Raw genomic sequence first — 140178 nt, 5'->3', positions numbered from 1 at the left:
GTGCTCTGGTGGCTCTGGATGATGTAAAGGTGTATCTGAATGTGGAGGGAGGCCAGATCGCTGTGAGGACTCAAGAAGCTAAACCACATTCTCAGTTAAATATTATAAATGTGAAAAATGTTAATTGTAGTTTAATTATCTTGTGTCTTGTGCCAGGTCTTTGATGCCACTAACACCACTAGGGAGAGGAGGGAACTCATCCTTAGTTGTGCCAAAGACAATGCGTACAAGGTCAGAATTACATTGATGATGTTACTGAGCAGATTGTTTATTTTTATACATTTCACGTGAATTTCTCATCACTACTGTTTTTTATTAGGTGTTTTTTGTGGAATCGATATGTGACGATCCGGATGTGATTGCTCAGAATATTCTGGTAATTGATGCATTTCTGCCTTAATTATGAGAACACGTCTTTTACTTGACTGTTAAAAATTACTGTAAGTCATCATGACAAATGTCTCCTTCATAAAGGATGTAAAGGTGTCCAGTCCAGATTACCCTGAGAGAAACAAAGAAAGTGCCATGGACGACTTTTTGAAGAGAATAGAGTGTTACAAAGTGACCTACCAACCTTTAGATCCAGATGAACATGACAAGTAAGACGTTATTGTGTTTATCCTTTGTGTTATTTATTTATTTATGAATTTATTTGTCATCTTACAATGGTCCAATACTTCTTTCATCAGTAACCCAATTCAATCAATACTCCTTCAACATTTTCTAATTGTCTTGGTAACAGCTTTGGTAGTAATATGCATTTACAGACATTGTCATGCAGGAGTAACCAGGAGCAAATTTTTTCTCCTTCCCTTGTTTCCCTTATCTGTATAAATGACTAGCTTTCTGTTTTCCTCTTTTTGCTCTGACCCTCAGGAACCTGTCCTTCATTCAGGTCATAAATGTTGGCTGCCGTTTCTTGGTCAACAGAGTGCAGGACTACATCCAAAGTAAGATTGTCTACTACCTCATGAACATCCACGTACACTCCCACTCCATCTACCTCTGTCGGCACGGAGAGAGCCATCACAACCAGGAGGGACTCATTGGGGGCGACTCTGAACTGTCGGAGAGAGGAAAACAGGTTCTTCAGCTTATCATCATACTTTTCTATTTCTTTATGTTATTAAGCATCTTCAAGGATTTAATTAAAATAAACAAATTATTCCATGATTTGGATACGAAACAAATTTGAGTTCATGAAGCTATAGCCAGCAGCTTAGGAAACTGGAAGCTGGAAGAATGGCTTTCAAGGTTTCTAATAATTAAGTTATCACGTAATAATAAGATTCTTGATATATGTTTTATAAGTTACTTGTATAGTCAAACATTTGTGATTTGTTCAATGGCAAAAAAAACCTGTTATAGTTGCTGCTGAATACGCAAAAAGCAAACAAACACATGTTTGAAATGTACACATTGCAGATGACATTCTTCAAATCAGCTTTTAGACTCACTTTTCAAGTCACTTTTTTTTCTTTGTTTATCAGTTTGCTGCTGCTCTGAAGGATTTCGTTGAAGAACACCATCTCTCTGACCTGAAAGTTTGGACCAGCCAGCTGAGACGCACCATTCAGACAGCAGAGGAACTGGGAGTTCCCTATGAGCAGTGGAAGATCCTGAATGAAATAGATGCTGTATGTCCTTTTTATTATATATAATGACACATATATACAGATATATACACACACACATGCAATTGAGGGTGTGTTGTTTTATTTATTTGTGTTTCAGGGAGTGTGTGAAGAGATGACCTATAATATGATTGAGGAAAAGTTCCCAGAGGAGTTTGCCATGAGGGATCGGGACAAGTATAACTACCGTTACCCCGGAGGAGAGGTAAAAGCCCCTTTTTTTTACTTTACTGTAATGTTGGTGAATGACTGGTGCTGTTCCAGTGTGTGAAAGACATCAAATGTGTATTCACATTTTCACTGACAAGTACTACCATGGGTAATCACTTTTTTATTAAATCATGTTGAAATGTGTTTTTCACATCACAGATGAGGTTTTCTGGACTTGATATGTACCTCCTCTTTCTCTTTAGTCCTACCAGGACTTGGTTCAGCGGCTGGAGCCAGTCATCATGGAGCTGGAGCGTCAGGGCAACGTTCTGGTCATCTGCCATCAGGCTGTCATGCGCTGCTTACTGGCATATTTCCTGGATAAGGGCGCAGGTTACATGCATCAACATTATATTTATCTAACAACAGCTTTTTATTATTATTATTATTTATTTAATTAAATATTAAAGCATATTCCTATTTTTTTAACAAAGCTTCATTGAGTAATTTAAGTTCATATTGTTTGCTTGAGTGTCAAGTGTCAGAACTTCAGTAAAACATGATAAAAAGATAAGTATCAGCGTAAATATAGCAGAAATAAATGTGAAAGGCTCAAAAGAGTATTTATTTGTAACCTTTAAATATGTTTGCCGTTTCATCTCGTACTCCTGCATGGATATGCATAGAATGCGTCTAACAGGAGAAACAAAATTTATTATTAACATTTATCATACTTACTGCAGCACACTTTTGACTGCAACATGCTCCATCCACTGTCAATATCTTAACACATACACAAGCAGACTTTTGGAGAATAATCACACAAAATGTGGTTGTCCCATGGAAATAAAAATAGTTGGTTTAATTAGATTTGGGTTGCTTGACTGGTTTTGTAAATCCTTAAGATTTAACAGGATTAGGATTAGTTTTAAATTACTCTACCAGGTCTTGGTCCACACTATGCTACAGGCCACTGCAAAGAACCATTCAGGATAGACTTTCACAGCACTGTACAGCAATTCCTGGCCTATGTGTTGAAAATTTTACCATGGGAACATTTATTCTTGAGAAAGGTTTCTGATGTCACCACAAGGGGGAGTGGAAGACACACATTGTCAAATTAAGCTCAGTGCCTGCTACAGGAAACACTCTAAAAGCTTGCTGCAGTAATACTTGCTTTTCAGATTTCCATGAATATGTTTATGTTAATAACAACAGCAGACTCAGTAACTGGCAACATAACATAAACGATGTGATATGTAACCTGGCTTTGGGCAGGCGGAGGGTTTGGTTCTTGTTAAAGCATTTGTGTAAATGCTAAATCACAGATGAACAGCAATGAGTGTGGGCACAGCTGGACATTCTTGTGGGACATGAAGCGCTGCAGCAACATGGAAGCATGTGCTGTACTTTAATGAAGCACAGCTTAAGGTTCACAGATGACAGAAAAACTCTCATTTTAAAAGTCTCACATGTCTTTTTTATTTTTGTTGGCGCAGAGGACCTGCCATACATGAAGTGTCCCCTACACACTGTCCTTAAACTCACACCGGTGGCCTATGGTAAGTCCCTACTCTGTTGTTGGTTCACTAAATCTTTTCAGACACATTTGAGATGCCATTTTTCCCTCTTCTTTTTTTTCTAGGTTGTAAAGTGGAGGTGTTTGACCTGAAGGTGGAGGCTGTCGTTACTCACAGGGACCGGCCATTAGTAAGCTTTTCCATTTCAATAAATTAAAAATGATGTTGATGTTGTCACTGTCGACCCAGTTCACTGGAGGGTGTGTGTTCAATGTGTGCACCTTTTTAAACCTGCAAGCCACATCTGTCCTCGAGTAATCCGAGCTCTGCAGACAGGGCTGGCACCACGAGGTTTCTAAAGTGGGCTCGGCAGTTGTATTTTGTCTCTCCTCTTTTAAGTTTTATTCATCTGTTAAAATATTTGAGAATATCAATATAATTGGGTGATAAACTGTGCATGTGAGTATAGGCCTGTGCTGCTGCTTCTTTGAACAGTTTCCGGCAGGCTGTACACTGAGAGGTGTAATGCTGCCCTCCACAGTTTGAAGTCCTTCATCACAGTTCGAGTTCTGATTGTTCTTATCCTCTCATCTCCTCCGTCTTATCCTCTTCTCCCTTTCCTTCTTTCTTCCCTTTCCTTCATCACACTTCAAATGCAGCTCAAAGTTCTCCACACAACTGCCCTCTTCTCTTCTTCCTCATCTTATAATTTCTGGCATATTGTACACTGAGAGGTTTAATGCTGCCTTCCACAGTTTGACATTCTTAATCTCCAGTTCATAGTTCTACAACACAGTCTAAAGTCCTTCACTGCTAATGCAGAAGTCCTTCTTCTTCTTAAAAGAAAAGTGACTGTCACTTCATATTCTTACATATAGAAATATGAAAACTGCCTTAATGGCAAGTGATGATTCTTCTCAATATAGAAAAACATGAAATCCCCAATCTCAGTATAGTTTAGTCCCTTCTCTTTAACTTAATTGAAAGCCACTTATTTCTAACATCTTTGTGTTCCATCTCCCACTCCTCATGCCACTGTCTCTGTCATTTTCATCCTTTCCAAGACAAGCATTTATATTTGGCCTACTTTCTTCTACTAAAATGGAGCAGAGGATACAAAGAAAGGAGGGACATGATTCATAAATGTAAACAATATTAATACTGTGCTAAATTTACTTTTCTGTTTACTGTTCTGCAAGTACTCTACTTTTATGAAAGACACATCCATCGTGTTCATTAATATATCTTAACATCTTTCATTTCAAATTTCATACCTCATTTGTTTATTCATTTGATCTATAAGCTTGGTTTGTTCCTCATTTTAATATTTGATCCAGTCTGGACCCAGTTTTTAGATAAATGTATGTTAGGAAGTGAACAACCATAACCCCCAGTGACTCTTTGTTTGGACTCAAACTGTTCAGTTGTGCTCAGTTCTAGACAGAGTGGGTGTTAAAATGACAGCAACACTGAGAAAGCACTTGTTAAATGTGGTGAGAGATATCCTGTCTGGTAAAATGGCTTCTAAATTTAGTGGTGTTTGTCTCAGCAGTGGTTTTTCTTTCTTTGCCTTCTCACTGCCAGTTACACAAGACACAGTGATTTCAGATCATGGACCATTTAACTAGCACAACCATAAAAGGACATGTGTTATTCACGGCTGCTCCTCTGTCTGTTCTTCTCTTACCAGACTAAAAGCAACAGTGATGCAGTACCACCAGCTTTCCTCAGAAGAAACAGCTTTACTCCGCTGTCCAGCGAAGACCAAATCAAACGACCTCGTCTTTACAGCATGGGCAACCCTCCACATGCACGCACGTCCTTGCCGCCCACTTTACCCTGCATGCAGTTCTCTGACGCATCGGAGGGGTCTGAGTTGCTACAAAAAGAGGTCAGTTAGATACTGTAAATGTTGAGAAGAATTAAGCTAAAACATAAAATCATGATAAAAAAATACTTTATAAACCAGTAACCAGTGCAAAATGCAGGAGTATTAAAGTGACACTGCTTACCCCTTGTTGAGTAGTGTGATGGACTTTAAGATAAATGAGGGATTGAGAAAGTGGAGAAAGTCTGCCTGTTTTCTGAATATAATACACATTATATTCAGAAAACAGAATGTGTGATTTATTGTATATAGTTCTCAAAATGCCAGCAACAGAAACAACTACTTGTTCATTATTTTTTCCCAAGTAACAGTCCTTTAATTTTATGGTTTGCTTGTTTGTTTGCATCACACATTGTTGTTTAGTTCTACTGTATTTAAAAAAAAAAAATTAATCAAATACTTATTTACTTTTTCTAATCATTTTTGTTCTGCCTTTTGTCACGTTCAATAGGCTTGGTTTATTCAGACAGAGAGCCGAGCTGACTTACAAAAACATACAAAGCTCTGTGTTCCATTTTACGTGGATGTTTACTACAAACAACAGAGCCTTTTACAAACATCTTGGATGTGAATAAAATGGATGTTTTATTCACAATCGCTTTTCCATGAACCCCCGTTGTTGCCCACAAAGTGACCTTGGTTTTTCTGCAACTTCAGAAACGTGTTTCACTTCAGCTGGTGACCTCAGATTTTAATATTAGCTTAAATGTTCCGTCAGTGCCAGTCAAAACAAACTGCTTGTTCCCTCTCTGGTATGGTGTTTTCACAAACTCTCTGCCTTTCCTTTGCATCTTGTAGGACATAGTGAACGGTTTCAGCGCAGCAGACGCAGGCGAATGTTTCCACGGCTAAGCAAGCTGTTCAGAGGTATTTTTAGACATTCCCTCTTATGGTTTATACTGGACATCTGAACTCTCCTCTGGAAATATCTCACACTTTTTGCCATTTATCACAGGCTTTTCTTCAATTGAATGTATTACCATTTTTGAAGACCAGCAGTAAAAAGCACAACCAGCTTTTATCATTACTGTACATACTCGAGCACTGTACTACACTCCATGCTTATACCCTATATATGTGTGTCGTCGGTTGAGTTTAGGGATGGGCCATTAAGAGACTTTAACCCTTTTCATGTCCAAAGAAAGCGTTCATAAGAGCACCCTGATGGTGTTTCACATGGGTCAATACAAGCCCTTATTACTTACTCACACATCCGAGCAGTTACACAAATCCAATAGAAGCAGCAAACGATGGAAAGTAGAAAGTAGAGTGACGCAAATAATCGCTTTGTGAAAACTTTCTTAAATGCAAAACTGAGTTTCTAAATTTGGCAAATTGGTTTGTTTACATTGTCTTCAACCTCAGAAGAAAGAGGGCAGTTCACATCATAGGTAGTGATTATACGTATGTCAGAAAGATTTTGCTGTCATTTCTTATGCGGTATCGTCCACCTCGAGTTCAGTTGTTCTTGTATAGCATGTATACTGTGTGTGTGTCACCATGAGAGGGCACATAATACGCGTGAACTCGTCGCCTTTACACAACTGCCTAAACGTCTGGCATGTGATCCACCTCCGACGTATAATTTAGAGAGTTGTTTTAGTTCCTGCTGTAGTGCGCTCATCTTATACACTGTATTATTTGATGTAGAAAACGTAGATTGTAAACTGTGTACCTCAAGAGAGTGCCTCTCTAGAAGGAAAACTTTATATCGCCGACATTAGTCTCCTGATACTTTCTTAAATTTTAACATTCCCATGTAATGTGCATCCTTCCACTGTTGATCTGTCAAGATGTAGTTGTGATTTTTTATTTTTTGGTGTCATTTTAAATGTATTGAATACTATATTTAAATTTGCAATGAGTAGACATAAACATTAAGGAAACACTTTGGCCAGCATTATTAAGAGCAGCAGCAACACAACACAACATGTATGCCGTTATTTTCTTAAATGTCTGTTTTGTTTATGCAGCCTGAAGCTCTGAAGAAAGAAATATACTGTATGTTTAGACAGTGTCCATATGGCATTAATCTGGATTATTTTAATATCAGATATCAAGATCCTCTTCTGAAAAAGTGCCTTTATCTAAAGGACAGCAAGGCTGTAAGTGTAAAAATAAAAAGCATTTTCAATGCTATTCACGATATAAAAAGTGGTGTGCATTGGTTACAAATGTCACTGCATGCTGTAATGTACATGTTTCATGAAATTAACTTATTTTCTTGAGAGTATTTTGACTTCTGAAAATCCTTGGTGTGGTAATGGTGTACATGAGATCATTGGGAGTTGCCGTCCTGTTTGTTAATCCTCAGACTCTCTCAAAGGATCACAAAAGCTGAGACTGTGACTAAGAATAAGAAACATCTACAATCAATCCTATTTCTTAGAATGTCAGTACAACGCACGTGTGAGTACATTGTCAGGGATACAAATGTTCCGAAGTCATGACAAATAAATGGTACTACTTGCACCATGTTTGACAGCCCAGTTTTTGGTTTTTATTTTTTTTAATATCAATATGATGTATTATCAGAAACAGCATTTGTTTGGCAGAAGTACACAACCTTGACACAGTAATCTCAGTGGTGAGTCATCATAAATGACAGATAAAAGCTCAAATAATCAGTTTTGTTGTGTGGAATTTAATCCGCAAGTTGCTTTGACGTCTGAAATAATCCTTGGATGAACATGTTGCGATAAAAGGCTTGTGCGTTAGGAAACGTGCATTGACTGAAACCCTTTGTTTCAGCTGTTGTAATTGTTCAACCACTTTCAGCAGAAACTCAGAAGTTGCCAGTCACAGTGAGTAAAAACCACGTTGGAAAAGGTTTGTCATGTCCGTAACCACAATTGCAGGAAATCTCACTGATTTCTTTGTACAGATAAACAATCATAACAACTTTGATTAAAGACAAAACTGGGATTGTACTTGTGATCATTTGGTCAGTTTGACATATTTCCCCCATCAAGTCCTTCATCAGGCACAAAATGGGTTTTTGGGCTGTTTTATACCTGGTGGTCATGTGACCATACTGACATATCTGATCTTTTTTAGTGTGACTTTTTTTCTATTATAAATTTGACTTGGTTGTAATAGAGCATCAAAACGTTTGGATACTACTGCTCCGTGTACAGTACAGTCTGTACTGTACTGTTTTAATTTGTCCTGATAAGGATTGTTTTTTTGTAGCCTTTTCAGTTATTCATACAAATCTTCATTATCTTTCAAAGGGTTTGATTCAAGACTCAAACACAACTGTGTCTATTGTGTAGCTCCATCAGCAAGAAAATATGTAATAAGTAATATAACACTTACAATAATGATGATATAATACAGTAGGCCTCATAAAATATATATACAGTTTTATTAGACCACCAGCCAAAGCCACAGCTGCCCTACATTAACAGCGCTGGTAGTTATCTAAATAGTTTTTTAGTTAGTGTTATCCATGAAATTTCAAATTTACTCTTTTACGAAGAACAAACTGAAAGAAATTGTAAAGCACATTATTATTTCTCGATTAAGATGCCACATTTATTGTTATTAACTTGCATTCCTGAACCGAAAAGCTAGTTTTATATATGTTATGCTTGATTAATTTCCAGTGAGCCGGCTCAAATTTGAGTATAAAAAGGGGAATTCAGTTTTTGTCATTTGCCAAATAAATAACAATAACATTTTTCAATTTAAATATTTATGTTTTCTCATTTTTGTGACACGTGGCACTGTACTGTATATACAGTTAAATAATAAGTAAATCCATATCCTACTTTGCTACTATTATGCCTCTTATTCCATGGCACGTTGCAACAATGTGCTTCATAAACATACTTCTCCTATAATATGTCTGAATGTAACAATAAAAAGAAAAACATACAGAAACAACTCATTATAACTTCATTCAAGAGGGGGCCACAAGAAATTGATGGAGGGCAGCGCAAGTTTGACTCCTCCTTATTTTGTTCTTCTAACAAATGTGGTGGATCTCTGATTTCTTTTTGTTCTGCTCAGTTTGTGTTATCGGTGTTTCGTCTTGTTTTCATGTCTGGGATTGTGTGGTACAGAGGAAGGAGGTGCTACCTCCTCCTCCTCTACGGTATAAATCACTGTGTGATCCTTGTGTTGCCATTTGTGACTTGTAAACCGCCTCTGACTTAATTCAGCTCTGAGTGACAGTGACAGTAAACATGATAATCCTCGGGTGGACTTTTCTGGTGCTGTGTGCTGCCCTGGTCTCCACAGGTAAACTGCAGAATTTCTAGAAATGTATGAATGTATATTATTTTGTGTGAATACACACACACACACACACATGTGTGTGTGTATATATATATATATATATGTGTGTGTGTGTATATATATATATATGTGTGTGTGTATATATATATATATATATATATATATATATATATATATATATATATATATACACCAAACTGATGGTGGTTGATTTCCTTTATAAAAAAAATGAAAAGCTCAAGTATCAAAGAAATGCTCAGCACCGCCGGAATATCCTCACACCAAACTGAATGAGAAGTATGGCAGCAGACAGACGTTCAGCAGCGGGGAGAAGGTTTACTACAACTGCGCTGAGGACTTCACTCCAACCAGAGGCAGCAGGTCTGCGCAGTGTGTGGAGGGAAGTTGGACCAAACTGACGCTCAAGTGCGAAAGTAAGTGCGCCGAAAGCAAACTGACGCTTAATGCGTGAGTAAGTGCGCTGCGACGCTGTTACTACACTTTTAAATATACTTTTGTTACATTCGCAAAATGTGATTTCGAATTACCAACAGTTCAATCAGGTCAGGATTAGACTCACGCCCTCTAGCGGCCATGTTGACAACCTACTGCCCTGATTTTCTTTGATTTTATTGACCATTTGCTGTAAATTTATTTATAAGATTTGTTTTATAGGTTAAAGTTGCTGCTCTACTGCTGTTGATTATATTTTATATTTGTTTAATCTACTACTTTTCTTCTGGGGTTATTGTTTTCATTATGAGACACTTGGTTTAGAAATGTGCTCAAAGTGCTTTATAAATAAAGATGAAGAACTAAAGACTGCTGATACGACTACTACTACTACTACTACTTTTGTATATCTGATTGTGGTAACATAAAACAATTCAAAAAATATATATTTTTTACAATATATAGATATGGGGGAATTTGACTCTCACCAGATGTTCATTATTGTCTATGCAGTTTTCTTTTTTATTTACTTAGAATTTTATTCCAGCACAATGTTCCAATTTTGACAAAAATATATAAGAAAAAGAACAGTAATGTAAGAGGAAGAGGGAGATAAATAATAGCGGCTAATACTTTATCGAGAATATGTGCATGAAATCATTGTGTTTTCTTTTCTTAGGTTGTCTTTGATTATCCACTTTTGCAGTATTAACATAACTGTTTTGTTGTTGGTTATTTCATTTATATATTGTTTGCAGGTTGGAAATAAACTTCTATTACTACTACTAATAATAATGACAGTATCATGATCATGGTTGATTATAAATCTGACCACACTTGTATTGTGTATTCACAGCTTAAATATTAATGACTCTAAATATTAATGTTTTCCAGTAGTTTAAGTTTAAAGGAGTCAGTATTGACACTGGAAACAATTGCAAAAAAAATTTGTTCATATGTATGTTTTGCCACAGCTATGTGGTCTAATATTTTTTTCATCCACAAAATCAGTTTTCACCCTTGATTCCAGTTTGTGATTGGCTATTTTTCCCCTCTATATCATATATTTTACAGAGAAATCGTGTGGCAACGCGGGCGATCTATACAATGGTCAGCTCCATTATGAAGGGAATTCGTTCATTGGGGAGAAAGTTTATGCAACATGTAATGAGGGGTAAGTTGTACCAGATATGTAATATGTGTGGTCGTGTGTGAGGGACTTAACTGAATCTTTCCATGTCGACAGATTCACTCTGAAAGGAGTGAACTTCATGATATGCAAGAAGTCGGGGTGGACTGGTGAATTTCCAAATTGTGAAGGTGAGCAATGGTGCAATTCTGTGAGGCGTGACCATGACGTGATTTAAAGTGGTTGGTATTGTGACTTCAGCAGTGACTAACCACTTCCTCAATGTGACGTATACACCCTTCTATTTTAATCTCTTAATTAATTTAAACATAATGTTCTATAATGTTACTCAATGCAGAGTCATATCTATCTAATAAGCCATAAGAACCCAGACAAATTTCTTCTAAAAGTAAGAGACATATAAAACTGACCACATAGAACACATTACTACTATTTAACTACCGCCTTTTACTGGCTTATGTACGTAACTTGTGTAAAAATGTGTACATAATGCAACCAAACAAATAAAAGGGACACAATGCTCAATAATCGGCACCTTGTTTGTTCATCTGTTAAGCATTTGGTTTTTTTACAGTTTAGTTTTGGCCAAGTGGTAATGGAGAGATCTTTGTTGTCAGTGAAGCTTCACATTTCTCACCAACATCACCCGGAATTCCAACATGAACTCTCGTGGGTGTTGTTGGTGGAGTTGTAGAAAGTATTGGATGCCCCTTCTGTGAATGCACAAGAACCTCTGCCATAGTAGCTTCTTTGTTTCCGTGACTTTAGTAGTCCTGGTGGTAGATCAACCATGCATTAACAAGGCCAATCGTAGGGGTTTGCCAGATAAGGTAGAGCTACCACCTCTGTGACCTCATGTTTTACTTGCACTTAGGACGTCTATCCCCTTAGAGAGTGTTGGCAACAGAAGTTACACACTGGACCATAAAATAAACATGTTTCTGTCCCCCGCCCCCAAAATATTTTTAGTGTTATTGCTTGTTTCTTTTCTGAGGCTATACTTGTACTTAAATTATCTATTCCTCCTCCTCCTACGCTGGCATCCCTTTGCCCTATTAATCTGGAGGAAAATAAACCTAATGTTTTCTTCTTTTCAGCGGCAGAGAAAACCTGCTCTGCCCCTGTTTTGGCCAACTCTGTCAGCAGTGGTGGAAAGGATCTTTTGTACCCAGTTGGAGACAAAGTGACCTTCAACTGCACTTCAGGTTTCCAGCTGCACGGAGCTCAGCAGGTCACTTGTGGACCCAGTGGCCAGTGGCAGCCTCAACTGCCTCAGTGTCTGCCTTCACCTAACAAAACTGAACCGTCCTCTGACATACAAAGTAAGTTGTTTGTCAAAAACACTTCAACAACTCTCAGTTCAGTGACAAGAGATGGAAAAATTAAGTTTCTGTCGGAAATCTCTCCAGCAGGTGGATGTGGTGTTCCACCAGCCGTCGGCAACTCAAATGCCAACCTTGCGGACAAGTACATCACCATGACATCTTTTGCTTCTGGTGACAGAGTCCAATTCACGTGTGATGTTGGATATGTCTCAGCGGGCGGCAGCAGATACCGCACGTGTAAGAACGGCAAATGGACACCATTGCGTCTAAAATGTGAACGTAAGTACTGTCATGTTTCCTCACAGTTAAAGTTTGCATCATTTTATCTTAATAACATTGCTGTCATCAGAAGGGAAGAGTTGTTTTCTCATTTATATGATAGTTTATATGAGTTCAAGGATGAGGAGTCATCTGTTGACCCTTTAATATATTATTATTTTAGTTTACCCATGCTGTAATTATTTTCTATGGCCATAAGTATTTTATGTATTAGTTTTGTATAGCGCTCACTTGAGAGTTTACCTCTGTCAAAGTCAAAAATGCCCTAAAAATGTAGACAGGGTCATTCCTGTATTCGCGTTCAATCAAGCATGAAAATATATATATACCTTTATTTGAGAAAGAAGAGCAAACCCATGGCTGCTTATTAGTGAAATATGTAAAATTCTGCATCAAGTAGAAATCGTGTGTAATTAATGAAAACCATTCCGTAGGTAATTTTTAGACCGTACTGCTGACATGTGCTCTTTATTATATCTTCAAGTGTTGTGTAGAATTTTGTAAAGCTGTAGTTTCTTGTGTCTTCTTCAAAAGGAAAGCAGTGTGGCTCTGCTGGAGAGATTCTCAATGGACAGTTCACATACACAGGAGTAGAGTTTGGAGACACTGCTACTGGCGTCTGCGATGAGGGGTAGGGCAGTGTGGAAAAATGACAGCTTTATTTTGTTCTCTCTGTATATTTGTCTTTAGTATTTTTTGTTTATTGTCACTAAAAAACTGATCCTTGCATGTGTCTTGTCATCAGATATGTTCTGGTAGGGAGGGGAACCAGAAACTGCGTTAGTAGAGGCTGGGATGGACGTGTTCCTGTTTGTGAAGGTGCAGTAAATAAATAAAACCTATCATGAGTGGATATTAACCCTATTAACCCTTGGTCGCAGGCACAGACCTGTGCCACAGGCGCACCCTTGGTAAATTACTGTTGGAATTGTACAGAACATCTTATATGGACATCCTGGGGCTGCGTGTGTCTATAAATCACATCTTCAGGCTTTACAAAATGTGTTGTTGAGTCAAAGTTATGATTCATTTTGTATCGCACATTTTAAAAAAACAAAACAGGAGTAGTGATACTTGTGCAGAAGTCACAAAATAGACAGCTTTTCTTTTCTTTTTGTTCATAAAGATGAGCCAAGCAAACTTTGAACTGTGACCTAGTTCCACATTTCACAAATTCAACTGTACTTTTTGCTCAGGTGTGTTTGTGAAAATGAAAAAAAAAAATAATTTCATCAGATTGCCTATAGGTTGTGTTGAAAAAAGGCGATATAAGACACTGTATTGCACATTCTTATAGCCTCTGTATATGTTTAAATTAGTTAGTCATTTATAAAAAAGCAGCCTAATTGCTCTGTGTTCTAAGGGTATTTTGAAGATGAGCTCTGTCAAACGATACCATCAGACCTGACTGAGGGAGTGTTTGTGTGTATACAGTGGCGGTGCAGGGGCGGGTGGGATCAAGTAGTGTCATTGTCATTGTCATGTCATTAAACTGCTGAACGACCGTGAGCTTCTTTGTGTTTTCAGACATACGCCAACCTGTCTGCTGCTTTACTAGAGCAGTGTTGCGGTTGCATCTGAGCTCTGTCTTGACATAAAACAAATCACTTCCTGTGACAATATGAGATCTAACACCATTCTACTGAGAAAATGATATACAGAGAGAGAGAGAGAGTCGTGTGGAGCTGATTAATCAGCATTGTGTGAATGCAACATTTGTTTTCATTCAAGTTACTTTCTTTCTTTGTCTCTCTCAGCTATGACGTGTCCAGAGCCTTCACAGGAGACAAATGCAGAGATGCGAGAACTTAAGGAGCCTCCTCACACATACAGGAGCGTAGTGCGCTATTGGTGTCACGTGGGAACACTTGTTGGACAAAAGGAGATCTGGTGCACCAAGAATGGGACATGGAGCGCACCTCCTCCATACTGCAAAGGTCCTAAATACTGTTAAAATATACATTTTACACAATAAATTTAACATGACTTTTTGTTGTTATGTTTGTTGTTATGAACAAAATAAAAATTCAGTTCCTTTCCCTTACAGAAATTTCATGTCCATCTCCAAATGTGTCCAATGGCTTCTGGAGAGGAGCTCACAATAATATTGCGTACCAATACAGGGAGAATACATCGATTAAGTGTAACCCAGGCTACACTCTGTTTGGCTCCAGCACAGTTATGTGTGGCTATGATGGCCACTGGTCACCTGGCCTCCCCGAATGTAGACGCACGGGTAAGTAAACCTCACTTTTTATATAGTTTTACTTTATGAATTTCACAAATTCAACTTTCTTTTTCCCCTCAGCCCGTGACAGCTACCGGAGGCGCTACCATGCCAAATAAAATGTGGAGGATGAATTAATTAATCCCTAATCTAATGCTTCTTTTCAAAATACACATTCTAATAATGGACTAACAATAACAATTTGCTGATAAAACGTATTATACAGGCATTAAAATTAGTTTGAAATGAAGCTGCAGTACAGTATGTTTATTTCAATAAGCGTTTTTGGGCAGTAACAAGTACAAACCTGTTTCATTCACCTCTGTACATTTCTCTTTTCTTTTTTTTTTAACAGTTGATAATGTTACCGTATGTGTATCATCTCTATAGACTAAAACAGTGGGTGAGCATTTCATGGACAAACAAGCTACACGAACATAAGTACACCAATTCCATTCATTTAAAAAGACAATACAAAAATCCAGACATTTCTTTACATGAGCAATAACAATTCAAGTGCAAATATCATTATCAACTCTATGATACATCATAGCAAACTCTTGTTAAAAGGCAACAATAAAAATAAAAATAAAAAACCTACAGGTTGCAGGAGGGAAGGTGATGTTGGTAGGAAGGGGAGTCTTGGGGAATGAGGGCATGTGGGCCAAGGGAACAGCACATTAGAATACTGAGTATTGAGGAGATCAAGCTGTGACAGAAGTTATCATTTAAAAGAGACTTGTATAGATGTGTTTAGACTGGAAGTTTGTTTGTTTTCATGGCTCAACCCAGAGCTGCCCTCAATTTTGACATTGTGGTCAAATTCCCTTTGTGTCATCCTAAAGCTGCAGGTACTCGGATACAAGTTGTACCATCCCCACATATTTTTTTGTTTTTTTTTTTATTTTCATTTACATTTACATACAAATCCTCCCTGAAATATTCATAACTTATCGGAGAGTAAGCATCGACTCAGTTTGACTTCTTTTAGAGGGTTGAATATGTGGTTTAAGAACGACGGAGTATTGGGGCCATGCATGAAAGAAAATATATTATTTTTGCCATGACGAGATTAAACTAGAAATCTCGAGTATAAAGTTGGAATATCATGTCGAGAGTTTTTGACCTGCTGACACTTTTTTCTTGACTGGAAGTGGTAAAATGTCAATACCATAAAGCAGGGCTTTTTTGTAGCATTTCAAAATAAAAGTCTCTCTGTTGATACGGACTGATATATAGTTTACAATATAAAGGTTTTTATGATGAATATATTACAAAAAAACATACAGAAATAAGTCATTATAAATTGATATTGTGGTGGCCCACATTAAATTGAGTGAGGTTTGAAACCTCTCTCTTAAGTGAATCAAGTTGTAAACCAGGACAGCCAGTACCTGTCCTAATCTGCCAAATATTCCAACTCTATTTTTGAAATTTGGAGTTTTTGAGTGTCATGGCAACAAAAACATTTTTTTCTGTATCGTGGCCCTACTACTCCGTCATAGTTAAGACGGGGGATTATCATTGTCACTTGCTCACTGACCAACCATGTATTCATCTTTACTGATGACATAACATTAAAGGAATAGCTCAAACATTTCAGGGATTTTGCTTATAAGCAATTCCTCCCATAAATCACACATACTGTTTTATACTCAGAAATTTGTGTGGATGGTACAGCCCCACTTTCTGTTTCCAAACTTCATGCTAAACTAAGCTGAGATCAGCTAAGATAAGCTTAGCAGAGTCTGGCAACCAAAGTCTGGCAAACAAAGAAAGCAAACACGTGTTCTCTAAAATGTCAGATTCTATTCTTTAAAAGGTCCAGTGTGTAAAATGTTGGTGACATTAGTTTAATTTGGCAGAACGTAAAGATAAATTAGTTATTACAAGTGTACAATCACCTGATTGTATGACTTGTCTTTTGGGTTGATGTACTAAGCAAAGGCTACATAGGGTCTCCAATACACTTGGAAGGGAAGGGTAAGGTGAGGGATATTCAGCTGCAACATGCAACTTTACCAATAAATGTTGCTTAATTTTACTGTACCTTTAACTACTCGGCAGATCCTAACGTGAAGCAAAGTGTAGGAGTTCACTAAACATAAATATTTCACCCTGTTTTGGTCACTGTTTTGAAATCACAACATATATATAGATATAGATTATTTTTTTTAAACACACCAAATGCCATTTCTTTTAATCACATTTTAACCAAGTTTCTTTTCTTTTTTTGTATTTCACAAGATAAGAGTGTTGAACCCTAAACACCTTCAGCCCATAGTGACACATATTTATGTCTCGACAAGACTGCAGCCCACTTCAAACACATTTCACAACCTTTTTGTGGGTCACAAAAGGGTGGAACCAAAATGATGGTGTGTTCATCATCCATTGCACTTTGTACTAAACAGGTGGAAATGATGGGTTCTAAATCTAGTGCACAAAACAACTTGACGTGTCCTTTTTTTGAGGCAGTCTTTGGAAGAGCTGTTTTCACTGGGACAGAATAAAAATGTGATGGGGGTTTTGGTGGAGGGCACTGGGGGTCTGGTTTTGAGGGTGCAGAATGCAATTTTTTTGGGGGGGTGGGGGGGGTCTGCGTAAACAAATTAGGATTAAAAGAATTCAACCCTCGTCTTATTTATTTTCATTATTTACAAGATTGAAATAAAAACACAATAAAACTGGTAGTCCACTGACAGGCATTGTGAGATTATCAACTTACTGTGTATAAGAAGTGAAATATTTCAGTTTTTCTTTGTATTAAACCTGTAGACCATTAGTGTGTAGAGTACATCAGAAAGACAATATGAGATTGAAGAATTAAAGTGACCTTTTTTCTTAAAAGAAGCAGCAAACATAATGTCCCTCAAAGACATTTCTCTCTATCCCTCTTTCTCTCTCTCTCTTTCTCTCTCTCTCTCTCTCTCTTACTGAGACATGTTTCACTATACATCACATTATCTCATTTCTGTGGTTACCATGAAAAAGACATCCGCAGCTCCAATTATCCTTTACCCCCGTGTAGCTCCACAAAACACAATCGCTGCCACTGTCGATGAAATCATAGCGATGGTGGAGTAAGTGATGACAGGGGAAAAATCCTAACAGCACCCTTACCCCTGCTACTCATAAGTACACTCACACACTCCTCCATGTGCTGAAAAACAAAGATGCAGAACGCCTCAGGAGAACAGAGAAGCAGAGAAAATGGGTATGACAAGCAAAATGTTTCTTTGAAATATCTTTCCAATATACCATTTCTAAAGGTTAGGGGAGTTTTGAAGCCATGAGAGAGGAGCGCCGGCTGACTGATGATGCCTGTACTTGCTGTGAGTAGTAAAGATACTGAGTGGTTACCACTGCGGCGCTCTGTTTTAAACTTACTTGCAAGAATTACAGTCTTGATCAGTTTACAGCTGTACCTCCACAGTTTTCTTCTTCTTCTTTTTTCAAAAATTGCCATGGCTTTCAGCTAAATCAATCCCGCCTTTGGTCGGAAATAATGAGCATGTTCGCCAGGCTTCAAATGAACACCGTTTCTCCAGAGCTCCTTAGTTGAACACAGTCACATCATGCAGACACTTTTGAGGAAGGCAGAGAAGAGAAGTCTTAGCCTTCGGAGACCAATTAAAAACACATATTCAAATTGACCTAAAAGAAGCACAGTGAGGCATTCACTTAGAGCTCTGCCCCGTCCCTGCAGCTTCACTCGCTGCCAGGTTCATCCGGATTGTTTTCAACTCTGACAAACAAACAATCTCGACTGAGTGGGGGAAAAAAAACTAAGGGGAGAAAACCGCATCTCATCTCTGCAGGATCAAAGACTCCATCGAGAGGTAGCGAGCACACATAGATATACTAATTTTCACACAACATTCGCTTACTTACTTTCGTTCAAAGGACACTGAGGCTGGATTTCCTATACCCAGGTAACATTGTTAACATTGTATACATACATACATATTAGATGTTCCTCATTAAGACAATAGTGAACATTAGATCATTGTCGTTGCCACGAGAAAGACTTCTACTACTACTGTGAGAAACTTTGCACAAAAGAAATTAGCTGTTTGCATCCTCTATTGTCTTCATAATGCTGCAAATAATTATATTCAATATTGAACCTGTTTGTTGAGACAAAACTAATTAGGGCTTTAAATTTTAATGTACCCTTTTTATCTATGAAGGCTTAACTATTTGAGAAAAATGTCAAATTTCGATCAGATTGCTTTTTTCAATAGATATTGCAATTACTGTTTGATATGTTAAATCAAGGTTCAGTCCAATATTCACTGTGTAACAGATTTAAAATGTGATAGAGCATTACCAAGTCTAACCATAAAAGCACCTGCTATTCTATATTATAATGCAAGGTTGAGGACTATGTACTGTTTGCAGCATGTATGAGTCACATTTCTTTTATTTGCATTGATTTGAATACTGAACAGTCAAAGTAGAAGTAGAAGATTAAACTGCAGCCATTTGTGATGCGTTGTTTCAGAGTGAATTTGAAAACAAGTAATTGCTCAGCTCTATTATGTATTTTGGGTTAATAAATGAGCAATTCATCAATTATAAAAATTACTATTATATTCTCAGCCAGAATATAATATAATATAATACATTTTATATTATTATTTATTATATATATATTTTTTTAGAAAACAATGACTTATGCAGCACTCCAGAAAAGCACCAGTAAGAATTTTGTCCGTGACATATTTGGTACTACAGCCCATCGGAGCCGCAGTGACTCTGAAACATGCTCCTTCTCGCTTCCAGGGCACTTTCAGGGAAGCCGGTCCCATAAATCCCTCCTAATGGTCGCTGGCGAGGGAACTTTTTAACACAGAACTTAGCAGCCACTGTTATTCACCCATAGAGCATGAGTCGCGGGATGATGGATGGTAATAAATATTGCACGGGGCTAACAGAGGTCCCCTCAGAGACGTTCAATTGCCTTGAGTGATAGGGTGCTGCTCAGCAACACAGTAGAGGGTGGCAGAGGGCAGGCGCTTCGCGAGGTCGGCTAACTGAGTCTGTTCAATTTCCTCTCTGGAAACATGACAGTACCCATTCTAAGTTATAACACTGTCTCACAACTGGGGGGGGGGTATATGTGGTGGGGGGAAGTGCAAAAAGAAATGTCTCAACTTATGTATATCATGTTTGTTTGTTATGAGTGCCGAGGTGACATGTGATGACTGTGAATGTACCTGGCATGTGAGGGGAAAGAAATGTGGTCAGTGTTACAAACACTTTCCTGCCCGCTCTTGTGACTGGGGCCGGTTTAATGGAGCTTTCTGACAAGGGAGCTCTGTTTGTGCTGTGCTGCCCACCATCTTAAATGCTTCCTGGACAATGGCTGACAACAGTGCAGATGCACAAGCTGTGCACATCTGTAGAGGCCTTATATTCCTTCAGGCACACACACACACACATGCACCCTGTCCTCACCATATACAGACACATGGTCAACCATAAGAGAAGACAAAGGACTGCTTCACTCAGGTCATCACCTGCTCAGCTTGCAAACATCAAGTGAATCATCTTGTTGACTTTGTTCTATTGTGACTAACTTACCATGAAAACATATTTTTTTGAAGAGGAAATAACACCAGTTCCTCATTAATGCAACATATTTCCTGTTGTCATATTTACACAGTAATCTGTGATTTAATTAGCCCCAGTGATGTGTAAGAATACTTTAGTGTGTGTGTGTGTAATTAACAAGTTAACACAAGGCAATTAGCAGCTCATTCATACACTGTCCGGAACCAACAGTGACGATGAACATATGATGCACTCTCCTGGCTCTTATTCTTTCACTCTACACATCAGCACTGTGGCTATAAACAGGACACATTAAATGCAGCAAAGTGTCCAAGAGTGGCAACTATAAAAAGCAGTTATTTGTGCCGCAACAATCACCATGAACACCGGTCCCAATAGCTTTCAAAGTCACATCCTGAAGATTCAGAATCCAGAATTGGCTTTATAGGCCAAGTAACAAAGCAAATACAAAGCATTTCACTTACACTTAAAAAGACTAAAAGACTAAGTTAAACACAATAAGGTAAACCAGTCATTCCCAGAGACTAAGTCAGGACTCATACATGCGTTGTGCGAGATTTATTTGCGTCCCCAAATAAATTAGCGGATTTTCTTTTCCAGCTTTATACTTAAATAATATGCATTAAAAAGTTGGGATTAATTGTCCATATTCTTGGAAATGGTTGGTTTAAAAAAAAAATTGGCAATAGCCAGAAGAGTTATATGATGTACAAATTAACCCTAGTCACAAATTATACTGTGAATTGAATTTGCAACCGTTTGTCGTCTGATTTAAACCACTTGAGGTGTGCATTAGTCTCCTCTGCATAGGAGTGCAGCATTTTGCCACCTGCAGATCCTTCACCTAAATACATATAGGCCTATATATAATCTTGTCAGGTGGGATTGTCAGGAGCAGAGTGGTATCAGCAGATGCAGGTGTGCTTTTATTATGATGGAAAGAATAAAGAAGTAAAGTTGACAGGCAGCCCTGCTGTGATTATGTGTGACATCTTCTCCGAGACTTTTACACAGAAATGTGCTGCGTGTAAAAAAAAAAGGTCAGTGGCGCCCCTAAATCTAAGACTATTTCTTGATGCATTTATTTATTTTAAAGATGCAGAGCTGAAGATGACGTCTTTGACAACACTGAAAACTCAGCCAGGTGTGTTCAGTGTGGTGTGTGTGGTGAGAGCAGAATATACTGAATGGGCTCCCTGGGTGTAAGATACAACTCCACGACAATGTAACACACGCACACACACACATACGCATATGATACACTAAATATTTGCTTTTCACCGACACACACACACACACACTATCTCTCTGTGCGGGGTCTCGCTGTGTGCAGAAAACAATCTAGTCCCCGCGTCTGTTCCTGCACATACATACATACCCTTGCTATGTAAAGGCGAGGGACACTTGAACGCAACACTGGAGGAGGAAAATGCGAGTTGCACACATTTAAGACTTTGTTAAAAACCCCAAAAACTATTAACAATAACGTCCCTGTGTGTGTGAGGCATAAAAACCCACCCGACCGTTCCGCGTCTTCATGGCGCAGTGAGGTGGACACACATGGTCAGAGAGCTGTATGCGGACAGACGGCAGCCCGTCACCACTCACTCACTCACTCACTCCCGTTGAAAAAAAACAAACTATTAAAAGCGTAAGAATGTAACGAGGTCTTACCTGGAGGAGTGATATCTGGTCTTAAGTTGAGAGGCAGACTTTTTAGGCGCAGGTCGGCGGCGGCGGCGGCAGCATCATCCGCTCCCGCTGAAGATTTGGGAGAAGATTGTGATTTCACCTTATTAATCCTCCGCGCGCTGCAAGAGCGGCTTCTTCTTCTCCTCCTCCTCCTCTTCCTTCTCTTCTTCTGTTAGAAGAAACGACCTGATACGGAGCACAGTGATAACCTGACGCGGTGCAGGCTACACTGTCATAATACGCGTCCTTGTTTTTTTCTTTTCCTTTTTTCTTTCTTTCTTTTTTAATAGTACGACTGAGCGTAAAACGCAGAGTGGGTGTGTGTAACTGTTTCACCGCTTTTTGCCCCCCTTTCTCTCCCTCTCTCTTTCTCTCTGTCACTCTCTTTTTTATTAAGGCGGGGTCTTGGGTCGTTTAAACCAATGACATAAACCAAGAAGACGAAGAAGCCCGCCCCTCCTCCTCCTCCTCCCTCTCTTCCACCACACACACACACACATTCTGCTCACATGGTGGGCAAAAAAAAATGAAGTTGTCACATGATGTGAACTTGATTCTTTTTGTTGTTGTTTTTAAAGTAGATTGAGTTTTTGTTTGTTTGTTTGTTTTTAAACAACATTTTAAAGAATGAAGGGCAATACTTTAGTCAGGGGTCATACTTTCATACAGGGCAATTACAACTGCATTGTTGGCAACAGGAGGGTTGACTCCACCAGGTCAAAAAGGGGCTGAGCTACCCCTGAACAGTAGAGGGGTTAAAAGCAGAGAAGGGGATATATAAAGTACAAAACACCATACATATTTCATTTAGTAAGCATATCTTGGGAATTATTCCTTTACCTCTTCAAAATTATATAATGTCCAGTGTCAGCTGAGATTGGCACCAACACCCGCCTCCACGCGACCTCATGTACAGAATAAGTCGGTAGAAGATGGATGGACTGATTTTGCACAGATTTGCTCTTGTCATGACTGATGTCAAAATTGTTCTGTGTGGGTATAGTTTTCTGTGCATGGGTACTCAGTCTCACATTGTATTCCAGTAGCAGTTTACCTGAGCTAACGCCGTAGTCCGACTAAGACTTGCAGAGAGAAAATCTATTTATTGGCCGTGGATGTCTGACTCCGCCTTCATGGGTGGCACTGAAAACGCTCTAAAAGCTTGAATCAGTTTCCTGTTGACGTACGGCGAGATGGATGTTGAGATTAATCGTTCAAATCCTTCAACTGCCGAAGCATAAATCATAAATCTCGCTCTCGCCAGCGCCGTCTTGTGTGTTCTTTTATATATATATATATATATAAGCGTACACATGCAGGAGTAATCAGACTATGAATTAGTCCGACAAAGACGAGCTCGATTTTAGTCAGACTGACGCGTTTACATGACATTAAGAAAAAAACAAATCATTGTGATAGTGATTTCTCTCCGGGAGTTCGTCCTCATTTGTATGAATTGTATTCTTGGTGAGTGGTGTGTGATTACTAGTGGATTTGCTCACGTGACTGCAGGCAAGCGTCCATGGTTACTGTCTCCTTTGTAGTCTCTTTTGACCAAGACAAAAGTGTGCCAGCTACTCGACTGGAAAGTGGACAAAAGTATGAGCTCCATTTCTACCCAACCAAAGTTAGAGAGTGCAGTTTAGCTCCCCACAGTACAGTACGGTTAGGAATGATAAATCCTTATCTGGCTTGTGTTTCCACCTCTGTATGTGTAGGCCTAATGCCAATATATGTGTCATCTACATAAATAGCACAACATCATATCACATACCAGACCGAGTAACCAGCCAAGAAATTCAACAAAGTTGTTGTAGTTTTCTGCAAACAACAAAATAAAAATATAGAGGTGAAATAGAGTTTTATTTTACAATACAGAAAAAAAATAATATCAGTATCTTTAAAGGAATTTTCCAAACTCTCTAATCTGCCTCTTACACTGGGCATAATCCACAAATCTTACAGTGAAAGGTTCTTTGTGAAATGTTTTTCTTTTCAGTCAAAAAAAAAAGAGAGATGTTGACAGTGTGGTCTGTGGATTATTCAGAGAATGCGACACATTGTTCCCTGAAAAATACGTTCTTTATTCTTTCCGTATATGGTTGTACCATGATGAAAGTCCCAGAAATGGCATTTTTAAACCACATCTATGCAATTTCATTTTCAGTCTCTTTTCGGCATTCTGCGTGGTCACACTGTGAGGTATTGTAAATGGCAACAGATTGTGCGATGTGGCCGTCAGGGCGCTCGGTGTGTGCAATTATCTCCAGCCCTCCTTCCACTCTATAGTTATACCTTCCAACATGGCCTCCACATGCAGGTTTATTGATCTGTCCATCAACTATTTTCCACCTCCCATTAGAACACTGCCTAGATGTGGGGGATGTCCTGCTCAGAGAACAAAAAGAAGTATGCAGGAAAATGAAGACGATGTTTTATTGATGTGTGAGGCTGATTGTGTATTGTTGACAATGTATAGTGTGTGACGTAATGCGGCTTTTATGTGAGGGCAACATTTAGATTAACATTAAATTCATCCTCCTCTTGTAAAATCAGAGTGTGGTCCAGAGATCTCCTACACTCCCACTGCTCATATGCTCTCTGAGAATATTCTCTGCTTCTCAAGGAAGATCTGGAGTTAAATCAAAGCAAGTCATACTTTATTCTCTTCATCGCCTTTTTCTTTTTTTTAAAAAAAGTTTTTTTTTTTACAGCAGTTCTTCGTCACTTTTTTCTTTCCTCCTCATTCTAACTTTAACGTTTTACTCAGAACTCAACCCTTTCTTTCACCTGCTGTATTTTTTCAAACGCACAAAGCAACTAAAGCTAAATGTCTACGTTCCACAGCTGCAGCAATATTGAACCTTTCAGTGGAGAGGGAGGGGTGTTGGGGGAATCGAGGGGGATTTGTGGTCCATCATATTAGAAGAAGAGGTTCTGTGTAACGCCACATCAAACCACCTCACTGCGAACTCTGACCCTGATCTCCATACTTACAAATTCTCCATGCACACAATCCACACTGTGGTCTCTGAAGACACACATCTATCAGTCTCTGGATGAATTATTGAAGACACACACACACACACACACCTGACCCCCCTCCATGTTTCTTATATGCTGCTGGAATTAGTGGCTGCGCTGAAGTACAAGGAGATTGTTGCATTTGAATTCAAGCGGCGAATTGGTTTAAATTTTGATGTTTTGCTCATGCAGAGAAGCCTTTGCATTTTTCTGTTTGACGTTCCCCCCCCTCTGATTCCTCCGTTGCTTTTGCCTTGGCACTCTGCTCCCACACTGCAGAATCACAACGACAAGACAGTCCCAGTCTCATGCTCACCCAACATTTTGTTGTAACCAGCTCACATCCTTTCCTTATTATGACAATAACATAGAAACTTTAGGGGCGTTAGTGGAAGAAACACACACACACACACACACACACAATGTGTGTCACAATGACTTCATCTCCCCTACTCAGAAGGTGAAGCATACCCAGCATGCCTAAAGTCTACACACACACACATGTCTACTCTTCGTTGCTAATGAGGAGGCAGGGCCCCACCGTGCAGGGGATAAAGAGGGGGCGATCAGCACAGACCCCCATTGGTACGCTTGAACTTGTGAAATGGGATTGACACCAAACTCAAAATGAGCTCCCACCAAGTTGGAGCAGCAGACTGAAGCCCCCCAGGAGACTAAGTTGAATCAATTCTCTTAATGATGTTTGTAATTTAGGAGGCTAATGACATGCACTATGAACTGGAAGATTAAGTCTTGGAGATGCCTCTCAGAGTCAAGTGTGAGAGTAAATGCTTAAGAGGTTCACGAAAACATGCACGGAATGTGGAGATAAATATTCTCCTATACAGCTACAGCAGAGGAGACGCTGGGACTTTGATGTCAAGTCTGATTCTGTTCGTGTTGTAATTGAACATGGGAGTCAATGGGTCACGTGTTTGTCAGGGAATTACAAGTTAGGCAAGACATTTTTTATTATTGAGTGTAACTTTGTTCATATATGAAATGTTCTAGATGTTTCCATAGAAAAGCCTTAGGAGGTAGGTGTATGCTGCCTTTGATGGATTTGACCTGAAATAGTGAATAGTTCCTGTAAATGGGCAGACTTTTTATTTGAACAGTAATAGCAAGTAATAATTAATAAATGGTCAATATTTATGACCAAACAGAACAGAATTATGCTTGTGTTTAGACATCTGTGAGTTAGCCGATGATCTGATGGTCTGAAGATGAGTCTCGATAAGCAGCCACGAGAATAACACATACTGTAAAGTGGCGTTGTTGGTAATGTATGCTCCAAAAAATGAACAAATTGGCAGAAGACAGAAGTGAACTCTGGTTCAGCTTTGTAGATTTTTATCTACTAAAGAAAAGTTCAGAGTCAGACTAAAATTAGCGTCATACTCTGACGATTTCTAGGCTTGAGCAGAAGCTAAATATTTGGTCAGAAATGGCAGTTAATCTGTCTACATTCCAAAAATGGCAACAATCAGTGTAGCACTAAACGGACAGATGAAAAAACACCCTCGACTTAAACGTGTGTTGAGAAGCCTTTTCTTCATGGTAGAATATCAGGATGGTTTCACGTTTTACAAACTTTGGTTGATACTTGTGGTTTTTTTTGTAACATTGCTTGTGATCTAGGCTGAACAGCGCCCCCTTGTGTCAGCCCTGTCCTTGAAACGAAGTTCAATCTGCAGCCCTTATAACCACCAGTCTAATGTGCATGCTGTTTTTATTATTATTTATGAATGTGTGACTACTTTGTTTGTTTGTTTATTTATGGGCGTATTTGTGCTGTGGTTGCTAAAGATCTCCCTGCCCATCAACACTGGCAAATAGTGGAGGGTCAGCGGTCTCAACTGGAAACACTATACAATCTCAATTTCCTCTCATGTGTAAAGTAACTCCTGCTTTGTTGGGACTTTTGATTTTATGTCATGCATCGTTGTTTTCATAGGGTTCATACAAGTTTGTCTTGTAAAAAGAGAATATTTTAAATCTTATATATATACTGTGTTTGTGTTAATGTTTACAAAGTAGTTGGCATAAATGAAACTGCAGGCAGGTCTGAGAGTCATGTGACGAACTGTTAGCAGGAGACAAATGTTCACTATCGACAAGACGGTCGCTGTGGGTGAGTGTGAGAAAACAGCAAATGCATTAAGGTTTTTTATAAACAAGAATTGTAAAGTAATTGTGTTTGCTCATAAAGATATACCTTTTAAAAAAAACAAAACACCTGATTTCCATTTTAATTCAAAGTGAGAATGTCCTGATGTCTATGTGCATCTAGTATTATCTACACTGAGTGAAGACAGTGTCATTTTTATATTTCAGATGTCCTGTGGAATTGTGTACAAACATAATCTTGATTTGTTTAGCCTCTAAAACATCTTGTGCTTAACCTAACCTAAGGAATCCATTTATTATTACTGTGTTTTCATGTAAGCGGTCTTTCTTCACCATCTCTGCATTAGCATTACTGCATGTGTTGTAGCATCATTACGTCCAACTAGGGAGAAATTATTCACTTGCATCCTTAGGGGCTCGGCAGTGTTACCAGTACTACCTTGTTATGACATTTTGGAAAATTCATGTGATTAATTGCCCACAAATCAACAACATATCATATTTATTATTAACTTTTTTTTTATTTCTGGTTTAAGCTCAGCTGTTTGACACACCCTTAACATTAGTCTGAATTAAACAGAGCAAAATATAATCTCATAAATCATTTTTAAAGCATGCACTTCACCTTTTGATTACATTTGTCATTATTCTCATGTATGGAAACTTAACATTAGCCATTTCAGTAACTTTCATCTTTGGACATTCAAAGCCAAATGTTTCATCATGTAAGTGCTTCTTGTTTACAAAAAAAAAACTCCACAGTTTCCACTCTTAGTCCTCGTTCCTCTCTGATATATTCTCGATTCCCTCCATGTCCACTGTAGACTCAAATTCCTCTGTGACCAGCTGCGTTTGCTGCATGACATCAGGCACAGAGAAATTTTCTGCCGCCTCGGCACATACCAGGTTCTGGTCGGGCACCACCACCTCCATCACCTCATCACTCGAGCCAATCTCCACCCTCACGATGCAGCTGGAACTGAGGCCTGGTGAGTCGTCAGTCCCTTGGTTTGCGGGTTCCTTGTTGTCACTGGTGTCTTGAACATACTCCGTCTCTTCAGTGGTCAGAGGGGCTCCTGTCGTTTCAGATGAGTCACTGTCCCCTAAACTTTCATTAATATCCTGCACGACCATGTTCCTCAGTTTCCTCTGCCGGGGATTGTAGTTCTCAGTGCGTTTGTGGATTTGAACGTGCCGTCTGAGGTGAGCCTTCAGGAGAAAAACAATCACAAATGTGACAGTTGGGTGGAATTAACAGAGGGTCACAAATGCAGTATCCATTTATTACTGCACAAACAAAGTTAAGCAGCATCCTAGATTACGACTCTCACCCACTCCATGACTCAGACACAGGAGCACCTTCAGCCAAACACTCATTCTCCCAGGAAATCATTCCTGCCTGTTATATTTATATTTTTCTACACTTTTTTTAAGTTATTCTTACACTATTTAGTCTATTTACACCTTTGTTTTGTCAGGATATGCAATTTCCCCCCCGGGATTAATAGTATTATTAGTAATAGTAAGTATTTCTGATTCTGATCAGGTCTATTGAGTGAAAAAATACACTGATTGAATCAATTTATTTCTCTGGTAATAATATAACACATAAAGAATAATTGGTCGTCTGCTAATAATAATGTTACAATATAAATGAATAATTCTATCGATTCTCATGTTCACTTTTAATATAAACACAGATATGTGTGCGTGTGCATCTTGAACTAAAATCACGAAAAAGCACAAACTGCCAATTCTTTGTATTCAATAAAGTGAAATGCTTTCGTCATCATGAACGACGTAACCAAGAAACACAAGATGACTGTACGGTGATGATCGGTTAAAATGATGTGCACATTAAACTGCAATAATTTCAGAAATTGTTGGTTCTTTCTGCTACAACACAAATATTTGCTGTTTTTCCATCCACCACAGAGCGAGTAAACTGAATTTCATTGAATACATTTATCCTTAGGCCGCAGTCCGACGAGTGACCGTACCTGTCGAGTGAACCTGTAGCCGCAGTCGCTGCATTCAAACTTCCTCATGCCTTTGTGGCGCCGCAGGTGAACATTGAGCTGCTCCTTGGCTGGTGACAATGAAAAGCCACAAAGTGAATCACATTACTGAGTCATGAATGCAAAGCTCATCAAACATTATGTTTTAATGGAGGCAAACAAAGCCCATCAGAGATCTCACCTTTGAAGGTTTTGCCACATATGTGACAGCAGTGGGGACGACCTTCCTCGTGCTTGCTGGCCTTGTGTCGGACGAGGGCGCCTTTCTCTGTGAACCGCTGCTCACAGATGTCACAACTGAAGGGACGCTCACCGGTGTGTGTCCGGTGGTGTTTATCTAGACTGGCTGGTTTTCAAAACACAGTTAACATCACTGGAAGAGGAAAAAAAGCAGGAGAAGAAGTGAAGTCGCACACCAGGAAGGTTTTGCGCCATTACCTTGTGTCCTGAAGGTTTTCCCACAGAGATGACACTGATACGGCTTCTCACCACTGTGTATACGCATATGCATGTTGAGGTTGTTCTTCTGGGAGAACGCATGGCCACATAAGGTGCAAACAAATGGTCGTTCGTTTCTGGAGAGAAAATGTCCAAAAAATCATCTGCACAATTGGAGTTACAGTTATTCATTTTCACCCCCGTGCACAGACACATAGACAAACATGTGCTGCTACCTGTGAATGGCTTTGATATGCATCTGCAGGCCATTTCGACTCGATGCTCGATGGCCGCACTCCTCGCACACAAACGGCTTTTCACCTCGATGTTTGGCTGCTTCGTGCACGCGCAGCTCCGTCCGAGTTAAGAAGGTTTTGGGGCACTGGGGACACTTCAGGAAAAAATAAAAAATAAAAATTTGAACCTAATGAAAGCATTAAGTTTACAACATTTAATCAGTAGTGACTGGTGAAAAACACAAAAGGCAACTGTGTAAAACTTTCAGTTTCAGTTATTTACTGTCGCACATTACCAGAAAACTTACTGCGTGTGGTTTTGGGTAACTGTGGATCTTCATCATGTGAAGCGTCAAGTTTTTCTTGTACATAAATTGTTCAGGACACAATGAACACTATAAAACAAAAACAATACATCAATGTTTTCTTTTGGTTGTGATATCATTTCTAGTCATCAATGATTGCTATAGAGGCATAACGACTGTACCTTGTGAGGCATGTATCCAGTGTGGGACACAATGTGCAGACGTAGCTGTTCTTTTGTATTAAAGGTGGAGGAGCACATCGAGCATTTGTACGTCTGTAGTTAAAACACAGCACAAACACTTATCATCTTTTCTTTTTTTTTGTACATATTACTTTCTCATCCGTGGCAATGAAACACTTCTTCAATAACTCACCATGACTTTATCACAATTTCTGATCTCGTGTATTAAAAGATTCTCCTTCCGGAAGTACTTCTTCCCACATTTAAGGCAACCAAAGGGCTTCTCCCCTGTATGTCGTCTGTAAAGGAAAAACATTAGTTGCTATCTCAACAGTGACTCAAATGAGAAATGCAGGGGACAGATTTTACCTGTTGTGGACTTTCAGGTAGTATTTGCTCTTGAAGGATTTTTCACAGACGGGACACTGCACAGAATCCTTCTTGGAATCTTCTTCCACGGTTTCTTCCTTCTCATTTTTCATCGTCTTACTTTGAACATTGCGTCTTCGCGCTGTTGATGAAGCTGTTGATGAAGACGCAGGCTCGGCGATGGGCACATATTCCTCATCTGAGCCTTCAGTGATTGGCTCAAACTCCCCAATATCATCATCTTCCTCTGCCGCCTCATTTTCCTGACGAACACTACTGTCATTTATGGCAATCTGAAGATCAGCTATCTGCAACATGACATAAGAGAAGTGTAAATGTAACCATCGTGTTCATCTTTGAAATAACTAACTTAAGTATTTGCACCCAGTCATGTTTTATACCTCAGTTTTACCCGCTGGCTGATGGGGACTCTGATTATCCACAACATCACAACTTTCTGTCTCCGCAGGAATGTTCTCGGCCTGTTTGCTGGTGTTTTCACAGGCTATTAAATCAGTGGACGGACTCTCATCAGTCACAAGTCTCCTGGGGCCCTTCACTACACGGCCAGAGCGGGTGGTGGTTGTTGCAGTTGTGGCAGCTACATTAATGGTGGCTGAGTCAGTGTTAATACCAAACTCCTTTTTTGTGTCTGTATGCACCTTCTCTTCTTCTTTGACTGAACAATGAGAGGTTGTATCTGATTGGGTCTTTCTTGGTCTGCCTCTTTTACGCTTCACGGGCACAGGATCCGCAGGCGTTCTCTGGAACTGCTGACAAAGTACAAGTGCCTCTGGCACACACAGGCTGGCTGCAGCATGCTGCACCTTGTCCAGGTTATCTAGATCCAGCTTCAGCTCTCCAGTGTAGAGGAAGTTTAGGAGCAGCTCCAGGCCATCGCTGGGACACTCCTGCAGGCAGATCTCTGTGCATGTTGCAGCAGGCGAGTTGAGCTGCTGGAACAGTTCACTGAAACAGGCCAGGATGTTGCGATGGGCCAAGTGTACCACCCCATCTCCCACATTCAGTGTTGCATCACAAAATTTCCCTGCTGCCCTCTGCTGGTTTAGGGAGGAGAGTACACTCTGTGCATGGTTCCTCTTCAAATGCGTCATTGTATCTTCACCGTTCACTGCTGCTGTATGACACACATAAGTATAAAATAGTTTGTCGACAGGATGATACATCCTCCCTATGTTATTCTGGAACTAAAATGATATGCCAAAAATAATGAATCGTTAGTTACAAATAATTAATTGATTAAGGAACATTTCATCAATGTCAAAAAATGCATGTCCAACTAAACAGTTCAGTTTTACTCTTTGGCTTTCACCCAGTATGAGACATTGATTTGACCTGTTTTTATTGTATGATTTGTGTTATTTTTATATTTTCTACAGTATTTGTCATTTTATTGTCCGTTTCATTGTTGATTTTACGTCTTTTAGGTCTTAGGTATTTTATTTATCTCTTATGTACAGCACTTTGTGCTTTCTAAATAAAGTTGGATTGGATTAAGCAACTTCTAATCAATTGCAAAAATTAATCGTCAACTATTTTGATAATTGTAGTGTTTTTATAATTAAAATTGTTTGGATTTTTCTTTTTAAATCAGAGTAATTTCAGGATTCTTATTTTTTATAAAATATGAATGAATTATTTATAAAAATGAATATGTTGTAAATGGTTTGTGGACAAAACAACATGAACATCTTCATTTTGAGGTTTGGGAAACAATAATTAACAATCAAAATGTTGCAACAATAGTTAATGGACCATTAGTTGCAGCCCTGCAGTAGTTAAATATATTATATGCACTTAACTTGAGTTCATGAAGTGTTTTTTTGTTGAAAAAAACATTAAAATAGTCCCTCCCTCCTTTACTATACCCATAACATATAACCTGTGTATATCACGTCGTCAAATTAAGCTATCCACTATTATTTACCGACTAAATGAATAGTATTTCCATTTATTGCAGTTGGCATATCAATTATATTTATTATAGTTTATTTTCTAATGAGTATTGTATCGCTACCCCTGGCTACCTCCGCACCTCGACGTTTATTTCTTAGCACAAGTCTTTAAAGACGCTCCCTTAGCTGATACTCACCCGACGGCTACATTTCGACATTCACAATGCCATTATTGGTCAAAATCGATCATACATTTTTCGTTGTGTATAAGCTGGATCCTCTTTTAATGGAACAAAGAAAGAATAAATAAAAAAAGAGCGAAACACAGCAGCTACATGCACCTTGTTTTGTTTTCTTGTAGGCCCCTAAAAACTGCACAAGGAAGAGGAAGTGACGCATTTAAACTCCGGGAAAGTTGTTTGTTGTCCATTAAAAAACGCCAACATTAACATTTAAACCTAATTAAACTATTTCACCGAAAATGTATGTTTATGACTGTACTGGTGTGGGATATTTCTTTACTCACTGTTTATTCACTAAAAGTTAAAATAATGTTAAAAATAGCATCGCAATTGGCAAAATCGCAGATAATAACACGCCGGGTAAAATCATAGTTGACCATCTCGGACGTGGTGTCTGTTTGTGGCTCACACATGGAATTAGCCTTTTAGCAATGATGTTTTAACAGCTGGACTGCTCTAAGCATTCGATTTGACTAAACATAAACGTTGCACAGTCTTTGGAATAATAAAAAGGAATTTCTCCAGTTTTACACTGTTTTGTACACAAGCAGGGGGTAAGTACTTGCCACATTAAGTGCGACAACGGGACTTAGCATAGCAGCTAACGCTAGTTACCCGGCGAGACTGTGACGTGCTTCTATGAAACTTCACCCAACTTTAAAATACACCTTTCGTCCTGGGTTGGTGTCTGGTTTCTGTGAATATGCTGTTTCTCTGCCCCACGTGTTGAGGAAAAAGTCGAATAAACTCTGAGCTGCTTTTTGAATTCCATTGTAGCATGGCTAGTTTAGCCTTGATCTGTTAAAAAATAATTGTATTCAATTATTTCCCACGCCCTTGCACAACAATATTAGGCTCTATCATAAAATAAAGATAATGTTAATTATAACTTCGAGTACAGTTCTGTAGGTTCACTATCAGACAAAAAAAATAAAGATTTTGAAACAATTACAATTATAAGAAGTATTACTATGTTGTGATTCCTTGTATGTGTTCACATACTTGGCCAATAAAGCTGATTCTGATTTTAAGTGAAACATTACTTTCACAGTGATCTGGTCATCAAAATGTTGACAGAAATATTATAACAGTTGCATGATAAGTTTTCTAGGAAACAAATTCAGGCTCTTAAGGTTAGGCTAAACAAACATCTTTTTTGTTTTTGTTTTCTCTGTTTATAATACATACACAATAATAGAATATATAAAAAATAGAATTAAGACCATTTATACAAAATAAGACACATGAAGACAGTCTCCTATAAAAATGTGAGTAGGTATGGTACACAGAAATTTGCCATCACAGTTTTCCTGACCAGAATGATTGTGATTCACGCTATTATTGCAATGACTAAAATAATGTTTTAATATAATTTTTAGATTCTTAAACGTGAACGGGTGTTGCCTTCTGTCTGCACCCATGGTGGTCAGAAACAAATGGGATCACAGATAGGATATATATTCTGTTGTGAAATATTATTAATTTAATAAGGTAATAGTTCGCCATAAGGAGAGATATAGCTCGATAATATCACAATAATAGAAATTCACCATGATTAATTTACTGTTAGTGCTTTTTATCACGATGAGGAATAATATCCCATGTTGTCCCATCACTAAGTGTGAGTCTTTTTTCCTGCTAATTCTGCGTCTCTTTTTGCAGCCACCCCCCTTTTATTTTCCACCAACACCCACATGAATGGTTACTGATTTGACAATATGAAGGTGAAGAAAACCACACAGGTCAAAGGTCATGCTAAATCTCAGAAGTGGAAGGATGTGAGGGGAAAACGATGCAGACCTCCCATCAGTTCATCTGAGCTCAACACCCCTCTGGTCATGACCAGCATGATAAAAGAGCACCAAGCAACTGTTAAGAAAAAAACTACTATCAAGAGGCTGCAAAATAAGGCAAAGTTTGTCTCTGCTACCAAGAAAAACACTTCCCAGTCTGAATTGAAGAAATCACACAGTCAGGCTAATGGGAGTTCAGGGTTCACTATGGACAATGAATCTAATGACTCGCAGGAGTGGAAGGAGTTTTCCCAGTCCATTCAGAGGAATGGTGTAGAGACCTCTGCTGACACGGAGGATGTACTGCCAGGTAGAATGGATGGGAATAATCTCCATCACTGTGCAGAGAGAGTTCATCAGGGAAACCATGCAGTAGTTGTCATGCAGAAAAATCAGGTACATTTCTGGTCATTTTATTTTAAGTCAATAATCTGTGAGATTTGTATGAAATATTTTTGATCTGTTATCTGTCAATTTCTGCAACTGAGTCTAACATTTTTACCTGGCAGACCCTGTGTTTCCGTGGGAAATGCCTTTTGACCTGCCTGTATGGTCGGGTAGAAGTGTTGGGGTTCACTATTGAAGAGGGCCAGCAGTCATATCCACTGTTCTCCCCGGCTTCACATTGTCCTTTGGTGATTACAGCACTAGAAAGCTCTGCCAACACCAGAGACGACAAAGCGGCAGCTTCACCTATTCTCCAAAAGTATTTATTATCGTCAGGTAAATGATAGAAATAACCTATCAAAGTCCCACTCTGTTTTATACATTTGAACAGGATTACACTTTTTTTTCTTTGTATTTTTTGTAGCGTCGCACAAAAAGTTGCTAAAAAAGGTAACATCACATTCCTCCATCATCCTCCTGGAGCCCATGGAAACACCCCTGACACGGTTTCTGTCAAGCTTCTCGGAGCTCAGTGAATTGTTCAGCCCCATGATGGTAATCTAACGATATTTTGTATATTTTCCTTTTTCACAATATCCACCAAATCACATGATGTTCAAATTTATTTACTTTAAGTTTAGAACTGGAGTTGACAGACTTGTCTAACTGACACTTTTCCCCCACTACTTGTTTGTAGAGTGAACTAATGTCAGCTGTGCTTGACACTCCTCTCAATGGTTTGGGTGTGATTCCTCTGAGTAGCAGCATTGAGGGCCTGAACATGTCAAAGAGCTACAGAGATGCTCTTAGCACAGTGGTTGGTGCCTGCAGAGGTAAGGACATTAACTTCTCGATGGAAATTACATTTTATGCATCACATCTGAATAAGTATTTTAGGTACATGACTTATAATGAACCGTTTTTGTTACTTTGTTTCCTAGTTACATTTCTGTAATACTGTCAACACTGCAATCTGACATTGAAGCTGTCGATTTGAACATGATCAGTCACCCTGTTATTGTCTGTTAAGCATAAAAAAATAAATAAAAACACAATTGTGTTGAATAAGTCTGGATGAGCCAATTCTAAGTTGCAAATGAGTTGAGATTTCCACTTCACATTACACTGTATGAAAAAATGACTATGAAAAAATTAAGGACATTCACCATGAGATCCCTCATCATGTAAGGTTTCATTTGTGATAAAATACATTTAAAGAAATCATCACTGATGCAGCATGTGACAGAACAGCAAACACTTTTATTGTTTGATTTTAAGGAGTGCCACATGTATACTCTTAACAGTATTGATGAGAATCATGTCACATCTGAAAACAGTAATGTCCTTTAACTGACTTCTCTATCTAAATAACAAACTGTTGTTGGTGTAATAAACATGTCAAACACATTTGTGCTGTGACACATCACCTGACATTTGTCTTGTCTGTCATTCACAGGAGACATGGATGGTTGTGCAGTTATTCTTGTGTGTGGTACCAAGAATGTGGGCAAGTCAACATTTATTCGCCACCTCATCAACACTTTACTAAATCAGTAAGTTTACATAACACACATGTAACATGCCTCCTTCATTTCTGTAGCCAGTAAACTGATATTTATTAATACTACTATGTTTGTGTGTTAAGATTATTATCCATATTGTGTCCTTAACATGATTTGGTTAGGGCTCATATGATCCCTGTGCACTAAACTATCATTATTTATACCATCAGTTTCAGTTTGCTGAGGACTTAACATTCATACAGAGGTTAAATGGTTGAAATAGTAATGGTATTATTATAATTGTTTGTTTGTCTGTTTTTGTGTCCGCAGCACTGCTTATGTAGATTACTTGGAAGCAGACCTTGGTCAAACAGAATTCACCCCTGCTGGTTGTCTGTCATTGTCAGTTGTCAGAGAACCACTTCTGGGTATGTATTTATAATCTTGCTGTTTCACATGACCTTTTTTTGTTGTGTATTCCGGACCTAAAAATCTCTTATGTTGTACAAGGAACACGCACTGTGTTGTTGTAGTCTGTTATAAACTAATAGTTTTATTAATTGTCCAGGGAGTAGTGACTTTACTAGGTATACTAATTATATGTCTGTACCGTAAATATAAGCGTAAAAACATAAATTAATCAAGAGTCAGTCTGTACTTATATAAATAAGTCTGTAATCTTGATCTTGATGCTACTTTCATAGCATCAAATAACTAATTAAAAAGCAACTTAGGCAAAGTAAACACATGAACATGCATCAGTGTAGGAACTACCTTTTATATGACAAAAAACATCTTTGGTAATCTGGCATGTATGATTTACTTTGGCTAATGTCCCATCTGTTAACAAGGAGGAGGATGGATTTATAACCTAATAAACCTATGCAGCCACCAGTAGGTGATTTAGATGGTTTGGCCTCACTTGTGGGAGCTTATCATGTCATCCAAGTTTATATATAGTCCAAGTGGTCCAAGCCAAATGAGATATAACATGGGAGCTCTGGGGCCGGGACATACTGTCTGTCCTTGTGTCTCCAGAGATCCACTAGAGTCCCTGTCACATAAATTTCATCATACTCCCATTTCCGCGGTAGTCTGCTCGGACCCTACTTGGACGAAAGTGAGGATGTCGCCGATTTGAGTCCACACAGAACCTATGCGCAAACTGCACATGCTCCCTTCAGCACAGCGCTTTACAGTCCATTTGGGGACTTGGGATCACATAAACATATACTGATAATCGTACATATACAACTCAGTGTGCAAAGAATACAAGGAAATACAAATGAGACTGGCGTGAACCCTCATTTTATTATGAAAGGAACCACATGAAATGGCATGTATATACAAAATGCGAAAGTTGGGCATGATGATGTATTTCCCAAAAAGATGAGCTCTTCCTTTAATACGTCGGTTCCATATGATATTCCTGAACTGTGTATTGTGAAATGAGTACACTTACACTGAGTTTGTTTTCCAGGACCACCATTCTCACATCAGCGCACACCAGACCACATGATCTACTATGGTCAGACAACAAGTGAGTCGGACTTGGACAGATACCTAGAATCACTGAAGTCCTTGTGGCGTAGACGCTCGCCGAGCAGGGAGACTCCCATCATCATCAACACCATGGGCTGGGTCAAGGGTCAGTAATATATAAACAACTATAATTATGATGGTTGTAAGCCGTGTCTGAATATGTGCTCTGCTTCCACAGGATTTGGGTTCCAGCTACTAGTGGACATGATTCGCATCTTCCCAGTCTCACATGTCGTCCAGCTCGGCCATAGTGGTGTCACACAGTGTCCCGCCCTTACACCAGACTTTCTTAGGACGGCACATGGGTGTCAGACCCACCCGCCAGCTCAGACAGCAATGGATGAGTTTACAGAGAACCACAGTCCCCCAAGAAGCTACACTCACCTTATTATACAGTCAGAGTTTCAAGGAGTGGCACGTCAAGGAGCTGCGTAAGTGGCACCATTATCAGCCTGTGTTTGGATTCAAATAATAATGAACATTTTCATTTTTAAATTGTCTGTTTGTGTTGTGTATGACAGGAAACACCAGCGCAGTAACGAGCACAGAGAGCTGTCGTTGCTGGCTTACCTGAGTCAGCTACAGTCTCCTGAACCTGGACCAGTTAGACCGCTACACAGCCTCACCCCATACCAGGTAGATGAAAAAGATAATGCAATTGTGTTATCTTGTTTAGATTTTCTTCTCTTCAGAATCCACAAAGGTTGGCATCATATTAACACTTAATCATTTTGAGAAATATACTTAAAACCTTTCTTGCTGAGTGCAATACAACAAGATGGAAGATGACTGTAGTGTACGAAAAGCACAAAGCTGCATTCAGGAGGTGATAAACTCAGATTAAAGAATGGAAGCAGGGGAAACATGTTTGGCTTCAAGGATTCACCAGTTCCTGTAAATTTTACCAGCCAAAGCTTGTTAACAAGATATATCATATTTCCAGTTGTCTACTCCTGATAATGTTTGAAATAATAATTTCTTGTAAGTCTGAATCAAACGACTGAGTAATATACTTGACTGAGAACATAAGCTCTCTAACTCTGATCCCACAGGTGCCACACACAGCTGTGGCTTTAGGTGTGATCCATTGCGAGGTGGTGCCAAATCACATGCTTTATGCTGCCAATGCCACACTGGTGGGGCTCTGCTGCCTGGGAGAAAAAATCGTAAGCAGAGGAGGTCCAGTCCTCTTGTCCCAGGCACCCATCTGTCCATGTGTGGGCTTTGGTATGTACCTCATTTAATGCCCATGTGCAAGGTCATGCAGACACCTAATTCTTCCTTCAGTATATTTTGTAAACTGAGAACTGAAAATGGATAAAAATAAAATCCCAGGTTTAATAGTGATCTTAGTTCAAAACCTCTATAAATTTTTTCTGTGTTGTGAATTCCAGGTGTGCTCCGAGGTGTTGACATGGCTCGAGGTCTGTACTTCCTGCTGACTCCTGTAGATCCCTCCATTCTACGCAAGGTCAACTGTCTCCTACTTGGAGCCATAACACTGCCTTCCTGCATCCTCACAGCACAGGTCAGATGACAGTTCTCATCTCTAAAACACCTGTCAATTCTGTCAATCAATGTCAAAAAGGCTTGGTTTTACCATAACTTAACAAAACCTCTGTCCTTGTTTTAGGCTGGCTGTGAGGGGGAGATGCCCTATGTCACCACAGACTACAGTTTTGATGTCACCGGTGCAGGAAAGCTGCGAGTCTTTAAGGGACTGATGAGACCAAGTCAAATAGGGATGTAATGACTTTCTCCACAGAGCACCACCTGATTTATTTCTCATTACGTTCTTGACTGTTGTCTTACGTCCACCTGTCAGCACTGGCTGTAGATTGTACAGACCTGACACTGAGACAGGAATTTTTTTTCTCTCTCTCTCGCTCTCATTTCAAGATTCATTGTGACAGTGATGCCAGGGAGACAGACTTCCCTGTTGTTGGATGTCATATCACATGGACAATAACATCACACCTTGTAGTTGAAGCTCTTGTTTGTAGGTAACATTCCAAACATGAACACATGGAGCTGCCAGAAATTAAATGAAAAGCAACATGTGTTCAGACTGCTCTCTTTTCTTGCTTTCAAATGCTTTTATCAACCAGTGTACTAGTGGCTTTTAAAATGAAAGACATAGTTGTTATCGGAGGCAGCAGTGCATCACCAACTCCTGTGTGCCACAATACAAAAAGGGATTTTTTTCATAGAGTTGTGAGGAGTGTGGTTTACAAAATGTCTCAAAACCTAGTTTCCAGTTATACAAGGCTGTCCAAAGTCAAGCCAATGCCTTTTGGTTGTGAAAGCCTTTTCAGTGAGAGTCTGTTTAAGCTGGTTCCGTTGCAGTCAGCACTGACAGTGTCTGTATCTCATATAAACACATTTTAAGAAAAAAGCTATCATCTCAGCTTTTTGTTTTACAGTTGTACACATCCAGGTAGATTTCAACTAGGCCATTTAACCAGTATATGCAGGATGCATTATAATCCCTGATTCAGACAGTAGTTTGTTTTGTGGGATAAAATCAAATGAAAGAAGCATGTTTTGTCAGTATTACATTTTCACGACAGTCAGATATTCACCTGAAATTGATCTATTTTTATTGCAGACCAACTGCTTTAAATGTTCTGCTTTTGTTCTGCTGTTTAATACTTAACACTTAAGTGTTACTGCATTTATGGGTCATTCAAGGAGAATTTTTGTAAATGTTTACAGTTTAATGTGTAGGCTTGTGTGGGATTACATCAAGTACAAATCTGGTGCTACAGATTGTGCCACAGGGGGGCAGCAAATGTGTGTTGAAATTTTTCTCTGAACAACAGCAGATGGTCACAAAAGGGTGAAAGAAAATGCAATAAAAAGTGTAAAAACACAATTCTGTTTTAGGTGAATTTTAATAGATCATTGTGGTTTTAATATCAAATGATGGTAATTCGAGATCAGGCTGTAAACTGACATTTGCATTATCTGACTGAAGGGATTAAAAGCGTGGCACTTGGTCGTAAACACACACACTTAAGCTGTGGAGAATTGCTAATTTGTTAAGTGGGCTGTTTTAATGTCCCCACTCTTCCCCCTTGCTGTTCTTTGTTCACCGTTCCCCGCCTCTTTATTGAGGGTGAGTGCATACACACACAGCACAGCAACATTTTGGCAGAGTCATTGTTTTGGCTTTGTCACATCAGATGTTTTACCAACGACCTCATGCAAACCAAAGACAAATCCCTCTGTAGTGGTGCCGCCAGACAAAAGCCTGCCTGTCCCTGAGTGGTCAGAAATAACAACACACATCTATCCAATGTATTCCTAATATGCAACATTTAACATTTAGTGGATTCATAACCATACAAAATAAAAAAACAGATATGATTGCATGTCCACTCTTTAGATTTATCTGCCATGAATGTGCCAACTTAAAATCTTCCAAAAATATGTTTTTGGCTCCACAGTTGAAAGAGAAAGCAAATAAAGCAAAGGTGGTAGCTGTATTACTGTTCAAAACCATAATTTGATTTAAAATAATGATTTGATCAGTAAATGATTAATAATAAATAACAAAACTGACCGCTAATATTTTGTAACAAATTTCAATGATGTTTTAGTCTTCTTTTTTTTCTGTTAATTGCACTAAACAAGTTTTGTTAACCTTTCAGTCACTGTATTTCATTACTTTTTCAACATTTTAAAGACTTAAAAAATCATGCGAATCGTGAATTTAATAGAATGTTTAATGGTTTAGTTTGAATATTGGTATTGAATCAAAATGACACAATGTTGCCATGCTTGGATCAATACCACTGGAGTCCCTTGTGACCAAACTCAACAGCAGGGCACCTTTTAACTCCCTTTTGCCCCTGGGACTTGTAAATGTTTGACCCCCGGGTTCAGCGTGTGGTAATCTGATTAAACATGGTAGTTAATTAAGACAAAAATGGCAGAATGAATTCCAAGTCATGTCTTGTTCTGTGTATCTAAATTATTTTTCATGTTTTTTTATACTTGTTGCAACTTTTTAATTTTGTGTCTTTGTTGTTTTTTGTCTCTTTATGAAAATGTTTAATATTTTTTGTAGAAGGCACATGTGGTTGTGTGGTTCTGTGTCTCTTTGTCGTCGTGTGCCAGTTATGTGTCTCTTTATGGTAGTTTGATGTGTCTGTGGTTTATGGTTGTTTTGTCTCATTTTGTGTTTTTATAGGATTTTCTTTCACATTTTATAGTTGTTAAATGTGTCTCTGTGGTTGTTGTGTCGCTCTACTTTTGTTAATTGACGTTTGTGTTGATCCTTGTGTCACTCTTTGGTCATTTTGTTCATTGTTAATTTTTTTCGTTTGTTTATGGTCCCATTCTGTGTCTTCAATTTGTTGTTTGCATCTGTTGTGGTGTTGTGTGTCTCTTTTCTTTTGTTAATGGAAGTATGTGATGTTTTTTCATGAGTATGGGCGGTTGTGTCTCTGTCACTCTTCGGTAGTTTTGTTCATTTTTTCGTCTGTTTATGGTATTTGTGTGCCTTTAATTTGCTGTTAGCATGTCTGTGGTTGTTGTGTGTCTCTTTACAGTTGTTAATGGACGTTTGTGTTCATTTTTTGTGATAATTATTAATGTGTGTGGGCGGTTTTGAATCTTTGTCTTTCGGTCTTTTTGTTCTGTTCATTTTTTTTCGCCAGTTTACGGTCATTTTGTTGGTTGTTTGTGGTGTTTTTGTGTCTTCTTGGTTACACAACTTTCACACAGGATCCATGAACAGTCACCGAGGCTCTGATACAGCTCTGACTCCTCGGGTCCCCGGGTCTGAACAGGGTCCAGAGGCTTGAATGCGGTGTGGACAAAGTCATGAAGAAGTCGTGTACGTCTCTGGTGAGTGTGTGTGTGTGTGTGTTTTGTGTGGACGTGATGTTGGTGTCTCTGGCGCCTCTAGCTGCGACACTGCGTCACTCTGAAACTAACTGCAGTGAGTCTTTGTGGCCCCAGGTTCAGTGAATGAATGGAGGAAGCCGACGGTTGATCACTGAAGGCGGCGAGGAGAAGCATCAACAGCGGACGGTGTGTTTACAACTTGAGCTGCTTGTCGTGTGGAGCTAAGAGACGGAGACACGTCCAGACGTGGATTCGCTGGTCTAAAGTCAATGGACACACTCTCCTCCTCGTTTTAATCCCATTCTTGCGCCGAGCCGAGGCGAGCTGACTAACGTTGTTCACTGGACGTCGTCGAAATTTCTTGTTTTCAGCAACAGGTCATTTAGCGCCTTTGTTTGTGCTGCGTCCAAACTTGCAGCTTCACCGCCTGTGGTTGTCGGAACGGCGTTAACTCCTGGTCACATGAAGCGAGGGATGCGTTTTTGCCACTCTTTCCCGTGCGTTCACCGTGCAGCTTTGTGCTCGCCACCGACCAGACTGTGCAGTCTGTGCGCACTGAGGAGGGCGACAGCGGCAGAAACATTTGAAAATGTCTTATTGGAAAGAGCTCATTAAACGTGATTGAGACTGAGACACGCGGACACAGACCTTCGAGGAGCCGGTGCTGGGGTTTTTTCTTCCGAACCAACAAGCATCGCATGCCTACATGGTGCCAAACAAGTGGAGCATGAATTCAGTTCTGCACAAGTCGCCACCAAGAAGCTGGCTTGGTCTCAGATTACGACTGAGTAAGTAAAAAATTCATGATCAGCTTTTCAATAACCCACCATCTTTAGTTTGTATCAGGCTGTTGGATCAGTCAGCATCTCAATAATGAGTCACCTCAGTGCTTTTGTTCTGGGACAAACTCAAAAAGAGATTGTGCTCCATGCAGATATAGAGAAGAACACAGCAACTCTCTTTGATCCTCAGGCACTCACATCATTGTTTCATGCTTTTCCTCCAGTCATCACAGTTAATGGCTGGATTTGGCAAGTGACCTGAGCAATTATCCCAGCTGGAAGCAGAGGTATTTTAGTCTGGGGAGGAAAGTACACCCTGATCTGAAAGTTGAAGGGACAACTCTGCAGCTGCACACACACATCAGAGACATATCCTCCTGTAAATAACTAACACTATTTCTTGTATTTTCCCCATGACCTGATATCTGTCCTCCCCCTGTCTCTCCCAGCTCATAATTCAGATCAAAGTAAAAACTGGAATATCTAGTCTTGTCTGTGGCAGCAAGAAATTGATGAATCTGCAGTTGCATGCACCTTGAATAGATAGATCAAATACACTTTGACAGTAAATGTTTTGAGTTCATAATTTTTCACAGGCTGGCTGTAAATGCGTTGGCATTTCATGAGTTTAGTACAGTGATGTGAAAATGGAGTTTAAAGTCTAGCAACCTTAATTGGTTAATTGATTGAGTCTGGAACCCCTCACTGTTCCAGGCCACCAGAGTCTTTAAGCCTGTCTTAAACACACGGGTCTAATCTGGGACCAGATGTCTCGTCTGGTCTCTGTCCACCACCGAAAAACAAAAACAGAGACACACTGATGTTAAGAGTGGCAGTCATAAATAAGGGACATTTGTCTGAAGAACATACCATGCTGTGGATTAAATTAATATTGTCATAAGCATGTTTTTATTTGTCTGGTTTACAGCCCAACACTGCAAGTGTCTGCAGGCATTTAAACGATTAACTGCAATGCAAAATGCGACAGGACTGTGTGAATTATGATAAATTATGATATGAATATACCCACAACTGTTCTAGGACGCCATGGTTGTGTCATCATTTGCAGTACTGATTAATGCACAGCCTTATTATATCGAAGTTTAAACCTTTTGACGTATGCTGAAAGTATATCAATGTAGGTATCAATGTGATGTCTTCCAAAGTTTTTAATTTACATTTTCTGCAGAACCTGAAATTCCTTACATTTTTCGACCTTATAGCATGAAGGTCCACTGTTGGAAGGCAGTGTTGTTGTCGATGCTCACTGTTCACTGCTCACATTTGATAAATTTTCTTTGCACTTGGAGGGCTTTACTTGACTTTGACTGGCTTTAAGTCTGAGGTTCAAAGTTACAGACCATGGAGACATCAAGTGAAAACAGTCTTGCCACAAAACCTATTATTAGCTCTTCTGGAGCTTTCAGTCAAGTCATCCACCTCATCAACAGATGGAGTTTGTTGCAAACTGATGGGTGTTCAAATTTCCACTTTTTATTTGCAGACCAGAGGTTTTAAGTTCACGCCATTTTGAGCCTGGAAACGGAACATGGTCACTGAATTGTAGGTGATCAAATTTTCAGTTATTTCTCATTCATGTTGACCTCAATGTTAAGCTCAATAGTTTGTTCAGCTCATGCAGATCAGCTGTTCTGAGGCTTTTGATCAGGGCACATGCTCTTCATCATGAGACGGGAATTTTCCCAATCCACACCAAATTGTGGACACTTGAAATTCTATTAATGCTTACTGCCATAAAATTCTGGAGATAGGGAATTTATTACTGACTGTCGAAACAATAGCTTAGAAAAGTGCCCATTTAGTAACTGTTACTGAGCTTTTGATCATATCACAAGCTCAATAACACTTGACATGACAAATTGTATGCCGTGGAAGGTCACATGATGTCTGTCGATGAACCTTGTTGAGATGGCTTTTGTCAGCAGAAATGTGTGTTTGAAAGTCAAAAACATCTGCACATCTCTGAGGGAATATTTGAATGTTTAGTCTTTCTGGTACAGCCAGCAGATATAATCCCAGTTCGTATGTCATGTCATGTGTTTGTGTGTGTGAGGGATTTTGGTCTGGCTTGTGGCTTGTTACAGTTCAAACTTCCGTCTTAATACTGTCTTTCCATTGTTACCATTTTTTCCCCGACAGTAATTTCCTTTCTCTTTTCCCCTCTTTGCATTTCTGCCTCTTCCTGATGGCGCGCCGGGTCACAGTGTGCTCCTTTTTTTGTTTTTCTCTCTTGTATTTAACTGCTTCAGGAATAATTACTTCTGCATTAATATTTTTGCACGACAACCTCTGTTTCTTTTATGAAAGTCTGCTTTGCATCTGACTTTGCCAGGCTCAGTTGTTACTTTTTCATGGTTCTGGTCACCAGACCTGCCAGAATCTGGTCGCAATTTTGCTTTTGGTCTGAAAAAAGTGCATAGTAAGTCAAAGCACTCAGCACTGGCCACATTATTAGGTACACAGGACACCTAATAAAGTGTCACAAGTAGCACACAGTGTGGTATTCTGCTATTGTAGCCCATTTGCTTCAAGGTTCAATGTGTTGCATGTTCCGATATGGTCGTCTGCACACCTTGGTTGTAACATTAACTGTTGCCTTTTAATTTCGCCTAGCATCAACAAGGCCTTTTTGCACAGAGAACTGCTGCGAACTGGATATTTTCTTTCTTTCAGAACATGTGCTGTCAACCCTTTAGATGGTTGTGTAGCTCAGTAGTTTGCATTGCATACGGCATTGTATTGCATTCTGTTTTGCTCTCTGGTTAAATGCGATAGGTGTTACGGACACCGTTCTCTCTACCAAGCTCCCCCTTGGAGCTGGCCAACACAAGCCGTGGAGCCATGTGCAAATACACATAAATACATAGAGAACAGAGAGAGAATTATACCACAGATAATTACAACTGCTAAAACGGCAGGTCAGCATCTGTTTTGCATGCTTTTTGGAAAAAGCTGGTCCGATGTTTGGCCCCTTACTCGGTCAGACGGTCGTTTCCTCTTACTTGCTTCCTCAGACAATAGTTTTCTGTTTCAGTTCACAGGCTCTGCCATGATGAACATCTAAAATAATGCTATTGCTCCCTCAATCTTCTAGCTGGTACCTGGCTAGGAGGCGTGTGTGTGTGTAGTGGCGTAATGCAATTCATGTTTCTTGAGACTTCACAAGACCTGATTTCAGGCTGGTGGCCTTGATCTTGCAAGTCTGGTTTTCTGCTAAAAGACAGTAGGGGGAGTGGAGACAACCCCCAAATCTCCCTGCAACAAGTCATTTAACCATCACAATGACTCAGAAGCTGTTAAATTAGAGTAAAACGTCCTGCATAGTTCAGTTTTAAGCCCCCAGACAATGACAATTTCCTTCCTTGTATCCTGTCATTTCTTTATCCTGTATGTGGATATGGGGTCCCACGGAACAAAAACACCTTTACATTTCATTTGCCATGATCAAATTCATCATACATTTTTTACTTTGATCGGAAACCTAGAGCCCCTTTTATATGAGCACCGATGTCTCCCCTTTCACTTGCAGGGGGATTCCCCTTTGAAAAAACTGGCTTTGTTGTCATTAATAGATGACAACTCTGAGTCACCAGATCAAGACTGTGGGTATAAACTTGTCATTGGCCATGTCCCATCCGGCATTCTTATCCCATTTGACTATGGCCAGTTGCTGTATTTAAAGTTTTTTTTTGTTACTCGTGAGCTGTAATTGACATGTTTGAGGAACATGCTTTTTATTCTTGATGACATTTTTTCTTTTTGGGAATTATCTGGCATTAGTAACAATGATTGCCTCCCCAGTAATAAAGTCATAGTAATGAAGTCAACCTACAAGTTAACCCTCTGTTCCCGCTATATTAATGGGTTTTGGTTGATGACATCTACATTTAAATCATGGATCAGGCTGGGTATTGATTGAAAATCTTCAAAATATTGATTTGGACTTTGATACTTTTTTCCAATACTAATTTAATGAAATCTATTTTAACAATAAAAATTACATTTACACATTACAGTCATCTTGCAGTTTAACATGGAGCAACGTTTCTGCTATTTATTCCACCAACAGTCAAGTGTGTCATTAAATTTGCCGTGTCACTTTATGTCGTCTCAACATAGCTTTATTATCTAAACAAGCATCAGCCTCTTAAAACACAACACAAACATTTTAGTTTAGTGCCTCCTCTCCTTTGAAGAATGAACTGCATCTTTGGTTCTAACTTCCTTTTTTAAAAAATTCAATACCACAAAAGTATTGCAGTTCGATACACGGTCCAACTCATGCACAATAAAGACTTACTGCTTCATCGTTTTAACCTTCATCATTTTAACCATAATAAAACAATTGCTATATTAACCAGCGCATTAGATGTGCTGTCAGACTAATTTCTTTTTAAATTCAGTAGCAAGTGTTTCGAATGACATATTTTGTTGTGCTCATCGAAATCTGGTTTAATGTAAAAACTTATCCTCAGTTTATTGACTGAAAACACATGCTATTAGAATGGAGAGAATACAGCACTTAACTTATGATATATAAACCCCCAAACCACTCAGAAATGCTCCACAGAGCTGAAGGGAAGCTGCAGACTCCGGTGATTGTTTAGTCATGTGATATATATTTTTTGCAAAGTATTGATTACAGCTGCAAGCAAAACCAAAGAAGCAAATTTCCCAAATTGAAGACTCACTAAGCACAGGTTAATATCACATTACATGACAGGTGTTGTGGCTCTGCACTTCACTATTTACTGTCAAGGATGAGGTCATTGTCATAGGCGTGCTCACAGCTGGAGGCTGGAGGCTTACTTTCCTTCTCCTCCTCTCTCACGCATCTTTTCCCCTTCACACTCATCACTGACAAAAGACCACAAGGACACGTGGAAATGGCTGACAGTGAACAGAAGCGGATACTGTTCTATTAATCTTAATACTCAGCCTGTTCTGACCCTCATTCTCAGCACGTTTGTGTAGCTGTCGTTCTCATTTTGTGGGACGTTACTTCACAGTGTATTTCTTGAGTTCATATTCCACTGTGTGTAGTGTTTTGGTTCTTTTCTTCACCCTGAGGGGGGTATTCTTGTCCTCTGTCCTCATCCAGCTCTGCTGTTACTGAGACGGAAAACTGTATCCTTCTGTTTTATGTATTTAGGTAATCTGCATAGGCTTTAAAATCACAATTTTTTTTGTGAATCATGTCACTCAGCTACTTTCAGACAAAATTGAACAGCTAATATGATGAAACACACACCACACATGTTTGTGCTTCATTCACAGTGACAACCCTCATAGACATAATGCATTCCCTAGCCCCTTAACCCAACCTTAACCATCACAACTAAATGCCTAACCCTAAACTTTATCCTACTCTAACCTAAACCAAATTCTAACCCTGACCCCAAAACCAGGTCTTAACCCCCAAAAGACACAAGGACCCCCATTTGGCCAAAATGTCCTCACTCACCATTGTTTATACAATTTTTGGTCCTCACAAAGCCACAAATACAAGAACACACACACACACACACACACAGACCTTCTTAAACTTCATTTCAGCATTTATCTCTGAACGTGCCCTTCCACACTTATAACCTCCACCCTGGCTAAATTACTGTTTATGGATCTTGCAGCCTTCCACTTTGCAATAACTGTACTTTTATGGAATAAGTGTTTTTGAATTTCCAGCTGACTCTGTCATTGGCTTCTCAAATGCAGCCCCCATTGCAATTTTAACCAGATTGTTTCAATTATGGGATTATTCATATCAACAACTTGAAGAGTGGTTGTGTGTCTCTCTGAGCTGTTGCTGGTTTAATGATTGGCTGTTTGAATTACACAATGTCTCATAGTAATAATCTCGCACCCTCACATCAGTGCTCAGGTTATCATAAGATACTGCTGTAAAGAAAATAGTGAAAAAACATTTTTTTTCAGTTCACACATTTGACTGTATAACATATGTTGGTCCAGACTTGCATACTTGCATAACTGTTTGATGGAATGCTATAAAATCTGTCTAGGGTTCAAGATGATTTACCATCCTGATGTGATGATCCTACCACTATGGTGCAGAACACAGAATTGATTGGAATATTTGTCTGGCCTTATCAGTATGTCAACACTTAATTTTTCCCAGTTTTAAGAGTAATGGCATTCTCATCAGCCTCTCACTTCATATTTTCCAAAGTGACACGCTATGTAACAGGTGATAAACATTGTTCTGGAGTTGCAAGTGTTAATATTGATTAAGCTGCCAATCATGTTGAATATTCAGTCAGTTGTTGGTCTATAAAATATGAGAATAGGGTAAAACCGCACCTTTTTACACTAAAGCCAACTCTGGCTTTAAATGTTTTCACTCAGAGTAAAGTTGCCACTTGTTTTTTTCTTAGTATATTTTTTTTGTCGAAACATTTTATGCGTGGTAAGCTCTGCTTTGCCTTGTCAACTTGCCATCGCACTATGGCCATAGTCCGACTTGGTCAGGCGATCGGACAACTTTCAGAGTCTGCATATATAAGCCTCCGTAAGTGGTGCTGTATCTCTCTATAAGATAGTGTGTATTAAATTAGTTTCCTGTTGACCTTTACGCCACAAAAAATGAATGGCAAGGTGGATCGTTCTGTGGTGCTAAAGCATAAATCTCATGTATTTGTCGGTTCAAAAGTGGTAGCTTTCGCTCTCGCTGACCCCATTGTGTTTTTTCATTTCCGGCAACAGTACTGCGTTTATGCGTTGTTACCAAATTATTGTCTTATTCCGGCTAAACTCAGACTTTTAACATGCATGTAAACACACTGGCAGACAGCCTTAGTGGATAAGGCTTTTATAGTGACTCTAAAATGGAAATGGGATAACTCATTTGCATCCACACAGAGACGCTCTAAATGTAGACTTGTTTGGCAGTGAAGGGTTAACCTCGGCCCATTTGATGGGCCACCTTACTAAATATAACCCAAACCTCCTCCACATGGGCACGCACAAGCCTTCAACTGCTCTCCCTCCATCAACACTCAAGCTCACACACTTTTTTCCCCCCAACACACTCACACTCAGACAGGCTCATTTACAGTCTTGTCGAACTGCAGCCTCTCACACAGTCATTTCTCAACACAACATTAATACTTTAGTGATTGTGGTTATATTGAAAAGGCTTTTATTCTGGCTTGGCTCACTTGGAGGTTTTACCTTCAGTTTCCGTCAACACTAATATTAACTAGAGGTGCAGTACTATGAAAAAGTCTCATTGTACCACCAGCCTTTTTGCTTTTATGACTGTCTAATTCTGTAATCATTGCCATTTGGACTGGAATGGTGTGACTGAAAGTTGGTCTTTTTTTTGCTTAGTTTAACTCATACAACATGTGTATGTAATGCGCAAGCATGTCGGATAAACCTGGCGTAATAGATATCTGTTGCCATTAAACAGTAGACCTGACAAAATCCCTACAATGGTTTTGAGACTAATGGTAAAAAGAAATTCCACCCACTAGCACTTTTAAAACTCAGTAAGCCATTTTCAGACATTGGTTCTGAAAAAATATCTACAAAATTGGTACGGATTGGATTTTCCAAGGATTGCCGTTTAGATGTGATGAATGCAGTGGGAGATTATCTGGGTCAGACATATTCACACAATAGGAGGAGCATGTTTAAAACATCCAGGCGAGGGGTGGCAGGACGCTCACCCACTTGCTTGTGAATTATCTGGTGTTTTTCCTTGTGTGTTCTTGTATGAGCTCACTCAGACATTATCTGCAAATTTGACGAGGGAGCTGGCAGGAAAAGTTCTGGAAAATGTCTGGAGTGACTTTTACAGACATTTGAGTTCTCACATACAGCCCCTTTGGATAATTCACATGTTATATGTCAGGAAAATATTGCTATAGAGGTCCTGCACTAACTTTTTCTTGGCGACCCGCTTTGGTCATCACTGTGAGCTTTCCAGACTCCATAAATTTTGTTGTGGTTTTACATTTCTGTTAAACATTTCTATAACATCATACTTCATGAAAAAAGACGTGTTTTGTTCCTTTTATCCCATTCCTGGAAAGGACCCAAAAAAAGTGTTTTCCAAAATGTTAACCTAGTCAGTTATTGAGAGCTTGTGTGGAGAAGTTGGTGCTTTGTTCTCCGTAGCTCGTTATCTGTGTTATATCTATGTGAGGCTTTTAAGAGGTAACTTGCATTTCAAACTGGGGAGGAATAGAGTTAAAAGGGGTGCTAAGGGTGTTGGATCACATTAAATGTTCAATTTAAGGATCACAGTTGCCATCCACTTGTATTGTGGGCAGAATCCTGGTAGGATCCAGTGTATTTGGTGCCTGGACCATACAATTCTGAATATGGTGGCGACTGCTGGCCTGGAAACCAGATCAGTCACCAAGCTCATGTTTATTCACTCCCACAGATGGGTCTAGCCACTCCAGTATCATGCTTCCATTCATTCACAAATGTTAATAAGTCCACCAATGCCAGGCTCTACTGCTTCCATTTTGACCATCATTTTTTAAAAAAATCATTCTATTAGTGGTGGAAAAATTAATTTAACCTACATCTGCATCATTGCTACACACTGGCTCTCTGAGCGTTAACTGGATCTAACCATGCCAGAAAAAGCTGATTGCATTTATAACTTCAGTATTTTTATATGCCATCACATCAAAGTACTTTTGAATACAAGTACTGTAGTACATAATAGTGCAGGTAGTTTATGGTCTTGCCACATCTGGCAGAAGAAGCATTTTTTTTATTAAAGGGTGATCTGATGGATGATGATGAAAGCCTGGCTGCATTATACCTCCTCTGCTGCCCTCTTTGTGTCTGCAGTAGGTGGAAATTGGCCCTTGTATTTGCTGCCCAGTTCTCATGCTGCACCACTGCTCTCTTCATTAAAAGGGAAGCCGCGTATTCAAAGCTGCTTCAGATTATTACCATATGTCTGCAAAGCCCAGAGCTGTGCAGCAAACCGGCTCCTATCCTACCCTCTAATTTCTTATCCCAAAATTGGACATGTGGGTCTTTGTGTGTGACAACGTCCCTCCCTTCTCTTCGCCAGCACAGTACATTCTCACAGTATTTCTTCTCCCATTTTAGATGTATAATAGCAGTACATCGGCATTTAGGCAACACTGGGGAAAATATTATGCCATGAGTTGAGCTATCTAACTGGATGTTGTGTTAACCCTTCAGCTGTTTTTCAAATGTATCAGTGAAGTGCAAGGCATTGTCTCATTTAAGGATATTTATTTTGATCATTTGGGATTTCTAATTGCCAAGGGGCCAATGTGTGCATTGTACCTCCGCAGAAAATAACAGCTCATTCAACACAGAGTTGGTGCATTCATAAAAATGGAATAAATCTTTCAGGAGACATAAAAGGCGCGGGCACTAATCAATGCAGAAAAATGTCAGCCTTTTACAGTTTGCGCAAAACATAAAGAAAGTTCATTCTGGATGTGGGTAGAGGCTTAAAAGAGATCTTTGTGTCACTCAGTCCAAAAGCCATTGGCCCAGATTGCCCATCCCAGCATGCAACTCACCTCTGTATGAATACAACACTTGTCTGATGGAGTGGGCAGAAAGCCCCCCTATCGCCAAGAGAGCCTACACACAGCTTTAACATGAGCTGCTTGACTCACACACACACACAAAAGTTTTGTACAGTTTGAGAAACTTTCTGAGGGATAAAGCCGAAGCTCAGGAACTAAAGCAACGGCAAAGTTTACTTCATTTGTTGCTGGAGAGAGGTTTTAGCTATTGCACATCTGTAGTTTTGTCAGGGTAGCTCTGGTAAATGTGTTAGAAGAACATTTGGTGCTTGACAGCTCTTGGTGGGCTTTTGGTTGATGATTAACGGTGGACTGAACGTTCAGAATCAACAGGGAAACGCATCGAAAGGGACATGTTGACATTAGCCTTTTCCTTTTGTGGACAGATTTGTGGTCAGTAACATTTCTTGATGGCCACTGAAGTTTTGCCTGTTAAAACTTGGATGGCAGCAGTGACTCTTGTTCCAGGTTTGGAGTCAATAACATGGTCCTCTGGAGATGAAATGGATTGTACTTGAGGGAAAGATTTCTGCCCCACTCAACCAAAGTTAAAGTAGAATAAGACTTGGACAAGGTTCAAAGTCTTTCGGGATTTTGCTGGATGAGGTAATTTTTCAAGTGGAGATTTTGAATAAACATATTGGCAGTTGGCAGAGTTTAATCTTGAGCTGAGCTGGCAAAGTTTACATTACAGTGATGTTTGATGATGGAGGTGTACTGATTGTCTGCAGAAGTGTTTGGAAAGTCAGGGACTGGTTGGGTGTGTCGGTTCAGTAGATGTCGTGTAATATCAGATCAGAACATGAGTCGAGCTATATGGATTATTAATTGACGGGATAAAGAAGCCACAATGTTCATGTACTGGAAGAAGCGTGGAGCATACGAGCTGGAGGCAACACCGTCCTCTCTTACTCAAGCTGGAATAGAGCGCTACTCCTGGTCGTCATCCTTGGACGTCATCCATGATCTGTGTGGTAAGCTGGTCAACAAGTCACCTAACTAAGTGGATTTGTGTTTGTGTGTGTGGTTTCTCACCCACTGATGTTGTTTGTATTTTGTATTATTGCTCTGCCACAGAAGGTTGACTGAAGGTTAATTTAAAGGCGACATAGACCGGACGCTCCAATTAACGCTGCGTTTGTGTGTGTATCTGCGTCATTACCTCGTTTATCAAACCCTAAAGTTTCAGAACAAACAGTTCAGCCATTGCTGAGAAAATAGGGTTTTATTGTTTTCCTGGGCTCTGTGAAGCGGAGCGGCACTTCTATATGTTGATGTTGTCATCAGTATACCTCACCACTCCTCTCACCACCGTAGCCTCCTGGTGCGGGCACTAGTCCGGACACATGCGGTTGTGTACATTCAACCGCAGAAGAAGAACTACTCTTGTTGTAGCTGCTGAGATGCAGAGCATCCACCCTGCCAGAGGGGGAGCAGTGTATCTGAGAGCTGGCTTACCATTACGTCACTTCCAGGTACCTGGCCAATCACAGGACAGTGGGAAAGCTCTTGTTGGCTGGCCAATCACAACACATATACCACCGAATCGATATTTTGACCCACGCCTAATATCTTGTACCAGAGCTCTCTCTAAATGTGTCAGGCTAGTAGCAGCTAGCTATCTAGAAGCAAGTAGGAGAGACCCACAAATGGACATTTCCAATATGCTCATTAAATGTACAGTAAAATGTATTTTTACAATATATTTATTATACCTGTGATATAGTAATTAGGACTCTCTACAGCCTGTAAACATTTGTTCTCTTGATAGTGGGTCTAGTTTAGTGGCACAATATGGAGCTGAAGTGAAACACTGTGCTAGCAGGTTGCCTCCACATAAACCTCACTCACCTGAGAGGCTACAGAACACGAGGAAGAACTAAAAGTTAACACTCTATTACTTTATTTTCACATGTTATAACTCATGTCAACGGCTTCTCCCTGTGAAAGATTATGTAGTCTGTGATTCCCTGATTCACTCATGTGGTGTGTGAACTACTAATGGCTGCAAAGTGTGCAATGCCGTGAATTTCATACTGAAAGTAATGAACTTGGTTATGGCAGTGAAAGGCCAGTTTATATCAAATCACTCTTCTTTTTTTTTGAGAACATAATCCTGGATATAATAAACGATATAACACGGAAATAAGCGACCACCCCTACTGGATTGATGTTTCATAGTCATTTAATATTTAAATAGTAAAAAAGAATGTGTGCAGACAAACTTCTTCATTAGTTCTTATTGGAAAAATAAATATACTTAATCAAAAACAGAAGTTTTTTTATTTCACTGTTACCTGTCAGCGGTATCTGTGAGCTGCTATCATCTATTTTTTATGTATTCACACAAAACTTTGTCTTCAGTCTTTTTTGTTTGAGGACATTTTTATTTTTAGCTCATGTTGCTTCTTATTATGTAAATAGATTGCGTGATTTGAGACATGAAACATTACGGACACTATCTTATCCTCAAAACTAGAGCTGCCTTCCCTTGTCAAGCATGTCGTGTGATACTGTGATTAACATTCAACATGGATCAGACATTACTTCACATTGTTATTTCTCGCTGTTATGATCTGGTTCACTTGCATTTTGAGTTGAGGATTTCAGCCTCATCATGGAAAAGGTTTTTTGTTTCCATTCCTCTGTTCTTCCGTGGAAAGCACTCAGTGACCTGGCATGAAGGCAGCCTCACATGAGTGAGAAGAGAGGGAAAGAGTGGATGAGACCAGCTCCACAGATGAAATATTTACCACTGAAGAAGTGCATAGCTGAACTGAAATGCTTCCCTGTCTGTCCTCAGTGCTTTTTGCTTTGACGTGGCACGGTGGCACTTGCTTTCCGCTGTGCTCGCCCGATTTATGCCATTACCGAAGGGGGGGTGATAACATAGTGCTGCGGAGGAATGTTCTTCATCCTCTGTTCTCTTCCAGCTAATCTGGCTACTCTCTGGTTAGCTTAAGGACAGTACATGCTGATGCAGACCTGTTTGGCACAATCCAGAAAGAGGAATGCCACAGAAGGAAGAGTGGGGCTTTTAGTCCGTACCTTTTCACTATTTTTGTGATTAAGCTCCAGGTTACAGAAACATTTTCCAACTCTGTTGGAGCACTCAACCTTTGTGCTTGCCAGCTTTAAGAACAGTGTCTTTTTTTGAATAGGACAGAAGACAAAGACGTCACTTTTATTTTTTTTAAAGATTATATACAGCATTGGCCCCCTGAACCCCTTTCTTTTGCGAGTCTCAACACGTGACTGTCACTGTTTTATTAATTTAAATCCATTTGCAGCGCAGTTGTCATGTTCAGCCTTTACAAATATAAACAATATTTAAACCAAAATAACCTGTGCCTATCTTTACAGTTCACTTCAGAGTAAAATGGAAACTTTGAGCTTGGCATAAATAGTGACGTGAGTTAGTGTGGTATACAATATGAAAAAAGGATATCGTGATAAGTTTTTTTTTTTCCACATTGCCCAGCAAACAGTTTATGTCATATGACATAAACTGTTTGTTTTTCAGCTCTAATTTGAGTCTCAGCATCATTAACTACATTCCTGCTGTACATTTCCTTCTCTTTGCCAGTCTAAATTATCCCCAGTGTATTGTACAAGTACACTGCCATTCCTTGGGTTATACTCATCCATTAGTTCTAGCAACAACAAAACATTTTACTCAGAATTTAGCTTAAATAAAGCCCATAAAAAGAATAGCCTGAAACAAAAGGACATATTATAATATAATAACTTGACCAATGACTGTAATTTCTGACATAAATGCCTCAAAAAATCCAAGTTATGCAGTAATCCCCTCATGACCCCTGTTAAATATGGTGACCAGGTATTGAGTATCCGATATGGCTGAAGAGAGAAAGACGACTGTATTTTGTAAAGCTAATTTGAATACAATCACATAATTAGTCATAATTAAATGAGATTTAATTTATGTAAATTGTAATTAGTTGACTACTCCTTTACCCACCTCTGGAACAGTTTACACTTGTTGTTGTGTAGTTTTCAGTGCTATACATGGAGGCTTTGGGTTCACTCAGATGTGGTGGAATGGGAACAAAGGAGAAGAGAGGGTAGTGGTGTGTGTGTGTGTGTGTGTGTGTATATATGAGAGATGCACATGAATGTGATTTCATCACTGTGGGGGTAAAACAACTTTATAAGCAGGGGGGCTGTATCCTGGCTGCTGCCGCTAAAGCCACAGCATTAAAAACACCTGTACGTGTTTTTTGTCTGCTCTCTAGCTCCCTCTAGTTATTCACCTGTAGATGAAAGCTGTTGAGTTGTAGTTGTTTACTTTGTTATTCAGAGAGTGAATGATTGTTTGTCTCTATATGTGGCCCTGAGATGGACTGGCGATCTCTTCAGGGTGTGACCCTGCCTATCGCCCCATGTCAGCAAGATACCTAGCATGACGTTGTACCGGTGCACTTACAACAAACAACGACATTGAACGCAACAAAACAGACAACAACGAAGCAGCTTGTTGTTTCTGCTCGGCTTATGGCTGTTTGTCTCAACAGGACATCAAGCTTTGTATGAGAACAGACTGCGGGCGTGGAAGAAACACCAGCAAGGGAGTGGTGCCTTTCTGTCGCCCAATCAGCTGACTCTTGTACCCCAAGGAAAGGGTACTGAAAAATGGAACGGATGGGGCCAGTCATTTTGGAAATGAAAACACAAAATAATATGTACCATACTGAACTGTTCTACTCGGTGGAAACACGTCAGGCACAGACATGTTCATGTACTTGCACTGTGGTTACAAAAATGAGGATGTAAAGGCTGATGAGTGGAAATACTTTGTTCATCTTGCACGTGCAGGTCTGCATCATTTCCAACTTGCCCCCATTGCTGTGGCTTATTTATGGGAGCATAGCGGGTCTTTGCCCCGGGCAATGTCTCTCTGTGGTGAGCGAGCCAGCACTAGATGGGATGCTCCAGTGTCTCTTTAGTGTGCAAGCTCATTGTCTGCTATCACGTGTGTTTGTGTATAGTGCGTGCTTGTGTTTGCTTTTGGCTTAATCAGCAGTGCTGAGTTGAGGAATTCCAGATCATCAGAGAGAGAGAAACCGGGAGAGTCAGCAAGATATGATCAAGTAGGAGAGAAGATGAGGGTTCAGCAGATGAGAGAATACATTTTACAGAAAAATGCTCAATGCTTGAGAAGCAGCTCAGAATAAGCTTAAGTTTAGGCCAGACAGGGATGGAATATATTTTAGGTTTTGGCTCAGTACATTAAAATGAAAGTAACATAACCACAATTATTTTTGTGACTTGTGCATGTACACTTGATTTTGAATTTGGACCCTTAATAAGGGATTAAACATGTTTTCATGTTCCCTTTTACTGTTATAATGTTCTGTCCACTTAGTGAATGTACATTGAGTTTTCAGTCTCCATTTAGTTACTTTTTGTTTTGCTTTCCATCCTGAGGAAAATAACTGAATCTCTAACTGGTAAATGTGAAATTTACCACGTAGGTGGTAACTTATTTGAAGTTTGGTGCCGGGAAGTTACGAGTGTATTTGGTATATTGAGATTTGTACTGAAAATGTGTTGATTACAGTGGCAAGACTGAGCACATCAGTAGTTATGAGCTGGAAATTTTCTACAATGAGCTGGAAGATGTTAAATTGCCTTGAAGACCTAAGAGGAACATCAGCCAAGTGATAATTACAGTATTTGTGAGTTCACTGGGAGCTATCTCATTAACAAGATAATAACTTAATTTGCATCATGTAGTTGGACAGCACTTAAGTCAAAACAACCAGGGTTGGACTTGGCCTTGGTATTTAGGACATTTTATTGTGATGGGACCTGAGATCACATCGATGAGGCAGAGTGTAACATTTGTCTCTTGAAAGGTTCGGCTGTGGTAAAAAAGGTTCTGCCTGTTTGGGAAAAGCTCCATAAAAGCTAGAGGCTACCAGTGCAGCTTGCTGCTTGTAAACCCTAAGGGAGCCATTAGCCTGAGGCCTGCTGGCAGAGGCCACATCCAGACCTGAGAGCGTGTCTCAGCCTGCTCCAAGCACAGCTAAGACAGGAGAGACACATGACTCTGCCATGGTGGGATTGTAGAAAGATATTCAAATGAGCTTTTTATCCTCATTAAGGCCATGGTTCTGAGGTTGGCAGTGCTGATTGGTCAATCCACTGCTTTGGTCCAGACAGAAATATCTCAACAAACAGATGGATCAACAAGAATTTTCATAGACATTCATTGTTGCCAAAGGATGAATCCCACTCACTCCCACTGATTTTCTGACTGTTCCTGTAGTGTTGCTTTAAGGTTATGTTATTGGCTTTCATTTGCCTGTTTTCAATTCCACTATAAGTTTTCATTTATTCTGGGAAATATCCCAACATCCTCTGGATAGATGACACAAACTTTTGAGCAAACATTCATGGTTCCAAGATGAATCCACTCAACTTTGTTGATCTCTTAAGTTTTCCTCCAGCATCCTGGAATTTATGGTTTCAGGGAAATGTCTAGACGATCATTTTCACTCGATTTTCAAGGAATTCAAGTTAAAAAACTAATGACATCTGAGCTAGAGATAGTGCTAACCACACAGTGCTTGGCTTGATTTCTGCTTTTGTATACAAAAGCAACTGAACCAGAAGTTCCCGTTTTGTTTAACCAGTGATATGCATAACTAATCACTTGATTATAAGTCAATCAGTTAAGGTGACTATTCATGTTTATGCAAAAACAACCAGATTTGGTGCAAATACAGTTAAATATCAATGCTATTCCTCATCTGTTATTCCGATCATTATTTTATTAATTGTATAATTTTGCATGCATGCATGGCTGCTTATGATAAAACAAAATATTTTGTATTTGTATATGACCCAAAAATATCTAAAACTAAAGTTACCGTGGAAAGTTTCTTGAAATTTACTGCAAACTACTATGACTACTATTACTACTACTAATAATAATAGCCTTGCAACTAGATCTGGATCCTGCACCCCAGGGGTCGCCTGCAAGATGAGGACAGTGAGAGAGAGTGAGAGAGAGTGAGAGAGAGGAGAGAGAGAGAGAGAGAGAGAGAGAGAGAGAGAGAGAATGAACACAATGCCATATTCATACCCTGATTGTGAGGGGGTGAGTGTGATTGCACCACAGAAGTTCCACCAGCGGTCTAGGCCCATAGCAGCATACCTACAAGTTTTATCAAAAAGGAAGGTTTTAAGTCTGACTTTGAATACAGAGACTTAAAACCTCAGTTTACCTCAGTTTTGTCTGAGTTTAAAAAAACTTTAAATATCAGCCTCAGAGTGACCTAATTTTCCTGCAGCAGCCAGCCTCTATTACTAATGATTTAATAATAATATTTCAATAATGGCTTGGCCAAATGGGGAGAGGTGACATTACACCACACAGGTTATCTGAGCTTTCTGGGAGGGTTTACGACAAAGTCCCATCGTGCCTGGAAACTGGAGACGTTTTGCAACAAGCTCCCCACCCCCAGCCCACCTCTGGCTCGTTCTGCCCTCCCTCTCCTACTCTTACTTTCTTTCCTTCCTACACGTGTGTTCTCTGTTTTTCCCATTAGACAGACAATATTGGTGTGCTCTGGCTTTATGTTATGATATCTTTTATCATGTGTGTACATGTGTAAGATGTAAATGTAAACACTGCCTTTTATCATACCCTCAAAGTAGCATTGGCCGACGAGTCAAGTAGATTTCAGACTTTTATTTGACAACAGTGATTTGTTATTGTGGAGCGGAGTACAGTGGGCTTGCTCACTGTGAGAGCACTTTCCTTAAAAACACAGAATGGGGGGGCTTCCTCTCGTTTGCTCAATTTTCTTCCTGTCTCTTTGGTCATTACTCACTTCTCTCTGATCTCCCCCCAACAACACACTCCACCCTCTTCCCTCTGTTTACCTTTCCAACGAGAAATCTCTTAAAGCAACTTTTTTTTTTTCATTTTATGACATGGCTGCTTGGTCTCTATTACTCGTATGAGAGTGTTTTTTTGTGCTCACAGTCCTCCCTTTCATTTGTTCATCCTTATGTAAACACAGGCAGTGACTGTAGTCTTGGTGCCTACATTATGTTTTTACTGCTTTATCTAGAAAGGTGTGTTAATGGATGTGCATCTGGCTGATCGGTTTGATGTGTCAGTGATAAAGAGAGATGTCAAATTTACCTGTATGTTCTGTTTTCAGATGACAAGCCTGTCCAGGAGGAGGACTGGGTGGTGTGCCAGCACCCTGAGTGTCCCGAGCGCCGGAGGGCCTCCAAGGTAAAAACTCCTAATACCTGGAGAAAGTTCTGTGCAGGGACCGATTTCTCAGTGAGCAGGTTTCTGGTGAATGTCTTTTTTTAAGATGTAGTTTCACATTTAACAGCTGGGTATGACATTCTTATCAGTTTTCTTGACTTGCTTTTAACAAGAAATTAAATAATTCCATAGTTTTGATCTGCCAACAGATAGAATACATCTACTTACAACAGTAGTGACCATTGCTGCATGGGTCCATTTCCAGTAAATTATGAGGATTAAAGATTTATTAGGTTGGCATAGACAATGACATAATGCAGTACACAATGAGCAATATAATAAATAATATAAGGAATAATAATAAGGAATTGTTGTTGGAAATGTTCTTATTTGGTTACAATGAATTGGCATTTTTGGGAGCTACGGATTGTGATGTTTTGTTTGTTTACAATTAGGCACTGTACTTTATTATATATATTGCCCTTGGGAAGGAACTGCCCTTAAAAGTGTGCGAACAAAAGTATCCTGTTTGCAGTAAAATCTACACATTAACGTACACGAAGGACTGTAACATGATTGCCTGTAATGATTCGTACCGTAAACTATTTATTGGTAGGTTTGCAGTACGCTCACCTACCCGCTGGTTAAGTGTAGGTCATTGTGACGTCTTCCTGTCCCACTTCCTACTGACAGTCAGAGTTGGTTTCTTTTAACCATGATGACCATGATGACAAAGCTCCCCTAGCATTACCAAAGCAGTCATTTTAACCACCATGAGGTTTCTCTAACTTTAATAAGTACTTATTTCAAACCAGACTATTCTTTTTGCCAAACTCTACTCAGGTTGTTTTTGTTCCTAATCCCAAATCCTAAAGTTTGATGCTTTTGGTATTGTGATAGCAATATTGCTATAACACACCAGTTCTCAATATAAAAATCTTAAGAACTTAAGTTCAAGTGGCTTTAAAATGAAGATGCAGTCACCCCTTTAAAATGTCCCTGAAACTCCCAATCGTTCCCTTTAAGCTTTTGACCCACAGGTCATTGCAACTCTCTTGTGTTGCATTAATTAACAGTGAAGGTGAAGCATAGTGGTGACTCTACTTTTCTTCTTTGGGCTGTTAAAAGGGGCCATGAGTGTCTGGACACTAGAGTGTGAAAGTTAATTATTACTTTAAAGCCACTTGTTTCTAAAAAAAAAAAAAAAAAATGACATTGTGTCTGGTCTGTCTGGTGTGTCGGTTGGCTTCTAGATTGTTTTGGTTTGTAGGCTCAGTCCTGCCTGTAGAGCTGGGCAGTAGACGGATTGTCCCCTGCTGTCTTCTTAGTGGAAATAATATAAAGAAGACAGAGACAGGATAGTGAATTCAGACGGCACGCAAGGAGAGAGAGACAGACAGGGAGCTGTTATATATAGTTTTTTCTCCATGGCAACTAAGAATAATAAAGTGAAGGATGGAAAGAGAGCCAAAGAGCTTAACCTGAACTATCCTTTCTGCCTTTTTCTCTGGTCTGCACTTTATTGAGTCTCCCATTCCCAGTTTTCCTGAAATATACAAACGCTCTGGATTATATGGCCTATGCATGTTTTAATTTTAGTTTTAACCAGAGAAAAAACTTTTGTCATGTTTAGAAGTATTCATAGGAGTATATTAAAATATGCTGTGGCTCAAGTGATAGGTGGTGTGGGACAAAGCGGATCTAAAGCCACCTGTCTCCTTGATCAGGGTCAGCGTTGATAATGTTATGCAAGGGGATTAGGGGAATATGTGTATCCCAATGTGGATTGGGATAGATGGACGGACTAGCAGCACACACATCACTCCCTAGATGCATGAGGCTTCTTGCCTATTATCGGTAAATGGTTTGGTTTTCATTACTTTAGCAACTATTATCACACTAACAAGATTGTCCTGACTAAACCTCAGGAAGAACTTAAAGATGGATAACATGGTAGCTCCCAAAAGTGAATCCAAAACATCTTCAATGCCACCTGGTGGCTGGCTTTAGTATAGGCTAGGGGTTGGAATTGCCAAAGATACTTGCGTTGATATTTAATTCCATCCGTCTTCTAACACTTTGTCCTTCACATGAGAGTCAATTTAGAGTGTTCAATTTGCCTAATGCCCAAATCTGCATGTTTGTGGACTGTGGGAGGAACCCAAAGAAGATATTTAAGCCACCATAAGATATTATCACGATAATTAGTTGCGAAATCATATAGTATATTGCGATATACTAGCACAACAGCTCTCGTAAGAGTGAGCACTTGCCACCATCTAGTGGACTGAAACTGAAAATGTTGATTTGTAATGTCAGTTAAAAAATTAGATGCAAAAAAAATCGATATAATATCGCCACGCACAATATTAGATTTTTCACCCCACCCCCTAGTATAGGTCATAAACTCCCCTTCTTCTGAGGACCAAACCGAATCCGCTTTTATTTCATGCAATTAAAACTAGGTACAATGTTATGACTAAAAGCTCAGACTGACTTGCAGTTGGTTGAGCGTCCAAATCACATAATCGCAATATTGCAGCACCCATATTTCAGTGTGTGAACTCAAGTCGCAATTAAGTTTTTGCTTGGTCTGCAGTTGCACTTCCTCTGAGGGAAATGTTCACTTGCTCGTCGCTAGATATGTCCGTGCCACTTAATGAAAACACTTACATTTTGTATAGCACCAACTCACAAGTTACATTATCTCAAGGCAGTATACATAGTAATATATTATAGAAAGAATAGAAAAACCCAACGGTTCACACAATGAGCAAGCACAAGTCATCAGTGGAGAGAGAAAACTCTCTGACAGAACCAGACTCAAAAATGCGTGGCCCTCTCCCTCAACTGGTTGGGGTGAAAGAAAAGATGTGGGGCAGAAGACAGGTGGGGGAGATAAAGTGAAATAGGGATATAAGGTAAAGACAGAAGGAAGAGACCAACAGCTGATGTATAACAGTTGTGTCATTTACAAACATGCCAATTTGCCAAAATCCCTCTTGTAGCTGCCAAATGGGACAGAAATGTAAACTCATCCGTCTTCTTTGGCTCTTAGATTTTTAGAGTTGAAAACATGTGCATCCTGTCATACTGGCGAGGGTGCTGGGATTGAACCAAAACATTCAAGATCAACCGAGAAATCTAACCATTGTCTTGAATGATGCCTTAATAATCGACCCCCCCAACTCATCTGTAACATGAACATCTTTGTTCCACAGCTCTTACGTAAGCTTTTTTACATATTTTCAAGCATTAAATTCAGATGTCAACAGCTCATCTCAAGGACAATAGGGGTTTGTAATTAATTAATTTCACTTTGTAGTGATTTGTCTGTCTTTGAAATTATTTGACATGCTGTGCAACAAACATATGTAATGCTTTTGCCTATGTAGCCAACAAGTGCTTTTTTCTCTTGACCTGCCAATGATCCTTTTTCATCATGGGATATTCTCATATGTCCCAATTCTTTAAATGTGTGGTAATTTTAGCAATTTAGGGTTGTGAAGTAAGAACGGAAGATGCTGACTCATGCTAGTTTTGGCCCTCCTAGGCTTAAAAACAAAACTAATTTATTGTGCACTCACTGTAATCATTGTTTATTTCTCACCCAGCTCAGTCGACTGTTGCTCAGTAGATTTCAATGGGTTGACTGTGACAAGCTTCAAACAGCAGGGGGCAATGTCAGAGGCATTCTTAACCCACTGTACACAGCTCACTCTCCTGCTCACTCACTCTGCATTTGTAGGACGAGTGAATCACACATTTCTAGGGGGAATAAGAATATAAATACAGCCCTTTACTTCCACCCACTCCCACTTACCAGATTTAGGCGCATCAAAGAAGGAATTTTTATATACAAAAAGAAAAAAACATTAAACTTTTATTTCATTTTTAAAAGGCCCCCCCCCTAAATAATCTCTTTGATATCCCTGCGGCTTGGCAACAGGACACAGAGCAGACATGAGCACAGGCAGACAGAGAATCTTAGGCCGGGTCCTGCAAACCATTATAGTCCTTCCCAGGCAGGTCTGCCTTAGTTCTTCTTCTGCCAAGTAAAGCATCAGCTCCCGACACAGGCTGCTACTCTTCAATTCGCAGCATGACTTGTCTTGAACTGAATGAATTCACCTGCACTAAAATTCACTGAAAACACACCAAGGCTGTCACCCTCTGACTCTTTGCTGTCACCACATCACACAGCAGCACCCATTGTTTTCTTGAAGCCGTCGGCTGACCCCGACACTTAAGCATCCAAGAGGGCTTTCTAGTGTATTTTGTATACTTTGCTGTGGTTTTCCCTGAAGTCAGTGGGATTTAAAAATAAGCTTGCATGTGTGCAACTGGAAGAGGATGATCAATCCAGAGTTAGAGCTTGGCTGAGTTGCCAGGGATTCAATTCAGATTTCGCTGGTTAACACTCAATGCTAGTCTGAGCTTGCCCCCTGGATCTTGACTCCCTCATAGAACAGCTTATTATTCTGATAACTAACCCCCTCCTCCCGCCACCACACCCACCCTCCCTTTGCATATATCATTGTCTCTGTGACGCTCTCCCCTCCCTCTCCCAGCTTTGACAAGACAGGACCAGACAAGAAGACTTGTAAGGTGTGGGTCGCCTTGGCAACGGGCCTCTCCCAGCCCCAAACAGCTGGAGGCACAGGGATAACTTGAAGACAGTTGGGGTTTAACAGAAATAGACGGGATGAAAGTTCTAATGCAGTGGTTCTCAAACTTTTTATACCACCTGAGAAAGTATTATTGCCAACATTACAGTACAGGTCAGAGAGAGAGAGAAAGTGTGAGATAAGTTGACTCTAATTATTATTATTTAATTTATTATAATAGTATTGTTAATTGTTATTATCTACACAAAATTCCATCATAACATACCCTGGTATATATTGTAGAAGAGTTTTTCTGGATTTTCCTCCAGAGGAAGCTTGCGTACAAATGGTGGTACACGTACCGCAGTTTGAGAACCATGGTTATAGTGAAATGGTTTTGACCTTCAGCTAAGCATGTCCATCCACTAGCTTTTTTACACATTTAAAATTGTGCATCGAAAACCAAAGAAGTGCTATAAATTCTGAACTTGCCACAATATTTGTGGCTTTGTTGAATATGTTGTTGTCTTCCCAAAAATAAAACGTGACAAAATGTGATGGAAACTTACTCGGCCAATAAGTCACGGCAGACGTGAAGTGCGTGACTTATTGTCACTCTCTGCCATCAAAAAAGACGAAACCGGATTGTGTGTATGATGCAGTCACTCTCTCCTTGATCCTTCAATTATGTTTTGGTTTTGGCTTTTTAATCTCTGTGTTTCCCCCTCTCGTTCTCCTATTCAGTCACATAGTATGACTAATCCCTTGCTAATGTTATGTATTATGGAAATTATTATATTAGTCTATTAGTCAGACAAAAGCAGATGCTCATGTGATACAGAACCTCACGATTCACCTTATTACTAGCATTTGAATCATCCAACTTTAAGCTGCACTCACTCTCTGTAGTCGTCATGTGTGTTTAAGTAAACACTTATTGGGCTGGATGCCTATTTTTTTTCTGCAAGGGTCTGAAGAGTAGAAGGTGCTTTTAGGTGCCATTTCCTGACAGAGAATAGCGTTAAGCCCTGGATGTTATGCAGTTACACTAACACGCTGATTGTCGTTCATCCTTCAGCTCGCAGGCAGTCACTTCTCCTGCAAGGTGAGGGCACTTAGTCACTCTGCGTGCGTGGACTGAAGATGTATTTAAAACAGCTGTGTGCTTCCTCTTTACTTATCCGCCCCACTTTACTTTTATTTATATAGAGCCAAATCACAACATATGGGGAGATGAAGGCACTTTACAGAGTAAGGTCATGACCTGAAAATATTACAGTGAGAAACCAGACAGTTTGTAGAATGAACAAAGCTTTTATGATGATAGAGAGAGAGTAAAACGTTCCTTTTTGATAGAAGAAACCTGGAATCGGACTCATGGTGAACCGTCATGTTAGATAATCACATAACCTGCGACTCAGTCTATAGACAGTTTGTTCTTCCTGAATTGTCCCTCTTTCCTCGTTTTCTCTTGTTTGAACATGTCAAGGCATAGCAGTTGATATAATGCAGAACAGGATAATATATAATGTTCATCAGTTCTGCTTGATTGCCACCCACATAGAGACTATTTCACAGAGCCATAGCTCTTAGGTGACTCGACTAACTGCAGACTATAGTCCTTAAATTGGATGACTGGGGGAAAAAAATGTACAAGGATGTGACCTCAGCTATAACTGGGAACTTCTTGGAAAGTTTACTTTATGAAGTAATGCAAGCCCACTAATGGAAATGGTGGGCTGCAGAGCTCAGATGACTGCAGAGTCGTTTGGACAAGAGGGGAACGGAGGAAACGTTACCTAATCGCTTTTCAACATGAAGTCGGCTGTCGAGAAACTCTGGTGTTAATTTGTTATTAAAGGAAGGGTGAGATTGTATACTGATTTGCAGCATATAATTCCCCGCTTCACATTCACAGGCGAACACGTATGTGTATGTGGAGTGTTTGCTGAAATGTGAGCTGTGTATTTATTAATGCTGAACCAACTGCACATGCGTGAACACAATCAGTCACCATTGAGGAGAGAAATGTTACTTAAACACTGCACATTGTGACGTTTTATAAATATGAGATATTCATCTTTATGTGCAATTATTTAAACATTTGGAAATATACCAGAGGTTCAATCTCTGTGTTGTGAGGGATCACACCATGAATCAGGCTTAAGAACAGGAAACATCCAGTCAAGATGGAATTCATTTACATAATCATTAAAACCTGTCACTGCCTTTGTGGACCTAGGAGAAGGTAGTGTTTGTGAAAGATGGAGTTTTTCATGTGGTGGAAAAATACTGGCCATTGTCTTGGATTCATGGTGTTAATTGTGTGTTTACCTCTTATTTTTAATGTACCAGTCAGTTTGTTATGATGAACAGTGTGAGTTAAGAGTTATTAATGAGATATCTTGCATGACACAGCATGGTGTCATTCTTTTCCTGTAAGAGATGGAACATCTTCACTGACGAGATATTCACATGTTTATGTGGACTTTTTTCCTCCATTGTGTGGAAGCTATCATAGTGTGTGGATCCTAGCCACCTCAGCAGGCCGCTCCAGGCTCTTAGCTCCCTCTTGCAGACTGTCTTGCTGTACTTTTCCAGTCCTGTCATTTTAAGTCAGAACACACTCACCAATACTCATAATTGTAATAAAATGAACAGAAAAGACAAACTAGGGCAAACTTCAAAATTTGATCTTATTTCAAATGTGGGATGCAAATTTGATGTTCAGTTATTAACTGTTCAAAATTGCTGCAAAATCAGAGAGCATTTAAAGTATTACCTTACCATCCCGCAAAAGGTGTTTGTAAGTATGTCTGACATACTATATGACCGTAACTGTGCTTAAGAGTGACCTGTACAAACCAAGTGACTATGGCAAAGGCAGCTGCAGCAGCGACAGCATCTTAGAGATGCAAGCCTACATGAGGTAGACTCTTCTCCCTGGCCATAGCAAGTCGCCACTTTGGTGAATAGGCACCAAAGTGGCGTAAAGTAACTGTAACTCTGTCTAAGCTGGCTAATAAATATTTTATAATTCTAAATTTTTTCATACCGTAAGGTAGCAGCTTTTTCGGGGGATGCATACTTAGGCCTGATTCAGAATGGATGTGTCACATGTGTGTTGTGGTAGTATTGTAATTTCAGCACCCATGTTAAAAAATGAGAGCATTAAAACATGCAGTCTGTTTTTGAACTCGGGCATCTTGCCTATTTTTCACGGGTGACACACGTGGTTCCCAGAAAAAAAAACCTGTTGATAATGATGTCGACACTCTACCAGCATGATGACATAAAACGCACACCTCTCATTGCAGTTTTAGTGTCTAGGCCTAATCTGAATGCATGAAAAACGTTGTATTTGAAGTGAGCAGCCAAGTTGCATAACTACAATCTATATTTTAACAATGTAGCACTGATGACATTATTTTCTGCTAGTGGTGAGACTCTGGCTTCATCCATATTAGTTAATTTTCTTAGTTTTCAGGCATATTAGTATGGACGCATGTTACTTCTGAAACAGAGCTAAAAGGCTCATCTGGACACAGATATTTTTATTTGGAAAAATTTAAATCAGTCATGTTTGTTGTCATCATATGAGATATGAGGTTCTGTTGGTATGTCTTTTGCTGTGGGTTAATCATCCAAAAATCAGTGATAGCCAACCGATCACAATGTTTGAATGTGGAAAAAGTTGATGCCTGTCCATCATGGTTGGTGGGAAAAGAAAATCAGTCCGTCAGCCAGACATCCAGTAATAACAAACAAGCCGGAGACAGACTTACGAGTGTCCATCTATAGAATGTCTTGTCAAGGAAACACTAGCAAACACTAGTGACGCCATTTTAACCCCCGAGGAGCATCTTTGTCAGGAAACAGTATCGCGGCAGAGGAATAACAGGAAGAGGCTACCTGACTGATGCTCCAGTCGAAGTGGCCTTGCATGGGTTGACCAGTGTACCCAGGGTTCAAAGACTTAAGAGAAGGCCCCCAGTGAGAAGATGGGCTGAGAAAACAAGCCCCCTCCTCCTTTAAAAGAGAGTGTTCTCATGGCAAATCTCACTAAACGTAGTGTTTTGAGAATCACAGACTGTAGTGCTTAGTTAGACATATTTAGCTTTGAAAATTCTCCTATTCAGACTGTGCTTTATGACCGAGGGAGTGTGTAATGTTTGCTTTATAACTCCTAAGTAAAGCCAGCCACAAAACTGGAACTTTGAGCAGCGTCATGGGTGAAATATTTAGCCCTTTCTCTCATTCTACATCTTTTTCTCACCCCAACCTGCTCATCTGTGTCTTCCTGCTCACATTGCCCTTTGTTTTTCCCCTTTATTAAACTATTATGATAAAGAGGTTAGCACTTATGGTTATGGTAGGGGTAACTGCTTCACTACTGTACTTTTTCTTTTCAAATATAACTTCTCTTAGTTTGAGTGAGAGTGGGGTCCTGGTGGGACAGACATGAATTCAAGAGTTGATCTCTTTTTGACGTCACAGGACAAGGGGAGATCAAGTTTGAGCATTAAGGGGCAGCTCATACTTTCCGCGTCCCTGTTTGTGCAGATGATCTAAATTTCCCCATCCGCCCATTTTTGTGTTGGACGGCACAGACTCTATGTAGAGGAACACACTTGAGCACTCCACATTGACCGTAAACACATACTGCAACTGCTTTCTTTAGCACTTTCCAGTCCAGTTGGTGGCACACTATTTTTTCAAAGAAAGATGGTAACCATTGAAACTTGCTTGAGGTTATATGAGAATGTCTGCTAGTACCCAGATATACACAACTCTGATTGATTGAATGTTTGATTATAGTGAATTGTGGAACCTCAGGCTTGTACACAGAAGTGACTCTCCACTGACACAAAGGACATGTGAACCTGCCCCAAGACCTATCCACTACTTTACCAGGTTCACTCATCTCCCCCTTCCCTTATTCCCAACACGTGGCCCTCAGGAGTCTCAACTGCTTTTGTGAACTGGTTAATTGAGTGGGATTTAAACACAGTTCATCTTGGATTAACCCGGATGACAAAAGAACAGAGAGCTGACTGTTTGTGGTCAGCACAGCAGACTGTAATGAATCATACAAGCTCTTACACTACACACACGCACACACACACACACGCGCCCTACTCAACAGTATACTTTCCCTTACATGACATCACAATCAACTGACCAACTACTATAGCAATCATTGATTTATCTCTGATTTCAGAATAGCTGGCTTCAAGGGGTACAGGAGCAGGACTTGAGAAATGTCAAATATATAAAAATGTGGGCACTGCAGAGAGCGATTATAACGAGTATGATCAGAGGTTTCTTCGTTGACTTTTCACCAACTGGCAATCACACATACATTTTGAGTTTCTGTTGACCAAAGCACAGACTCAAATTATATATGTGCTTGTGTTTGTCTGTGTAGGGTCCGTAGAAGATTTTGTCATTAATTATTTTTTTGTTTTGATTTCAGAATCCATACTAACTAGTTAACAGGAGGTAAACACTAAGTGTCTTACCATAACTTGGTGCATTTGTGCATGTGTGCTCTATTGGAACAGATTTCAGACCCAGCTGAACTCCCTCATTGTTTGACCCTTGTAGCTACATGGTCAGATGCCATGAAGAACGTAGTGAAGCTGGACAGTTTACATGAGATCAAGAAAATCCAGCAATTGCCTCCTGAATTTGAGCGGGATCAATGTTTGTCACATGGAAAACTTTGGTAATTCCCACTAGAGAGCAGATCAGTTTCAGTGGGAGTTTACATGAGTCAGCCAGGATGTGTGTGAGTTCGTGGGGGTGAATGAGAAGATAGGCGGGGTTGATCTTTTTTTTTCTATGCGTGTGCCTTTCTTGTAGTAAACAGAGTGAGCCGCTCTCAGCCCCTGTCGTGTTCATTCCATCTCATCGTCTGTCAGATTAACTCTGTCCGGTATTTTCAACTTGAGGCTTTGGGACTGTTTTAGAAACACCAGTACACACACAGACCAGGACTCAATCTCTAACCACCTGCCGTCTACTGGACCTTGGAACTATTGATTGGTTCTGCTACTGAAATTCACAGCGGTTGCCTTTCTTGGGAAGTGGAGTTTCTATGGTAGGTAAACAATGTGCGGATCGAATTGACATGGAGTCACTTTGATGTATGAATATGGGATGTGCTGCGAGTGTGTGTTTGCATGTATGGATACATTTATTCATTCTCTAAAAGCAATGGAAGTACACTGGAACTAACAATCTGAACCAGGACAGTGAAACATGACAATGGCTAATAATAATAATGTAGTGTCTTGTCATTATGTATTGTTACAGTCCAAAACCCAAAAGATATTGAATTTAGTTAAATTATAGAATAAAAAAAATCAATAAACTGTCAAATATTTGGTACATTTTCTTGACAAATGATTAAAAATCAAAATACTTGCAGATTGTTTCTGATGTATCAGTACAGCTCAAAACAACACATTTAGAGGTAGATTAGGGACAAATCATCATTGATTAGTTTTGTTTTCTAAGAAAGATTTTTTTTTACATCCACATCTGTGTGGACCAACACTTTAAGTCTGATTTTCCTCCTGTGTCTGCATATTTCACATCTGCTTCTCATATTAACAGAGCAGTGTGCCCCTGGCACCTACTAGGGCTTGTTCCCTTCAGTTTAACTTACACGTATTTGTAAGTGGTTCACAAATATTCAATTTATTTGTTGTATTTTGAGCTATGTAATTCAACATTCGCTGGAAGTCCAATTTTAACTTTGGGAACCCAGTTCTCTTTTTTCCTCTCTCTTCCTCCTTTTTTGGTGTTGTTCACTGCCTTCCTGTCTATCTCTCCTTCTCCTGCCCCAGAGCTATGGTTAGGAAGGCTGGTTGCGTCATAGTCCAGCCAATGTTGCCTGAGACAGCAGTCAGTACACTTGACAGAGCAGAGTGGGAGAGACCAGCTGCTGGTGAGTGTTGCTTTTCCCGTGCAGTGGTGCTGATCACCCTGCCTGGATGTGTTTAGTTCTTTATGTTTAAGAGGATTGAGTGGTGTTTTTTTTCCTTCAGAGGCAACTTGAGTTTGTTGTTTTCCCTCTGTGACAGCACTGTGACAGTGGCCTGTGTTGTATGCCATATAAATATTGGACTGTGCTGCAGGGGTTGAGGTCAGTCACCTGCAGTAGAGACCTAAACAATAGTAAATAAAGACAAATTTAAATCTGCTAGAAAATTAACACTTTTCTACAAAATAATTTGCTGTTCGATTTAGGGATTGATTCAGTACTTTTCCAGTGGTAAAATTTGTTGTGAAAAATGAGGAGGTAATATTTTCTTGGGAAAACTTTGCTGCATGTTGAAACTTTTCAATGGAATGCATAGTCTATTTCACAAAAAAGAAGTCTTTCCTGTGAGCTTGGTTGTTCCGGCGTCTGTTACTTTGTGGCAAATACTCAAACCTGTAGTTTCTGTGCGCTGTCAGATCGACCTTTGGCCAGTGTCTGATTTCACCTTTGCGTTGTTTGTATGGGACTGTGTCGGATGGGATAGCAGCAGGGAAAAGGGATAATGGAGATGCCCCCTGAGGACATACATTCACTGGACAGTTATATTAACACACAGATAAATGGTACATTTATCATAAGCAGAGGAAATGAAAATGTTGCTGTCTACATGTGTGGAATACACACTGGTTTGGATCAAGGGGGCAGGGCCAGAACCTCTGTTTGAAATGATATTTTCAGTTTTCTTGTTTGAAAGTGGAAGGGCTCAGTACTGATTAAAAAAGTGAGGCAGAAAGGCAGACCAGAAAAGATTCATGATGAAATTTTAATCCACTAAAAACAACACATCACAACACAAAGCAATCATAAATATCTCATTCACCCTGGGAGGTCCAATGGGAGGGGAGGACCTGTCACCTTTCCCTGTGATCCATCTACACAACTAGTGTTTTCTAGTAAATGCAAAACATGGCTTATTCTCATAAATGTCCTTCATGTGAAATCTGGGAAAAACCACTCCTCTTCTCTCGTGTGTCAGTGTGCGGAGGAGGGTGACTTTATGAAATGCAGTGACAATTTCACAGCCTGACGTCTGTTTGTACACAAATACTATTAAACAAGTAAATGAGTCACACAAACTGACACAGATAGTGGGTGTTATATTTTATATTGCTTCTCGATGGAGTGTAAACAACTACATCTTCATAGCCTATATTTTATTGGAGTATTTCTTGTTTGTCACAACTCAGATTTCTGACCACAATTCCTCTCAGTAGTAGAAACATCTGGTTGATCATGTAGACTTATTTGAAAATTAAATTAAAGTAGTGTTATTATTTACCATCCCTCATAATTCACAGACTAATTCCAGCAGCACACTTAGTGGGGGCCGTTCACATGAAAATGAGTTCAGGAGAATCCACTAAAGTTGTTTTTATCATGGGAAAATCTCAAAACACCACCTACCACCAATACACCTACCACCAATACACTACTTTTCTGTCGTATTCCCACCTCTTTCTTGCGTTTGAATTTGCTGCCGATGTCATCATCCTCAGCTTGTATTTGGAGATTGTTTGGTCTATTTGCTTTACAGCAGTGGTCTTTTTTTATTCACCTCACCAAAACACAACAAGAAATGAAAAGAATGGTTGTAATTGTACTGAAGTTGTAACCAAAGCTGAACATGTTAACTAGCTTACAACTTACTCTACTTGTCCTTGGACACTTTTCTCTTGTGTTAGTAAAACATATTATGTATAGAGAATTAAGTATACATCCAACCAGTTTATAGGTATAGGTACCAGTTTTCTATTGTTAGTATGAAAACAATGTGATGCCAGGACAGAATATTCATTATAGATAGTCAATGTTCATGAACCTAAAACTTAAAAGTTAATGCAACTGAAATTGAACTGAATCAAATTTCTGAAACTCAGACTAACCCACCCAGGTAATGCAGTTGAGAGTCAAATTACTGCTTGTTTACATTCATTCACACTCAATCTGGCCTGGGCGCTCTTCACATGCTCCATTTGACCCAGAAAAAATAGGAAAACAATGGCACTTTCCAGAGCAGAACAGATTTTGGACTGATGAGGACAACACATTTATGCTCTGTCATAAACGTACCATAAATGTACCAAAATTAAATATTTTTAAGTTTAATGAATGGTAGAAGGAAACAGAATGGCTTTTGACATGCTAACAACTAGCTGAGAACTAAAGTTGTTGTCTCTGATGTACTAAGTCAAACGCTTAATACGGACAGGCTGAAAGCAGACATATCACCACCTAGTGTAGCGGAGGTTGACACACTTCACTCAATAAATCGATGTCCTGTTAGTGCTTGTGTGCTAGAGATACTTAACTGTATATTGAAACTCTTCATTCCTTGTAAAAACAATTTTCCTCATCATACAGTTAATATTCTGTTAGTCCTTTGTATGAACATAATTATAAACATGTTTGGGAAATGCACACACACACTTTTCTCGAAAGAGGATGAAAAGGCAAGTGCCTCTGTTTGAGTGGATCCATATGTGTGCAAGGCATCAGTGCTGCACTGTACCAGAATGAGGGAGCGTCTGTTAATAGGGAACAGACATGCAGACAGACAGGCAGTCTTGTTGCATAAGGGCTGCAGAAAAAGAGCCAGGCCCTGGCTCTCCTCCTCCTCCACCTCTTGCCCGGCCAGAGGACAGATGGCGGCAGAAGAAAGCAAATGAGCGGTAGCAGCACTCTCCCATGCCACTCCTCAACAGATGGATGTATCGTTTATTTATTGAAAAATAAATCAGACCTGGGTGAGGCCTGCCCAGGCTCCCGCTTTGATCTCTCCAGCCTTACTGGGCACTGACTCTTTTTTAGATTTCACCTCCTGGGCCACAGCTAATTGCAACTCTGCATAATGTTTAAGAAAGCAGGCTCCTCTTCAGCAAACATGGGGAGGCCCTGTGGGGTCATGTGCTCTTTTTCCCACAAGGACACTCAAACAGTCTTGCAAGAAATAGGTAGTGAAAAGTAATATGAAGCAGACCTTGACCTACATCGGTGTCTGTCTGCTAATCATAGTAATCCTTAAGACTGCCATATTTTGGATATAAGGAATTGTGAAATGTTATTTTGGAAACACTGTTAACAAAATAGCCTTGTCCTTAAATTTATAATAATTAAATGAAATTCAGATTTTTTTGGTAGGATCAGCTGGAAAATCATTAGCTTTTGATTTAAAGGTGAACAGCTTAATCCTGAGTCAGTGTCTACAGTCAAGCAATAGATCAAAAGTCAGTGCGTTAGATTATTTGACTGTGAAAACCAGACAGTGGCTTTCTTTCCTTCAGTCATAGACTATGACCCAATGATGACACGTATTTGCGTCTGACATTTGGGTTTTCTTCTTGATTTGTGTTGCAGACAGTACGAGTTGCTCTGGCCAAAGACTGTCTGAGTGTTTGACTGACTTCTCTGCAGTCATACTATTTGAACAAGACTGTGCATGATTCTGCCTCGTCTAGTGCTAACCAGTCATTTGCATGAATAGGTGTGTTGGGATGCATTTGAGTATTTTGTGTGTGTGTGTAGGCCAGGGATGGTGGTTGTGGGTGGTAGTGGTTTGAAAGAAATACAAGGTAAATCCAGCGGTTGTTGAATTGATTGTTGCTGCTCCCACGAGCCGAGTTTTCCGGCCTCTTATGAGTGATGAGGACTTGTGTTAATGCAAACATAACTTACTGCTGAGGAGAATCTCGTCCACTTGCCAAGTCAGTGAGGACTTGCATGTTGGAACAGGACCTCAAAGCAGTCTTTTCTGTGGGAGTGGAGTGATAGTAAGCATTAACATTCGTCCGCGTGATTAAACATACTCTATCTGGATGTCGCCCACAGTCTCAACAAAGGCTGAAGAACAGTGGAACCTCTCATTGTCCAGACAGATGGTTGGCCTAGACAATACGTTAGTGTCATTAACATAACCAAACATTTGCATTAGATGAGCCGCTGTGTATTGTGCAGATTCAGGTTTGCTTCGATTTCATGTTCAAGTCAATGACGTCTCTATTAGGATTGTGTGTGTGTGTGTGTTTGTGTGTGTGTGTGTGTGTGTTCCTCTTGGAACAATGACAGGGCATTAAGTTTACTCCATGGGTTTGTGCTCTACCATGACCATGAACATATGTTGTCGTAGATAAATATATGGGAGAACTCCAGCCTCAGTGTTTCAATAAAACAAGGAAATGTATTATTTTCCAGCATGTTTTTCTGTTTGATGCAGTAAAACCTCTCAAAGTGTTGTAACTTAACCTTCACCTCCTGAACCAAACACCCCACCTCTTGACACAGACATATTTACAGTCTGATTGGCCCTACATGTTATTTGTCATCTGTAATTAGTCACACCTTCTTGCCCCATCTTGTCTCTGATTTATTCACCTTTAGGTTTAGATTGTGTTTACTGGGTTCATTTTGAATCTGTTTACATCAGTTGGCAAAATAAATTGATTGATCTGTATTCTCAAATTAGAAAACATTACTGGTCTATTGTTTAGCCATTGCTGGCTGCTGGCATTGTCTTGTAGCAGATTAGATCAACTACAACTAATTAATATTGAGTAAGACTTGAGTAAAATGATGCTGTTTGCATTTGTTGGATAATGTGCTGCGGAGTAAAGACAGTCCTGCATGGTTCACATCAGCAAGTACAGGGAAATGGATGTCCACTGCTGTTTATGGAGGTTGTGCAGTCGTGTATCTGCCAAACCAACCACTTACTCCTTATCATTTTAGACTTTTCTCTTGTGGAACTAACATAAGATGTTTGAAATCACTTCCTTTAAAAAGTAAATCTCCCCTTTGTGCAGCTGGTCTGTTTTTAAGTGTGGTGCCTTGCACAATTCTGATAAACTTTCTTCCACAGACTGTGCCACGTTAATTTGGACACTTTTGTAGTAATTAATATAACATATAGCCAAGTAGATTTTGCATTTAGAGCTGTGGTGAAAAATAGTCAAACACCATTGTTATTTACAGTTTTAGCTATATACACTTGAACCTAATGTGATAAAGAGTGTGATGAAGATACTGCTGTGTCTTACTTTGACCCAGTCACCTTTTACACAAGAAGTGAAACCCTGTTGTCTCTCAGAAGATGCATTGTGAGACAAACCATAGCCTGAGGCTAACATACCCACTTTTTCACTCCCCGACCTGATGCAAGTACTCATGTGTGCATGGTGATGCATGCTATTATGTAAATCCTAGGTGTGCTTTGGCAGGACACACTGTTCAGGAGGGGCAGGCTAAGTGAGGTCAGAGAGGGGAAATCTGTCAGGTTGTAAACTGTCAGGAAGTTTTTAACCTGTGTATTTCTGGCTTGTGCAAAACCAAGAAGAACATTAGTCAGCAGTTCCTCTCACTGTTCAAATCTGATAGCACACTGGTGATGGATGTGTCTTGTATCACATTGAGTCGGCTCTGTAAATTTAGAAATTTCTTACACAATGAGTGATCAGCTACAGATTTCCCAGCTTGTGAGGATGTGGCAAGATGACAAACCTCATTTAAAATCTGCTTTTGCAGCTAAAATTGTGATCATGGTGAGAAAATTACTCCCACAAATTCCATCCTAAAAATCAGATTTAAAACAATCAGATCTTAACTTTATATAACTGCTATGGTTCAATATCTTCAGCATCAGCTTTCTGGAGTCTTTCTTGTGCTGTTTACAGGATAGATGTGATCAGACTCTCAGTGTATGATGATGGGTACAGTATGTGCTGTAAATTGCATTGGTATAGCCTTCATGTGTTGCGTGCTAGTGTTCGAGGAATTAAGTGTTAAGATAATAATCCTGCTTTACCTTGGAGGACTTCAGTCATCTTATTTCAAACAAGAACGGCTTTATTACAGCTGCGAGACTGGTGTAATGTTTGATGATACAGCCTTGGACTGGGCATGTCTTTGTTTGCAAGTAATGTAAGTAGTGTGTATGTGAGTGTGGCGTGATTAGTATTTGTGTGTGTGTGGAAGCAAGGGGTTATAAGCAGGTGCCACGTGGCTTTGGATGTGCTAAGCTGAGACGAGGGCCACTGTGGGGCCAGTGTGTGTTCTCAGCTGTGTGTGTGTGTGTGTGTGTGTGTGTGTGTGTGTGTGTGTGTGTGTGTGTGTGTGTGTGTGTGTGTGTGTGTGTGTGTGTGTGTGTGTGTACGCAAAAGCAGGCATGCATGCAGTGTTTCATCTACACTGACTCATGCTCCCCACAACCTCACCACTAATCCAGGCAGATCTGCAAGGAGGCATGTGGGGAGGACACATGCGGCACACACTCACATGACACATGTTGTCTTGCAAATTCATAAATTCATAGTGTGAGACATACATGTCTTTCCATCAGCTGTCCCACAATGTCGCCTCTTCTGCAGCCAGCTACATTTACATACGGCCTCCTCTGGTTGGGGTAAACTGATCCAGATTAAGATATCACAAAATGGCTATTAGGCTCTTCTAACTTTTATTTTTCCGTTTTGCATGTTTTTGTCCACCCACAGAACTTTTCCGTCATCCTACACTGCACTTGTTGCTCTTGTTAAGTGTCCGATATTTTCTTAACTTACAGCAGGACTGTGAACACCCCAACTTGGTAGTAAGGAGGCCTGCCCATCTGTACTATTGTCTTAATATGGCAGCTGGTTTACTCACAATTCTCTGGCCTGTCCGACTGTCTCCGCACCTCATAGAGAACATGCCACCTGTGTGTGATGGGACTTTTAACTCTGCTACGCGAAAATGTGTGTGCATGCATTGTCGTTGACTTCAGTGGGTGATGTTATTGCAGAATTCTCCGACTTGTGTGGTTCTCGCAGGAAGCTGCCTGTGCAAGCTGAGGTCAGTGAGTCAGTCACAGGGCAGACACCTAAATCCTGTGTTGAACATCATCGATTGAGAAATGTTTTCTCTTCCCACTGTGCTTATTAATGATAGTTACCACACATTTAGCACAAGAATAAACTGGATCTGACTCTGACTCTGGCTGAAAGAATGAGGAAGACCTGCCTGTAAACTTATTTCAGGTTTTTTTTTTTGGCTGATGAGATTAAGTCAGTTCTTTAGCTGGTCTGTCCGTCCATTTTTCTACCACTGTGGCCCAGAATGAAATATCCCAGCTGCTGCATAGATTTGCATGAAATTCACATCCTCATCAGGAGGAATTGCTATAACTTTCCTCTAATCTTCCTGCAGTGTTTCTCAACCTTGGGGTCTTACCCACATGGGGGTTGCAAAAGTAAAAATATTTATTACTTTCAAGCGGGTTGCTCTATATGACTGAGACAATGTCAACTTTCTTGATCTGTAGCTGCTAAATGCTCCACTCTGTTCAGAAAGTGTGTATTCCCCGCTGATGATAAGGTTACACACATATTGATTTGCCCGTTGTAGCCAATAAAAACCAAAACAAAGACCTGAAAGATGCTAAAATGCTCCACAGAACATGGACCTGCAGCCTGTGTTCATGTGGTCCACTGACAACTTACACAAATCGATTTATAGTGGAATTAAAGGATAGTTGCGTCTTACTGCCATAGTTTTGGTATTATCAGGCTTGTGCAAATGCTCTTACTTCTTGCCTTGTTCATTTTGTTGTAGTGGTGTCATCATGTTCCCAGATCCCAGCAATTATTTTAGTAAGTGCAGTGTTATCATAAGAAGACGGAATAATCGACAAAATGAAAATAAGGCCCAAGCTGTAATAAACTTGAATGATCCTTTAACCCCATTGTGTTTTGTTTTTTTTTGGTGGAGATTATGTCATGTCCACCGCTGTAAATAAGGCCATCTTATTCTGTTCAGCCTTCAAGCTCATTTGTAACTCTTCTCGCTTCAGTCTCTTTCTATTTAAAACATTTCTTTCTCTCGCTGTGGTTGGGTGTCCGCTTGCCTTGGGTGTAGTGACCCTGGGTGTATGACAGGAAGGGAGGAGTAGGTGGTGGTGGCGGTGGCAGAGAGGACAGAGCGAGAGGGAGAAATAGGAGAAGACCCTGGCTGGTGGAGCTCAGTGTAGGCTGTTAAATCTCTGCAGGATCGTCAGATGGCTTTGACAGAGCACAGGCACCAATTAGGCTGCAAGATTAGGGGGGCTTTGTTCTTCTGAAAAGCTTTTGGATGGACCTTTTTTTTCTTCCTGCCTTGGGTTTATATCTTTACTGGGACTCCTCACCCTCCCTTAACCTTATCCCTCCCTCCTCTCCTCCCCCCATCTGTCAGGCCTTGCGACCTGCTCCTTAAAATCTGTGATTATACCTGGCTAGACATTGAAAGGACTAGATTAATGAGGCACTGTGGCTTGACAGGGGCACATTGTAGAGCAAGATAGTGGGGCAACAAGTTGGATATTTACTGGGGTCCTGGGTGCCTTCTGGCATGGATGTGGAGTTGACTTCCCAAGACTCCTGCTCCGATCTGCAGAGGACAACGTTAGAGTATATAAGTGGTGGGCAGAGATGGGCCATTTGCATAAATGTGTTTTGTGTGGGCACAGCCGTCAAGATTTGTGTCCTACAACAATAGTTGCTTTTGGAAGGCCTGTATAATGTCATTTTTTCAGATGTCAACTATCTATAGTGTTTACATGAAAGCTAGACTCCTTAGCTTGCACTCCCCTGTTATGTCACCCTGAGTACATGGAAACAATGACAGGAAGTACATTAGCGGGACTTCCATTGTATCTCCCCATATGTCCCCATTTCCTGAACCGGGTGTGGGTGATGGCGAGGGGAGACACGGGGTGGAGTAAAGAGATATCAAAGATCCTGCCCCATTGGTGAGGTGAGGGGGAGAGTTAGTGTAAACATGAAGAATAGAATACATGTAAACATGTTGGTCTGGCTGAGCCTGCACTAAAGTGTTTTACACAAAATCAGACTAACACACCCAGATAATGCAGATAAAAACTAGTGCATGTATATGTTCAATCAGACCCAAACTTGGCCTAAGCACTGCATATGTTCCACGGTTCCCATTCTGGGCTTCGACCCAGAAATAAAGAACAAGCACATACATCGATGAAGAAGATAGCAGTAAGAAAAAAACATGGTGAAATCCAGATTTTTTTAGGCTGAGTAGGAGACTGAGTTTATTCTCTCCCAGCACAAATAATTGAATATATTAAAGTTCAGACTCTGAGTGGTGCTTGACGTGGTACCAACTAGCTGCCAGCTAAAGTTGTTTTGGTCTGTGACACAGAAGGTCAACAGGAAAACACCTAATACAAACAAGCTAAAATGGGAGCAGAGTGTGTCGCCACTTCATTCAATATATGGATTCCTTGCTTGTTGTACAGTGAGACAAGGGCAGTAGTCCAATTAAATGGCGCAATAGAGCTACAACTGTAGTTCAGTTTAACTGTGCATGGAAATGTAATGTGTGTATTTGTTTGTGTTTGTGCGTGTGCACACGTGCATCCCTGTCTGAGACAGTGAGAGATCCTTAATCCTGCATCCCTCTGCCACTTGGCGCCTTATCTCCAAAGCATTTGGTCTGGAAGTCTCCCAGTTGCTGAGCTGTGGTCAGTTTCATTGTCACCTCAGAATACAATTTTTGGATTATGTAAGGATAAGCCGTTTCCAGAGCAGCATGCTGGGTGAAAAACTTACTCCAAGTCAATTGGTTGTCTCTCCGCAAAGGGGGACAGATGGTGGAACGGTGGGAGTCACCAAACCACCGGAATGCCCACGGCAGCCTCTGTGGCCATTTAATTGTGGCAGAAACAATAGTGAGACAGGGAGCTGTTTATTTCAAGTGTGGGACTGTATTGCCCTTTTCACTGTGGCCCCTGTCTTTAAGCATGTTTTTGTATTCAAATAGGGGACCTTGTGTATTTGATATTTTTGTTGATCAGACTTTCTCTTGCCCCCCTCCTTCCATTCTCTGTGTTTGTTTCTGTGTCTAGGTTTGCCACCACCCAGACTGTCAAGACCTGAATAGCAAAGGCCCCCTTCATCTGTGTGAGTCATGTGACTCGCGCTGCCATTCGGAGAACACTGACAACATGCACTTTGACCGGCACCCCCGATTTGACTTACAACCTCAAGGTAGACTTTTTCCTTTTGTCTCTATTTGGTATTCCCTCCTCTGACAGTGATGTCATACCCACGGCCTCATTACAGACTTTCGCTGTGTAAATATCAGGAACAGTTTAGTTTTTATTGGTGTCTAAATAAGGCGAAACACTTTCATCTCCCATATGTTTGATGGACATTAAAAGTTTGTGATTTGTGTAGATATCCAGTTCATAATAAAATAGTTACACTGTCACTGATGCTATTTTTCAAATGATTGTTAATCTAACATTATGTCTTCTCAATTACCGTTGGTGTTTATTTTAGTCCGAGTAAATTCATTTCATTTAATTCTATTCTGTCAGCTTGACATTATTTTCATGTCTTATCACCTTGTATGTAACGCGTTCTCTGTCATTATTATCCATAACTGTAGCTGGGAAATGTTGACATCATTCTCAATCCAGTCCCTCTCCGATTGGTTGGCAGAGTGTAAAAACAATTTTGCTCAAGTTTTGAGATATCCGTCTCTTCATTATTTCTGACTCCTAAAACACGCTTTGAATAAAATGTAAATACCACAAAAAAAGTCCCTAGCTTTTCTGTTGTATCCGTGTGGAGGCCGAAAACAGGAGAAAGTCTAACTATAACCAGAGTTAAGAGAGGAAATCTGTGTGAACCAACCCTTTACCCTTTTTAAGCTTGATATTAAAAATTGTTGTAGGTATTATCTAACAGAAGGAATGACTGTTGTGTTTTCTTAACCTTTAGCCTCCATCCTGGCTCGGAACGTGTCCACACGCTCTTGTCCCCCACGCACCAGCCCTCCCCCCGACCTGGAGGAAGAGGACGAGGGGAGCAACGACCGTGGGTCAGTAACCCTCAGATTATATCATGCTTGTGTTCATGTGTTTCTGATTCCCGTCTGTAATACTCATGTCTCCCCGCTGCCATGAATTGTTTTCGTCCTGGTAGAGATTTTAATCAATTCTTTCTACATAACAAACCGATTTGCGTGTCTTGAGTTCTTTTATGTCTTTTGAAATATAATAATATGTATGTGACTGTCCTGCAGGGAACGCAAAACAGGGGGATTGAAGTTGGTGAAAAAGAAGCCACGGAGACGACACACTGATGTAAGGAAACAAATAAAAAAGATTTCCATGTTGTGTCACTCACAGTTATTTGTAAAATATTTTCATAAACAGTGAGTGATACAAACAGAGGGTTGTGTAATATGAAAGCAGCCACCGTGATCCTCTGCAGCAGTGATATTATCTCCCAGGCTGCTTCGTGTCTGAGTCGGGCTGTGCAGTGAGAAGGAGCCCCCCTGTGGCTCTACTGGGAGCTCACACATACCGCACAAGTCTGGGCTCAGCCAGCAGAGGTGCAACCCCACCTGTGTAAACTAACTGTGCCTCTGTTCCCCTGCAGGACCCCAGTAAGGAGTGCTTCAGCCTCAAGTTTGATCTCAACGTGGACATAAACACAGAAATTGTACCTGCGATGAAAAAGAAAAGGCTGAGGTGAAAAAAGACGGGAGATGTATCACAAGAGTTTGATGAGAAACATATCTATTGGCTTCTTCTTTTTGACTGTATTGTGTTTTCTCTGTTGTGTTGCTCTAGAGAGGTGCTAGGGCCAGTGTTTGAGAGGAAAGGAATTGAACTGTCCCGGGTCGACCTGTTCCTGGATCAGTCCAACACGCCTCTGTCTCTCAACTTCGAGGCTTACCGCTTTGGAGGACACTACCTCAAAGTCAAAGGTAAGAACACCTGGCACTAAAAGCTTCTCTTTCAGAGATCGGGGTGCATTCAGCAAAGGTTTTCCTGCTCTTTATATGTGTTCAGTCTTATTCACCAAAAAATGTTTTATGCAGGTAAAATAAAAGTTAATGTTTCAACTTAACACTTAATAGTTTCCTGAGAAGAGGCAGATATAATTAATTCAATTTCAGTTCCTAGTCGCACGGATTTCCTCCCAGAGTGCAGCAGCTTTCTGTTTTCCCCAGTTGTCTCCTGCATGAATATGTATTTTTACATATTTTTACAGATTAATGGCTTTCCAGTTCCAGGTCAGCTCCTGTAAAATAAACTCTAAAAAACAGAGCGATTTTCAGACATCCAACATACATACAACTCGTTTTCTGGGTACTGTTAAAAGGCAGTGTATGCAAATTCGATGCAAAGTCTGAATAACCCTCACTGTCTCTCTCTACTGAAACTGTCATTCAGTTTTACATAAGTCAAATGTATTGAGTGAAGAAGATCTCAGGTGTCAGATGATCTTTTTTTGTTATTTCTAACCCTGTTCTCATGAAGTGCTGATCCTCCCGCCTACAACAAGAGTGAGGCTTTTAGTCGTGTTCTAAGCAGTGGTGATGTGTTTTGGACATTACACCACTATTTCCCGCCGCCTTTAACAATGACTGAGCAGAGCAGATGGTGTTTCCTCTATGACTGGAGTTTCTGACGAAAGGGAGTGGACTCTGTCACTGATTTGCTCAATCTTTTTTATAAAACTTATAACTTGGAAGGGCGTCTTTTTTTGCGATTACGCAGTCGATGCATCAAAGGCCCATTCAAGCATTAAGAGAGATCTGATTCCATGACTAACTGCTATTCTTTTGAAATTGTCACCCACCCGACTGGCACCTCTCGACCACAGTCCGCATTTGCACTCGGTCTGATTACACTTTGAGGTCAAGGGCAAACAGTCCACAGCTGTTGAGTCGCATGACGTCTGAGAATCTGTTTTTATGTCGAAACACTTTGACTCATTCAAGCTTTGACACATGTCCAAACGAATACATATTTGATATTTCTCTGTATCAGTGGTTCCAATCACATTGAAGTGAAAGAAGTGACCTGACTTGTTGAAACCACAGATAACTATTCTAAACTACTCTTGTAGGTTCGAATAGTTTGCAACTTTAAATTAGTAATAGTGTTGCTACAGGTCTGTTGGATGTGTAAATAAATATGCAGCCTTTCAAGGTGTTTTTTTTTCCCTGTTTGTTCACTGCAGGTTTCAAGACAAATATAAAAAGTTCAAGGAGAAAACAACCATGACTGTAAAAGTTTGGTTTTGGTACTGATGACTCAAACAAACACTGAAAAGACAGAACTTTTCTGGAAAGTTTGACCATAATTTCTTTCCTGTAGGAAAAAGAAAATACTAGAACTTAAAGGATTCCTTGTTCCAGACAGTTTCTCAAACCCTTTTTTTCCTTTCTTTGTAGCACGACCAGGTGATGAGCTGAAGGTGGAGCAGGGTGTGAAGGACATGAGGTCACTCAGCCTGCCCAACATGAAGCCAGGTCAGAGCCCCTACATCCTCACCCCAGGCAGTGAGAAGATGGAACATGGATCCCTGGGACGCAGAGAAAGTATAGATCTGCTGGTAAGTTGATGCTTGGCTTTTTGTCATAGTTCACGTGACGCTCCCAGTATAAACCACACACTCTCTGCACAAAGACACACCCTGTGTGTGACTCTCACTGTTTTTGCCACACCAATTCCATTTTCCATAACCTCACTCTTCCTTCATTCCCATGATGCCTTGGGTTAGTGCACTATCTCATGGTAAGCCTATCATGACCTCATTGTCTGCAATTATCTTTATCTGTCCAACACAAACTAGAGAATGGTGTTGGGGTCAGATTACAAGATGGCTGTTAAGTGTGTCACTGTGTCAAATTAGGGTGATTATAGAGTCATAAACTCCTGCAATCTTATGGTCAACAGACATGTCAGACCACACTCATGGCTCCGCAGTCAATCACCACTTGTCTTGAACAAACCTGGCGTTTAGAGCGTTGTGTTTGACATTGGCAGCCTCGGGTTCAGAAAGCTAGAACATCGTTTTTGTCCTGTTCCACCTTACAGCAAACCTTTGTGAACAGCATCATGTCTTTTGGCAGAATGCTGTCAGCTGTGTTCCTATGACACACAGAATCATTAGAAATACGGCAATACGCAAGTTTAAAAAAAAAACATTTCACATTGCTGTTAGGATGTAGAGAGGGTTTTTTATTATCCGTTGTTATGCAGTTCTTGAAATAAAATGATCATTTGTTGTGTCTGATGCCTATTGATCATATCTGAACCCACCTGACAAAATCATCTTCTAGGTCAGTTTGTAGTCAGGCTGATTTTTTTTTTTTTGTCTTTCGGCTTCCCCCCACCACAGCATATATTCACCATATATTATTTGGCAGAGATTTTTACTACAGATGACTTTCCTCACACAACGTTTATACACTTGCGGGGATTGGGGGGGACTCAAACTGGCAACTAGAGCTGCAGCTAACGATTATTCATAATTCATTAATCTGTCAAGTATTTTCTGGATTCACCGAGCAATCGTTTGGTCCATAAAATGTAGAAAAATATTGATCAGTGTTTGTCAAACCTGGAATTCTTAAATGTCGTGTTTTGTCCACAGACAAAAATTATTCAGTTTTTCTTTGTTATATTTAACAAGCTAAAACAATCAGAAATCTTGTTTTAATAATGAAAAAAAACCATAAAACAATTATCAAAATAGTTGTAAGTTGTGTGTTAATTTAGTAATCGATTAATAATCGATTATTCGAGTAATCGTTTCAGCGCTGCTGGCAACCCTTTGGTCTCAAGCCAAGTTCTCTTTCCAATTGGCTATGTAATCAGGCTGCATATCATATGTTTAAGGAAATCGTATTATATTATATGTTGCTCTTGTGCATTATTTTTTGTTGTTTGGCTTGTCAACAACAGTGACATTTCTGTCACTGTTGAATATATTATAAAAAATGTGATTTTAAAAAGTACCTTTTCCTCTTCATAACAGTGTTGTCATAAAGGCAAGTTGCGAAAGTTCCCTCCTGTGTGACCAGTGATGATGGGGCACTAATATTCACATGAACAGCTGTATTGTTTGCTGTTACATAATGATACCAGATGTTTGGTCCAACTCGAATCCTCATAATGATGTCTTTGAATAGAATGAAGCGCTTACATCCACAGTTTGACAAACCACATCAAACCACTTTGAAAAAAAGCATCCTTGTTGTTCTGTAGCCAAGTGAAAAACTGTGTCATCGTTTAGTTTCTGTAGACTCTGAAAAGTGTGTTCTCATTTCTCGGTTTGGCGTTCGCTCAGTCGAGACACTTCTCTGTGGTGCACTACCCTTTTGGACAAGTGTCAGACATGTCACTGAATACACATGATGTAATTAGAGCCACTGATTTGTATTACGTACACTGTAAACAGACGTGTCGTTGTTGTTATTGCCCTGGGCAAGGAAACAGTCACAGAAAGAAATACACAGAAAGTATTTCACCACTGAACGTCATTAAGCTTAGTCATCCACTGAGTTATAGTGACACATTGTGTTTTGTTTTGTTTTGTTCATGACATGAAGTCGTTTGGCCAAAGGTTTTTACTGTGTGTTAAATAATGCCATCAAATTATGACAATAGATTCATCCTCAAGGGGGCAGTAATGAGCCATTTGTGGCACAGAGTTGGTGAGCTCAGGCAGATTGCCCAGCACTAACCTCTTGACTTTTGTAGCATGACATTACTTGAAGGTGGAAGATACTTTATTTTGACAAAACATGTAACATCATGGTGATACACATAAGATGTGTATAGAGCTAAAATGATATTTTGACACACATTTTGGCTTTAACAAATATCATGCCTCCTGCGATTTGAAAATTGCACTAGGCCGTATTGCAATTTCGATAAAATTTCGATTAATTGCTCAGCCCTAACCACCATCAATAGAGTCTGAAGGTTACAAAGTTGGAAATGGAAAAATAATGTCTGTTGTTGTTTAAAGGGAGGAGACAGAGGCATTAACCTCTACCCCCATCTGGGCCTGGGGCTAAACCCAAACCTCTGACTGACCTATGGCTAGTCAAGATGCACTGTGGGTAATATAGGAACCACCATCTGTTGAATGACACACACATTGGTTTTGAATAATTCTTTTAGCTGTTTATTATTCTGGCAGTGTTAAAGGAGTGCTAACATATTTATTCAGTATTAATTATAGTGTTTCCTCTGGGTTTTTCCAAATTTCTTGGCAGCGGTGCTGTTGTACCAGTGTCCATAAGGACACCACAATGTACCCATATTTGTCCAAGTCAAAACATTTTTAAATTGGTGCTCATTTGTGCAGTGACACATTGATTTGAATGATTATGTGAGATTTTGGAGGCAGTGCTCAATGCTGGGGAAACGCTGATTCTGTGGCTGTTGTGTCATGAAAAGCAATGTTTTCCTTTGAAAGTTAATTGAGTAGTTTGAAAAACAAGTATTCCATTTCTGGCTTTCAGTCTTTGTTTTATAAGAGCTGCATGCACATGAGGGCACAGAGTGTGGTGTTTGAGTCTCTATGGCAGCAGCTTTGGCACTCAGCATTAAATGCATGCGTGTCTTCTTTTTATGGAATCAAGGATTTTTGATGTTTGCCTGGTGACTGGATTCAAGGCTTGGCATGCCAGTGGTTTGTGCCAGGCTTCAGAGGGAATGCAGCCAACTCTTTTTCTGTATCTGGTGACTCTTTTGTTTGAATCAGGGTATTTTCAAGTTTATTATTGCATGCATGTTACAATTTATAGCCTCTGGCAGCATTGTGATTGGCTGCAGGAAAGCTTTGATGATCCAGATTGATTATTTTACAATGGGGAGTCTCAGCTAAAGCCTCTGATTGGTCTGAAGCACATTCCGATCCTGCTGATAGTTCCCATAAAGCATTGCTACCCGCCTGTGCCACGCACTTTTGCCCCATCAGCAAATAATGCACCCTTTTATACCCCTTCAGTATCAGCACTGTATCAAATGACCTTTGATGACCTAAAAAGTGTTCAGCTTTTAACCCGACTCAGCATGTGACTGAAAAAATATGACACTGAAGAAAAACTCTATATTCAGTTCCAATACATCATACAGGACTCATGTATGGCTGCAACGTGTTTTACAGTTGCATAACTTGACTAAAATATCACGACAAACCTGAAAGTATGTCATGGCTACAGCTGGGACTCCCCTTCTGTATGAGCTGCTGTGGAAGTGACACATTTAACCTGCTTGGTAAGTTGAAGTCATTCATCCCCTGAGCCATGGCTCCAGGATGTTTTTGCTCCACTGTTTTCTTTTTTTCCATTGAGAAATGACGTTGCATTGAAGCAAAAGCAAAACTTCACACATAGGGGTTACACACACATAACATATTGACATGTGTGTGGCTGAAGTGGGGAAAAAACATTAGCTTTTCCTCTTATTCATATTTCTGAGAAGAGAAAGTAAAACAGATGGACGTTTACAGTCTGTACACTCATATAATGTCTGATTGTGTGGCATCATGTGATTTACACAAAAACAGTGCCTCAATCGTTGCTTTGCCTCAGTCTGACCTTTTTTTTTTTATCACACACACATCCATCAGTTGCCAGAGCAGAGTGAATACAAATTACATCTGCATTTCAGTTTTCAGTTGGATGAGTTTGGTTTTCCCACTGAGTTAATGTCTAGTAATGGATCCCTCATATGTGTGTCATTGCTTACTCCCATTTTAAACTCTCCATATACATATATATGTATATATGTATATACACAGTATATATATACTTAATACTGAACCATATAGAATTTTTTTTTAATTATTTATGTATTCTCTGACCAGACAGATACAGGTATGTACATGTACAGTTTTAAAATATCTATTCTCAGCTTCTCAAATATGAGGATTGTGTGTTTTTCCCTGTTGTATATCTCTGTAAATCTTTGAGTTTTAGATATTTGGTCACATCAATTGGAATTTTAAACTAGTTAACTATCTACCACTATTTGACTACAATGACAAACATGAAACAGATTAATCAAAAAAAATACCGCACTGCAGGTCGACTGTGAATGAAAATAGTTGTCAGTGTCGGCCCTTATTTACAAACCCAGAAAGAAAGCATAGGCTCCTGGCATTGCCACAGGGATGGAATAGTGTGTTCATCAATAGACTAAATCAGTAGATAATGATGTTTCATGATAGACAAGGCCCTGTGGCTAAAGACACACGGTTACACAGAGAGCCTGCATTTCAGTGAATGAGTCATAGACAGGAGTGGTGACAGTGTCTTGTTTTCACACTGTCTACATACTGTACCCAAAATACAATAACACATAACGCAACTATGGTCTGTATTCAGGTCACACTGTTTTATATAAAAAGGCGGAAGACTTTAGCAAAAGCTATTGTCTTTATTTATTTACTTCCTTTCCAAAGTAGGTCATACATTTGGTTTCTACCTCATTATAAAACTGAGCTAGGTGTTCTGTGCTATGTTGCCACCTCCAACAGCCAAGTCTTTACTCACTATCTGACGCATCTCGCAGCGTCACAATGGAGACAATTGTCGAATTAAGACAGAGCCACTTTCAATGACAATGGTTGAATCAGTGGCAGTCACATGGGGCGTCATCACCACGTTTGATCTTGAAAGGTGAACTGAAAAAAAAGTGTTATATACATACAACCATCAGTGCAGTGGGTCAATGGAGTGAGAAGTGTCAGTGACTGATTTGATAAGATCTTTGGCAAAAATATTTGCACCCATTCCACTACTGACATGAAAGGTTTAGTGACACAGCATACATTATGGCTACACATGATGTAGTCATCCAGATGTCATCGATGCAATTGTATTGTATTGTTATTGTAACATAAAACATTTTTTTTGATTTTGAGTTTTTCTGTTTTTCTCTGAGCAATTCATACCTAACCACTCCGTTTACATATAATGTCAGTTAAAGTCACATTTTTCTCTCCTGTCTCCATCACTAAAAATATATAATATCATTTTTTATAAATACTCATTCCTGTTCGTCCTGTGTGTACAGGTCTTTAGGAGACTGCGTGGACCAATTGTCAAGCAAACCCAACTTTGTGAGGACATTTTGACCTTGCGAGGACACGTTGGCTGGTCCACACAACTTTAACAAGCTTTTTTAGGATCAAGACCTGGTTTTAGTGTTAGGGTTAGGTTTAGGCATTTAGTTGTGGTGATGGGAATGCATTATGATTATGAGTCTCTAAACAAAGAATGCCAAACTAGCATGTTTTTGTGTGAGGGTGTGTTGAAGAAAGTAATTATGTAATTGTTTCAGGTAATGTAATTTAGGCTGATGTGTATTCCCATAAGGAGTGGGAGGAGCTACCAGTTGAGCAGCCTGAGGAGGTGTGTTGCTGTGTGAATGTGTGTGTTGGAAACACAAAGTACTTCCTCTATTGCATTAAAGTAGAGATTACTTACGGTCTAAACACACACCTTTATGATTGTTAGCTGTGTGACCGTTGGCCTGCAGTGAGGTTTATCTGCAGGATCAGGTCTGCACTCGCACTCATAAGAGAAGAAGCTGCAGTGTTTTACTTCTGCTCTGGATGATGATTTCCTAGAAATGGATTGTTCCTGAGTTTTTATTCCTTTTTGTTCTTTGATTAGTGGAATTTTTTTCCTTTTTTTTTTCCCCATTTTCATCTTCATTTGTGGGGGAAATGGTTCGTTTTAGTCGCCTGTCGTCTTGGCACAGTTGGGACCTGCTGCATGTGGACTCTGCGATTCCTGAGTCACTTCCTACTGAAACAAGACCAAGTGACTGTCAGGTGAGAGGTTCACTGACATGATGATGTAGTGATGGCTGTGGCAATCAGCATCTTCAAACAAACATGTATGCTTTTTTGTCGTAAGTATAATGGGCAGAATACACTCAGTTTCCATTGTATTAGCTACACTTGGCTAAAAGTGTAGCACTAAAAGAGTCCTGAGATAAATCATAGCTTTTTCAAAACAGAGCAGTTTCGAGTTTCTCACTGTATTAACATTGATATGGGGAAGCTAAATTATTGAAACACTGCTCCAAAATGATTATAAACTGGAATCAACACTACAAATTATTTTTAGTTGGAGGTGTAATACATACAGGAAGCTGAAGCAAAGGAAAATAATCATCAGTATCATTCAAATGGAATATATTTTTTTAAATAATCTGTTGGATTAATTCTTATTTAAATTTTTTTTGCTTGATTCATTTAATGTCCTTTACAGAGACCTTTCAGCTTTGACTAAAATGTTTGTTTGTGTTTGGGGTGACTTGTGATGATGACTGAGATTCCATTACGCTGGCTGAGACATTGATGTAGGTCAAGTAAAAGGAGCATGTTTTGTGAAAACTCTCATCTCTCACCTCAGGCCAAAAGTTTGTGCTTGTGGTGCTGGTTGTCAGGACCTCGATTATTGGAACTAAAGTGACCTTGAAACATAACTCATGTGTTGACCACCGGGGGGTTTCTTTTAGTTTCTTTTTCCTGGATTAGCACACATGATGTGTGTGTTTGTCCTGTGTTTTGTGTGTGTGTTCAGGCTTTCAGGAAGGTCAGTGTCACGCTGTTTTCCCATCGTTAATCAACCTACCTGATCAAGGGGTGCTGTTATCAGTATGTTAACATAAAAGCAGTAGCATTGGGGCAGAGGGAGAAGTGGGTCGGGTGAGTGCAATGCTGCTTCCTTTGTCACTGCTTATTTTAATACAATCCCTACCTGTTAAAAGATTTTCTCCCGTCCAGTCCAAGGTTAACGCCACAAACCACAGTGATAAGATAAGGCTGTGAGTGCACACTGGGCTTGATATCATTAACCTGACTGCTCCCCTCCCGGCCCAGTGCACAAGTCGCAGTTTTTCCCAGATTTAGAGGCTTTGCAACTAAAGCGAGCTCAGAATCTCGCTGACCTCTGTTCTGACGGACAGGTTTACACAGGAGGCACAAGGGAAAACCTCGTAAACATAATTAGTTTAGACGACAACACAAGAGCAGGTTAGTGTTTACTTTGAGGGTATATTTGCTTGGGCTGTAGTATTCTCCTTATTACAACTAACTCTAATTACTGGAGATTTATGACTACATTTATTTTATTAAATTGCTGCTTTTTGTTCTGTTTGATCAACAGGCTGCAACCCCAAAATATTCAGATATTAAACAAAAACCTACTAATTAAACAACCAAAACAAATGTTTGTACTGTATTGTCACAACATTTGGAGTTTTGTCTGCCGTGTTGTCAGACTTCTCTGCTGCTCCTGGAGGAGAAGGCGGTGGAGCTTATCTACTCCACGTAAGCAGCCTATTACATGTGTTGAAACAAGCAAGTAAACAAAGGGAATTTCCCGTTCGGCCATTGTCTGGCCATTTCGCTCCTTGTTTTGACCAACTCACAATCCATTGTTCAAAGGTCTCCACGCAAGAGAGCGATTGGAGATAAGAATAATGGACAAACTTTAAAGTAATAGTAAAGAATTAAGCACCCCATCCGTTTCCAGTCATTCTGTAATTTTCTTGCTTTTATTCGGGTAATTGCTTGAAATGAAGGCTAATCTGGTGGTGGCGGTAAAGAAGCAGAATATTGCAGTGGAAAAAACGTATGTGGTATGTGTGCATGGGCAGGAGTGGTTAGTTTATTTCTAACTCTGTGCAGCCATCTGAGAGGATTTTGCATTTCTACAAACACCAGGATGTATATGTTTGAACCAGGGAGCTCCTTACAAGCTGTCACTCTGACTCCACCTCCAAATATTCCCATCAACCTCCTCTTTATGCCCTGGCCCTGCCTCTCCTTTCCTGCTCGACACAATGAGGCAGGATCTTCCTGGTTGCTATGACTTCAGGCCAGTGCCTGTATGAAATGCAAGCAGACTGGGTGCCTCAGTGAGAAGGTTTCACCACAGCAGGACAGGACACAGATACATCCCGGTTCAAAAAGAAGCTGCAGTCAGACTCTACAGGACACAGCAGTCAGACACTGGTCTCTGTGGGCAACCAGGACCCCGTCAGCTGGAACGGGACCTCTCAAGACTGTATGATGTTCAACACAAGTCTCTTGATCTCGGGATAAGTGTCACAGTCGTCACTCGGCTTCTTGGACTATCTAGCCATCGTAAGTGTGGATGGTGAAGACGACTTGGATGTGTATGTTTTACTGTGGCGAAGGCGAAACAGTGGAGACGTGAAGTTGACAGAAAGAGAGGGAGAGCAACAGCTGGCTCCAGAATGGGCTGTGATCCATGAATCCAATTGAAGGATTACGATGGTTTTTGTTACTTTTGACATGCCTCTGGTTTCAATGGTGAGCACTGTTAATGTGGTGGGAAACTGTTGGTAGCCTCTGTGTAATAACAATTACAACCTCCTGACCTCAACTTGTGTAGCACTGTGTGACTTCAAATATGCATTTTTTCTTTAGGATTTTTCCAACTTTTCTACATGTGTATGAGCTTATTTTTTTTTACAACAAAACGATCCTTCTTAGAAAAAAACATCTTTTCGTCCTCTGATGTTTCTCCCAGCAAACTGCAGCTCTTTGTTGAGTGCTGCCACGTACAGCACACATACAAAGTGGTTCACTCATTGCGCTGGCAGAAGCACAGTTCCCTGTTTGTCAGTGGGGACTGAAGACTTCCTGACACCTGTGTGTTTTCTTTCTTAATTCTGGGATATCCCCACTAACACATCTCTAAATCTGTCCAACCTCCTTTCTCTTAACTTCCTCTAAATCTCCTTTCTCCACAGTTTTTGTTTTAAATCCAACATGTTTGTTTTGCAGTTACATTACTCTCTCCTTTGGTAATTATTCACAAAGGCAAAAGAGCTAAAAGCCGTTTCAAACCTTAAAGGACCCCCCATTCAGATTTACTATCATGTCATGCAGCTCAGTAAAGGCCACTTGAGGGGCTTTTACTATAGTTAAGTGGATTTACAAAAAGCTCTGGGGACATTTGTCCTAAAATGGGAGCCTGTGTAATGCAGAACAGTTTGACTAGTGCTCATCATAATATTTACATTTTTTTTTGCCTACGTTTTCAGTGTCACACACTGTTTATTGTGATAAGCCTTTATCAGTAGTTTCAATCAAGTTAGTTTACATCTGAAAGCTGTGAGACACGTTCGCAAAGGTTCTGTTTTTCACTGTCTGCGTGTTCATGCTGTTTGTTTCTGGTGTTTGAAAAGGCCGTTTTATTGAAGGATGTGGAAGGCAAACAATATCCAGGCTCCGTCACAGAGTTTGATTTACTCCCACAAAGATGTGTAAACAGTCTGCCTATGTATGTAGAGTCGTTTGAGCTCAGTTTCTGGTTGGTGGGGGCCCGTACTTGCAGCCTGAGTAAAGGTGATATTACCATGTATGTGGAGTGAGAAGCAGAGAAAATAAAAGTCTGTTCAAAGCCTTTTGTGGCCTCCAGAGGAAGCTGCGAGAAAATCTGATAAATGTGCCGAAGTGATGTCATGATGTCTAGCAAAGTGTTGTTATTAGATTGTGCATATGTTTGTGTTTCGGGTCCAGTAAAAGAATTTGGCTGGAATGGCCGGTCAGTTTCAGAAATGGTGTCAGTGTCCTGGAATGTGAGCGGCTCCTCACAAATGACACTAACGACGAAAACAACTGCTTCCTCAGATACTGAGGTGACTCTTGTTTGTTTGCTTTTCTGGCGCTCGTAAAGTGGGCAGAGATTGCCTAAGTAAGGGCGCACAGCAGGGTCTGCTGACAGGGTAACAATAGATGGGGGGGGGGCTAGGGGGCGGGGAGCAGTGGCCAGACCCAGGTCATCTGTTCTTATGGAACAACCTCCCGCCTGCTTCTTGTGATGTAATGAGCCTTCACCGCGAGGAAGTTGAGTCCTTCCCTCTCCTGTTTGTGTCTGACCATTAGGATAGCTTTAATAGTCCCGCAAAGAATTCCCCTCCGATTTCCTGTTTGTTCCATCCTTGCATATTTCTCTCGCCTTCATTGTCTCTTTACATCCGTCTAACTGGAAACTTTAGTATTTCCCACTGAGACGATAAAATGATCCACTGCCACTCATGCAGTGTGTTCTTTCATTTTCTGTTTTGTGCCCTTTCATTGTTCCTTTTCACAAGGGATAAATATTATAATGTCACTGTGTCTGTCCTGTCAGGGTCAAGCACGTCGGAGGAAGAACATGACAGAGTTCCTGGGTGAGACGAATATCCCGACCCCGGATACTCTGGGACAGATCGGTGGCTCGTTGCCTGGTGTCGGTGCTGGGCCCGACAGCTGGAAGAATCGCGCTGCCAGTCGCTTCAGTGGCTTCTTTAGCTCCGGTGCTGGAGCGGGGCCCTTTGGCAAGGTAATACTAATCAGACAGGCTGTGATTTCAAGCGAAGTGGTACTCTTCCTTTTGGCTTTAAAACTGACTGCAATTTGTCCAGGCATGTCTCACATTAAGAAAACGTTTAAAGTATAAACAAAACAGTAGCACACAGCAGTGGAAGGAGGTCAGAGGACCAAATCCCCGGAGTCCAACTGAGGTCATTTCCCCTCAAAGTCCCCTGACTGGTGGGCTGACATACTTTCCTGCCAGCAGCTCTGGAAATGACGAGGTAGAGGAAAAGCTTTATGCTTACTTAGTTCCATCCATCATTTTTCTGGATGAAAAACAACACTTGGTTCAAAGGAATAGGTCCTGACAGTTGGAGTTAGATGAGAGAATCAAGACCACTCTTGCATCTTCCAGCAGTTGCCCAGCTATGCTGAACACAAAAACTGGAGACAGAGGGAGACTCTGAGATGTATCCACCCACTAGCACCGTAAAGGTCACAGTTGAACGCAAACGCAAATAAGCGTATATCCCCAAACGTCAAACCTTTTGCTTCTCTATCATTGTTTTTTTTCCCCAGTTTTTTCATTGTATGGAGTCACACCTACACACACACACTCCCATCATGCTCGTCCTCCTGAGGTCACATCCTGCACAATAGCAGATGTCAGATGGAGACAGTATCTGTCAGTCACCTGTCAGTACTGAGCTCATCTCTATTCACCCTGTATGTTCCCTTTAACCCCTTCAAGTCCTGAGATCCTCCACCGGGACCTGGACCTCTGCCCGTCTCTGTATGTCAGGGTTAAACACTACCAGTCCCTCCTGTCACAAATCTTTGAAAAGCAAAAGATTTCAACATTCTTTAGGCTTGCATTTCATAGATTTTACCTCTATTTTTATATTTCTAATGCTTCTATTAGTGGGGTTTTTTTTTCTGTGGATTTTTCTAATACACAGAAATGTCTTTGATTCTGACCCATCGCTGCAAATCTCCATCTCCTCCAAGTTTTAGCTCTCCTCACCCCCATTCCCTACTCTGTCTTCTTTTGTTAAAAAGGTCTCAATCCGCAGAGCTCATTTTCATAATTACATAAGAGCTGTCAGCTGGAACAAAGACCTGAATAGGAGCCACAGTTGGATGCAAGAGTTAAGGCGCTGGAAAGTGCTGGGTTTATATGCTAATGCGGGGACTCTTGCTTCTTTACAGTTTTAATGTAACAAGACACAGAAGTGACATTTACTTACACATCTCCTCTCACTGTCATCCTATCGGGTTTGTTGACACTAATTAGGCTTGTGTCTGTAATTGTTCTTGTCTCATCACAGGAGGTGGACCGTCTGGATCAGCTCCAGAGCAAGCTCCACTCGTACATGTTGTTCGGGCTGCCCAAAGTGCCGCGGCAGCTCTCCTTCCACCAGGACTCCTGGGAGGAGGAGGAGGAGACCAACCTGGCCCTGGAGGACAGCTGGCAGTTACTACTGGACAACTCAGAGGTGCACATCATGACACAAAGACACACATGCCTGCTGTTAGTAAATTAGATAAAAAAAAAAAAATAATAATATGAAGTAGAAGAAAAATTAAGTTAAAAAGTGTAGTAGAGCTGAAACAATTAATCGATTACTAAATTAATCAACAACTATTTTGATAATCGATGAATCGCTTCAATGCTGTTTTCATGATTAAAACAAGATTTACAATTGTTTAAGCTTCTTAAATTAATTTCTTTGCCCTGGATAACAAAGAAATCATTAAAAGTTAATCAGTTTAGAAGTTACAAAAGTAAAAGAAAAGTTTAAGAAGTCAAAATGTTATGTAGTAAAGTAAAAAGAAACTGGTCCCCTTTACTCTACTTACTTTAGTCCTTCATTACTGGCACGCACACACACACTTACATCTTGCTTCCTGACATCGGACTCTACTTCCTTCTTGTTTATCTTCCCCTCTCCCTGATGACTGTTGCGAACAAATCACTGAATTATTGCACAGTTCCGGTGTCATGCAGCTGTTAACTAGACCAATCAGTCTAGTTAGATTTGAGAAACAATACCACTGCTCAGCTGCGACGCAGCACCTCAGACTGCACGTTCATACCTGGCGGTTTGTTACACAAGACCTTTACAGACAGCAACACGTGTGATTTCCCAACATTTTCCCTCTAATCAGATTGTTGATGTGAACTACTGGAACATACCAGAGCACTGCCAGCAGCAAGTTATTTAAGGTTATGTTTATATGAGTATGGCTATATATGACAAGGCCGTGGTCTGACGGGAATAAGTCATTAAATAACACAGCCCACCTCATTTATTAAAACAATAATAATTCTCTTCAACTTTCATCCAGTTCTGGCGTCTAGTTTCCTGTGAACAAGTATTACTTTTCATGGTTGCTGTAACTCATTATCAGCATATGTTGTTATATTTATTAATATGACGTGTGTGTGTATTTGTGTGTACAGACACTGACACGGCGCCAGTTTCACCAGCAGGAGGCAATATGGGAGCTGCTGCACACGGAGGCCACCTACATAAAGAAACTTCGTGTCATCACTGATGTAAGTGTACAGATGCTCGCGTTGCATAAGACGAACTGGCTTCTGTTCTGTGACCGTCACACACTGAACCTGTTGTTAAAGTCTGACAAGTAGAGAACATATAATCTTTATGATAACACACTCAGCTGTTGTGATTTACCCATGAGGCTGATAACCTTCACCTTACAGAGGGCTCCATATCAGCTGAGCGTCTCCTGAGCATTTTTTTCGGGTCTCTGTTTGCAGCTGTTCCTGTGCGGCCTGCTGAACCTGCAGGAGAGCGGTCTGCTGACGGAGGTGGAGCCCGCCAAGCTGTTCAGCAACATCCAGGAGATTGTCCGCCTCCACATGTCCCTGTGGAACCAGGTCATGCTGCCTGTGCTGGACAAGGCCAGGCAGGCGCGGACTTTGCTCGACCCCACTGACCTCCACCATGGCTTCATGACAGTAAGTGATGTCTGCAGATTTGTCTGCATTTACCTGCACGACTGCTCTGTATGAGCATGAGGAAAATGTGCAAGACAGACGTTCTCTTGATTTACCAATAGATAATCTCTACAATGCTTTTGTTGCTGTAGTAATATCTGTGATGCATGATTGTTTGTGTGTGTTCAGTTTGGCTTCAGGTTCCAGCCCTACATCAGGTACTGCATGGAGGAAGAAGGCTGTATGGAGAACATGCGCACACTTCTCAGGGACAACGAGCTCTTCAGGACCTACGTCACGGTCAGTTCCATCTGCTCTCTCACCTTAAAAACCAGTATCTATGAGAACACCATGTTCTGTAGCACTCAAGTATTTTTCTTGAGTTTTCTGGCACATTAATGTTTAATATCCTGTCTTTGTTTTGGTTCAATTCAGTGGGCAGAGACTCACAAGCAGTGTAACCGTCTGAAGTTGGCTGACATGTTGGCAAAGCCTCACCAGAGACTTACCAAGTATCAACTCCTGCTGAAGAGCATTCTCAAGAAGACCGACGAGCCCTCCGCCCGTGACATCATCAGTAACATGGTGACCATTTTAATAGCACACAGAAACGTAGTGTTGAGTCACCTGTTGTGTTTGGTGCGAACGTTAACGTATTATTGTGTTCCTCCTCCTCCTCAAGGTGGCCACAGTCGAGGGCTTCATCAACAGTGTGGACTCCCAGATGCAACAGCGTCAAGAGCAACAGAAGCTAGCCACCATCTCTGCCCGCATTGACTCCTATGAGGCTGTAGAGGGCAGCAGTGAGGAGGTGGAGAAGGTCAGAAAGGCTTTGCAATTCTTCACAAAGCTTCTTCAGTGTGAAACATCGCGCAAGATTTCGCTTCATGCTTTTTGTCTTTTTTGTCTTTTCAGATCCTCAAGGAGTACAGCCACTTTGACCTCATGGCTCCCATGAGGGGGATCTCACCAGAGGAAACCCGACAGCTGCATCTTGAGGGAGCGCTAAGGATGAAAGAGGGCAAAGACAGTCGGGTAAGAGCGACTCACATGATGGGCTCTTATCTTTATACGCCTGCTTTTTCGTCAAATTGCAGTCAACCTCACATGTCCCATAAAAACACGAGAAAACACGTCATGTGTTACTCTCAGTAGTTTCACAAAACAACGCCTAAAATAAAACTTAACTTTCCTGTAGATGGACGTCTACTGTTTCCTGTTCACTGACCTGCTGTTAATTACCAAGCCAGTAAAAAGAGTGGAAAAAGTCAAAGTCATCCGACAGCCACTCCTCATGCACAATGTTGTCTGCAAGGAGCTCAAAGACCCTGGTGAGTCATTAACACAGATGTTGCACATTTATTGAGCACATTTTGAATCATCTAGTCTACAAAATACAATTGAAAGTGAATGAATGTTAATGTGAATGAAATGAAATCGACTGCTGATGTTCTATTGGATTAGGTAACCATTGTCAGCTAATGTACCGTGGGGTGTGATGATGTTATTTCTTGTGCCATATTTTCAAGTTAATGCTGATTTGTGTGGGGTTTTTTTTGCATCTGCAGGATCGTTCATCCTCATCTACCTCAATGAGTTCAAGAGTGCAGTGGCAGCCTACACTTTACAAGCCAACAGCGCCATCCAGGGGCGCAGCTGGATCGATGCAATCTGCAACGTCCAGGTTAGAGAGTTGGTCTATATGATCAGAGCATAACTCTGGATCCACAGTGGTTTCTGTTTCAAAATAAAAACCAGCTGCTATATTTTATTATAAACTAATTAAATGTGGTTGAATTATGTGACAGAACCAGCTCCACAGGCTTCGCTCTGAGGAGGTTGTCCGACAGCAGAACAGGCTGAAGACATGCACAGGTGAAGGGGGGGAGGAGGAGGAGGAAGACGAGAGCAGCAACTCTACCGAAAGTTCCCCGTGCTTGCGGCACAATAAACAGCAAAGCTTAAGGTATTATTCTGTCCAACTCCTTTACAAATTGCACATAAATGTCTGCTGGCTTTAATGTCTTGTTGAATGGACGGACTGGTAGTCTTATATAAATAAAATGGATAAATGCATTACTCTAAAATGCTATATTTTTTCTTAAAAATGGCAAATGAATGCAACCCCACTTGTTATGTTATGTTTGTTATTGTTATGGCCTTGCAGTCTAATAAAACTCACAAATATGCTTTCAGTCAATCGGATGGTTCCACTGAGACGCTGTCAGTGATCGACATTGGCGAACCAGGAGAGAACAACGAGCCTCCTGCCTCCAACATGAACCTGGAGAGGACCACTAAAACAGACTCAGACTCTGATGCAGCTCTACAGTGTGAGGGTCCTGAGGTCCAGCAGTCTCAGTCCATGAGCGTCCACAGTGCCCACTCCACTATTTACTCTGAGCACGATCAGGAAGCACAGGCTGACGGCGAGGAGCTGGACCCTCAGTGTCGCTCTCTCTCCATGGACAGCGCTTATGGCACGCTCTCTCCTGAATCCCTGCTGAGAGAATTACACCCTCAGCCTGGCCAAAGTGAAGGAGAGGAGACTGAGGAGGAGGAAGGAGAGGAGGAAGAGCAGGGACGAGGAGATGTTGATGAGGTAGAAGGTGAGCAGGAGGAAGAAGAAGAAGAAGAAGCAGCAGAGGAGGAGGAGGAAGACACTGCCTCATTGGGGTCTCAGCTGTCAGTAATTCAGTCCTCTAAACCTCGCCGATGGCCTCATGTTCAGTCACGACTCGACTGCCTCCAGAGGTTGTCCACTCTGTCCTTATCCCGCTCTGAGGACAATCTCCTCCAGCGCGTCCACTGTAAAACGCCCTTGACACACAAACTCTCACTTGACACCGAAGAACAGGGCCAGACAAAATGCAGGGACAAGAACACGTCGACGCTGGCACATAGTAAGAGTCTGTCAGAACTGGGCCAGAACTGCGTCAAGTTGCTCCCCAGTGACCTCCAGCAGTCGGAAGACTGCTTGGGCATGACCGTGCCGTCTGACAAAATCTGTGCCAGCCTGAGGAGGGCGGAGGCCAGGCATAGTCACAGGGCGCCAGCCGGACAATGTCAAGACAATGTATCGCAAAGCAATACTTCGGATGGGGAAAGCTCTCCGTCTGCCTGCGTAGACAGGAAAAACCAGACAACTGCCGACAGTGAATCAGGGGAAACGTCGCCCAAGAAGAGGAAATCTCCTGCCCAGCAGCACAAGAAGCTGACATTAGCGCAGCTGTACAGGATACGCACCACTCTTGTCCTCAATTCCACACTCACTGCATCGTAAGTATACTGATCCAAAGACACTTTATTAGTTGATAGTTGGGGTTTTGGAGTGCGAGTGTGAGATGAGAAGATCAATACTGCTCTTAACATACAGGGAATTTGCTTTGGTGTTTAACAAACGATGAAAGAATTCTCAGGATCAATAGATGTTAACGCAGTTTACGTTTAAAAAAAGTGAAAGAATGATAAAAAAGAGAAAGGAGACAATACAATATACAAATTACAATTTTAAATGGTGATATAAAAACATGAGACAAGATTACATTTGTCACAGCTTCTTGAAGTTTTTGTCTTAATAAAACAAATGAGATCAAATGTGTTGATGGGTTATTATTAGCGTTGCTGTTAAACAGATTTTGGTATAAAAAGTGGTTTCGATCTTCGAACACTGAGCAAGAGAGTGAGTCATCAGTCTCCCTCAGTGTAAAAGTATTTATTTAATTTTAGGCAAACTGCCTTAACTTTGAGTCATAATTTTGGTATTAATATTTCTATTTATTCTTCTTCTCCAGGGAGGTATAACCACTGTTCTAAACAGCTGACCAGTGGAATGCGGACGTCATAAGGAACAAGGACGTGTTTTGCGTGGATGGACTGAATTTCTTGAGACACAGATGCACTCTCTCTCTCTCTCTCTCATACTGCGCTCTCCTTTCCTGTTGCTTTTTGGACTGTGACTCGACCACTTTAAGATCCTTGTGTTTTTCCTTTGCTGACGCACTGGTTCACAAACGTTCCTGAAATGGGAAGGAGAGGCAGAGAGACGTTAAATTGCTTGCACTTTGCAACGGAAGTAGTGTTATAGGGGCTGGGACCTTAGGGTGGACTGGGAGAGTGTGCAGGGCCTTTGGGTGTGCTGCCCCCTGCAGGGTGAGGAGCCATCTGGACGTAAGTCTTCAAAATGTATCGGCAACGGAGAAGAGTTGAGGCTGAATCCTCTTTAAAAAAAAAACACTCTCTGCTTGTGGATGAAACAAAAACACAGCACCTAGGATGTCCTCCTAATATTTGTACTACTCCTGGTTTGAAAAGAGAAAAAAAAAAAATGAAACTTGCACAGTTATCTTCGTTGAGTAGAAGTATCACAAAGGAGTGAAATTACATTTACAGTCACGATGATTTTGAATTTATTGTTTGTATCCATGTTTGTGTCCGCCTGTATTCTAATGTCCATGTGTGGGTTTGAATGTGTCTGTGTGTGAGCGTGAGCGAGTGAGTGTCTGCGTTTGAATGATGCACTGTCCTCCATTTCCTGACTGAACCAAAATGGATTTCCATCTGCTGTTAAAAAAAAACTAAACGCTAACACGCCCAAAGATGGAAAACTTGAATAGCTCACAGATTCACCGAAAGACGCAGTGGTCCAATACAGCCAATCATACACAAAAAAAGCTACGTTACCATGGATACTGACTTTTTTTTTTTTCATTTTAATTTTCGGTTGAACTAATGTCATTTTGGTTGAACTAATAAGGATGAGTTCATTTCTTCAATAGCAATGACTGAATATGTTTTGAGTGTTGACTCTCACCCTGATGCCTATATGTACCACACACACATGGATAAACATAAAAAGTCGTCATCTACACTTAGAGAGATTGAAAACTTTTGGGTTGAATATTTGACAGAATGAGTGAATCTGCAGAGCTGGTTTATGTTGAGCAGCTTTTTCCAGGAGATTTAGAAACACACACACACACACTTTTCAGATCAGTGACTATAACTTAATTCCAAACTTTGCCCGTACCAAATAGGTTACTGTTTACTTTAGTTCATGTTTATGTGTAATATTTATTATCTCTGCTATGTTTTATATAAGATATTGTTTATATTGTTTGCTTCCATGTGTTTTTTTTGGATATAGTCTTAATCTTTGTTTTTCTTTGCCAGGCATGAATGTGCTATGAACCAAAATCATGTGTTTCCTTTTTTTAGGAATGACTTTAAGGTGTCTTACAAAATAATAATAAAAAAAAACACAACAACTTTACAATTCCTGTTTTAATGGTTTAATCCATTGTAATAGAGTGATGTGGGGAGAAAATCTGAAAGGTATCCATCGCATTAAACCGACATAAACTGGTCGTGAAGCTCTTGTCTCCTGATTTTTGTCCAGACAGCAGCAGGTGGCGATATTATGAGTTATGGAGGAGACAGAATTACACCCAAGAGGCCACGACTGTCTGTGAACTGCGGTAAATCATTACATCATCTTTTTTTTTATATATCACAAAGCCAAACCTGTTTTTAAAGTCATTTGGACAAAGCAGCTGAGTGTAAATCAGGAGGAGTTGGACACATACGTACATGTGGAAAATGTAGAGACACAAGTGTTGCATTCATAATTTTTACTTATGCAGACGTTTAGTTGTAGTAAGAAGTTCTAGTTTACTGTTTTTATTCAAGGGGCTGCACATCATTTAAATGTTTTGGCTTTGCAAGAGCTAATTTTACAGTTTGTAAGATTGTAATTTTATAGATTGGCTGATGGGTGCGTGGATGAAATGTTAGTTATAGTTGTAAATGCATCATTATTTTAGTGGCTGACCATATGTTTCTGTTTTGTTTGTATAATCTGGATCTTGCCTTTCGCCCCATGTCAGCTGGCATCAGCATCCACCGTGACCCTCATGTGGAGGATAAAGTGTTTGAAGGTGAGTGAGTGAGTGAGTGAGTGAATCTGGATCTTCAAAATAACAAATAATATTCAAAGTAAAAGTATCTCAAAAACAAACATATGTGGTACTTGAGTAAATAATTACTTAAGCTGTAAGCCTTCTTAAAAACTTAAAATACCCTCATAAGCATGTGTACATTGGAGAAACAAACTTGACACTGAGAACAAAAAATATAGGGAACCTCTTCATATTTCTTCACCAATTGATGAAATGCTAATTTTACAAATGATAAAACAACGTGTTGTGTTATAAACCATGTATTAAATATTGATGCACCACTTATAAAAAAGCTAAATCTGGCCTTCAGCATAATTTGGACTCAGTTGAGTCAGATGCTCGTGTCGAGCGCAGCTGTCCTTCTGGTCTGACCGTCTGTTTCTGATTCTCAGGAAGTTCATATGAGTCTCGGCAACAAATGTAGGTCAGGATCACATGTGGGACGTGAAAAGCAGAACCAGGCGGGACCTGATGAAGGTGTGTTTACAGGTGATTACATCAGCTAATCGATGGATTACAGCATGTTGCATCCACACAAGCCCACGAAATACCGAGAAAAGATGGTAGTGTGGCCCTGTGGGATTTTCTGTTTAATCTGGTCCCACGATGCAGCAGCCCTTCCATCCTCACATCTGGCCTGCTGGGATTGACTGTTGTAATCCCTGATTTTAAAAACTACTTTATCATGCTTTACCGCTGATACCCTGGACATTAATTATTAAAATGCAGCTCTCTATTTTAGCAACGAAGTAATTACACATCCCCGTTCTATTAGCCTCTGTTAAGCAAGTGATGAGTCTGTGCCTCGGTGAGTTGTAGCCACATAATGGCTGCAGGTGAGCTGCACCATACAGATTATTAAACAAAGAGGAATTAGTATGATCAGGCAAAAAAAGGGCTGGCACTTGGCACCAATCATGGTTTAAATTAATAATAAAATTCTAACATACATTCAAACTATTGTCAAATGAGTTGGAACAATGCTGATTAATCTATCAGCTCCACACAACTCGATTTCGTCTCACAGTTTTTGGATTTTGCATTTGACTTGTGCAGAGTCTTACTTTGCATATTCTGTGCTACATCATGAACCCTGTCATGTGTCCTCTGCACTGCTCTCAACTGCACCGCTGCATGCAACTGGAGCAGTGGAGGGGTAAACACCACTTGCTGTGGCAGATGTCAAAAACCATGCTGTAAAAAATGTCAGATTAACACAAAGGGGCACTTTGGCAAATCCTGATTATAGGAGCACTTTCATTTATTAAACCCTGCCAATCCCCCCGTACTCTTTCTGAGCAGGGATTAAAACCAGGTAGACACCATTGTCTATCTTTTCTAAACAATCCCTCACTAAGCTCTGGCCATTTCCTGGTTGCCCTCGCCAGACCTGCCTGGCTGGCTGTTTGCCTGCCTGTAATCTCAGTAGGTCACCACTACCACTACAGATTCCCATTCATCAACATCATCCCCCTTAGAGGGACGAGTTGATTGGATTTAGGACATGTTTTACAGGCGCAGAAAAAAACAGAGAACAGCAAACTGAAGCGTGTTTACAAGCGCTGTGCTGTGAAAAGGCCTGTGGACGAGTGGCCGCCATATGGACTGGATAACCATGTGAACATCTGCCCTCCATCAGGACAGTGGACTGCCATTAGGCTGGTGCCTGTGACCTTCACATGGTGCACTGCAACATCTGGCCCCATTTCTACTCTTATGGTTCCCTGAAATCGGCATCAAGCGGACGTGCAGCTACAGACGTGTCCATATGCATTTATGTGACAGTTGTCATGTTCATGATAATCCTGCAGCAAGTGTTGAAGGACAGAACGCTCAAGATAAATACAACACTGTTTGGACTTTGAAACTGGGGCACCTCAGCCCTTTACCTGTCAACAAGCCCAATTCCTTCCCTCTTGCCCACGGGTTGCCCAACTGTAAGGTTTTATTGGCAGAAATTGAATATATCTATAAGTATGTTTGGATAATTGTATAAAAATGGTTTGCTTTTCTTTCAGGGCTCTACAGATGCCCTCCATCTTGCAGCGCCATGTGTCCACAGCAGCTCGAAACAGCCAAAGCCTGCGTTTCAAGTTTTGATGTTGACGTTTACTAATGCAAACAAGAGCCACATCCTTTCTGGTCTGTGAAGAACAGCTCTGCCCACATAAACCCGATCCATAAATGAACACAGAAGAGAGAAGACACAGCAGACAGAGTGAGAGAGTGAAAGCATTTTTATGGTACATCCTTTCTGGTATGTAAAGGACACAGCAGGTTGTTTTCACACCTAATAGACTCGGTATGATTGGGGGTTGCAACATTCAGCCGGTCGGAGTTTGCTTTCACACTGCTGCACTTAAGTGAGGCGGCGCTGCATCAAGAATTATTGAAGGAGAAGACAAGATACAAAATGAACATCTGTTGGTTAATGCAGGGCAACTTCTGTTTCCTCCACATAAGAGCAAAACATGGAGCTGCACCAAATCCTATCGGCCTAGGGTTTTTTGGTATGTTTTGATTGTGTTTACCCACAATGCCCTGCATTGAACCCACAGTGCCCAGTTCCCGCATTTGGTTAATTTGAAGGGAACTGAGACCTATATTTTTAGGTGGACCAGAGTTGGCTTTTTTGGTGCACATCAGAGTTTGGTTGCATGTTCACACCTCCCCAAAACAACTGGACTCTCTGAGCAAACTAGGGTTCGATTAAGAAGGGCTGGTGTGAATGCACCAGTGTAGTTTCCTGACCTCCCCTTGTTACAATGTACAGTCTCACCAATAGGTGTCACTAATTCTTACACACCGGACCTTTAAGGGAATATGGTCGCATTCTTTCTGTCTGCTGTTGAGTTGGTGGTTAAATAACACTCACAGTCACAGTAAGGTTGCCATTGTGGACATAGAATGTCATCTTGTCATCATTGTGTCCAATGAGACATATTTAGCATTTGTTGGGCCCAGATTGTGATTGATGAGGTCACTATGACCTTTGAATTGAATTAATTTCAGAGGGAATATCTGTGCCACATCATATCATATTCACAAGAATGGGACAGACAGAAAACTCAGAAAACCACAACAGGCTTTAAGTATTTAACTCATATACAAACAGATAAATCATCCCTAGCAGTAAAATGCTGCTTAAAACTGAGGCACAATTAATAATCATTTTTTGATCAAATTTAGATTACAGTGGCATTTGTTTTCCACTTTTAAATACTTAATAAATTATACTTATGTTTTTATATTTTTACTTTGACAAATCATCCACACTTTATATATATATACATATACGTAAAAAAGAATCACGACTCCTACTCCTTTTTTGCCATACAATCCCCCAATAAGGTGATAAATGTATTGCCAGCTGCTCTCTGGCATAAATTCATTCCACAAAGACCTGGCATATGCTGGGGGATCAAATGTCTCCATCCTCGTAAAACTTGTATTGTTTTCTAAATTGAAAGAGCATAAGGTCCCACTTTCACTCAACAATATAAATTCCTCACCTCAATAATTGTATCAGCTTATAAGAAGCTTACTGTAATTCCAATATTGTCTTCTGAGAGCTGCAGCCTGAAACACCAAATACAAATCACTCATTTCTAAATTAAATGAAAAACCCCATTCAAAGAGAAGCAACACTGGAGGAGGACAGAGGGATTAACATGTAAGTCCAGCACATTTAATATTTACGACACAATCACACAATTAATCTGACAATGTGTTTGGTCTAATACCTGAACTATGGGCCCTCATAGTTATCAGTGAGGTGCACACAGGAGTGAGTGCGTGCGTGTGTGTGTGTGAGGACGACATGAAATACATGCTTTTCAACCAGATCAGATTTTTAGACAGTTCACATCCTGCCCCAAATGTTCCAAATATACTAAACTAACTGCATACAAAAAGAGGAGAATGTAATGTTTTGGCCCCTTTGTTCTTATCCAGGAGTCAGAACAGTGCCCAGTCATCTGAGACAAAACTTAAATCTGGAGACACACTACACAACTTTCCTAGCCGTTACAGATTTTGAAAAGACCTGACTTCACACTAATGGTGTTTTTCCACTACACAGTTCCAGCACGACTCGACCATACTCTGTGTTTTTTTCTTTTCCATTAGCGATAGTACTTTTTTAGTACGTTGTGGAAAACAATACCAAACCGAGTAGAGCTGAGTCGCGCCGTGCCAAGTCGTGTTGGAACTGTGTAGTGGAAAAGCGTCACAACCGACTGGTTTCAGCAGATTTTTTTTTTATGACAGACGCAGATCATCAAACTCTCGCAAGAACGACCGTTTCTACAGGAGCAACAGTTACTTCTGGTGCTATTTACCTGTGTCCCACCTACACTTTTTCATTGGCTGTTGGCAACGTGTGTTTGCAGTTGGGTCGATAATCTCTAAGAAATGTATGTACAACTCAGTACATACTGTATTTGATGACGATGATTGGACAAATGCAGTAAAAATGTCACTTCCACAGGGAGTCAATGGAGAAGTGGACGTGGTGATTTTATATCACAAGTACATTTTAAGTGACAATGTACAAAGTATGTATCTATAAGTATATATCTATAACCTCTTTATGGCCATGTTTGTTCACAATTTGATAAAATGATTAGAGCTACAATGTGTTGCCAGTCGGAGCCAGGCAACACATTGCAGAAACATACACAACAGCGGAGCCTTTTTTTCTGATTTTGCAAGAGAAGTCTAACCCTAACCCCACTATGATCAGGCTATAATTGGGCTATAATAGCTGGTTGTTGTGTGTTATTGTGATATGTAAATAAAAACACTATAGCCTTTCAGTTTTTTTTATAATTATTGCATTTCCTTGTTCTAGTTGTACGTTTGCACAATTAATGTAAAAATAAACTGAAATGAGCTTTTATGGAATAAGATTTGCGTCAATATTTCCAAACAGCACTTTTCATGAATCATGAATCATGAACAACACTATAGAAGCAAAAACAATGGATTTAATCATTCAAAAATATTGTATTTTATTGTTTGAAAATACACTTGTTCTTTGTGCTCCCTCAATTTCCGCCGGAGTTTGAGCGACAGAAGTCGCCACAGGCTTGGAGTTGCTGTCTGTCTGTAAGTCGTTCCCCATCCGATTGTAAGTATCTAATGTTTATAATCTGACAAACATTAGATATTTACAATTATTTTGTCAGATGTTGATGGGGAAGACTTTGTGAACGAGTTCCAGACGGATAGCGACTCCAAGTCCGTGACAACTTCCACTCTATTGAGCTGTCGCTCCAAACCTCCAGCCAATCAGCAGGCAGCTTCCTAAGCCCCGCCCACAAACAAAAAACCTCAGCACAAAGAACAAACCAGGGAGCACAAAGAATAAGTGAGGGAGTGCAAAGAAGAAATCAGGGAGGGCAGAGAAAAAGTGCACTTTCAAACAATAGAATACAATATTTTTGAATGATTAAATCGATATTTTTTTGTTTCTTAAAATCGTGTTGTTTGATTCCTGAAAAGTGTTGTTTGAAAATATTGACACAAATCTAATTCCATAAACTTCCCCTGTTTCACAGCCCAGCAACTGTCACTGGATATTATACAAGTGGTGCCTGTCCCACTGGTGTGCAGTAGGTGCCCTTTTAATTTTCGCCCCTGGCCTTCCAAATGTCTGTTCACGCCTCTGTGAAGTGTTGAAGAAAACATCCTTCTCGTCCGTTAGTGACGGATGCTGGAGCTGAGCGTCGTCACTTAAAGGGTTAACAACCGCAGGAGGAGGAGGCGGAGGCGCAGCTCGGTCTGGGTGGAGTGAAGTTCAGACTCCTCTATAACAAATTAGCCAAGAAGAGAGCAGCTTTATGGCTGATTACACCAAGAATCCGTTCAAACAAAAACACACACACACATACACACAGTTGAGGAGAAAGACGGTAGAAACAGACTGAGCTGAGATGATGAGTGATGTGAGCGAGCACGCGCTGCTGGATTATTTCTATTCCGCCGGTGGGGATTCAGGCAGAGTGAGAAACGCAGACATACTGAAGACATTTAAGCCTTTTATTGGCCACACTGACCTGCAGTTACGTGGTAAGTAGCGAGTCATTGTCATAGATTCCGCGGGACGGGAATGTATCGGAGTGAGTGTGTGAGTGTGTTGGGGTTGTGCAGCGGGATGGCGCTAAAATATCAAGTGACCTCGTGTTTACAAGACTGTCCTCACAGTTTTACTCATAACTGGATTATAATATTTACACAAACCGTTTGACAGTGTTGCTTCACAACAACGGCTTTCGTGTGTGTGTGTGTGTGTGTGTGCTCAGTCGTGCCGCAGACATCTGGTTTGTATTAAATGCTCCCCTCTTTCCTGTGAACAACAGTTTAGTTTCAGCAGGAATTGTGTCATTTCCTGCCTCAGGCCCGTTGTAGCTGAAGCAGCCCAGTCACACAATCTGTCACATCATATGAATCACATTCACACCAGAGCTGCTCCAAGCCTTTGTGGGGCCCCGAGCACAAGGGCCCCCCCTTTTACACCCAGTATTAACTTGAGTCTCCGGTGTCGACGTCTAGATCCGATTGCTATCCGATCAACGCCACCCCTCCCCTTACGTCACCTCCCCATCTGTGCGCTGCCATATTAACAACACCAATGTTCGCCGTAAGTGAAGTCGCACTATTGTAAGGACTCCTCTCTGCTTTTTGATGCAGGGAAAGAAGTCGTCTTCGATAAGCGGAAAATTGCCAAAAGCGGGGGAAACTGTACAGTTTCGTCGCCGTTTTTGGAGCCTCCAATGTATTTCCGCTCACTTAGTTGTTGTGGGTGGAGCAGAAACGCATCAGAGACTTGTTGCATTTACACTTCGGTTAATGTGGTCACTATGCTTCTCCTATGACCTCCTGACGTGGTTTCGCAGATCAGATAATGATCCGCCCTCAGGTGTATTTACACCTGAATTTACAAGTGGTAAGGCGCTATCAGATTACAATCCACCAGCAATAATCAAATCTGGCCTTGGAAGTAGGCATGATGCCATTACTGCAGTGGCATCTCCCTGCAGTTTGAATGCAAGCTCCCTGAACAATATACAGTTTTCTACTTTGAAGATCCACTTTAAGTCTAGTTTAATCTAGCAGTGAGACCATAGATTATTACACCTTTCCAAGGTGTGACCTCGAAATACAGTGGCCTTTGGGTTCCAGGAAGAAAGTCATTTTTGTACATTTGTGTAGTAAGCTCTGGCTGGTTTGTCCATTCAGGCTGCTGTAGCAACATGGCACAAGATGGCCTCTGTAAAGAAAGGCCCTTCCAGGTACAGTACATTTCAAAGTCTTATTCCTTATTCCTTATAAGGCTAGGAAAACCAAACAGTTTTTTTTAAGTGAATATACACCAATACAAAGATACTCTTAGGTAGTTTATTACATTTTTGCCAGTAAAATCTCTGTTACAAATGTTACACACTGAGTTGTTCTGTAACTCTCACTGTGGTCGCTCAGGATCTGTGTTTACTGTGTGACTCTCTCTGCTCTTCTTCTCCACCCACTAACTGCACGGATGATTATGTAATCCTGCCTGAATCTTCTCATATTTCCTATGACAGGTGGTTATAAGAGTGAGGTCATGAGTGTGCACTTTGAAGCCACACAGCAACATGACTTGGGTTGTTTTGCATTTCGTTGTGGTCATTTTGAGGACAAATTCTGACTTGGACTGTGTTAGCAAGTGATGAAGACTAATCCTTTACTTACAGTTTTCACAGATTATAATACACATCTAACTTTGGTCTATCTGGCTCTCTGATTAATCTGGCTTTTTTATTATTCTAGAGGCCAATAATGATGGATTCACATGTATTTATGCTAAAGCTAATAACAACAAATACTACCTATTACTAATAATGATAATATCGGACAGAGAAAAATTTAAAATCCTATGCTGTGTGTCTCATGCTTCACTATGCACAGACTGTAAAAATCATCAAAAACATTTTTAGCAGAGTCATGTTTCGGCAATTTGTTTCTTCTTCTTTTTGGTTGAGCAATATCTGTCACACAGTTGGAGAATTCCGTCTTTGAAATGACTCAGCACAAATGTGTAGTTCATAAACGGTCTAAAATGACAGTATCGGACTAATATCTGAACTGCACTCAGCAGTCTGCACCTTAACCTTTGACACTGTCTGAAACTCAAACATATTTCGACCTCTTGATTCGATTTTCCAAAGTGACCTTGGACACAGTGCATACAGTGTCTGGCGTGTGACAACAGAGGTTTAGAGAGCAACAGCCCGCACAATTAGAAAAGTGCTTCAAGTCTGTCATTGCGCCGCCGCAGCTTTTCGTGTCATAATTGTGATGATTGAGTTTTAATCATAATTAAGTCCACATGACTGGACGTAGACCTCCTAATGGGCTCGCTTTTTCATCGGACAGGCAGGAGAACTGGGGCATGATGAGTATACATGTGTGTGTGTGGGGAGTTGGCAGTTGTTTCACATGTGTTTGCTCCTTGTTTTTGCGGATCGCTGGCTAATAAATAACAAGCACATATTGAATGTTCCTTGCTGTGCTAAGCAAGGAATTCTTTTGTTGAGACAGATGTAAGTGGCGGCTTCCTTTTGGTTTCCTGTTGTTGTCAATGCGAGCAGTTTAACTGTTTGACTACAGATGGACTTTCCGTCCACATCAGGAAAGGGAAACACTTCCAATTGTCCGTAGCTGCACGTTGGCATGAATGGAATGCCATCACCTGGAAAATATTTGTGCTTGCGTAGCTGACCCAGCTGCTCGACCCCACTGCAGAAACTAAAACGTCTGAATATCTGCTCCCTGGTGTAAACAAACACAGATAGCTTTATCTGACGACTGAGCTCGTCAGCTGACGTCTGTTTGATTCCCACAGGAAAGAGTTACCGTGTGTATCATGACTGAGGTTTTTGATTTCAGGGATTTGCTGTGATCTGTTTGTATCTGCTGGGCCAATAATGGAGGAGAACCTCATTCCTCTCACTTTAGCTCATCCTTTTTTTAAATGGATCAACTATTTTATTTAGATGTGAGCTGTGTTTAGCTCAGGCTGCCAAGTTTGTGATATAAGATACTGTTACCAACCTACTGCCGCATTGTAATCCACAACTGAGTTAACAGCTGACCTATAAAAATGTCAGATATGATCCTTTCTTAGAAGTATTAGTATCAATGTTCATATTTGTCTATATATGTACAGCACATCAGAAAACGTTTACAGGAAGAATAAACACTGGGAAACAGATTATACACGCTGAGTCATTCACAAACCACACTGCATATACAATACAGCCAGTAATACAATACTGTCAAATCTTTATTAATTCAAGGTTATTATTACTTCTTTCTATTCTTGTATTCTGGGAGTTATTAAACATTTTACTTATCAAATGTTTTTTCCACTTGCAGCTAAATACAGAGAGGAATTCAAGCTCGTCATTGACCGGATCGCTGTGGTGAAGTCAGAGAATGTGAGTATCGGAATAGTTTTACCTTTTGAGGAAGGAGCTTTGCTCCCATGTGAATTTATTTTTATTTATACTCTAAAGGAAACACAACAGTAAACAGTTTGATTATCATGACCTGAGTTCAACAATGTCTTACTTTTTTTTTTGCACTGGTTTTCTCTGGAAGAACGGCAACTGTACTTATTATAAATTTCTCATTTTCACCAGCAGGGACCACAACCATGAAATGACGGCACGTAAAATGTTTTATTTATTTTAATTTGAGAAAAGATAATAACGACCTGGTCTTGATCAGTTGTGGTGTGGATAAAAAAAACTTGCTGGCAGACCCCCAAAGGTTACCCTAAGGATGAAGAGAATCCTGCACATAACAGATCTTGTGAATGGAGCAAAAGTTTATAATATTGTGGCAGAAAATAGTGGAATTGTGTTCTGGTTCAGTTCTGCATGAGGAGCCAAGTTTCTGACGACCACCTGGGGCGTGTTGGGCACAGATGTATGACTGACGTGAGAGGACGCATAAAGGGCATAAGTGTCGGGGGAACTGTGTCAACCTTTGTTGATAATGTAGACGAAGCGGAGCAAGAGAAGGATGCTGCAGATTACAACTGGCAACCCGGTAGAGAGGAGAGAGGCTGGCATCCTGGTGCCAGTGGAGAAAGGATGCTGGGAAGGGGGGATAAGCAAAAGGGAAACTGGCAACTCGGTGTCAGCGAAGAGAGGATGCTGGGAAGCAGAGATAAAGGGGAGGTTTTTCTAGCAACCTGCACGTTTAATGAATTTAGAGTCTATATATATATGGAGACAGAAGGGAGATGATTGAGGTGTGGTTCTGCTCTTGAACTTCAGATAAAAAGATTCTCCCCCTTTTGACACAAACACTACATGTGATTGTAATGCTTTTGGCATTTCGAGAAATTCTGCACGTATAAAGCTTCTACCAAACAGCTCATCACATTTGATATGTTTAAACAGGCATTAAAATGTAGTACAACAAACCAGGGTTTAATGGGGCCTTAAGTACAATTTGTTATTTTTCCATTTCTCTTTGTATAAATGTAAGCAGACAATGGCACTGGACAGTCAGATATTAATCTTCATACTAAACCAAGCTCATTGTCTCCTGGTGTGACACAAGGATAATTTATCCGTACAACAAGAAACACACGGGTTGCCTGTCTCATACATGCACTCAAGGACACACAGGATTGCTCTCAAAAGTACGAACCAACACATTCAGTCCTAACTGTGACATGACTTGTTTCCTCTCCTCAGGGTGAGAAGTACCTCGTTCTGAAGAAGAAGTACCGGCAGCTGCTCCATGAACGCGACACCAAAAATCACGGCACAGATGAGAATGGACAGAAACACGCAAATTCGGCCAGAGCAGCAGCCACTGCACAGTGGGAAGCGAGGAACGTCGCGGCCTCTTCTTCCCCGCAGAAGGAACAACAGGACGAGCTCATGTTGTGTGGAGACACTGAGAGCAATGCCGAGGTGAATATATAAAACCAGTTAATTTGTTTTTTTCTAGAATACATAAACCCACAGCACACCATGTTGACTCTAAATGAGTGGCACGTTTATCTCTAAACAAGTCCGTCTTTGTTGGCGTACTGTGGTGCCTCTTCTCTCATAGCATGACTCAGCGATCAATGATGGCACAGACATTTACACTGAGGAACACTGTGGATCTGAGAAAAAAAAGCTTTTTTATTTTAAGTTTGCTGCTCTGAGAAGAAAGGCAAGGTCAAAACGGAAACTAATGCACACTGCAGGAGCACTCAACTGCTGTGAAAAGCAACACTATCTACACTACTATATGCTTAATGCATAGTAATCTGCTGGAAGTACGTTTTAAAAGATTAATATGTTTGATTCTACTGGACATGATGCTGTGTCCACACTCGGTTTTGTGCAGAAAGTGACAACACTGTTGTTGTTTTTAAATCTTAAAATAGATGTAGACCTATTTTTACCATTTTTTAATGATTGGCATTGGCCAATTATATTTAAATCCTGTCACAGAAACCTGACCCTCTCATACAAAAGTTTTTTGACAACCTGTACTATGTGTTAAATATTAGGTATTTGAATGTATTATTTTTGTTTTATTTACATTTTTTTTTATTATTTTAAATACATTCGTTCACTGCAGTGCAGATTTAAGAGATACCATAAGTGTTATTCAATACATGTCTATTTAATCTTAAAATAAAAGCTTGGTCCACTGATTTACTTTATAATAGGTAGACTGGAGTGTCTTTAATTACCCATTTATTTAATCATGATTTGATCCCATCAGTAATTGTTCAAGCAAAATAAGTAAAAAATGTTGGCCAGAATTTCTTGGAATTTCTTAAGACAAAGTAGTAATTCTTTAATGAGTTTATTAATCAGCGGTCGACCAAAATAGATTTTCTATGGCTGATAGCAGTACCAATCACTTTTAGGAATCAGGGAAGCGAGTGGCTGATGAATGATTTTGTTTTCTGATATATTTAGATGATCTGACTGCTGTTTACTTATGTACAGTATGTTTTGTTTTGGAACCATAGAAAGTGAGTTGATTAAGTAAAAAAAATGGTTTGACATAAATAAGTTATCATTAAATGAAAATAAAACAAAGTTTATTGGAGTTAAGTTAAGTAGTATTGGACCAAATTGTGAAATAAAACATAAAACATTGTACATTAAAATAGACCCTATAAGTAAACTTCAGAAAATAGCTGTTAGAATCATCATTAAGACTTGGTACCTTGAAATTACAAATAAGGTCCTCTCTTCTAAAGAGCGAGGAAAATGTAAGAGAACATAATTATGTGTGATGGGAGTCTATGGAAATTCTTGAGGATTTCCATTTAGTTTAACATAATGTTAATTAAGTCTCATTGTGTACTGTTCTTGTTTTGTTTGTTGCTTTTAAACATTTTAATTTTGCTTTTGTGGTTATTGGTTTTTTTTCGGTTAATCATTTAGAGAAACTTTTTTTCATGAACAAAACCACCCGAAATAATATGTATTCATTCATAGTTTCAATCAAATAAAGCATGAAGTAAATATTAAATGCATGAAACAGGTAATCAAAAAAAATAAATTTGTGACTTAGCAACATGTATGAAGTTTCTGATAACAAAAATGAATTATTATATAATTCTAATACAGAACTGATGATCAGTTCAGTACATAGTGGTTCCCTCTGTTAGCCACCAGGTGGTGCTAAGCAAATTACCTGGATTTGTTACAGTTCTTTGGATTTGAGTGGGAGGGGGAAGGACCAGTTGGGGGAGAAGGGGAGGTATTTAAATTGGGGTCTGTGTTATTATGTTAAGCAGTAACATGTTGGAACACATTATAAAGATAATAATCACTGTAGAGGAAGATATGTGAATCTTCACAACAGGCAGACTATAGCACAACAATGACATCAAGTGTGTTTGTTTAGGGAATTAGTTTCACCATCAAACCTTGTAGTTGACATTTAGTTTCAAATCACAGAAGCTACTTAGCTGATTTATATCAGTGTTACACTATTAATCACCAGGCTGTAGAATATTTCCCTGTTAAATACAGGATAATTATTTTGGGGAAGATACATTTAACTATTAAATGTGAACTTATTAACTCTACCACTTACAGTGGAAAGTACTTATTTTAATAATTAATTCATCATTTTCAAGCCTGGCGTTTGTTTATAGAAAGTCTTTGTTTACTTTTTTTGTACATCTGGGTATTTGGACATTGCTTGACTTTTAGCTGTGGAAAACTGTAATAGCCTATTTTTACTCACTTTCTGACAATCACAATGACTGTGATGCTAGTTGCAGGAGTTATTTTTCCTTCTCAGTCTTTTTGCCCGACTTTGTTTTACTTGGTCTCCACCAGAGGTAAAAAAAAAAAAATGGGACATGTGTCAGCGTGCAATAGTGTGGATTATACTTTCCCTGTAGTTTTCATGTTCCGCCCGCTGATGTGTGACAGTTTGTGCGAGAGACATGAAAAGGCTGGAGTGTTTTCACATCATGTCTCATGTGTGATCTGAGAACAATTTTCTGTTCTCCTCACAAGAGGCGAGAGAAGAACCAACACCTTCCCGCTAACATAAATCAGCCTAAGTGACACTGCTGGACGGCTGTGCTCATTATTTTTGGAGTTTCCCTCTTGACCCTGTCAGGCAAAAATGCTTAGGAGGGCACCCAGCCCGACTGTAGGCATGTTGTTTTTTGGTTAATTGTTAATTGGATTGTTATTCATTACCTCTTATGTGTGAAATTGTCACCTCAGCCTTGCTGTCTCATTACCTCCCTATCTGTCTGACACCCTTTGGTCGTGTCCCGTCAGCTGGAAAACATCACAGCAGTGTGGCCATTGTGTGAGAGTGAGTGTGTGTGATGTCGTATCCTGCTGTGTGAGCGTTATGACGGATACAGTTAACGCTGTGTGTTTTTGTCCCCGCTGAGTAATCGTCTGTTTTCTGTCCTCCAGTTCGAGTCGGAGCAGGACGAGGAGGGCACGGGCAGCATGGGCTCCGCTGTAGTCGCTGTGAGTCGTGTTTTCGTGTCTTTTCCAGAAGATAAATAAAAGAAATATGTAAAAATACATGAAGAAATACCAAAAACAGTGCAATCTCCCACAGTGTGTCAACTGTTGTCCTTAGAAAATAGATTAGAGATTTGCACAATCAGCACTATCAACTTTTCTGGCATAAACACTGACCCTGTCAGGACCATTAGTCCTCATGGAGACTAGGTATCGGTCCTACACTGGTCAAAATAACTGGATCGTATATTGGACAGATAAAAATACAATCCAAAAGTCCTATATATCGCATGCTTCACTATGCAAAGACTGTAAAAATGTAAATGAAAACCAGCAAAAGCATTTTAGCTGAGTCATGTTTGGGCTGTTTAAAATTAGCTGAGAATTATTGTTATGAAATGACTCAGCACAAATAGTTCATAGATGGTCTAAAATGACTGTATCGGACTAATGTATAATATATAACTAATATCAGTAACGGTAACGGTCGATACTCAAGTTTTTGGTATCGTATCGGACACAAAAGTGTGTCCCTAATTGGAGATCGAAACCTGGTCCTAATGAGGCAAGGTAAGATTTTAACTGGCGTTAGGTTCAGGTTATGCTTAGGCATTAACTGGTAATGGTTAAGTTTAAGGATAATGCTTTCTTTAGGCTGTCCAGATGAATGGTAGTCAGTAAAGAGTCCTTAAAAGAATAGATGTGTGAACCTCTGTGTGTGTGTGTGTGTGTGTGTGTAGTCTGAGCCCCTCTTCTCTCTGTGTATAGCTGGATCCGATAGAAAAAGAGTGGATCTACTCTGCTGCAGGCGCTCGAGTCCCTGACCTCTCTCAGCTGCTCAGACAGGACCCATCGCTGGCAAACAAGAAGGTAACGTTGCCCTTTGATTTGCCCCTGAAAACATGTGAGAATGTGGGAAAACAGCTACCGAAAAAACAGCAGCAGAAAACCACAGCTTGGCTTTACTAAAGATGATGAATGGTTAAGTTATTATAGAAACTGTGTGAGGGACAGCTGTGTCCTGCAAAACAAAGGTCACGCTTGTCCTGAGGCTTATTCTTGTTGGCGTGACCTTTGAATCAAAGTAGTAAGTATCAACATTTTAATAACACACCGTTAAATCCACATTTTTTGTTTTATTTAAAACACCAATTATCATTATGCGTTCATTTCAGCCACAGTAAGTATGAAGAACACCAGGACTTTGTGTTGATGTTACTTAATGTTGGAAAACTGTGCCATGTGTCATTTTGCTGACCACCGCTGTTCCTCAGCTGTGGTTGAAACCAAACAGACTTTTAAGTTGAATTCCTCTTGTAGTGAAGTTCTTGGGAACAATTCAGTCAACTAAACCGTCATCTCACTGCACAGTTTCCATCCTCGTCAGTCTCTGTTGTCGCAATGTTGTGCATGGTTACAGACTTCACCTATAACTACTTTGATGAGCAGAATGTGACCTGCCATTGTAAACGGTCATTCGCTGTATTTTTCTGCTCTAGATGACCAGTCCAAGCTGTACGCTACCTACTCACGGCCATTTACAGGCACATTTTTACAGTGCTACTTTAAAGCACGCTGGCACAGTGACATCATAGGTCCAAAAATACCTTAGCATGCAGGCTAAAGGAGCTGGGAATCAAACCGCCCATGCTCTGGTTAGAAGACGCCCCGCTTTCTGTCTGTGAGCCACAGCCCCTGCAGGCTATGTCAGAGCTTATGCAACCATTGCTGTGGGTTATTTCAACACTGATATATTTTATTTTTTGTGCCTGTAGTCACGTCCACACTACTTCAGACTCTTCAAGATTCTGAGGCTTCGTCCACGCTGCTCTGTTTTCTTTTGAAATTTGAAAATGCATCAGTTGTGCCTTCACGTGATCTTTGTTTTCAGGTGTGTTAATCAGAGTGCAGATTACTTCTGACTCATTCTGCTCTTTTGGACACATTTTGGGGTTTTTTTAAAATCTAAAAATGCACTTTTTCAAACGAAATCTCAGGTTGTGTGTGTTTTTCTTTTTTAGAATGACTTACTAAGAAATGATGACGCACATGGACACTCACTTTCTGACTAGGTCCTTTCAGTCATGACTCAAGTTACACTTACATCTCCCCACACATATGCAAAATAGGTGATTGAATTCATTACGAAATAATTGTCCTGTTAATTTATCGGTCTTGTTCTTGTCTTTTCTGCGGCGGTGTTTGTCAAACCAGGACTTCACCTCAGTAAGTACTGAAAAAAAAAAGTGCATTTACAGTATTTGTACATATCTTATTTGGAAGGATGACGTTCATACCATTATTTACTCTCTCTTTCATGCCGACCCTCTCTGGCTGTGATCGTGAACGTCCATTCTTTCAGGGGGTAAGTTACATCACTTGTGTGTGAAGACACTTTACAGATTCATAAGAGTTGCGTTCATGTAACTGTTGAAGTAGAGGTCACCTCTGTCACGACAAAAAGCGACGTGCAGCTCTTTGATTCCCGGTTCATCAGCTGATGCCTCCGCTCTCAGACTCGCCGTTTGCTTGTGTAACTTTCACAAGCTCACTCTGAGATTTTTTTTTTTTTCCCTTTAATAGTATTCTGAGAACCCAGTGTTAAAACATCCAGATCATGCATTTCAAAAGGTCCACTATCAAAAGGATTATGAAAGATAGCTTTTTAGCTCCTGTGCCCCCCCTGACAACCCAAATCCTTTTATTTGTCTCCCTGTGCGCTTAAGAGATTTGAGCTCATGTTTGTTGTCCCTCCCCTGTGTCACAGTTCTCACACTGTCCTGTGGCCGTGGTGGACCACCTTCTAAGAGTAGCCCTAAGCCTCTGCCATCCCCACCCGGACAAGATAGCACGGCCCCCATTGAAGTTTAGGGAGATGGAGGGTGGTGGTGGGGATTAAGAAGAGTCTTAATGCTCCACAAAGACTTCACCCACTTAAAGATAATCTGAAAGTAATAGAGCAGGCTGGGATTAATTGTAGAACAATGCTGGTTGTGTCCATGGGAAGGTGCTAAGTCCCCTTCAGGCCTCTTTGATGTTCCCTTCGGCCCTCAACCTTTCCCTGTGCAGCAGAGGTGGATGCCCCTGCACAGATCATGTACACTGATAACTTACAATCAAGAAAGTTACAAGACTCCTGGGAAACACAGGCAGTGAAGTGCTTTTTTATCTGATCTGCATTTTTCATGCACAGAAGAAGGAAGCAAAGTGAACCACATACTGTACCTGGCTCTCAGGTCTTTCGGTGTTTGGCCAGGACTGAAGGGATTACTCTTCATTCTGGGAAGGACTTAAGTGTTTCCTGTTCTCGCCAAATGTTTGTTGGGATCAGGTGTTTTTTTTTTTTTATAGAGATTCACTTCAAACACTGGTTTAAATGTGAAGTTGCCTAAAAGTGACACATGTACGCTAGAAGATGTGTCAGTTTCATTCTCTCTTTTTTCTTTTTTTTCTTTCTCATCCTGCTCGTGACGTCTACCTCTATCCCTGCTGTGACGGACTTCCTCTGCCACACAGTTTGTAAGTACATCATTACCCCATCACTCCTCTCTGTCTTCCTCCATATCCAGGACAGTGTCAGGCTCACAGGTCATTGTGTCTCCTGTCGAAGGGAGCCCTCTTTAACCACCACTTCCCTCACTGGGGAGAAGCATGGCGGGGACACAGTCACCCCTGAGTGATCAGACAGGTGGGGGGTCACCCCCGGTAGGTAGGAACAGAAACGAAAGGCGCAGAGAGGGGAAGACGGTGCATCCTGTTCAGCCTCGTCCATCACTCCTGCCCACAGGGAGACCCGCCAGCCCGTCTGTCAAAGACCTTTTTGGCCAATCTGTCTTGAGGTGTGACATGGGACAGACAAAAGAGATGGAGATACTCCAGCCAGACAGCATCGATCACAATCAGTCCTCCAGATGCCTGACATGGAGATGCAGCGATGTATCGCAGCGTTATTCCCCTGCGTCCAGCCTTTTCAAATGGTTAAAAAAAAAACAACTTCAACTTCATAGTGGCCCAGCCTGTGATTCCACCAGAGAAAAAAAAACTAGAGAGACACTCTTCACTTTCACCTCAAAGATTCCCACGTACATTCCTACAGTAGTCTGATGGATTTGATAGCATTGACAGTTCTTTTGTATTCCGTTAAAGGATCTTTGAGATGTCCCTGGTTCGTATATGACATGTTTTTGTCTGATTTCAAAGAGAAACAAATGCTAATATTGTGCTCTTTTGCACTTTGAGCTGCACCTGAGATGACAAAAACATGTTTATTTTTTATTTGAAATAGTCACAACTAATACTGTGCACTTTTTTTACACACTTTGAGGTGTGGGAAGGACAGGTATGACCAAAATAAACACATTTTTAATGCACTTTTTGATGTACTTGCTGCTTACTGGCTGCAGGAACAAAATGTGGCCCTACTGAGTTTGTAATTGAGTAGTCCTGCCCTACATGAATACAAGAGAACTTTCTTTCCAACCCACTGTTAGACAAGCTTGTTGTTCTTTTTATTTGTATGATTAGCGTCATAGCTCCAAAACAAAAAAGTACCTAAAAATGATGTAAAAAAACCAAAACAACCCGATGAAATTCCCCAAACTTACTGTACATGTGTGGATGAAGTACTGCTGTGTGAAGCATCAGCCTCTGAGTGGATGTATGTAGTTACTTAGACAACATCTGCACTTAGGCTCCGCCTCCACCTGTAGATAACACACATAATTATGCAGCTTAGAGTGTGAAGGAAAAAAAAGATCACAGCTGTAGTCAGACAGGTGGATGTGGTTTGCATGTGACTCCGCTTCATACATGTGTCTATTATTATAACGTCGGCGTACACTTTGAGTATAATAGCACGTGTGCGTGTATCTCTAAAGCGGTGTGTGTGTGTGTGTGGGGGGGGGTTGTTTCCCTCCTTGACGTGTGCTGACAGTTGTGCGGTGATGTCTGGGTGGGTCTCCCCTCTGCGGGTCACACTAACATCATCAATCTTCCCTGCGGTGACAGGCGGCCAGGCCCCCCAACTGTGGGCACAGTGCTGTGTTGTTTTGTAATTAGGCTCCGTTAGATGGCAGGAAACCATCTCTCCATCCCTCCTTCTCACATCCCTCCATCCATTCACTCCCCTCTCTGACTTTGCGCAGCCAATGAGAAGTTGCCCTCAGCGCGGCTTAGACGACTTGTAATGATGCTCCAGAAATGAACTTGTCTGATAATAGTACAGAAGTCTGTAGCGGACACTTTTTTTTAATGAATAACTCTTTCTTTGTTTCACACAGACCGCTCTGCACTGGGCTGCCAAACATGGCAGTGAGGACATGGCCACACTGGTGGTTAAGGCCGGTGCTGATGTCAACACCAAATCAGTGAGTTTTTCATCATAACACAGACGTTTCAAAGGGCCACACCTCCTATGTAACTGTGTGTTGACTTCTCTGCCTTAACTCAAATGGGAATTTATAAGGAAAAAATAATCTGATTGGTTAGATGTGAGGATACTTAACACATGTCACTGACTGATGCAGTTTTATGTCAATAAATTAAACTTGTGCAATGCGGATAAAAAGTCATATTGTTAAGTGCCAGAGTCCTACTTTTCACATAATCACCAACTTTCATTGAGAGCCTCCAGATTCTAAAATAAATGGTCACGTTCAAGTGTAGCGAGAACACATGTATTGCCATATTTTAATTATATTCTGCATTTTAAATGTAAAACATTTGTATCAGAAATGTAGCTGCTTTATATTTCCTGTGTTCACTGAAACCTGTCAGATGCAGTGGAGATCAGGGACAACTTAATATTAAACAAATCACTTGATATAAGGGAAACAAACCATTATGATTAAGATTTATTATTATTTGTTATAACTGGGTCTCTTAGAAGTGAATTTTTAGTTTGGTTTTCCTGCAGCAAAAGTTGGATCTTGTCTGCCTGGTAAATATCTTCATCTTCAACTCGGCTCGTCTTGTAAACCAGAGCTAAATCACTATATTAATTATCTTCACATCATAATGTAAAGAGCCATGAGATAATAATAATAATAATAATAATAACAAGGCCAAGATAGAAACTAATATAGTTTTCTGAATTCTGAAACCGAAATTAAAATAATCCTGATGACATACTCAGGATTTGATCTATATGATTATGACAAGTGAATCTTGTGTTTAAAATCTGTGGAGTTCCCCTTGAAGGACAGTGTCCACTAATTACCATATGTTGTTCTGCTCTCTTGCAGCATGTGAGTATCCAGGCTTTTATGGAGTGGTGGTGATGGGTGTGCAACAGAGCGCGGCTCTCTACAGTCGTGTCCCTAGGTGATGTAATGCTCCTTAAATGATCTCTGTGAAGATCCAGCTGTGCAAATGTATCACAGCAGCACGTGTTGTGGGACGACGCGGGCTCCGCTAATAAATCATGTCATGTCACGTTAATTGTTTCCCCAAAACAGTGTGTCTATGTGTCAGCATGCACAACTCCAAAACTATGCAATTTTCAGTGAATTACCGAGCAATTATGTTTTTATCATTATCTGGTGTTTCCATAACCTCTGCTAATTTGTCTATTTTTTCCCCCGATGCTGTTTTCATTGGCTTCTTTTGGTCCTGGGAAACTCAAGGGGGTAGGTACTAAAGCCTTTCAGCACTTCAGTCGCAGTAACGCCCCTGAACGCAACATAAAATAAAACTGTCAGTTTTAAACTCTGTGGTTCTTTATGTGTCAGTAAAGTGAACATTGAAGGTTTTTACTAAATACTTCAAACAATAAGTAGTAACTGTATTTTATTGTCATTACAGACATTTCTTTTTGTCTTACTGTTGTTTTTGCTCCTCAGGGTTATACGCCTCTTCACATCGCCGCGTTACATGGTCACCGCCATATTCTTGACCTGCTCATAGGGTCATACGGTACAAACTGCTTTATTTTTTTTAATCTGACTGTTGGTAATTACCAGCAGCAAATCCCATGAAAGACCTAATAAGTAATCAAAACAAGCCTCATGCTGATTTCATGGTTGTTGATGTAAAATGATTATTATTTTTTTTAATCCTATCAGGTGCTAAAGAGAATTTGAGGGATTACAGCGGCCACCTTGCCAACCATTATCTCAGTATCAAAGAACCAGAGGCTCCAGAGGAAGAGTGTGAGCTGCGTGAGTGCCTCATTTGAATTATTGTTTTTTTTTTACTTTTGCATTATTCATTATTTTATTCCTCAGTGTTATGACATCCTCTGCAATGGTTGTGTTTTCTGCACACCTTAAAAGCTGTAGTGCATAACGTTTGGGGATTTTTTTTTGTGGTTTCTGGCCTTGGTGAACAGAAACGTAATATTATAATATAATGTAATATTTTAACTTATATATTTAAAGGTGGGCTCTTTTAAGCAATGCTATAAAACCTGGCGGAAGGAGCGTTTATGTGTAAACACCGGCAGTGCAGGGGCAAGATGCATTATTCCTTAGAAATAAGTAATATTATAAGAGAGAGTTAAATTAGGTGAGAAAAGAGAGTGTATCATCGTTCTTCATAGAATGTCAGACTATTCCAAAAGATTTTCTGCCATGTCTGAAAGTTTGTCTCTCACCCTCTCTATCTAAACTGAAAACAATAAAAAACAGCTTCCCTAAAAGAGCTCATATTCACAGGCAAAATCTTCCTAATCCAATAGATTAAGGTGGTAATCATGAGATTTCCCTAATTAATTCATATCCGTTTGTTGTGGCAGCGGAGCTTCAAGTCACTCAGGCCAGGGAGCGGAACAGGAACAGGAAGTTGGCGTCCCTGTTCCAGTCAAAGAAGAAGTGGGGCTCGGCAGAGGATCTTGCTCCCATTGAGGAGGAGAGGACGACGTCTCATCAGCTCGTCCTTCCTCCGTTCAGACCCCGGAAATTCTCCCGCTGAGGGAAAATGGACAATTTCTGACTCTCTAAATTTCACATTAACATCACATAACTCTACATCACCACCATCAAAGTATAACATTTCAGTTGATTTGTCGAGGCGTTCCTTCAACAAGAACGACCTCCTGAGTCGGATTTCCAACGCGGAAAGTTAGAGAAAACTCACCAACCCTGACAGAGGATGCCATGATGGCTGCCACTCATACAAACACTACTACTTATACTGTTAATAAGAATTTCTCTTATTTGTTTCACAGTAGGCCACACGGCTGGTCTAGTGGTTAGCGCTCTTGCCTTTGCAGCAACAAGACCGCGTGTCTTGTTCTCCCCGTGTGTGCGTGGGTTTCCTCCGGGTTCTCCGGCTTCCTCCCACAGTCCAAAAACATGCAATGTGGGGATTAGGTAAATTGGACACTCTAAATTGACCGTAGTTGTGAGAGTGAGGGTTAATGGTTGTTTGTCTCTATGTGTCCCTGTGAGGGACTGGCGAGCTGTCCAGGGTGTGACCCCGCCTATCGCCCTATGTCAGCTGAGATTGGCACAGCTCCCCCCGCGACCCTCCGGAGAAGGATAGAGCGGTAGATGATGGTTGGATGGATGGATGTTTCACAAGTAAATCAGTCGTACTGTTCAATTTTTATCCACGGTATTTAAATGCAAAGAGTGTCACCTGCACCTTTCATAACTAAGCCCATACCTTAAAAAAAGCTTACCTTAAAGTTCATCCAAAAAATGACCACAGGAGCTTTAACTGAGTAGAAAGTGCTATGTTCTTAAATGTATTAATGGTATTAATATATAAGTATTTCTTGAAGCCTTTAAAGTTCAATTCAAATCCCCATGTTTGCCTTCACAGTTTCTAGTGAGCGCAGGTCACAGGAAGTCTTTAAACTCCCCTTTACTTTTGTTTTAAAGTTACTGACAGTAAATCTGGTGTTACTGTAGATTTTTTTATGATCTATAGATCCAGTAAAATCACTGCAGGGAACTGTAGTGGGTTTTTCTTTTAGCAAACATTACTGAAGCAGGAGTTGAAGGTTTATTTGCTTAAGCCTGTTTCAGCCTAAGGTGTAATCCTGGTACAGTGTTGCTCTAAAAAAACTAAACAAAATAAACCTAACGTTTCTGGCGACATGCGTTAGTAGGATGAATTAAATGCTGATGTTTTTTTTCTTTTTTAATTTAAATGTATAATATCACCAAACTACATGTAAAGGAACATACTTATGTATGAGTATGGTATGGAATGGCCGGTTTAAACAACCATTTTATGATAATGATGCCACTAAAAGACTGATTTACGTTCATCTCCAGAGACACACAGTCTTATACTGTCTTTTGCAGTGCTAAGTAAGGACTTACTTGTTAAGACATTCAGCTTCTAACAAGAGTTGTAAAGACTTTGGATTCATTATCATTTCACAGAAAGCATTTGTTATTTTTTTCCCTAATTGTCAGTTCGTCTATTTGTCTGAGTGCGAATGACACCAAATTTAATTACAAGACGTTGACAGACAAATAAATCACCAGCATCACCAATAAACAAATGTAACAAATATTAACTCTTTGTAGTGTAGTGTAGATTTTGCACTTGTGCAAGTCTTCCACGCGTAAATATTTAAGTTTTAAGTCACATGACTCTTTGTAAATGTGGTCAGCAGTAAAGTGCAGTGTTAGTGATTTGTAGTGAACACTTAAATGACTGGTGTTTCTTTATATCTGAGCCAAAAAGATATTTTAGATTCAGGAAAATTCAAAGCAATGCTGCATGAACATTTTTCCTCTTTTTGTTTTTATGACTGTTGCAAATGTTACTACACGCACGTGTTTGTGTTGTGCTTTAGGCCAATTTGTCATATTTGTCAACCCTGTATAGATTGAGCACATCGTTGTTGTGAAGTTGTGACAGCTGCAGTGATTTGTACCGTTAGCTGTCATGATTTATGACTAGTTATACAGAGTAAGCTGAGGTTTAAGTAGAATATCTTTGTTTATCTTTCTCTTTATTCTCTGTTACAACCCGACGCATTTGAGTGTTATTTTCACCCCTGCAGTCAGTGTTTATGCTGCTACAGTGTGAATAACTTATACTTTCTGGTGGATTCTGCCAGTTAGATGAAAGGGCTTTTTTTATGTATAGCTCAGCATTTTTCATTTGATGTGAAGGAAGATAACTGTGTAATTGTAAATCTAAAGAAACCAGCCTTCGTTACATTATTTGCACAATATTTACACAACAAAGATATTTTCAGTATTAAATTGTATTTTGTATGAAGTTCACTTGTAATTTTGCACTTGATGATCATTTTCTTTACAGTCATGAGCTTTTGCACGTCTACGGAATCAGACCCCAGTTTCTCCGTCCTCCAAACAGTGCTTTTTCTTTTTCATTCTTTCTCTGGAATAACCAGAGTTTTTTAAGCCGCCTTTGATCTTTCTTTAACTACCTGACTTTGTGGGCTCCAGATGGAGTAAATATGGGCCCTGCTAGCTCTCAATGCGGCTTTAAACCTTAATTCCTGATTAGCAGAAAAGGGCAGCACTTGCTTTTGGGTCCTGGATATCACACAACACAGAGGGGAACAGGGGCAAGTGTTTTTGTGCTTCGTTTTTGAAGCGGGGATGTTTGGGTGGGGGATAAGAGGGAGTTTCTGTAATAGATACTTATCTTACTGCCCTCAAGCCCCTCAAACAAAGTCCCCCTCTGAAGAGATTATAACCCAGGGAGGGCACATTAGCTCTAATCCAGTGCTTTGAGGCCTTGCACCCCCATACCACCCTCTGCCCCACTTATTTCAACCCCTCTGTTGTTGGGGGGCTACCTTGTATCTAGTGCATGTATGAGTAAGGCCTGTGGCTACACATGAGGGTTTTGTGTGTGTGTGCCCACTCATGTATGTGTGTGTGTGTGTGTGTTTGTGTGTGAGTCATAGTGGGTGGAGCGAGTGTTTCAATAGCACGCTGACTCTAATGAAAAGCATTGAGGGGTGCATACTGCTGTGTAACTGATTCCTCTCTCTGAAGAGATTAGGCGCTACATTGTTGGTTTGGTTGCTCATTTCCATGAGAGCACAGCCTCCCACCAGCGGCTGCTTGGCTTTGTTATTTTGAGTTGGAAAACACAGAGCCCAATGTCCCCGGCTTCCTTGTTACCATTGTTTCACAAATAGGCCAAAATGTAGATGTCACGTCACAGATGCCCAATAACCTCATTAGCTGCTCTCTGTGAGGTTATAAAGGGAAAATAATAGATGCATGAACTTCAGTTTGTCCAGTTTAATGCATTTAATTAAGATCGCGCTACCTTCTTTTCAAAAAACAGAACATGTTCTCAGACTAAAAGCAAACTTTTTTTTGCAGAAAATAAACACAGATTCTACATCTAATATAAACATGCTTAATGTTTATATTAAGCATGTTGCCTTTTTATACTTTTACACTTCAAAATGAAAATGTCTAGGATAAACTTGTTAAGTGGAGAAACGGGTGACTGAGCCAACAGAGGCGACAGCTACACTTATTTTGAGTCAACATATTTAGTACACTTCTGACACATCGGGGGGGAAAAGTAAATGCTTTATGTTGTGCTTGCAAACAGAACTATAACCTGATAAATATACTTGTCATCAACAACAACATAAATCACTCTTTAATCCATGTTGCAAAATCCTGGTCAGAAAAAAAAGTGTCTTAACCGCGATGAAGAGACTTAGAAATAAACCTATGCACCAGAATCCTCAGCAGAAAAACATGTAACCGAGATGAGGAAAGAGATAAGTGAGCAGTGAGATAACAATGCTAAACAGGTTCCTGCAATCAGATAAAAAAAAGAGCTTGAATTTCATTAGGAAGATACATGTTAAGCAAAGCCTGTGTTTCTCAAATAGCCCGAGTATCTCACAACTCACACATTTGCCTCAAAGGGATTAAGTATCTCTGCAGTTTTGTCTATAGATCATGGATTTTAGGAGGAAACACTCTTCATTCCTCTTCCAGGAGTCATGGACATGCAATAAATGCCATGTGTCTGGAGAATAAACCTGAATATCGAAGTAAAACGTTGAAAATAGTTAAAGCAGCAGTATGTAACTTTTGTTGAGGCTGGTGTTATTATTCTGCATTTGTTTGGTGTGAACAAAAACCTATTTGGGGTTGTTGCTTGATTATTTTTTTTAGCAATACAATTCACTTCTTTGTATTTTCAGTCATCTATTTGTGGCAAAAATCACTTCCTGTTTGCCGCGGGCGGGGAATGTTGCAATATGACACAAGATCTAAACACATCTTGACCACATGGAAACAGGTCCTTGTTCTTTTTTGTTCTTTAAAAGTTTTCAGTCAACACAGTAGTTGTTTCAACCACACCAAACGCCCCAAAACAACTCTGAATGTTGTAGTACATATGCCAGACCTGTATGTGGCACTGTACCACTGCTACAGAAATACACCAAAAAAATGGAGAAGAAGATGTGGAGCATGTGCATAAAGCATGTGTGCTGTGTATAAAAGAAGATGATGACAATGATAAAAGATTGCAAACGCAAGAGAGAGGTGGCGCTGACATCATTGTTTTCCGTACATCGTGACATGAAATCATAAGGGTGGCATTTTGAGAAAAATAAAGCTAGCATTGACCAAACAATCGGCAAACACATAAATTACATAAAACACATCAAAAAGATATGATGCAAATGCAAGGGAGTGGTGATGCTGAGGGAGGGTGGCATTTTGAGAAGTATTTGTTGACAAAAATAACATTTTCAGGCACACTTTTGTGGATTCTCCACAGTTATGCACTACAGTTTTGACTCAGTTCTTGATTTAAAAGGAAAACAAACACACTGTAGCCGTAGAAATGATGTATCTGGCACTGTGTGGCGCAAGGGAACAGTGGCATATTTGCCTTTTAATGGTGCAAGGTCCTGCACAAGTGAAGGGGAAACCTGCAGCTGAGTGACGACCTAACAAGCTCATCTGCAAAAACGAGCACACCGGGGGAGCTGCAGCAGACCGGGCTCAGCAAACTGGGCCGGTGGCCTCTAGCTGAGGGATCCTGGGGTTCCAGCACCCACCCACTGGGTCCTGACACAGGAACACACCAGCAGCACCAGCAGCAGCTGTCACACCGGCCATCATGGCCTAACCAACGCCACCTGTCACTCATCCAGCGGAGGGCTGTCAATCAGGCTGCACCCAGGGGGGGAGCAGGGAGGCGGGCCATCGCCCCGGCCCTAAACAAAGACATACTTTCATTTGCAAGCAGTTCCACTGCCACTGCTATTTTGAAAGAATGATAGAGTGGTCCTGATAAGAGTAATGACAAAGGACAAAGAGTGGAAGGGGGTCTGGCAAGAGGGGGGTCTGATAGTAGAGAGGTGGGAGAGCTTGATAACATTCACATTTTACTTGCATCTCTCCATTTGTGCCAGTGCCCAAGGAAAATCCCATTAGAGAGGAAAATCAAAGTTCTGCTTGGAAACCATTATATACTGGATGTCAACGGTGATTCTCACTAACTTATTTTGTTTATTTTATTTTTTTTTACATATTTCTGCTTTGTGTTATCTTTATAAAACATTTTATAGTATTTAAAATGCTGGGAAACAAACCCTTTAAAAATTCTATATATTTTTTTATTTATTTATTTATTATTATTTTATATTTCTACCTGAATATAATTATCTCCCTCTCCTGCTCGTGAGTTTCTGTCAGCGTTCTCCTCTTTCGGTGTTGATTGCTGTAAAAAATAAACTAACAAGTAAAAGGTGTTAAAGGTTTTGTGGATTCTCTTCAGGCTTTTGTTGTCTTGTTCACACCTGTGTATGAACTTTTCTAATTGCATATTAAGTCCCTTTGTCAACTTGCAGGTAGGGGACGGCCTGCAGTTGAGGTCACACCTAAACCTATTGTCCCAACTTGTTCATTACCCCCATACTATGTCATTCTTCATTTTATCCTAAAACCAAACCAGGGCTCTGCTTTAACCTACTGTTTGGTGAGTTTATATATTGTGGGACATTCCGAGGATTTGTAGCAGGAGATATGAAGTGCAGTGATGTCAGGTGTTGTCAGAGAGATAAAGACAGTGTCATCCTCCTTTGCTATCTTGGTGTGGTTATCTCTGCTCGGGACAATCTTCTTCCATTTGGTCGCTTTTTTCCTCTCCCCTGTAAACGACTGACATCCTAATAGCAAACAGCGCAAACTCGACCTGTTGTAGCAAGACCAACACCTGCATTGTGTCGGAGCTGCCGAAAGAGGAAGGGAATAAAATGAAGTTCTACAAGGTGGACAAAAGCTGCTGCCCTGAGCTGTTTGTGTTGTGAGATGTAGACGACTGATGCCATAAGCTCTTTGCACTCTCCTTTGCCCATTGTTGCTCTTGTACAAATTTGCTTGAGGCTCCGTGGACCCCACCCACATAAATTCCTCCTCTCCCCCTACCTTACCATGTTTTTTTTTTCTGTGGCCTCCCCCAGCATGTCCCTCTCTTTGCATCTGATCTGATAATAATTCACCATCTGCAGTGAAGTCACAGGGATAAATCATCATGCAACATGAAGAGGAACATAACAACTTAATGAATCAATAATTTAATCTAGATAAAATATCAGCCACAACTTCACAGTGTCATCTTCAAATGTTGGTTATTAGATCAAAAAGAGGAAAACACAAATATTAGATTAGAATGTTGTGTTGTGAGATGTAGACGTTATTAGAATATTATAAAGAAGCATGCCACAGAATCTAAAAGCATCATTTTCATCGCTGTAAAACGGCTGAAAACATCGTCTGGCGGTAGAAAAAAAAAGAGGAGTTTATTACTCTCAAACAATCAACAAAAATGACAAATCCTTTCATCTGCAGCCATTTCCTCTAGAGACACTAATGACGCTGCTGCATTTAAAATACATGACAGAATTCACACCAACAAAAAACACTTATGGCTGTAACTGATGGTAATCCGTTATATAAAACAATCATCAAACAAAGGAGATCAGCTCCTAAAGGTTCTGCTCACTGAATCCACAAAAAATGAAAAATGGTTTTGGTGCAATCAAGATATTTGAGGGAAAACACTTTAAATCATATCAGGAATACTTATATTCTTTACTTCCAGTATCAATACAACATTGTAATACTATTGATACTAGTGTATCATAGTAAACTAAATTATTACTAAACATTTTACTTTCCATCACTAGAGTTTCATGAAGTTTTTCCAGAATTATAAATGACTATATAAACAAAGATCTAAGTCATACTGGGATTGTAAAAACCCTTTAAAATGCAGTTTCACCCAAAAAACATTTTTTTACTATAATTTCTCAGTGATTTGATCTTCAGACAGTGGATCTGAGATGCATGTCTCATTCCCACAACAACAACAGAGGAAAAAAAAATGATAAAATTTAATCTGACTCTGTAATAGAATGTAAATTAAACAAACACAGCAGCACCATAATGAATTTAAGTTTATTCTTCATTTGATCAAGTGGGGAAAAAATGGGTGAAACTGCCCTTTAACTATACATCACTTCAGTGAAGCAAATGTACTTTGTAATGTAGCTTGATTTTTAAAATCTGTACACTTTTTATATAAATTTAACAAATTCATTTTATTCAATTATTACTTCAACGATTTCCATTTGAATCTGTTAAGCTGTTTATATACAGTATCTGGGTGTCACACATATGCATGAGGTTGATTCAACACAATTCAAACACATGTTGTTCTTCCTGTTATAGCTGCACATTCATATCTGCAAATTCAAAAAAATGGAAAATACAGTATATGTACAAAAAGTAAAACAGTCATCAGAGCTAAACACACTGAAGCACAAAGGTGCTCTACTGTATCATTTTAAATTAAGATTGTATGCCACTTCTAATTGCACCACTTCATGCTGTGGATATAATCATGAAAAATGTTGTGAGATAAGAATGTTGTGCTCCTTTGAACACAAACACTGCGCTTAACAGTGGCTCTTTTGAAGGATATGAGGGGGCTCTGGAATAGAAGTGTAATCTTCCTCTCTTATCTCGTACACCCCCCACCACACTCACACACACACATACATTAGCATCTGTTATCTGACAATTATCATATACATTAGTCAACACCTGTTTCACTTAACCTCATTTAATTAGAGCCATTGAAACGCTGCCCTTCACTCAAAACAATGCCATCCGACGCGTAAAAGCACAGTTTGTTATGGTTCGGTCAATAAATTAACAAATAAAAAGGTTTGGTTTGGAGGCCTTTGGGCCCAATGACAACTCATACTTTATTCATTTTTATTAGGCAATTATTTAATGAAAGAACTAATGAGAATGCAACTGGTCGTATAACTTTTACGCGCGCAGTAGAGATACATGTTTTTGTTAGGGTAATGCCACTAAAACTGTTAATTCGATTCACACAAGTGAGATCTGTAGGTGACGAATGATCCGATGAGTCTGACAGGATCGCGTTAACTGAATTTGTCTCGTTCTTAAATACTTTCGTCTAATTAGTGCAAGACGCGAGGATTGTACGAGAGAGAACAGAGAAAAGGAAAGAAAGAAAATCTCAAATTAAGATGTTTTAAGAGTCGTTGCAGTGACACCAAATAAACAATTTAAAAGTCATATGACAGAAACGATAGTTGGCATTATAAGTTTCACTCATGGCATTTGAGATGCAGTGCGTTTTTTTCAGTGCTGCTTTTTAAGTGAACAACACTACATACTTTAATGAGTCAAACATGGACAAACGTGTAAAAATGTGAACGCTAATGAAACTGGTTTGTTACATTAGAGTCTGCGAGTATTTTCCTAATTGTTACATTTGAACTGAAACTTCGGCTCTCATCAGAAATCACTGGGATAAGCAGCGCATGTTTAGCCTCCACGAAAAGCGCTAAAAGGAACAGCAGAGGGCTCCTTTGATGGGATTTGTTGCCAGTGAAAGCTGTGGGTCTTTTGAACGTAGCTGTCAGTCAATACCAGCCTCTCCCCCCTCCCTCTCTCCCCCTCCCTCTCCATCCTCCTCCCCCCGCACACGCTGGCAGCTGCTTGTATATAAATAGATCCAGGAGGTTGGTCTGCCACTCAAAGCCGAATACGTTAGGACGCAAGGAAACATGCCCGCATCGCAAACTGGATTTGGCAACTTCTTCTTGGAGCGGAACATCAACATGCCCACTGGATATCAGATCCCGGTGCTGGGGAGCGCACATGGTGGACAACAGCAGCAGCAAGCTCAGCATTTAGCGGCGATGGCAGCTGGGATTCCCATAACATACTCAGGACTACAGGCATATAACTTCATCCCGTACCCGCAGCACAGGCACCTCGCACACATGGTGAGTAACTGGGAAAAGCATCTTTTAATTAAGATTGAAACCGATGTTATGTTGACATGCCATAGCACAAATAAACTTTATTTAAAGTCATGAAATATCAGTGAACAATCCACATTCAAGAGACGTCAACTCCGTGCGTAATTACGCACAAACCAACTTCCTTCTCATGTTCTTACATTTGCCTTTTTTTTTTAAATTTTCCAGACCAATGGTTTCGACCTGAAGGCCGCCTCACACTATCATCACGCGCTCCTGGCCCGTGGGACAACTTTCTACCCGCCATATCGTTCAGGAGTAGCAGAGGATGTAGGCAGGGTCTCCAAAGTCGCCACACGAGAGAGCACCGGGGCGCTGAAGGCCTGGCTGAACGAGCACCTGAAGAACCCGTATCCGACCAAGGGAGAGAAAATCATGCTCGCAATCATCACCAAAATGAGTCTGACGCAAGTTTCCACCTGGTTCGCCAACGCACGGCGGCGACTGAAGAAGGAGAACAGGGTCAGCTGGGCGTCCAAGGGGAAATCAGATGAGGAGGATGAAGAGCAGGAGGGTGAGAGCGAGGATGACGACAGCCCTCTGCAGAAATGTCATTTGGATGAGCGGGATGATGACGATGATGATGACACAGAGCCTCAAATCGAGCGTCCAGACACCGATGAGCACGTGTCCACGAGTCCAGCACCTGTGGACGCGCGTCTGGAGATGCCGGAGCAGCCGAAACGCAAGCTCGAAGACGCAGATCTTGCACTCGTCCAAAAAGTCGACAAGAGCGGTTCTGGTCCGAGTAAACAGAACATTTCCAGTCAAAAACCCAAAATTTGGTCGTTGGCGGAGACCGCAACCTCAGACACTGTGAAGAAACCTGTGGACAGTATTTATCACTCAGCAGGGAAACTGTGGGCAGACTGGGCTTCAAGAAACGGACTGTTTGTTCCCTCGTGTTACAACACGCATGAGATTGTCTAAGTTGTGAATTTAGACACAAACTAGAGACATTTTCCCACATCAGTTGCACTTTAATCTTTCAGACCTCGGGGATTTTCCTGAAGTTATCAATGAAAGTAAAATAATGTTCTTTCTGAGACCAAAGACGTTGAGTACTGTAAATAAATGTAAATGTATTTTTTTTCCACTAGAACGACCTGTAAATTATGTTTCTACCCATTTTTTGTTGAATCATGAAGAAATATTTTTGCTTAAATAAAGTCAAGCTTCTGCTGATAATCTGAATCTGTTTTTGAATCTGTTTTGCTTTGCATAGGTCAACTTTCCCTCAATATTAGGAAAAGTTGAACAATTACTATACATGACTTTTTTTTCAAATTTTGGATGACATACTAACCTATGACTTTTTTTTCACATTTTGGAGGACATACTAACCTGTGACTTTTTCTTCACATTTTGGACGACATACTAACCTATGACTTTTTTGGCAAATTTTGGACAACATACTATAATATGACTATTTTGTAAAATTTTGGACGAATTTGCATGTTCTCCCCGTTCTCCCACAGTCCAAAAACATGCAATGTGGGGATTAGGTAAATTGGACACTCTAAATTGACCGTAGGAGTGAGTGTGAGCGTGAATGGTTGTTTGTCTCTAGTTGTGTGTGGCCCTGCGATGGACTGGCGAACTGTCCAGGGTGTACCCCGCCTATCGCCCGATGTAGCTGAGATTGGCACAGCACCCCCCGCGACCCTCTGGTGGAGGATAAAGCGGTTAGATGATGACTGACTGACTGACTATACTATGACTTTTTTGTCAAATTTTGGAGGACATACTAACCTATGACTTTTTGTCACATTTTGGACGACATCCTAACATTACTTTTTTTGTCACATTTTGGACAGCATACTAACCTATGACTTTTTTGTCAAATATTGGACAACATACTAACCTATGACATTTTTGTCACATTTTGGACAGCATACTAAACTATGACTTTTTTGTCAAATTTTGGACGACATACCATCCTATGACCTTTTTGTCAAATTTTGGACGACATACTACCTATGATTTTTTTTTCAAATTTTTGACGACATCCAAAATTTGACCAAAATATCATCATATAGTATGTCGTCATACTAATCTATGACATTCTGGTCACATTTTGGACGACATACTAAACTATGACATTTTTGTCACATTTTGGACGACAAACTAAACTATGACATTTTGGTGACTTTTTGGACGACATACTAAACTGTGACTTTTTGGACGACATACTAAACGAAGTTTCCCACTGCTACATTTATACAATTACTACAGGTAATTGTATAAATGTACACTTTTTAAGACAGCTCCCATTCAATTGCACATATCCTGCAGGGAGACGCAATCACAGCCTTGGTGGCTTGTTTACTTCTGGTACTTCGCCTGATTTGTCTATACAGAGAGACTCACAAGCCCCTCCCTAATTTCCCCTTGATGATAACAGGTGTGGGGCTTTTCTCAAAACTGTGGGAGGAGTTACGTGCCAAACTTTTGGGTGTAA

The 140178-nt window shown here is 40.3% G+C and overlaps 7 protein-coding genes across 12 annotated transcripts in view; 6 read left to right on the top strand and 1 right to left on the bottom strand.

Moving 5' to 3' along the window:
- The window catches only part of LOC122777209 (6-phosphofructo-2-kinase/fructose-2,6-bisphosphatase 2-like), a 10877-nt gene extending 3213 nt beyond the window's left edge, over positions 1 to 7664 (top strand). For both annotated transcript variants that reach the window (XM_044038282.1, XM_044038283.1), the window contains exons 5-16: positions 1 to 62; positions 157 to 231; positions 320 to 376; positions 475 to 599; positions 877 to 1084; positions 1491 to 1637; positions 1735 to 1839; positions 2048 to 2177; positions 3284 to 3346; positions 3430 to 3494; positions 4995 to 5195; positions 5991 to 7664. The exon at positions 1 to 62 is cut by the window's left edge and continues 5 nt beyond it. In XM_044038282.1, coding sequence (XP_043894217.1) covers positions 1 to 62; positions 157 to 231; positions 320 to 376; positions 475 to 599; positions 877 to 1084; positions 1491 to 1637; positions 1735 to 1839; positions 2048 to 2177; positions 3284 to 3346; positions 3430 to 3494; positions 4995 to 5195; positions 5991 to 6044 — 1292 coding nt within the window. In that variant the 3' untranslated portion in view covers positions 6045 to 7664. The remainder of the gene's footprint in view (positions 63 to 156; positions 232 to 319; positions 377 to 474; positions 600 to 876; positions 1085 to 1490; positions 1638 to 1734; positions 1840 to 2047; positions 2178 to 3283; positions 3347 to 3429; positions 3495 to 4994; positions 5196 to 5990) is intronic.
- A 1240-nt stretch (positions 7665 to 8904) lies between these two features.
- Positions 8905 to 15118, top strand: LOC122777211 (sushi, von Willebrand factor type A, EGF and pentraxin domain-containing protein 1-like). The gene is made up of 11 exons (XM_044038285.1): positions 8905 to 9437; positions 9671 to 9868; positions 10962 to 11061; positions 11134 to 11207; positions 12135 to 12359; positions 12447 to 12641; positions 13176 to 13272; positions 13387 to 13460; positions 14399 to 14578; positions 14689 to 14877; positions 14950 to 15118. Exons 1-11 carry the CDS (start codon positions 9383 to 9385, stop codon positions 14985 to 14987), a joined length of 1425 nt encoding a protein of 474 aa, XP_043894220.1. The 5' UTR covers positions 8905 to 9382; the 3' UTR covers positions 14988 to 15118.
- Positions 15119 to 27779: 12661 nt separating this feature from the next.
- Positions 27780 to 33126, bottom strand: LOC122777202 (telomere zinc finger-associated protein-like). Of its 2 annotated transcripts, none has more exons than XM_044038271.1 (11): positions 32956 to 33126; positions 31244 to 31980; positions 30843 to 31150; positions 30667 to 30772; positions 30474 to 30566; positions 30295 to 30381; positions 29987 to 30141; positions 29751 to 29887; positions 29494 to 29658; positions 29295 to 29383; positions 27780 to 28503 (listed from the first exon to the last, which is right to left on the bottom strand). In XM_044038271.1, exons 2-11 carry the CDS (start codon positions 31955 to 31957, stop codon positions 28066 to 28068), a joined length of 2292 nt encoding a protein of 763 aa, XP_043894206.1. In that variant the 5' UTR covers positions 31958 to 31980; positions 32956 to 33126; the 3' UTR covers positions 27780 to 28065. The 2 variants fall into 2 exon arrangements, with proteins under 2 accessions (XP_043894206.1, XP_043894207.1); XM_044038272.1 differs by having other exon boundaries at positions 31244 to 31977.
- A 219-nt stretch (positions 33127 to 33345) lies between these two features.
- nol9 (nucleolar protein 9) lies at positions 33346 to 41099 on the top strand. Its single transcript, XM_044038274.1, has 13 exons — positions 33346 to 33554; positions 34663 to 35189; positions 35303 to 35516; positions 35605 to 35735; positions 35878 to 36013; positions 36637 to 36733; positions 37013 to 37110; positions 38163 to 38330; positions 38403 to 38655; positions 38746 to 38860; positions 39277 to 39451; positions 39619 to 39752; positions 39858 to 41099. The coding sequence occupies exons 2-13, from the start codon at positions 34719 to 34721 to the stop codon at positions 39972 to 39974; spliced, it is 2109 nt and encodes a 702-aa protein (XP_043894209.1). The 5' UTR covers positions 33346 to 33554; positions 34663 to 34718; the 3' UTR covers positions 39975 to 41099.
- Positions 41100 to 42699: 1600 nt separating this feature from the next.
- plekhg5b (pleckstrin homology domain containing, family G (with RhoGef domain) member 5b) lies at positions 42700 to 105824 on the top strand. Of its 4 annotated transcripts, XM_044038635.1 has the most exons (22): positions 42700 to 43078; positions 43193 to 43866; positions 61631 to 61707; positions 83225 to 83366; positions 84105 to 84204; positions 84409 to 84469; positions 84768 to 84859; positions 84962 to 85098; positions 86575 to 86735; positions 97324 to 97515; positions 98816 to 98983; positions 99952 to 100047; positions 100273 to 100473; positions 100642 to 100752; positions 100888 to 101037; positions 101135 to 101272; positions 101368 to 101487; positions 101651 to 101783; positions 102021 to 102136; positions 102261 to 102418; positions 102649 to 103731; positions 104247 to 105824. In XM_044038635.1, exons 2-22 carry the CDS (start codon positions 43785 to 43787, stop codon positions 104254 to 104256), a joined length of 3528 nt encoding a protein of 1175 aa, XP_043894570.1. In that variant the 5' UTR covers positions 42700 to 43078; positions 43193 to 43784; the 3' UTR covers positions 104257 to 105824. The 4 variants fall into 4 exon arrangements, with proteins under 4 accessions (XP_043894570.1, XP_043894569.1, XP_043894571.1 ...); XM_044038634.1 differs by lacking the exon at positions 42700 to 43078 and having other exon boundaries at positions 43180 to 43866; XM_044038636.1 differs by lacking the exons at positions 42700 to 43078; positions 43193 to 43866; positions 61631 to 61707 and adding an exon at positions 72195 to 72396.
- A 6345-nt stretch (positions 105825 to 112169) lies between these two features.
- LOC122777444 (ankyrin repeat domain-containing protein SOWAHA) lies at positions 112170 to 130614 on the top strand. Its single transcript, XM_044038694.1, has 13 exons — positions 112170 to 112481; positions 115830 to 115891; positions 117164 to 117385; positions 120374 to 120430; positions 121196 to 121297; positions 121628 to 121635; positions 124553 to 124559; positions 125707 to 125793; positions 126670 to 126672; positions 127051 to 127053; positions 127267 to 127339; positions 127489 to 127584; positions 128160 to 130614. Exons 1-13 carry the CDS (start codon positions 112346 to 112348, stop codon positions 128333 to 128335), a joined length of 1032 nt encoding a protein of 343 aa, XP_043894629.1. The 5' UTR covers positions 112170 to 112345; the 3' UTR covers positions 128336 to 130614.
- A 6797-nt stretch (positions 130615 to 137411) lies between these two features.
- On the top strand, positions 137412 to 138905 carry irx7 (iroquois homeobox 7). The gene is made up of 2 exons (XM_044038820.1): positions 137412 to 137681; positions 137886 to 138905. The coding sequence occupies exons 1-2, from the start codon at positions 137460 to 137462 to the stop codon at positions 138645 to 138647; spliced, it is 984 nt and encodes a 327-aa protein (XP_043894755.1). The 5' UTR covers positions 137412 to 137459; the 3' UTR covers positions 138648 to 138905.
- The last annotated feature ends 1273 nt before the right edge of the window (positions 138906 to 140178 follow it).

The sequence above is a fragment of the Solea senegalensis genome, linkage group LG11 (assembly GCF_019176455.1).
Source record: "Solea senegalensis isolate Sse05_10M linkage group LG11, IFAPA_SoseM_1, whole genome shotgun sequence".
In the NCBI taxonomy this organism is placed as follows: Eukaryota; Metazoa; Chordata; class Actinopteri; order Pleuronectiformes; family Soleidae; genus Solea; species Solea senegalensis.
Note: the sequence above shows the minus strand (reverse complement) of the source record. Positions and strands in the feature narration are given on the sequence as shown.

Bases quoted from the DNA above. Each gene is read 5' to 3' on its own strand.
- LOC122777211 (XM_044038285.1), top strand. From the start codon at position 9,383: ATGATAATCCTCGGGTGGACTTTTCTGGTGCTGTGTGCTGCCCTGGTC. The intron at 12,360-12,446 runs GTAAGTTGTTTG...AAATCTCTCCAG, and splicing joins ACCGTCCTCTGACATACAAA to CAGGTGGATGTGGTGTTCCA. The intron at 14,579-14,688 runs GTCCTAAATACT...TTTCCCTTACAG, and splicing joins ACCTCCTCCATACTGCAAAG to AAATTTCATGTCCATCTCCA.
- plekhg5b (XM_044038635.1), top strand. From the start codon at position 43,785: ATGGTGCCAAACAAGTGGAGCATGAATTCAGTTCTGCACAAGTCGCCA. The intron at 83,367-84,104 runs GTAGACTTTTTC...CTTAACCTTTAG, and splicing joins ATTTGACTTACAACCTCAAG to CCTCCATCCTGGCTCGGAAC. The intron at 84,205-84,408 runs GTCAGTAACCCT...ACTGTCCTGCAG, and splicing joins GAGGGGAGCAACGACCGTGG to GGAACGCAAAACAGGGGGAT.
- LOC122777444 (XM_044038694.1), top strand. From the start codon at position 112,346: ATGATGAGTGATGTGAGCGAGCACGCGCTGCTGGATTATTTCTATTCC. The intron at 117,386-120,373 runs GTGAATATATAA...TCTGTCCTCCAG, and splicing joins ACACTGAGAGCAATGCCGAG to TTCGAGTCGGAGCAGGACGA. The intron at 127,340-127,488 runs GTACAAACTGCT...TAATCCTATCAG, and splicing joins CCTGCTCATAGGGTCATACG to GTGCTAAAGAGAATTTGAGG.
- nol9 (XM_044038274.1), top strand. From the start codon at position 34,719: ATGAAGGTGAAGAAAACCACACAGGTCAAAGGTCATGCTAAATCTCAG. The intron at 35,517-35,604 runs GTAAATGATAGA...TATTTTTTGTAG, and splicing joins AAAGTATTTATTATCGTCAG to CGTCGCACAAAAAGTTGCTA. The intron at 36,734-37,012 runs GTAAGTTTACAT...TTGTGTCCGCAG, and splicing joins ATCAACACTTTACTAAATCA to CACTGCTTATGTAGATTACT.
- irx7 (XM_044038820.1), top strand. From the start codon at position 137,460: ATGCCCGCATCGCAAACTGGATTTGGCAACTTCTTCTTGGAGCGGAAC. The intron at 137,682-137,885 runs GTGAGTAACTGG...TAAATTTTCCAG, and splicing joins ACAGGCACCTCGCACACATG to ACCAATGGTTTCGACCTGAA.
- LOC122777202 (XM_044038271.1), bottom strand. From the start codon at position 31,957: ATGACGCATTTGAAGAGGAACCATGCACAGAGTGTACTCTCCTCCCTA. The intron at 30,567-30,666 runs GTGAGTTATTGA...TTTTAACTACAG, and splicing joins GAAATTGTGATAAAGTCATG to ACGTACAAATGCTCGATGTG. The intron at 29,384-29,493 runs GTGAGATCTCTG...CATTGTCACCAG, and splicing joins ATGTGGCAAAACCTTCAAAG to CCAAGGAGCAGCTCAATGTT.